This window comes from Erithacus rubecula (genome assembly GCF_903797595.1).
Source record: "Erithacus rubecula genome assembly, chromosome: 4".
NCBI lineage: Eukaryota > Metazoa > Chordata > Aves > Passeriformes > Muscicapidae > Erithacus > Erithacus rubecula.
In genome coordinates, this window is record NC_136686.1 from 10,800,484 (window position 1) to 10,944,662 (window position 144,179).

A 144,179-nucleotide genomic window follows, 5' to 3' on the forward strand; every position below is an offset into this window, starting at 1 on the left:
CCGAAGTGCAGAGTTGCCAAGTTGAAATGAATGTTAACTCAGCTGACCAGCACAATACGGTTTCTTTTCCCATTTTTTTTTTTTCATTTAAAAGTACGTGCCTATTTTATCACCACTTTGTGGTGTTTTATGGTTCCTTTAAATGGCTCTGAATATCAGATCGCAAATTCTGAAAATGTAAATCCGGTTTGTCTAATCTGGAGTTTAAAATATTCTTGTGATATCAGAAAGTGATGGCTTATAAAATATTTTCATTTAATTAGGAAGCGCTAAGAGGATTTCTGCAAGAAAAAAAATAAAGGCAAGAAAGCTCAGTTTGAATTATTTATATGCTATGAACTATCATGATTGCTGCTGAAGCTTTTCAAGTACAAAAATGCAGGATTTGCTCGCTTTTCATTTTTTAGAAGCTAATTCTGTAATTATTCAGGCATGCAAATTACTGTGAACAGGGATTAATTATGCAGGTAATCAAGGTTTTATTCTACGTTTACTTTTAAAAAGTAAAGATTGGCTGATGCTATGTACAGTGCTGCTGACACGGGGCTTGTGCACTGAAATACTCCTTAAAGGTATGATAACAGTTTGGGATTTCATGGAAATAAAAGGGGTAGGGATGAATTTGTGCCTCGCATAAACTTAAGAACACAATGCATGGCATAAATCTTGCTGTTCTGCGAGAGAGAATGATCTCCTTCTTCAGGATCAAGTGCTCATCATCCCCTTTCTTTTCACAGAGTCATAGAATATTCCAAGTTGAAAGGTACCCACAAGGATCATTGAGTCCCACCCCTAGCCCTGCACACACCCCACCTGTGCATCCCTGAGAGCGTTCCCCAAACGCTCCTGGAGCTCTGGCAGCCTTGGGGCTGTGACCATTCCCTGGGGAATTCAGTGCCCAGCACCCTCTGGGGGAAGAACCCTTTCCCTGATAGCCAGTCTGACCTTCCTATGACCCAGCTCCACCCATTCCCTCAGGGCCTGCCCCTAGTCCCAGCGAGCAGAGATTGGAGCTGTCCGTCCATTGCCCCTTGGGAGGAAGCTGCAGACCGCCGTGGGGTCTGACCTCAGTCTTCTAGAAAACAAGAACTCTTCCCCTCAGTAGTGCGTACAAAAAGATATTCTGCAGAGTGTGCCGTGAAGTTGGGAGGATGTTTCAGATTGGAAAGAGTTGCAAGTAAAAGGAAAAGGGAAGATCCTTAATTCCACAATTTTGTCAAGCTGACTGGCCTCTGTCAGGAGCGGGATCTGGTGCCCTCAGGGGTTTGTCTCCTCCAGGAAGGTGCTGCATCCGTTATACAGCATCATGGCAGTTTAGTTCACCTGTGCTCAGACTCTGTCTTGGCATTGGCTGTCTCAGTTTGGCTTCCAAAGCACACAAATCCAACAGTGACAGACTGTAAGATGGAGAAGCTCAACTTCTGTGCATAAACACTGCTCTGCATCATTTAATAAGTGATGCTGTCAAAAGTCCCACAGAAGTACATAATCAGTGAGCACTGGTTACATTTCTAAATGTTTTTGCGGCTGTAATCACACTTAGATGCTTCAACTAGCAGTCCCTTATTTAAAGCTGGTGGTTATACTTGTATATTCTCCAGATATACAAGTAGCATTGCATCTTCAATATGACTGATTTCAGTGGGATTATAATCTGTTGTGAAAAACCTTCTCCCGGCCCTTCAGACTCATATATTCCATTGTGAAGCTGGGCATAAATCGCTGAAGATAGTGAGGACTACAGCAGGGAGTGGTGGGAGAGGGCCAGTGCCTGTTTCAAGGGTCTCTTACAAGCTGTCTATCACTTCAGTGCTTCTGGCTTTAAGGCATGTCAAGTTAGAAAGCCAAGATTTATGGATTGGCCTGCTTTGGATGCTGCTTCATTATGAGTCCCTTTTGATCAGTTATAGAAATAAAGCCTTACCCTACACAAGTCTTTTTTGGGGTTGGAGAAAGAGGGATGTTGCATACCCCTGTCAAAAGAGCTGGATCTGTAGAAGTAAGAAGTAATATTATTTATTGTCCAAGGAGAAGACAATTAGGGTTTTTTTAAAATGTCAGAGGAATATTTTAAAATGTTAGGACAAGAGTTAGAGGTCTATGGAATGGGTCAACCTGAGTCTTTTGGAGGCCTGATGACTCGTTTCATCTTCCTCCCTCCCTCCCCAGAGTTCCCATTCCATTGCAATTGTTTGAGGCCATCAGGGAGGAGTCCACACCATTAAAAAGGCTATTTTATTTCAGACTGACAAAAGTGCACCTAGTGTCCACCTCATGCACACACAGCAACTAATAAAATCTTTTAGCTTCTCCCTGCCAAAGTAGTTTCCTCAATCATTTTTCAATAGCCACTCCTTAAAGCAGGAGGAAAAAAACCCTCAAATACTAATCCTCACCAACTACTCTGCTGGCAGATAGCCAAAAGGAGAAATGGACCTCTTGCTTTCATTTAAATTTTACTTTTTTGGCTCACCAATGAGAGTGGTAGTTAAGCAGCAGCAGTGTAGTGCTTTGATGATGTCAGAAGGAAAAGATGGGGTGGGGGATGCTGATACAGCAGGGGAAAAGCCTGCATGCTTAAAAACCAGTTACATTCAATTAGATTAATATCACAATACAATTAATTACATGGAAAATGCTACAGAAGATGTTTATAGCAAATAAAAATTTATTCCTTACAAACAGTGAATAGTCTTCTCAAAGAATGGAAATAGTAATGCTCATAGTTAGTAGTATTGGCATTAGCATTGGCATAGTGGGATTTAGCCAGCTTGAAGGAAGACATCCTGTTATGAACAAAACATAGATGTTCAAACTCCTTATTTGTTCTGAAGTTCTGCAATCTAAAAAAAAAAAACCTAATTGGAAAAGGAACATGATTAAAATAAATTATGACTACAGAATGTGCATGGTTGCATGTTCTGGTGATGTACTTATGGAAGAAAAAGGTGGGAAGAGAGAAAGAGACAAATCAAATGCCCAAAACCTCCTGATTCACCCCCTTACTTTGTCCACATGGTGAAATGTGGACATGGATAAAAAACCCATGCACACAAAGGACACAACCATCAGTGCTTACTAATGGGGTTATGGTGCTCAATTTACTTCCCAGTAACAGTAAGGTGTCATACAATGTCCCACTTTCAGGGCAGTTTATCAGTGGTTTACAGAATGTTCACCCTCAGGACATACCAGCCATGGAGTTGGATGCTTCATTGTACTGACATGGATGTAGCCATCATGGTGCAAACCCTCTGTAGGTGCTGTAGTGTTGGTGGTACTGCTGGAGAAACTTCCTGCCTAGGGACAGGAGTGGGTGGGGGGATCAGACATCTCCTCCTTGCCCTTAGTTCAGGTTCTCAAAGCATCTTCCTCTGCCCCAGGGGTGGAAGCCGCTTCCAGCTTTGGGTAGATGGAAGAAGAAAGGGCAAGGAGCTGATTCTCAAATGTACAAAGTGAACAACTACAGATGGAAAGGTAGGAGACAAATTAGTTTTCCCTTCCCTTTCTCGATATCTCTCTGGATTTAATTATCCTGGGATTTTATAGCTATCAACTGATGGATGCGCAGCCTACCAGTGCCTGCTGGCTAATCCACTTTGGGGCTATATTAGATTGGTTGAAAATGACTGGATTAGAGTAATACTCTGCTGTAACATAAAACAATAATGGGAGAATGAGGAAGTTTATGGAAAATGTATTATTGGTGTCAATAGAAGAATCTGAGTGTCAGTTTCTAAGAGGTGGATCTGAATTTCAGTAACATTAGTGCAACAACAGAGAGAGTGGAGCTTGTTCATATTACATAAAAGAAAAAGACAGAAACATTAGAAAAATAAATAGGATATATGGTCTTGTGGTTTTGTAGGAAACCAAAGACAGAATATTAATTACATCTTGTCAACCCAGATGCAGAACATAAAGAGTGGTAAAACAATAACAATTGGAAGAAGAGAAATGGAAAGTCATAGACTTGTCAAAAGAAATACAAGTGAGCTCCTTTAAATGAGTCCTTGAGGTTTACATAAGTGAAGATATGTCTTAAGCCATGAGAATTCTTACTGCATGTAAAGTTTTTATTTAATGATTCATGTTCAAGCAACCCACCACCAAAACCCAGAATGGTGCATAAACCTGAGTGTGTTTTGACACTGTATTTCCGGTTCCTAGCTCTTACTTGTGGATAAAGGTTTACTCTTAAAGCACTGATTTGGAATTGATTAAAACAAGAGATGCTTTTATCATTCTGAATTATTTCCTTCAAGATATGTCTACATGCCAGGATCACTATTATCTTGTTTGAATTAAGTATGATGCATTTTCTCTAAGTAATTGGGAAAGAAAAGTATTTTTTCATGCAAGCTGTTTGCAAACTGAGGAATGGAATGGAATGGAATGGAATGGAATGGAATGGAATGGAATGGAATGGAATAGAATAGAATAGAATAGAATAGAATAGAATAGAATAGAATAGAATAGAATAGAATAGAATAGAATAGAATAGAATAGAATAGAATAGAATAGAATAGAATAGAATAGAATATTTTCAGTTGGAAAAGAGCCACAACAATCATCTGGTCTAACTACCTGGTCCCTTCAGATCTGGCCAAAAGTTAAAACATGTTATCATTGTCCAAATGCATCTTAAGGTCTGACTTCATTATGAATGCCTTCATTACAAACTGTGCTAAAGTGACCAATACCCTGTCCTTTATGTAGAAAAGTGTTAACAATTTTCTTGGTAATAACATCAATGTTGTTTTTTGCAAGCCATGAAGGCAAAGGTCTAGGTCACAGATTTGGTGTTTCCCATTTGGCAGAACTAGCTCAAATTCATGTCAAATTCAGCATCCTCCAGCTTCCTGAAGTTCATGACAAACAGCAGAAACAATGAACTAAAGTAATCTGTAATACACTTAAAATGACTGAGCTGGAGCTGAAATGCATTTGTCTGTGGAAGATGCTGTCCATGGGCCATTGCATTTAGAATCAACCCAAGTAACAACTTTTTAAAAGAAGAAAAAATGTAGTGAAAAGATATGATTAAAAACAGCCAAGAGACTGTGTTTAGTCAAGGCAATAAATAGGTTCTCACTTATGGTTCATGAAGGCTCAGTAGACAATTCATAACAATCAACTGGAGTTTGAAAGGTCCAAATAGCAAAGGGCAAAAGACTGTGTTAGCTCTGGCGTGCACAAGAACAAGCCCAGAATGATTCTGTGAATAAAGCTTTTGATCACTTTAGAGGGAGTAATTTATTCAGTATGGAATAATTTATTCAATATAAAATTCTCCCACATCCAGAGATCCCACGGACACAATGTGAAGTAGTAGGAATATTCCTAAGAGTGATACTGGGTGTTTGAGCTATGCTCTGGATTTGGAAGGATGTTGGGGACTATACTCAGTAATTAGAAACTCTGTGTTAAATTATGTGAAGATCACAAAGCTAGGCTCCAATTTGCTAACCCTTATACGGACTTCTAGCAAAAAGTCATTGTCTGCACCCAAAGAATGAAATAATTTAATTAACACCCTGGCTTCATCCTACAGGAACTTCCTCAAAGATTCTTCAATTCTTCACTTTTCTGATGCACAGGATGGGGTGTGCAGGTACAAGCACAGTGGCTCCTATTCTTACTTCCCCTCTTCTTTTAAGAAAGCAGAAAGATATATTGATTCTAGAAACCACAGAGAACTAAAGGTTTCCTATGGCAAAGCCATGGCTGAAGACTCTTAATAAGTGGCCTCTGGTCTGTGCTTTTGTTTTGCTCTCGGGTGTGGTAGGTATGACAGGAGCCAGCACCTGCCAGCTCAGTGTCATACAGGTTTGGTTTGGTGTGCTTACTTAAATGACTGTCCCATTCTGGCAGCTTTCAGGGAGATAAGTGTGGGGGGAGGCCAGCACTATGGTGGCCACATGATTTCAGATAAACATGAAATAGTTTAGTAGAATAGTTTGGATTGGAAGGGACCTTTAAAGGTAAGCAAGCCCAAGCCCCAGAGCAGGAGTGCAGGTCTCATGCCGGAAAGGCTTAATGGGAAATCTCCTGTCCTTGGTCAGGAAGCCTGTGCTTGGTTTGGAAAGAATTTTTTAATGATTTTTATAATGCATATAGGGCATGTTAGGGCTGCATCCAAACAATCTGTGGAGAACCTTTAGCTCCAAAGGAGGTGACGAAAGAGTAGAGGCTGTCAACACCATATAAGATTTAAACCCTGATCTCTACAGATATCTTGTACTGAGTATAAGCAGACACTGGAGTCAAGCAAAGAGTTAAATCTGTGAAGTATGCACTTTTAAACATCTCATAAATTGCTTGTAACTGCACAAAATACCGCAGGGTGCATGTGAGCACCCCCACATGAAGCTGAATTGCAGCCAGATAAAATATCCTGCAGCTTCTGCTGATAATCCTGATGAAAGAGAGGCTTATTGTAATAGAAAGAAAATGTAGGAAAGATTTGTAGATAAGTGACCATTCTAAGTCAGTGACCTGGAGGAGGACATGATGCAAATAATATTATTTGATGAATCATTGAAAGCTGTTAAGGGAGGAGTGGCAAACCTTCTTAGATAATTTCCCAAGTCTGGCTATTCTGCTTTGTTATAGAACTGCATAGTATGACAGCACAGCTATCCTGATACTCAGAGGCAATGTTTAAAATATCTATATAAAAGAGACAAATGTTCTGGAAAACAGATGGAGGATGAATGGAGAGTAAACTTCGTTGGACACATCCTTATAAAAACTACTCACTAGGGGTCATCTTCACCTCTTTAATGGGGCGTTCATTTTAGATTTAAGACCCTAGAAATATTTTAAACTTCTAAGAAGTAGCCTAATGAATGCATATTTATTTCAGTACTGACTTTACTGTAGCTGTAAATAAATTGCAGACTCTCCTAGGTAAGAGCAGTAGATGTTTTTTAATGATGGCTGGTGGAAAAGACAGCAAGCTAAAAAAAACCAATGTTCTCATGTTTAAGTTGGCAACATTAATATAATCAATCCTGTGCTTTCAAAATAATGTCTGGACTCTCCCTCCTCCTACTTCCATTATTAGATTTACTTTAAAAATAAGGATTATTTTAAATATTGCAATTCTAGATATGCTTGTTTTTCTTAGAATGCCATAGTTTCTGTGAGCAGGGGAAAAAAATCATATTTAGGAGTTTTTCTTGGCGTTTCATGTGTATGGAACAAAATAATCCAGAGGTTCTCGTTTGCCATTTAAAAAGATCAAGCATTGGAAGGCATGTGATTAGCTTTTGAAATCTAGAAATAATGTACTGTCAAATGTATATAAGTACAGATCATCAGAGTAATTTTTAAAAACAACCATGCACAAAATTGAGAGATGATATTTTTATTCCAAACAGGAGGGCTCATATTCGCACAGATTTATCTCAAAATAGTAAGCAGTATACAATAAAACAGATTAATAATTTCAATATGAATAAAGCCTGTAAAGTCATGTATTTTTATGAAGAGATGGTTATCAAGTCTGTTAATGAGTTATTCTTAGGAGAAAAATGAATGTTTAAAGGCCCAATTACAAGATAACGAATATGACCTAAACATAGGTCTGCTATTACAGTTTCTTACTGGTTGTTGAAATAAGTTGAATATTTTCTTGATATTTTCTTGAGAGGGAAAAAAATATATATACTCTTGAATCTGCACTATTTGCCTTTTAGGATGTTTCCCTAACAGGAGACTGTGCCAGGTTAGCAAGACACAGATAAACACCTTTACTCTAGACCTGAAATTTCTGGGAAGTGGAGTTTAGAAATCAGAAAGAGGAAAAAAAACCCAACAGAACAGGGTTTTTTTCTCTTTTCTATATGGTTATTTGCAATTAGTGAAATGACAAAGTTTCTGGTTTTGCAGTTAATGAAGCTGCAAGATTTTGTATTTGCAGTTAGTGAAAATGCAAGATTTTTGTGTGTTTACACACAAAATACTGTGATGCTGTTCTGGTCTGGGGGTAATCCCAGAGGCTTGTATTTCTTCTGATGGCAGAAATGCGTTTAAGCATTCAACTGACAGATTATGAGCAATACCTTTGAAAGCAGTGAGATAAATTGCTAAAGGAGATTAACATGATTAAGATATATCACCAGTGGTGTATTGACAAATTAAAAAAGGGATAAACTCATCCATGTTGTGGTCAAGCCAGTGGGAGGAGAGTAATCTCCACGCTGCTCAAATTAGAAACAAGTAAATTTTCTCTCAATGTGTGGCAATGAAGCCAGAACATGGATGGATGGAGATGAGGCAGGGTAGGTGGAAACCTCATGATACCTTAGAACTCCAAATGTTGATGTCTGGCTTGATTAGAAGAGAGAACCATTGTCACATTTTATTTGTCAATTAATGCTCTTCCCCCCTGTATTTTTCTTGCTTATTCTTACTAAGGTGCCCTGTCTTCTTACAATGAAAATCTCTGGAGGGTTACCCGAGGAAGTAATCCAAAGGACCCTGAAACTCTGGACTCACAATCTCTCTGCATACAATAGGGATAAAACCAATATCTAGTAAGGGGACAGCTGCAATGGTGAAAAACCTACAGCAGGAACTGGTAGACTTTTCTCTTTGGCAACTAAAGGGTAGGAAAGTTTCTGTCATCATTCTGCTAAGAAGCAGCCTTCCCTTGGTAGAAGCATTGATAGAAGAGTGCCATGCCCCCTGTCTAAAAGCTCGTCCCCAAAATTGGCACTGTGGCCACTTTGGCCTTGCACTGGGATGCTGCCAGTGACAAACACTCTGTGGGTCTCACTGTGTCTGAACCAAGGGGTTGCTTACCTCAATGAGATTTCAAGATTTCTCCCTGTGATACAAACTGTAATTAGTAGTGTTTGAAATCCACAGCGATGTAATTTCACTGGGACAGAACATCAGGCCAAACACAGAAGAGATAGAGCTTTAGTTTTCTCAGGCTGAGTATCAATGCTTATTGGTTTGCAACTCAGAAGCTAAAAAGTATTTTGCATGAGAAGGAGTAAGGTTACAATAGAGAAGATCAGTTAGGAAAAAAAAACCTGCTTAACTACGTGCAGCTTTCCTTGTAATATTTACAAGAATTGCAGCACTCAATAGGCAGGCAAAACACAATTAGTATATCACATAAAACTGTTCAGTCCCTTAGCTTTGGAAAGATTATTTTAAAGGTTAACTGTAATCTAAACTCACATAGATAACCATAGATAACCAAAACCATAGATAACTAAAAATGTGGTTTCCCATCTAGACCTATCTGAGAATAAAATAAGAAAATAGGAATGAGCATGTAAATCACAGCAAAAATTTCTTCTGACTCCTGACTTTTCCTTTTGTTGCATCATATGTAGTTGTAGGGCCTAGAGACTTGCTGATTAGAGATTAAATTACTAGTCTAAAATTATTTAAGTTGATTCCAATAGAAATCTTTCTAAACTCAGTATTTAGTTTGATTCATTTGATATAAGGGTTCTTTAGTAGGGCTAATTTAGGCAAATCATGGATTTGGGTTCAGTGATGATATCTCACTGTATTATCTGAAGCATGGATAAAAGTTGTTCACGAAACTTTAGAATCTGCAGCCTCGAATCTTAAGTCTCTGAATTGTTGCACTGATTAGAAATGTGCAGGGGCTCCTTTCATCAGCTTCATGGGGATGGGGAAGAGTGCTTGATGAAAGGATGAAAGAAATACAGCCTAGAGACAGCTGCTCTGGGTGTACCTCTAAACTCCTGGATGCAAATTCCATCTCCTCCATCAAACTAGATGCTTTCTGAAACACTTTCAGAAGAAGTCAGGAGGCAGCTCACCATGCTTTATGAAGGTGAAAGGAATTTTCACAGCACAGTGGTTGAAAAACAGTCACACAATCATGGGTTCTCATGTCTAAAAGGAACCTGAATGTTTGTAGCCTGTGGTAGAATCCTGTAGTACTAAATTTCTGTAGATGCTTATTTAACCTGATCTTAAATCTTGGCAATATTTGCCATGAAACCAATTTTGCCTAAATGCTGCTCAAGTCCATTTATCACAAGAACAATTCCTTGCCTTGCTGTCTTTGCAACGTGTTTTTGTACATTTGAAGACTATCACACTCTCCCTGCTCAGTTTGTGTTTCTGTAAAATAAAGCAACACAACCTTTCCTCATGGATCATGTATTTGTTTCATTGTTGTAGTGGATCATCTTCCTGTTGTTTATCTCTGGGTCATCTCTAGCTGATCTATGTACTTATTGAAGTTTACTGCCCAGAAAACAATTTCATACATGAGTCTGAACTTCCTGCTGCTGCAGAGTAACAGAACATGTTACGTTCATTCCCTTGCATGTCTGCTTATTCATAGTATTTCTTCTTTTTTGCAACCATGTTATTGCTGACTCACATTCCTTTTTAACTGCCCAACTTTCTTCTGCAGAGAATTTTTCAAATTAATACAGTCAATGAAGTAAGAAGTTAGTTCGCAAAGAACAGAAAAAATAGTCTAAAATTATATTAAGTCGAGTGCAACAAAGCCAGTAAACCTTCAGTTATCAAAGGAGGAGTTTGTGAGAAAGTCTGAAAATTCCATTTCATGCTGCTATAAAGACATGTGTACTGTACCTCTGCTTGAACAGTGACTCTCATCTTGGATGAGACAAGTAAACAGAAATTTTCAAACCAGCATTTAGCTGTAAATATGAAGCACCTGTAGCAACTGAGCACAGACAGCTGTGTTACTTATTAATCTAATTAGGTGTTTGCTAAACTGGTGGAGGCTTAACAGGCTTGGGAATTACAGGAAGACTGATAGCTTGAGAAAGTGGAACATATTCCAGGTAATGAGATGTAAAAGAGAGGAAAGAAAAAGAGGGAGAGAAACAGGGAAGGAACTGAGGTGAAAGACAGTGGTGATCAAAGATGTGGCCAAATGCTATTTTCCATTTTATGGAGTGAGAGAAGAACTAAGAAAGCAGTGGGCAGGTCAGTTACTGTGTAAGACCAGATTCAAATCTTGACTATGGAGCAGATTTTATTGCCATTAAGTTGTGCTGTGCAGGACACCATGCCAGATGCACATGCCAAAAGCATAATCTCTTACCAGATGAGTTTGGTACCCTTCTGCTCAATCAAAGCTCAAAGACCGGATGATTGAGAACACATCTCAGTATCAGAAGCTCAGTGAAGGACATCCCAAGCCTGAAAAAAACTCTGGCATCAGAGAGTGAGTTTGATAGTCTCTCAGAAAGAATGGACATCTTAGACCTAGGAAGTAGGTGGGTAAATAAAATAGTGTGATTTAAGGAAAGACTTCATGTACAAAGGCATGGTAACACATGTACAAAATATTAAAGAGTTACTAGTATATGCATATATTTAACATTTGTTAAGAATGTAAGTTGTGTGTAAGATCCAGATCAGATGCAAGATACCTATATTTGTGTGCATATTTAAAAAAATATATATTCTTTTTGTTATTCTCCTCTTTTTCTTTTTTAACCCCATATGCTCTGTGTGTGTTTCCCCTAAGGAATATTTTTGTTCAGTTGTTTTTATAGTGATATGTGGGACCTTTGTCTACAACTGCATGGAGCAACAGTGCCAGAGAGTGGCTGGCTGGGATAAATGCAGCTGGATTTGCCTTTTAGTTAAGCCTTTGAGACTTACAACAAGCACGCACAGTATCACAGAATATGCTGAGCTGGAAGGGATTGTAGAAGTCCAACTCCTGGTCCAGTGGTTGATCTTGAGTAGTACAAAAAGAAAAGAAAGGCACATAGATAGGCCCATAACAGAGTAATTATCTCTGTTGTCTGCATTCCCTAGAAATTTTACTGGATTTACTCTGATTTTGAACACTATTCTTGGAAAAATGCTAGGGAAGATGATATGAGCTGTGAACAATGGTTCCTTTCCCCTTTGATCCTGCTTGCTCATACTTCCATTTACAGAGCTGTTCAGGCTGCAAGTTGTTCCCATGCTGTGGGGATTGCTCCTCCTGCTTGGGCAGGGTTCCCTCTTCATGAAACCCTATAAGCCACAGATCAGGCAAACAACACTGTGTCCCTTGTGTCACATCCTGGAGTAAATGGGACCCATGCCTGGGCCAGTGACTCTCCTTCCCATTATCTTCATTTTTTAAAGACTTGCATACCTAAGCTGCCCTTGAGTGCCTGCACCCGATAGTTACCTTCTGTTGACTAAGCTTTCAGATTCACATCCTGAGCAGTGACTTCTGAAGGTCACTTGGACTCTCCTCCCTAGATGAAGGAAAAGGCTTTCCAGTTGAAGTGGGGGTAAATGCATTTGTGATGGATTGGGAAACTGAAGATCAATAGGGACTTGAAATATTTTACCACAGGAGCCACTTTATCAAAAGGCTGTGAGGAGGTGTGGGAGGGTTGTGGGGACCAGCAGCAGTGTGTGTAGGTGACCTTTCCTTTAGCAGGTTTTGGACGCATGAATGTTGAGCTTTGTCTACAGCTCAGTGGATGAGAAAGTGAATTACTGAATTTTTAATTGACTGTATCCCCTGCTCTGCCAATAGTTTTGCATGAGTAATAAATAAGAATTGTATACTAGAAGAGCATTCAGCAAATGGTTTCAACTCACATCTGTTGTGTTTAGGAATATTACTTTGTGTCCAAAAAGTCTTTTAGCGTCATTTAGGTGGTATTTGTTTAAAGTAATTCAATGGGCTTTATATATTTGGCACATAAAGTAATTGCGTGAATCTCTGAATACTAATGTGAGAATTAAGCATTTTAATATTCTACAGAGTTTTTTCTTAAATCACAGAATTATTAAGCTTCATTAAATCTTCTTATCCTCAGCCTAAGTTGTCAGGATAGTCAAACTGATATTTGAAGGTAAGGAGATACATCATTTTCCCCCAGTCCAGGATCTTCAAATCACTTAGTGAAGATAACAGTGGAGTAAGGATCAAAGATACAGAAATTTTTGCCTTCTAAACGATGCTACAATCTAGTCTAGTTTCTGTTGTTGAAACTTCTTGGGTTTGCAATGAAGAGTACTCATTAGTTCACAGAAGCAAGTGGGATGTGCTAGCTTGGTAATCACTGAGGAGACCATGTGAGTTGTATTCCCATTTCCATGGGGTTTGTGAGAAAAAAGGCACGAGGGGTCTGTAGAGGAGACCTGTAACAACAAATACTTCTGATGCGGAGCCCCTCGCTCCTCCTAATCTCTCTGGCCAGTCAATGCCCTGCTCCTGCACAGGGCCTCACACGCGGGGGAGGCAGCCTGCCCCTCCACGCCGGTTCCGGATCCACGCCCGGGTTTGTGCGGAGGCAAAGGGAGGTAGCTCTATGGGCAGCCTCCTATAGCCAGCGGCCGCGGGGCTGTCGGCCTGCGCGTCCCGGCAACGCCGGTGCTCCCGAGCATCCCGACAGGACGGTGCCGATCCGCACCTTCCGCTCCCCGAGCCCCGCAGCACCCCCGCCCGGCCCTCGCACCGCCGCGGGGTGGCGCTGTGAGCCCGCGGGACCGGCCGGGTCTGCGTCGCCTCCGCGGGGCTCGGGACAGATCTGCGGGGCACATCCCCGGGGCAGCGCTCGGGACAGATCTGCGGGGCACATCCCCGGGGCAGCTCTCGGGACAGATCTGCGGGGCACATCCCCGGGGCAGCGCTCGGGACAGATCTGCGGGGCACATCCCCGGGGCAGCGCTCGGGACAGATCTGCGGGGCACATCCCCGGGGCAGCTCTCGGGACAGATCTGCGGGGCACATCCCCGGGGCAGCTCTCGGGACAGATCTGCGGGGCACATCCCCGAGGCACCTGCCCTCGGCATCGCCCGGCCCTGCCGCACGCCTCGTCCCTCCCCGGCCGCAGGGAAGATCTTTGCGTACACCTCTCCTCCCGCTGCCGCATCCCCGCGACTCTCGTGATGGACATATGACACTTCGTTTCCAAAAAGTTTCAAAAACCAGGAAAAAGATTCGCAGGTGGCAGGTGGTGGTCGGGCTGCATATCGTGAATGCCCTTCTGGTGTTGGTCGAAGAGTTTGGGAGGCAGTTGTGGGCGGCTATTAGGGGACATGGTTCTGCAAAAGGGAAACAGAATCAAAGAGTCACAGAATATTCTGAGCTGGAAGGGCCCCACAAGGATCCTCAAAGTCCGACTCACGGACCTGCACAGGACAGCCTCAAGAATCGCACCATATGCCTGGGAATCCTGTGGTTCTGTGAAATACGGCCTCATCTTACAAAAAATTGCCTAAAAATAGTGGGAATGAAGAACAAAAAACCCCTTATGCTGGGTCAGGAAAAAAAAAGAATAAATTACATTTAAACACAAGAAAATGAGTGTGAAGGGAAGACTCGGCATTTTTTAAGGACAAATTGTCTGTAGTTGAGTATTGATGACAGTGTAGCCGAGTGGACTGGAGGAGAACTGGCTGCCTCGGAGAGCCGGAGTGGTGATTATTAAAGAATAAAACTGAGGAATGCGGGAGGAAAGGAGCCAAACCGATCCGCAGCAGAGAAATCGGAGCTGGCGGTGGAGTGGGAAGTGTCAGCCACCTTCGTCGCTACTGGGGGAGCGCTCTGAGTCCCCCTTCCCCAGCATGACCCTTCTCTGTCCCGCTTCGCTTCCTCTTCCCCTCACAGGGTGTCCTTCCCCTCACTGTCTTGAGGTCTCTGCATTTTTCCTGGAGAGGACCCTGTTCTGTGGACTGGGTGGGTGATGACAAGGTGCGGAAAGCCTTTACTGTGGGAGTCTAAACATGACCTGCGATTTCACACTGCACCTCTTCAACCACGGCAGCCTGGCTGGCCTTTAAAAAATCCTTTGTTTTCTCCGTCAGGATAGATACTTTACGATGAAGTTCTGTGTTCAGCCTCTTTCGCTTGCTTGTCACTGCCTGCTTCCCTTCAGCCTTTCCTGGTGTGTGTTTAGCCGATTCTCTCTGAGAGATGCCTAAAGCCATCTGTGCTGACTGTTGCTACACGTATATGAATGCATGTGTAGGAGAGGGCAGAGGTGCACGAGTTTTTCCGTATCTGTGTAACTCCCTACAGCCCACAGACTTGTATCGAAGTGCTATTTAAGCGTGCATATGCATGCAGATCTGTGCCTCCGGACAGGCACACATTGTGTAGTAGACTGGAATAGATAATTCCACAGAATGCAAGAATAAATGGAGCAACTCAGAAATCAGTGAGGAAGAAAAATAGAAAAAAACAGAGAGAAGGAAAGGAAAGGAAAGGAAAGAAAGGAAAGGAAAGGAAAGGAAAGGAAAGGAAAGGAAAGGAAAGGAAAGGAAAGGAAAAGGAAAGGAAGAAAGGAAAGGAAAGGAAAGGAAAGGAAAGGAAAGGAAAGGAAAGGAAAGGAAAGGAAAGGAAAGGAAAGGAAAGGGGAAAAAAAACAACAAACAGAAAAGAGAAAAAAAACCCCAAAAAACCAACAAACTTTGCTTCATCATTAGTGTCTGAAAACAAAGTGAGATTTTGTCCCACCGATTAATCTCTCTAAGACCAGCAAACTGAATATCCTAAACTAATGTTAAAAGCCAAGGGTATCTGTTTCTCAAGAAGGAATCATGTTTTCTTACTGCCGACAATGATACCAAATTTGGTGTCAGGCATTTGTGTCCAGCACGGTCAAACAACCGAAGAAGTAGTTTGGACACACGTTGCCTTTTAGGATACGGAGCTGCCAGCAAGTGAGGATTAACGCCTGCCTCTGTTTGTTTAGAAGGGAAGAAAGAAAGTTAAAAAAAAAAAAAAAAAAAAAAAAAAGAAAAGAAAAGAAAAGAAAAAAGAAAAGAAAAAAAAAGTGTAACAGTTTCTTTTGTGAAGTCTGTATATTGCAAATCCAACCGCGTTACCATACTAGAGGAAATGAAAAAATGCTTCGGTTTGAGAGGACGAGTCCTTTATTTCCCTTATTGGATACTTTTCATGTGTTTTCCCCAACACTGCGGCTTAAGGACATGCCTTTTGAAACACGAACACACGCACAGCTCGCACACGCACACACAGATAAGATATGTATTAGATCCTGACACATGCAGGGTGGAGGGAAGAGCGGGAGGGAGGGAGAGAGAGAGAGAGAGAGAGAGAGAGAGAGAGAGAGAGAGAGAAAGAGAAAGATAGATCCTCCTACCTGGAGCCATAGATTGCAAGATACGTAGTGTTACCTGGGGAAGTCAGAACAAGTAAAAACAGATTGAACTTCAGGGCTCTATGAGGCAGTTGATCAAGATCAGTGCTTGCTCATACTCTCCCTCAGACTGTCTGTCTTAGGGTTTTGTTTTACTGTTTTGAGCAGCCCTTTCCGTTTTTTCTTGCTCTTTAATATCGGAGCCGGTTTCGGTCACCATGGCTCTGGGAAGAGCTGCCTATCTGCGCGGAGTTGACTTTTTACAGCTCGGCCGGCTTTGCTTCTGGGTAGCTTCAGCAATGCTCTTGACTGGGATTTAATCGACACGATCACTTCGGCTTTTTGTGCAATTTTTATGGCTCAGTCCATTTTCTAGATCATGCACAGAAACTTTCGGAAGTGGATTTTCTACGTGTTTCTATGCTTTGGAGTCATCTATGTCAAATTAGGGTAAGTCCTTCTGCACGACAAATCTCCTTGGCTTTTGGGTCACGTTAGTGTGGAGTTGGGAACAAAATACTGCAAAAAAAAAAAAAAAAAAAAAAAAAAAAAAAAAGAAAAAAAGTTATTGTTTCCCTTTCAGTCCCCGGGTGTCCAAACGCCGGCAGCCCCCTGAAGCACGGTCGTGGGTCTCCCCCTGTCCCGGACCATGCCCGGCGGTGGGGCAGTCAGCCCGCCCCGAGCCTGCAGGGAGCCGGTCGTGGGTGATGACGGATCCTTTTATTTTGTACTGCTTAAGAGAACTTAAATATTATCTCTGGCTTACAGTACCCTCAGAGGAAAGAAAAAAAAAAGAAAAGGCAGCCTGACAGAGTTAACTCAGGCGCTGCTGCTGGGACAATGGGGCAGAGCTGAGGTATTAGGCGAAAGGGGCAGGAGGAGGGGAATCCCTGCTCTGAACCTGCGCTCAGAGATTTGGTTTATGCAGGCCTAGACACAATTTGCGTTTCTATCCATCACACGGACGTGTTGAAATTAACTTGACAACTGGTCCGGCTACCTCTGCGCTGGTGCTCCCGGGAAGCCAAGCGGGCTCCGGCGAAGGGACCGGCCCGGGGCCTTGGGGGCTCCCCGGGGAACCCGCTGTTTGCTCCTCGGTGTTTGATCACCGCAATCGAGAGCACGCGGTTATTTTGGTTGCCAAGTTTCGCCCTCTTTCTCTCTGCCTCTCCCCCCAGTGCCTGTATGCCCTTATTAATATTGCTCGTCGCAGTAGGCTGACTTGAGTTGAATTTCCACATTCCTGAGCCCCGGCCGAGTCCTTACCTGTCGAGCTACAAACTCTTTAAAGATCCTGTCTTTGCATAGCTGCGGGATTTTTTTTTTTTTTTTTTTTTTTAAATGATCAAGAATACATAAGGTGAGTTGCAATCCAAAAATACTCGCTTCCTACCTTGAAATCAATACATGGAAGAGGACGGGGAAGTCAAAGGGCAGCTCCCAAAGGCAGGAAGACGGGCACTGTTCCCCAGAGCGACGGGCAGGCTGGAGCCCGGCCGGGGCAGCTGAGAGGGAGGGTGACGAGGAGCGAGGAGCGGCCCGGCCCGGCCCTGCCCGCCGGACCCGCCGCCGCGGGCACTACTCCGCGCACGATACCCCGAACAGCCCCGTCCCCAGCAGCCCGGGCAGCGGCGGGAGGAGGGGGCGAGGGAGGGAGGGAGTCTGCAAGTGGGAGCGCGCCAGAGCCAAGGATTAAGGTTAAACAGCGGGGAGAAGGAATTACACTGGGCTCCTCGGGAATGAGAAGGGGAGCGGCGGTATCTGTATGCCCCATCGGGAGCTCCTGCAGCTGCGGGCGTCAAAGGCAGAGCTGTCCCATTCACGGGTTGCCGGCTAGACCCGCGGGCTGCTTCCCGGAGGGTTCCCAGCGGGTTGCTCGGCGGGCACCAGCCGGATCGCATCCCTTTTTGTTTGCTTATTTAGGTATTTCTGGCACGGTTCTCGGCCCGCCCCTGCAGCCGCAGGTGTCGCCGCGGTGGCCGGCGGAGCTCGGCGCTGCCCCGCAGGCGACCCGCGGGGAATACGCGGATGCGGAAGGGGCACGGAAGATGCCCTCCGCGCTGCCCCTTGCCCTGTCCCGGTGGGGAGCCCGCGTTCGCCCCTGACCGGCTGAGCCAAATGCCCGGGGGTAGCTCCGTCCCTGCCTGGAGACAGGTCCTTTCAGTGCTCTTACCTTTGCGGGGCCGAGAACCTGCGCCGCCTTTTGTCGTAGACGCGGTCGGCAGCGATGGGCTCTGTCCCCCTCTAGGCTCGGATTGACGGGAGTTTAGACATGAAGTGAATTTGTTGAGGCTGTGTATCCATAAATGAAGCGATGACAGGGTACCCAATCTACTTCAATATTGTGAGGACTTTGTACAGCATATCCCTCACAGAGAGGTAGGCGAGCTCAAAGAAAACGCCTTGCAAAATAAGAACAATGGTACAGACAGCTATTGCTTTCACTGCGGCGGGAGGGGACAGAAGATTTGGGTACATGTTACAGTCTGGAAGGCAGATCTCTCTTCGAAATTGATTTTGGCTGTTTTAGAAGGGAATTCAGAACAAAAATCACAAGAATGCTGTTGGACTGAGACTAGGAGTGAAACAGAGCAGACATCAGGAACAGTAAAAGCCTTTGCAGGAATCCTATCAGATCCATCACCATGGCTGTAAGGCGATGAGGATACTTCACTTTCTCTGAACAATAGGAGAGAAATTTGCTCCGAGATCCAGGGCTAGTTGTAGGCTAGGCATGTGGGATGCAATTATTTCTTCTTTCATCAGCCACTGGAACTACCATTTTGTTGAAACCATATCCTTTGGGTGTAATAATGCCTTTTCTGGTGAGCTCTTTACTTTGAAAAGGGGGAGGTGAAGGTGGATAAATGTCTTCCAGGACATTCGGTTGATTTTCAGCGGGCAGGCTCTCTAGCCGTCGTGTCAGCCACGGTAAGGAGGGGAGGCTTGGCAGGTTGGATTTTGTTGTTGAATTTTTCTTTTTTTTTTTTTTCCTTTTTGCTGAGCACGTCTTCGTGTCTTAATACAACGTGTTAAAAGCTCCACTTTCGATGGCAAACGTGACACCGAGGGGAGTGAAAACAACGCAATACATATAGCTGTTGGACGGGCTGTTGCATGGGGTGGCATGGCAGGGTTCCATGAAGAAACCACTATCTCCTCCAGTTAGGAGAAGAGACCAGGGTCCCACTCAGGTAGTCCTTCCTCTCGGGGATCTTCCGTTGTTCCCGTTTCTATTTCCGGTCCCCAAGTTTGCTGGAGAAACAGGGGTGAGGTGAAGCATCCCTTAACATTTCTGTCGATGACATTTCAGGCACCGAATCATAAAACACCTGCAGCCCTGCTGACTTCATGTAACCCCCCGCGATAACAGGTGACATCAAATATTGACCTCAGGCAGGATTGAAACAGAAATATTTCCTGCCAAGATCACAGAGCATTCGGATACCGTTTAATTAATAAATACGTCAGAAATTAAAGTTCACAGCAGTACCACAGACGCAAATCACAGCGGAAGCTCTGGGGATGGGTGATGTGTCTTTCAGAAAGATGAAGCCGCGGACAATATCCGGATTAGAGATCTGGGGGAAAACCTTACCCTTTTCCTCTTTATTCTGGAGAAAAGAAGGGTGACAGCCGGGCAGCTCCAAAGGGAGAGGGGAAGACCCACTTTTCCCCCGGGGAGAAGGTCACTATGATGTTAGGAAAGGTAGGGCGGCGGGAGCTGGCGCTGCCCGAGGGAGCAACGAGAGGTGTCAGCACCCCTGGGGGGGAGGAAGCAGGGACGCTTCTTTCGTGCCCGTTCGAGCTGAGGGCTCAAAGGGCTACCGACGTCGGGGGTTCCGGCCCATTCTGGGAAGGCCGGGGCACTCCGCACTCTCTAGGGACTCCCAGGGATGGCTGCGGCGGGGAACGCGAAAGCCGGTCTCACTCGCCTCCCCTGCGGCAAAGTTCGCCTTGGCTTTGCGGCGTTTGCAGGAAAGGCCAACGAAATCCTACCCCCCTCGCCGTCCCCGGGGCTGTCCGGCCGGCGGGAGCCTGCCCGGGTCGGCCCCGTTCCCCCGGTCCTCGGCAGGAGCTCAGCCTCGAGGGCGGGCAGCACGTGGAGCGCCGGGACCCGCGGCGAGGCCCCGAGAGGAGACCCGCGCGATTCCCGCCTGGAGCGCCGGGAGGTGCCGCCGCGGTCCGGGGCTGCCTGGCGCCGTCCTGCCGGCTAGACCATGCGCTCCTCCGCCCCTCCACGGGCATCTGCCGCTGTACTGCCGCCACCGCCTTCCCTGCTCTCCCATCGGCCGGTAACCGCTCATTCTGAGACTCATTGTTGCCTTCTTTCCCCCGGCACCTGACTTGCAGCTCGGTGAGATGCAAGAAATGCACGGTTCCGCCCGGACAGGACCCGGTGTGTTGCCCGCTTGGAGCGCCTTCCCGGCTTCCGACGTGCCCTTCTGCCCGACATGCGGACTCTCCCCAGGCTTGGGGTAAAAAAGGAACCGCGGCTGGGTATAGATAGATAATAGGAGGAGGAAAAGAACCCCAAACAACAACAAAAAACAAGCAAGCAAACAAACAAAAAACCCAAATTAAAAAAAAAAAACAAAAAACAAACTAAAACAAACAAACAAAAAATCCAAGGAAAAAAAACCACAAGAAAACAAAGAGTTTATTAGTGCATGCCCGACTATAGTATCGGTAACTATTTCAGTGTAATTCTCCCTCATTTTGTCCAAAATATAGCTGTTTGTGGAAAAAGGAGGGACAGATGCTGAAGTGTGCATATTAGACGTTACCGACAATACCTCTCTTCCTGTGCTTATTGAAAGGAATGTTTTCGTCTTCAATGAGTGTGGTTCTTGCTGCCCCGACTGACATACGTATAGAAACCATTTCGATGGAATTTACTAGGTTATTGTCATCATTGTCGTCACAATCGTCATCCTCCTCCTCATCATCATTCATCATCAGTAATTTTTCGACGTAATAACCGGCCCATGATTTTAAAATAAATATTAGCTCCCCGAGAAAACCTGCACGGTTTGGTTTCTTTATACAACTTTTCTTCCCCTACAAATAACAAATCTGTGGATAAAGTCAGTTTCGACCTGAAAATTGCAGAAATTGGCAAACCGTCTTCGTTGCAGGTGGAGTGGGTCAAACTTTGCCAGCACAAATCCGAAGTTTTCCAGTGCAAGCATATAGTTTGCATTTTTACAGTTCGCTCTGCCCCTCCTATCGCCCCGCAGGCACATATTTAAAAGGAGACACTCATTTAAAATACCTATCCGAAGTGGAACAAATGCTAGAAATAAAACATTCAAAGTGGCTACTCGTTCTCCTGGTTTCACGTTCAGCAGTTGCCCCAGTCACATGTCTAGCAGGGGAAAGGGCACTGCAGTCGATACACATCTCTAACTCTTTTGCTGTATGTAGACTTGTATGCACACTTACAGAAGTATAAATACGTCCATTTTAGAATCTTAAATAATTATGAATAAGACAATTCTGGGATGCAAATAATCGTTGAAAGGTTTAAGCTTCTGTCTCTTGTGAATCGAGATCAGCGTTTCTCGAAGGGACAATGACTGCCTCAACGTCTGTGCTGAACTTGCTGATGAAACTGGTTAAAGCAACCAAACCCCGAGAAGATTTTTATCGCATATTGAGTGGCATACAACGTTTTTGCACCCGTTCTGCAATTCCCGTTCCATCTGAGGGAATATTTCGTTGTGTCGCTGAGATAGCTGCACCCATGTTCTGGGACTGGTTAACCGGAGGAGGTGTTACCAGGGTGTTTGGTAGAGCTCTTAGCCAAGACATCTTCCTCAGTCATTAGGCAATTAACCTGAGACGAACATTTACAGACCGAGGACACTTCGGAGCCTGGTTCTTGCTCATTTCAGCTGCATTCCGGTTTAAGTGCCTTCGGTGGCCGTTTCTTTTTTGGGGTTCGTTTTCAACCGCCAGCCCCGGTATCCACAGCGCACCTGCTTCATCATCACTCTCAGCACTTCCGAAATAAAGGACAGACGCCCAGCAAAGCAGATGAAGAGCGACTGTCTCCTGCTTGCCTGGGGCTGCCCGGGTTGAAGGGCGCCCGCAAGCCGGAGCAGAAAGGGTCGAGCATCTCTTTGCGGCGGGGCGCGGCGGTGCCAAGTGACAGGAGTAGCTCCGCTCAGGGGGAAGGCGGGGGAGAGACAACTAACCTGCCGGGAAACATCTCTTGGGACTTGCATCTTCTCGGAAAAGAGAGATGGAGAGGGAAGAGCGGAGACGAAAGCTCTTCCTACGGAGGTGGTGAGAGGTGTAGTGAGCCCGGAGCCACCGGCAGCGGCTCCCCGCTCGCTCCCTTTAGCAGCTGTTCCACACTAGTCCTTTCCCTTCCCTGCTCTTACGCAAAACCAAATCACTCCAGGAAGCTACGAGTGTGCATGTCTTTATTTCTCACTCAGTAAGGTTATGACTACATACATGTTCCTTTTTTTCTTGACGTTGCTCCTGAAATCGAAGCCTAATTTTTAACATAGGGTACAACAGCCAAACTCTCTCCGAGGCTGGAGGGAGGACGGAACCCCTCGGTGGAACCGGGACAGCCGGCCACAAAATAGCAATTTGCAGAGAATGGAGTTGGGAGCTACCAGCTCGTCCAGTCTCTCCCAGGGCGAGCTAAGGAGACACAGACGCAGGGAACTCTCAACCCACGGAGCGCTGGGGGGAGTTAAAAATGCCCCACGGAGCGCGAAAGAAGCGCTTGTACGAGAGGAGAAGCGTATAGCGAGGGCTTAGCCAGGGAACACGGATTCGTTGCAGCTCAGGCTAGATCAGTGTCTTTCCATTGTCATCCTGCCTCAAAAAAAAAAAAAAAAAAAAAAAAAAAAGAGGAGAGGGAGAGAAAAAAGTAGGCGGATTGCAGTGACTGACTGCCCAATGGCAGCCCCGGGTCTCAGGAGAGTTACAGAGAGAGAGGGAGAGAGAGAGAGAGGCACTTTCTGCCATCCAAATCCCTTAAATCATCCTCATTCCAACACGAGAACCCACTGTAACAACTTCCAACCACTGAGACATGACAGGCAGGAGCCCAGAGGCAGCAGCAGCAGCAGCGAGAGCAGCAGCAGCAGCAGCACACACTCTGCACAGGGAGCAGCATTAGCACCAGGGGGATACTACACACAACAATACAAACAAACAAACAAACAAATAGACAAAGCCCCCCCAAGCCCAAGGGACTGGATTCCAACTCAGATTCAAGCCACAGCTGACACCAAAAAGGGTGGGGAATTACGACCGGGGGGGCCAGAAAGGAATAACCAAGGAAGCGAACTCAAGAGTGTAAACGGGATTCAGCCATGATCCTTTTTTCATCTCGCAGTGTGTTACTCTCAGTGTATTACCCTCAGATTTTCCTCATCCTTACCAGTGGGAGTTACCTGTAAGTGATCCAGATTTTTTTTTTTTTTTCAAATACTGTTTGCAATGCCCCCGCTAGCAGATACCTAGGGGCAATGCGCACAGCGAGCAGAGGGAGCCGGGAGAAGCCAGCACGGGCGGCAGCTCCGTGCGGTGCGTGGTGGTGAGGATGGTGGTGGTGGTGGCGGCGGAGGAGGAGATGCTGTGCTGGTGGCGGTGCTGGCGCTGCTGGTCGGACCCCGCCGGGGGAAGGGACGCACCGCCAGGTAACTCCCGGGGCTGCCCCGCCGGCGAGGCCGGGGCCCGGCGTGCCCGCAGCGGGGGCGGCGCACCTGGGAGGGCGGCGGGACAACGGGACGCGAAGCGGCCGGCGTCTCCCCTGGGGACTCCGACCCCGACTCCTCCTCCTGCCAAACCGGAGATGGGCATCGCTTCGCGCCCGTCGGGGGAAGGCTGTATGTGTGCGGAGATCCCGGGGAGCCGGCGTCGAGCGCCCAGCCCAGGCCGCCCGCGGAGAGCCCCCCGCCGCCGAGGCGCTCGCCGGCCGGCTGCTTTCGCTCCGGAGGGATCTCCCGTCCCGAAGCTAGAGCTGGCTCCAGGACCTTTTCCTTGTGAGGAAGGGGGTGGAGGTAGGGGTGGGGGAAATGAGAGTCGGTGGGTGGGACTGCGAGGAATTTTGGTCTCTTTTTTTAATATCTATATCTGTATCTATCGTTGCGGTGGATAAGAAGCGGCTGGGTTAGTCCGTGAGGGCTGCGGAGAGAGTTTCGGCCGTCGTTCTCCTGCAGGTCCCCCGGCAGGTCTCTGTGCCGGCTGCCGCGTAAGGGTGGGGGGGGGTGGTGGGCCGGGGTCCCCGTGCCGGCCGGAGCGGAGCCTGACCCGTCCGGGACTTCAGCCGGGGTCCGGAGCGGCTGCCGGGGGACTGTCAAGGGCTCCTGTTCTCCTGCAGTCCGGAGGAGACTTGGCCGCGCCGCGGGTCAGCCGTGCGGAGAGGAGGGCGCTGGGGCGGCAGGTACCCGGCGGAGGGAGCCGCTTTAAAATTGGGGAGACTTCTCACTCCCATGAGCATCCCCCGGCCCCGGGCAAGAGTTTCCGTGCCGGAACGCGGGGATCGGGCTCAGGGGTGTTCTGGGGCGGTTCGGAGCCTGCCCAGGCTGCGGGGGATGCGGCAGAGGGGTTCACCCCTGTCTGTGATGGGGGACCCCGCTTTGGCATCCGTGGTCCCGCATTTATCTCAGCTGCCAGGGCCGCACGGTTTTACCTACTCTCTCAACCCCCAGGCCGACTTCAGGTTTTTTGTACCCCGATAGATGCGAATTTTAGGTCCTATCTCTGAACTGTATGTGTATTTTTATATATTTGTGTTTTTTTCTCTGTCTAGGCACACAGGAGCACATGCACATAAGCAAGCACGTGTGCGTGTGTTCCTCTGTGTGTGTGTGTGTCCGTCTGTTTTCTGTGGGCTATGGAAAAAGCATATATTACTGCTATGGGAGAAAAGTAGGAATAAACACACCCATTAGAAGAAACTAAAAGCCTGTTTCTACATTCTTAATGAAATGCACATGTCTTGGCCACCAATTTTTAAAGGCGCTTAGTTTTATGGAAGCGTGTTAGATTAATTCAGCTAGAGCTGTCTGTTTCTTGTTCACAGGCGGGATATGTCTGCTGCGTAGGTGACTGATGGCTTGTAAAAAAGCGAGCCGTGCTATCTTTGGTTGGTTGGGGTTTTTTGTAGGTTTTTTTTCCTTTTTTTTCTTTTTTTTTTTAATGCAGGAGGAAGGAGTCGTAATAAATAAATAAATACAGCCTTTTAATATAAGCGTAGACATATTTTTCTCAAAACTGTAGGAAATTACTATCCTACAAAGTTTTCCTTCTATAAATAGTTCAAATCTTAAAACAAAAGTTTGCAACCACACACCAGATGCTGGGATGCTGGTGGTTTCCCTTGCTGTGTGACATAATTATAAGGTCCAAAAGCAAAAGCTATAGAAGTATAATAATAATACTAAGGCGATTGCTGAGGGGAAATACAAGGGAAGCAATGCCTGCTTTATTTAAAGCCAGCTGCTTGGGGATCTTTTGAGCGCTGCCCCGCGACAATGAGAAGTTGTGGTGGATAAATAATGCTCTCTCGCCTTTCCCTGGGCCGTCCCCAGTTCATCCCCTCAGCGGCAGGTCACTCGGAGCTGGACCCGCGGAGCCGGAGCCGAGGTGGCTATTGCAGCCCAGCAGAGCAGAAGTGAAAGAGATCAGGAGGTGAAACCCAACAAAGCGGAGCCCCAAAGCAACTCGCAGCTCCCTCCATCCATCACTCCGGAGAGACGGAGCCGGCTGCTCTCCCGGGGAGAAAGCAGGGCGCCCGGGGCCGCCGCGGACAGGCCGCTTCTCCTCCGTGTCATCCCCAGTGCCAGCCCCCGGCCACACTTGCTCCATCTCCGCTGTGTCCCCCACATCCCTCCCAGAGGGCGGGAGAACCGGGCGGGCTGCGGTGCTTCGCCTCACTGTCCGTAGGAAGTGAAAAGAAAGAGGAGTTTCATTTCAGTGCTTAATGGAGAGTAGCCTACTGAACTTGTGGTATTTATCTGGTGGGTAAATATACTTCTCTGGCTTACTAATGGTAGCTTTTGAAGATTAAAGCATAGTAGAGCCTGTTGGAGCATTATCTGCTTCTGCTACTCTCGCTCTCCGGAGGAGAGGATGCTTCCCAAGCTGCTATTTAGTGAGCTGTCAGGGACTGCCAATGGTTATGTTAATTTTCCCCGAGATCTCTAACATCTTTTGGCTATGGGAATGACTCCTTGGCTTCTGCTTTCTGCGTTGCTGCTCCTTCAGGGACAGAGAGGGCAAGTTTCAGCTAGTGAGCACATGGAGTGTGGGGTGTCCGTGCTCAGTCTCTCTTGGTGCGTGGAATGCAGGCCGGGGAAGATGGGATGCTGCTCTGTTATTCCGTGAGAAATTCTGTCAGGCAAAAATCCCATCATGACGAAATGGTATTTTGACGAAATGGGTTTTTCAGGATGGAAAAGGCAATGGTGAAATGAAATTAAATGGGCACTACATCTCAGTGGTTTTTGTGCAATAGCTTGTAAGAAAGTTAAATTATAGTCATCTACATCCAAAATTAATTTAAAAATGTACTCCTTTAGAAAATCGATTTTTATATTGTAAGTGTGCTATCTGAAAAAGTCATCTTCTTCAGTGTGCTTGCCTGGTAACCTTTGGCCTGCTGAGGCACTGTGAACATTTTTACAACCAGAAGAAATTAGTGTCTGACTCTCTGAAAAGAAAACTGACTATGGCTCCAATAGCTGATGTATTTTAATGCTGGATGTATTTTGGTAATCCAATTAAATATAAGTATAAAGCTACCATTAAATAATATCAGCATAATTAGTATAAATGTCTAAATGCCAGGATTATGCAGAACACTGGCACTGTTTCTTGCCGTGCATGTGGGAGTGTGCATGTGTCTGTATACATACGCATATTTAACTGCTTCAAAAGAAGATGGTGCTTGTCAGTTTTCCATTAATGCACCCCTTTCACTGTTCATCTTATTTAGGGCTGGATGCATTCACCAGCAACATGAGAGTCGGTTCTGAAGAAGTTTATTTGGGGGATTATCTGCTGGCACATAGACACAATTACTTCAGTTATTTGCTTTAAAATGATTTGGAATAACTCTTAAAATGATGTATGTGTATGTAGTAATAGCAGCACAAATCTTCAAAGCAGATACATTTTCTAACACCATAACGCAGCAGATAATTTATATTGGTGAGCAGATTCTTGCTTAGGAAATGTAGAGAAGAAAAATCCTCTGCATGATTTGCATTTGTTCTGCTGGTGCTTCCACATCCTTACAATTCTGTATCCTTAACAACAGGGCTTCTCAATACTTGTGGGAAGCAGATTAGAAGGAATGCAGATTGTTCATATGCCTAGAGGAAAGTGGCCATGCCCAATTTCTAAAGATTAGAACTGCTGTAGAGAGTCCCTGGAGTTTGCCTCTTAATCCGTCAGTTCTGGAGGGAGTTGCAGAGGCAGAGAACAACCCAGCTGCTCTATGAGGCAGAGCCTTCAAGAGGATGGTGGGCACAACTTCACCAGCAATGCTGACCAGTCTGACTGATGCTCCTACTTTAGCTGGTGCAGTCAGAATTACACAGACTGGCCCACTCTTCCCATCCTGGTTGGATCAGGGTAGGATCAACCTCTGTGGTTAAACTGGCTATTATGGGAATGGGATTGTCTCTGGCTCAGTCACTGAGCTGGAGTGTAAATCCATCATTTCCCTGCTTTTGCATCTTGTTCATTTTATAACTGAGACTTTAGGGCAAGCTTGTTCTCTCAGCCTCTAGTTATTCAGCATACAATGCCCAAGGAGAGCTCTGTTGAGATAGTTAGATTCTTCTTTTACGTGGTAATGTAATTATGATTCCCTATAAGAGGATTTGTAATAAGACTTCCTTCCACTTTACAATCCCTCAAAGATATGTTTGCTTATAGACAGAACAGGTACTTCAAAGAGTATAAAGTATTTTCAAGCTCATCTAAACCTAATGCTTTTGCCCAGTAGAAAAAAGAAAGATAAAGAATATTTTTATGCTGGACTGCCATAAGCTTGGCTTACTTGTCTGACATGGGATATTTCCACGTATTGAAGCAGCTACACAAAGATGAGACAATGATTGTGATATGATTTCTTGGTAGCTCTAGAAGGCAAAGTCCAGCATTTCACTGTGAGACCCAGAATAAAATTACCTGTCTAAAACCAGAGAGCTGTGGTAAATCTATGACTGGCCACTCCTCTCCCTGCCAAAGTCTAGATCAAGCACTCGAGTCCTGAATATCCTTGAATCCAAGTGCATTTGGATGAAGGTAAATGTCTCAATCCTTTGCAATAATCAGGTTCCAGGAATTAGATGTTTAGCACACCTTGAAATTAAAAAAACAAAAAAAAATTACTTTAGAATCTATAAAGAAAGATGGCAACATCCAGAATGTGCAGGATGGCACGACAGCATGGAATTGCTACATATCTTGTATTACTAACACAGAATAAAAGCTGGACATAAAGCAATATGAAATACTCAGATGGTTAGGTAAGGATGAATACAGATGTGTTTGCATATTAAACACCCAACAAGGCTAATCCCTCAGAAAAGAGACTTTGAAGAAAGGTGTTAAAGAGCAGAACAAAATGACCTGCAATTATACAGTTAGACTGACAAACACCTTTTCTGCAATGGGAAAAACACCATGTGTACCTGGAATGTGGCATGCTGAGGGTAGAATGGTGTCATAGGCTTGTCAGTGCAAGGGACTGTGTAATTGGGGCTGAAAGGCAGTCAGAGAGCCTCCTGACCCCAAAATACAGTTTAACCCTCTAGTCGTCCCAAGTTACCCCAAGCAATAAAAACCTAGGACCAGCTGTAGATCAAAGGAGTTCTACAGATGTGCTGACACTATGAGTTACAGAACTGGTTAATGTTGCAAGCTCAATTTCTTCAGCCCACAACTTTTCATGTTGTTTTACCCTCTGTGGACTCCCACCAGTGGCTTTCATGACTGCTGGCAAACCATGTCTACCTGTTCATTTCCTGACAGATGAATTTTTGCAATACAGGTTCACCTTTCTGTTTGGTTCTTCTCATGATTTTTGCTCTTTCCTTCTTGATGCTCCACTGCCCTTCTGCAGAGCATCTCTCCAATCTACCCCAGGTATGTAACTTGCATAGTGTTACAGTAAAACTGCATGGAAGGATTCTATGAGAACCAGACAGGCCTCTGTGAGAGCCATGACTGAAATGCAAAATCTCCATGACTTTTTTGTTCTGGAATTATGCCATGCACATGTGAATACCCTGTCAATGAGCTGAAGAAACTTGTTACTGAAAGCTTCAGGTACACAAGCCTAGAATTATGTAGGAGGAAAAGAAAGTCCAGGAATGTAGGCACAGGAGTACTCTGGAAGAAAAGCCAAGGAAGGCATGTTTCTAGAGGATGTCTTTCAGTCTTTTAAGGGTTGTTTTAACCCTCTCCTCTTTTACTGTCCCTTCAATTCTCCCCCAAATGTAGAAGGATACATTTTCTCTCCATTGTGGAGAGTTGCATAGGACTTGCTGTTAATTTCTTTCCAAGACAATTCCTATATATTTACTTTTGCTATAACATATGCCTAAGGGGTGCTGCAAATTCTGCACTAGAAAAAAAAGGAAAGAAATTCTAGATACAGAGACCTACATATTTGCCCAGTAGGTTTTTCTATCCGTATGCATTTCTATGACTTCTCTCTTCTGTTACTGCCAAAATGCTTTTAGGACAAACCTTTAGATAACATGTTGAGTTTTTTTTTTATATGCTTTCCTCTTGGGCTTTCTTTCTAAAAGTCAGTTCTCTGGATGGAGCTGAAAGTTCACTGCCTTGTTCAGTTCTAATAGAGTGTGGGCAGTTTTTCTGAAGTTAAAATAGTTAAGGCCAAATAGTTGCTCTCATAATAAAAACATCTTCCACTAGGATCTGATAGTAAGATGATTATCACCTATTAATTATTTTTCAGCAAATCATACTTTCTCTAGAAAATCTCAAGACAGAGTAAATCAGAGAGTTACTGTATCTTTCTTCTCTGGAAATAATTTTAATAGCACATACAGTTTCTACCCGTATCGCTGTTATGGTTTTGAACATTTATTTTTGTTTCAGCCTATGTTTGTGGATCAGATTTCCCTTAAAAAAATTATAAACTTCACGTTTGTGTAAAAATTCTACTTAATCATCATGGTGACAATCTGTTACAGCTCTTTGTCCAAGGTGAGATTTTACCTTGAGCTCCTAATAAGGAGTAAAAAGACATCCAGTGGCACAGCAAGTGTGCAAGTGAGGGTCAGGCATTTGATAGGTGACAGAAGAATTTTTCCCATGTAGTGGCACCAAGACCCCTGGTTCCTGTGCATCCCAAATGTTTTATCTGAACTAGAGTCACACTGTTACTAGGCAGTGGCACCTTTTTCAAAGCTGATGGAACTCTGTGGACTTTACTGGCAGATTTGTAATGCAAAAAGTAATGTTGATGAGTTGCATCTCCACCAGCACATACTTGGAATGCACAACAAAGGCATTCAATATAATTTCCTTCTGAATGGCCATCACTGTGTAGCATTTTGGGAAGCTCTTACATTTTGTCTTTTAAGAGTGAAGGGCCTAAGGCTTCTCTCCTCTGTGGCCCTATCCACAGCTCAGATAGCTAATAAAGCAGAAGTAGTTCTATTGCAGTCAATGGTGTTATTTCAATCAAGAAGAGTACCAAACAGAAATTCAGCACCAGCCTATTTCTTACACTATCCACTTGAATGCAGCTTTGACACAGGCTGCTATTTTATGCAATTTATAGGGAATCTGGCCATAGTTCACAAGAACATATAGTGAAGACAATATTAATAAGAGGCAATGCCAGACAAACCCCAAAATCAGTTCCATAGGCTACTGAAAGAATCATAGCTCTTGGAATCAGCAAGACCAGACATAAATCCAAAACCTTATTTAATTTTTTGAGGGGAGAAACACATCAAAAGCCTTGCAGCATTTGCTGTTGTATGTGAGGTATTGCAGAGCAGTCCAAAGCTGGAAGTAAGCATAAGCCAGAAAGATATATGCATGCAAGCAGAGCCTGGGAAATGTTTTGAGTTGTATCTAATTTAAAAGCTGAATATCATATGCACCTTCCTAATCTGGTTGAAATGAGACATAATTATCAAATGTGACTACTATTTAATAATAATTTCTTTCATTCATGGATTGTAAGCGAATTAATCCTACCAGTATTCAAGTGAATTGGGCAAAGATAATTCCCCTCACTGCTGGGGTGGAATTAAACAGTTGCTGTGTAGCACCCAGCAGAGCTGTATAGACATGCAGGACTAGCACCAGTCCTGACATTCCTGGCAGCAAGGCAGGAAAGCATCTGGAAAAGCCCAAGCACATCTTTAATTGATCTGGACCATGACCAGGGCCAGTCCCTCTGAAGATCGTACTTTTCCATGGTGGGTTTCACTCTGTGGTGAAGATAGGAACAGTCCAAGACTGGGCTGATGTCTGAGATGCTGAATAGCAGTATCGTGACTTCTGCTGCCTCAGTTTCCCACAGTTTTAATAGGGCAATAACAGCACTGGCAAGGCTTGAAGGTAGGGGAGGGGCAGGAGAGCAAGAGCTGCCACAGCACTTTGGAAAGAGAAAGCACAGCGTAAGTGCCATGTCATCACTTTCAGTGACTCTCTTTCTGACCACAAGCAATTGTGTCTCATCTGAAACATGGCATCACCATCACCCTCTCTACCACCATGCCCAGCATGAACCTGGGGAGAGGTCAGGGGAAAGGGCTCCTGGCCTTGGGGTACGAGGTGTCCGCTGGTGTGCTGGGCAGCAGGCAGGACATAGTTAAGGGAGAGCTGAGGGGAATGGCCACATCTCTCATGACTTCTTTGGCTGCTTGCCAGGGAGCCATGTGACTCCTTGGTCAAAGGAGTCCTCTCAACCATGAGACACTTTTCCCCCCTCTGGATGTACCTTTTATTTTCTGAAGTTAAAAGAAAACAAAACGTTCCCACAAAACTTTCCACATTAAAGTTATATTGTAGTCTGATGACTCAGGGTGAGAAATTCAGGGAGAGTGAAAAGGAAGGGAAACATTCCTGAATCAGGTCTGTTGTGCTGAGCCTTAAAAAAGAGGATGGTTTTGCTGGATGGAGAACAGCTCTGCTGCAGCACAGTGAGCAAGAAGCAAAGGATGTGACTTAAATCCCTTCCCTGCTGCTCTGGACTACTGCTAAATCTCTCAGGGTAGCTTCAAACCCAGTGGACTTTGACACTATCGAGAGGGCTGCGGGTGGAAGCACAAATAAATATGGCCTCATCTGATTCACAGTAAATTCCTTTTTCTCCACTCCCATGGCCTAAAGGGTACATCAACCAGCTTTACAGTTTTTGGTTAGCTTTTTTCCATTGTCACTGCCCACAATAATTAGATTGGCACATCCCTAGTAGACTCCCTGGAGTCTTTTGTTCCTCTGCCTACTCTATCTCTAGGGAGCTCTGCCCAGGGTAGGTGATTCTGAGGGGAGGGATGGGGTCAGATTATTGTTGTTAATGTCACTCTGGTTATGTTTTAAAAGATGTATCAAAGAGGAAGTTCTTTGCACTGTGACCTATAGGTCATCAGACTCTGGATTAGGCTAATCTCTAAAAAATTGTTCCCCAGACAGATCCTTTCAACCAAGAGTAACTTACCTCTAGGCACAGAGCTTTGTCATGTGTTTTATGATCTCCATTGTTCCAGAGAAGCTCCACAGCCAAGGCAGAGCCTTGTTCTGTCTTCTCTTGCTGGGCTACAATCCACTAATTGTTGTGTTGAGTTTAGGCTTCACACCTTGAATTAAGGATGAAAGAGAACAGGGGAGATGAGAAGGACTTGCATGCGGAGGTGCTGTGTGTGGCACAGCCTCACCCAGATGCATGCTGTTGATGTTGAAGTCAGTATGCTGTATTCATGGTTCAAAGCACTTCGGAAGTTATAAATTCTGCATCTCACTGTGGCTTTGTCCTCTCTTTGGAGAAAAAGGGAAAAGCATTTTGAAAACTGCTAGCCAAGAAATTTTGCAGGCTTGTCTGTCTTTTTGGGAGGCTTGTAGGATGCACTGAGTGGTTGGAAAAGATGTGGATGGAGAATGGCAAATTCAGGGATGTTCATTAACCAGTAACACAGAATGCAAACTGTGCCACAGGTGTGGAGGTGCAGGACAGGATTCAGAAACATCAGCTTGCTCCTTCCTTTGTAACCCCAAACGCAGACATGCTTCTGAGCAGAGCCAAAGTATCCTCTTGGTGTAAATATTCACTTTTAAGGAATGCACTTAAAACAAGCATGTGTGCCTGGCCCTGTATGCACCTCTCCTCTCCCCACCCCAGTTATGCAGTGTGCCAAAGTCAGTTCCTCAGCAACAAGAATTGGCAGGTGGCACCTGATGAGATAATTGCGCCCCTGGGACATTAGGAGTCATGAGGTACAGCCAGGTGCTCCTGATGCATCCATGGGTGTGATTTTCTGTTGTAACCACACCCTCAAGTCTTGTCTTACTGAAATTAGGAAATTTGTTCAGTTTGGGTCAAGTACTTCTATTAGGGTGCTCTTCACACCTAACATGTATTGGCATGGGAGAAACGTGTGGACATCCAGGGCCAGGAGATGAACTAGGCCGAGGGGTGTTTCTCCAACTAACAGGAAAGAGATCCTACTTCTCACCACCTTGGTCTCCACTTATTTCCAAATCTGGACCTTCCCTTCATGAGGACCCACTAATCTGAGCATTGATTCAGGTGCAAATAATGAAATGGCTGCCTCGGACAAGATGGTCCCTTTTGTGTGTAACAGATGAAGAACCTTTTAAGAATTTGCTGCTTTTGCTTCCTGGGATTTCCATTTTGCAAGGTCTTTTAAATCTTAAACATGTCAGGGCCACACAGCGGGAGAGATCAAATGGCAGTTCCTTTTTGTAGTTTGAAGGTGCTTTGCAGTCCCGGACTGGCTTGCCTTGGTGTCTTATGGTGAGGAAGGTAAAGATTGAATCAGTCACACCTTCATATTAAAGACTTGGTGTAGCAAAGTCCAACAGAAAATGAAGTGCCCTGGCTATCAGGGAGGTGAATAGGAAAGTGAGGCCTCCAGTGAATTGCAGTTTGCTTTCTGTGTCTTTCCTTGGGCAGAGCAGTCATTGCTTGCCATGTTTGCTGCAGTACTGGAGGAGGCAAGAGATGAGACAGTTGAGAAGTGGTTTGAAGTGCTGCCAAGTCTTGCTGCAACTATGGGGAAGTCTTTCATGACAGTGCACAGGAAAGTTCTTCCAGCATTGCCTGCTTGACCTGCAAGCAGGAGAGGATGGCTCTGTGCCTTCATGCAGGGAAACACATGCAAGGCTTGTGCTATTTACCATGCTCACAGCCAGCTAGGTACTGCCTAAAGTTGAAGTTTAAACTTTTTTCCACCCGAACATCACCTGAATAATTTCTGGATTTAGCTCACAGTATTTTGTTAGGAGAGTTCTGTGTTTTGCAAAGAGAGGCTGGTACATTTACCTCTCCAAAACTGAAGACCTCTTTCAGCACTAACCAAAGTCCTGGTTTTCTTTGTTATGCCTAGATAAGATATTTTGAGGTGTATCAGATGTTTTTTAACATGATAGTTTGCCATTGTATACCTAATTAGAAATCAGCTTTAGTTTTCTGACAATAGCTGGCACAGATATGTATGCTCTAAAACATCTTGTGAGATAATTAAAATGTTGACTGAAGACACAGCAAAGCAAAAAGAATGTTTCTCAAAGCAGACCCACTTTACAGGTTGGCTGTGTGCATTTGGTCAAATGCAGCCCAGGTATAACTACCTTGACTTGGATGAATTCCTCAGAAATTGGTGCCTTATTGTTTGAGAAAAAAAATCCCGAAGTTCTTTCAGTTTCTGGCTCCTTTTTAAATTAAACAGATGTATATGAATAAACTGCTTGTGAAGGGTGCCTAAATCACAGCCCTGGATGATGAATTCCTCTTCTTACCCACAAAACCAGCACAGCACAAGCAGAGGGTGTGTGAGCTTCCCCACTCCACCCCATCCTCATGTCTCATCCATGACCTAGAGCGGCAACCTCTAGCTAGGCATAAGCGGGTGGCTCAGTCTCTGTACTTATTTAATCCTTGGCCAACCTGCCAAGACTGCCAAAGAGGGTGCCAATTGTGGTGGTGGTTTCTGTGATGTGGATAGTCATCCACTGGGAACGGGATTAAGACCATCAACTCATTTCAAATACTCTAGGCCACAAAGCTTCTGCCAACCAGTAACCATTTTTTTGGTCGCTACTGACTTGGGTCATGTTTGGATCAGTGATGAAAGGCTCCATATCCCAATACCAAGTCCCTGAGCCATACAGTTTCCCAAAATAAATTTTTTAAAGAAGGAAAACATTATTTTTTGTCCTACAGTCTACTTTGATCTGCTGATTTTTAATGTGCATATTTGCACTTTAAGAGACATAATTTTCATTACTTGATTGTAGAGGGCTCAGATGTTGGGGAGAAGTTTGGAAGATGTCAGGTGGCAGACTTATGTGGTGTGATCCAAATTAAGCTCTCTGAGATAGTGGTTACACACTCCAGCACCCCAGCTTACATTATAATTTGACCTAAAATTGATTTTACACCTTGAAATTTATCTCACAATCCCTCAGGAGAAAAACTGCCATTGAAATTGAAGGTCACATTCTCCATTGCTCTTGTTCTTTCAGAGATGCCTAGTTCTGCATCAGATCTGGTAGTATTTCCAGCAGCTGTTCATATTGTCAGTGGCCCCTGTTGAGCACACTACAAATCTCTGTGCATGCCTACTGGCATCCCGAGTTCTTGGGAGGTGATTTATTTCTCAGAGATAGAGACTAAATCCTTTTGCTCAAATCACATGGCCCAGCAGAGCTTGGAAATAGAGTGGAGTTCCAGCTTAACCCCCAAACCATAAGTTCTCTTCAGCACACCTGAGAGGAGTTAGGGCCATCTGAAGTAGTTTTGTTGGCAATAAATGGTATTGCTTCCTGGGACTGTAGCTCTTTCCCAGAAGAGACACAGCCCCAGAGAGTGCCGAAGGTGAGCAGCACATTTCAGCATGCCAGATGAAAGATTCTGGCCTTTCTCAGGTAATATATAACCATGCAGTGTTGCCACTATCTCTCCCTTGAGCTGATGCAATTCCTGAAGGGTAACTGGTTTTGTTTTTCTGGGGTTAATTTAAATTTAATCTAGCAGGAGGGCATTACTTTCATTGTTTTAGTTCCTTGGAACAGTGAATCACCTGTCTCTTTCTTCCCTATTACACATGGAAGTGATGCGAGCTGGGATAACAAAGGAGTGACTGTTAAGATGATAGAGAATTCTGAGCAAATCCATTGCAGCTATGGATATTCAGAAGCAGTAAATAGAAGAAAAATTATGGCATTTGTTGCTGGTACTGTGAGGTTGTGGTAGAACCTGCTTTCTCACACACAGGTGAAGTGTCAGAGGCATCTTACCAGTGGTTTATTAGTCTTGGACTGTAAAACATGCATTTTGGGTTTCCTTTTATTTTATTAAAAAGAAAGGGAAAATATTTTATTTTATGTATCCATCTGCTCTGAAAAGTTATCTCTGTTAATAGAAATAGAGGAAGATAAGGAGTAGGGTAGAAATAGTGCTTAAAAGATTCTATGTAACCATATAGATATGCATAGAAATAATAATTTGTTTCTTTTAAATAAGTGTGTCTCTTCTCTTTTAAAAATTTCTCTGCTTATTTGGAGCCCTTTATATATCATTTTTCTTTCCAGGGTAGAAGTTTCCCTTTTAGTAACAGCTGAGGCTTAAGTTAATGAAGAGCTGGAAATATGCAGGCTTTGAAGAATTTGTACTTACATTACACATTTAAACAGACCATGCAACACATGTAGAAAACACAGGATATACACAGTGCCCAGCACCCTTGTATGTTCTCTAAATACAAAGGGATTCCAAGGCATGCTTAACTCTTTCCTCTAAACTTGACTGGCATCTCTCTTTTTTTTTTTTTTTTTTTTTTTTTTTTCAAACCCATGAAAAGTGAAATGAAAATGTACCTTGTCAGAGAAATCTCAGCTTGGGACACATAAGTTTATGTAACTAAGTCAGATTTTTCCTTTCAGCCTGTTGGCTGTGTGTGAAAACCAAGGTTACCATCCTAGGAGTTTTGAGATGAGAGATGATGAGGGGTGGTGGTGGTGGCAGGGACAGCCAGGGAAGGGCCTGCATGTTCCCCAGGGAGAAGGGAGTGGAGAGAAGAATGGGGTGGAAAAACCCATCTGGAAGGAGACTAACAAGTGAAAGGAAGGAAAGAAGAAGTCCATGAAGCCTGGAAAAGATGGATCTGGAGGATGAAAAAGGCTTTAGGATAGCTGCCAGAGAGGGAGCCAGTTCCTGGATGTTCAGCATTTAGCCAAATCATTGCTCAACCTGTCCTGTTGGTCCAAACCATGATCCCAACAGCTGGTACAAAATTTAATCACATGACAACAGCTTTTTTGCCCCTCAGCATGAGGATCACAGCTTGGAGAGGAGCATATCCTTGAACTAGAATGAAATTGGGGCATTAGGAAGTATGATCAGGAGGTGTGAGCTGAGTGGCTCAGCCCAGAGACACGTGCTGTGCTGCTGTGGCTTGTTTGATCCCAAACAGTGACTGACCATTACTGTCAGGGAGAGAGACAGCACAGGACAGAGTGCAGGTCACTGCTGGCTGGTTTCAGCTAGCAGAGTGTGATCCCCTTTTTAAGGGGAGAAGTACAGGAGAGGGAATGTAAAAGAGATAAGAGACAAAGCACAGTTTACGTCAATAAGAGAATTTGGTATTGGAAGAAGATTTTCTGCATGCTGCTCCACGTAAATTGTGCTCAGCTCTATGGATGAAGGATTTTGGGGTCTCTGATGAGTCTTGAATTGTCCTAAGGACAGTTTTGCAATTTAGCATCCAAGAAACCTAAGGCCTTACATGGGTGCAATTTTAAGCTTAGAGATTCAGAAATGCTCTAATACTGATGGTTGAAAGAGATGTGGAATAAGAGCTGTCTTTACAGGTTTGAATTTATGGGCATGGGGTAAAAATACTGTTTGGCCTGAGAGTCCATGGCTTCAGTGTGTATTGGGAATACATAGTATTGCAATCTTTGGTGTGAGACTGGTGTGCAAGGCTGAACTCACACAGTCACTGCTGAGGGGATGATGAGCTTTGCCTTCCTCTAGAGCATGAATAATTTCAAAAGCCAGCTTTCAGGGAGTATAGCATTGTCTGTGTGCAGCCAAACCATAAGGGATTTTTTTCCCCCAAAATTAAATTCAGCTCTTTCCTTGCCATCTTTAGAACTATTTTCAGTATTTCAGCTGACTGGGAGCCAGTTTTTAAAATATATATAGGAGCCTTTGCTTGGCACAGAATAGAGACATTGGATTTTATAGCATCCATGCACTACAAGGGTTTAGCTTATTACTTTGTGAAGTGTTTTTGGGATATATCTTTCTTTATATAAAACTAAGTTCAGCACAATTCATATTTCACATCTCTCTACTCTGTTGTTTTCTTCATGGATACAAATATATAAAAAATATTTATAATATATAGAAAGACTCCAGAGAAGGTCTGACTGAGTGGTTTTGGGATCTTTTTAGCTTTTCTTAGAGTCCTCTTTGCAAAGTTACACACCATTTTAGCTGAGATTGGTTCCTCATCCATACATATATGGATTTGGTGTGTCCAAGCCCGATCCTTAGAGTTTCTCTCAGCAGTTTTCACCAAGGCCATATATGTGTAGACCTGAGACCAGGCAAATGTTGGCATAAGATGGCTGCTGTATCTCATCCTTTTTGATAACTCAAACTCCTTGAGATGAGGATTGGTATCTATGTAAGCTATGTTATCAAGGCTTATCTCAGTGTAGCTATGCCATTTCAGTCTTGCCATACAGTTGGAGAGCTGCATTTTCTTTTTCTCTCCCTCCTCTCTTCCCTCTATTATTGTTTCTAAAATAAAATTATTAAGGAAGGAAATAACCTTCTTTGGAAGGAAGAGAAACACATGAAACTCAAAGGAGGCTCAGAAAACACCTATGATTCCCATTGGTGTATTCTTCTATTTGGAATAAACCTCAAGTCACTCACTTTCCCAAAGATGTGAACCCCAAAATACACTTCCCAGGGACCAGGAAATATCTGGCAAATACCTGGAGAGAGACTTGCTCCCATGTTCAGCAGCACATGCAGGCACACACGTGCAGTTGCCCAGGCAGAAGAGTGAATTCTGGCTCTACTGCTTCCAAGTTGAGAACACATATCTGGGCAAGCATAGGTTATTATAACTCTGGTCAGCAAACCACAAAGGCATTCAAAGAATCACCACCACAACATTTTACAGAATATTATTACAACTGTCACTAGGAGTTCTCTCAGAAATCTGGAAATTGCAAAGGACAAAAATTTAACCACTGAGGAGCAGGGAATTCTCAAATATTGCTGGCACATTTGACGAGAGAGAAAAGTGTCTGCTCTTTGCTGCTAATGATTCTGGACTGTAAAGAGGGAAAGCAATGTCAGGCTGATCTATGGGTGCCTCTGAATGATACTCATGTGCCTCTCTTCCTTCAAGATGCTAATGCATTCTCACTAGTGTTTTCATGTCTGCTTGCTCTCCTCCTCTATATTGCACCACTTCTGGGGCTGAACTAGCTCCAAGGTCTAACTTCAATACTGTTCAAAATCTCATATCTCATTAAAGCTGACACTTTGGAAACAATTTTGAGTTGTAAGAGAGAGAAAGCATTTGAGTTGTTCTCATAAAACCTGCAGCAAGATTGCATTTAAATTATATCTGGTTGGGCATGACCTCTTGTCTATTAAAAACCTTATTTTGTGCATTTGCATATTCTGATAGGATGCATGGCATTTTTTGTTGTTTCAAATTTTAATTTTACAATATGAATCCTTTCCTCTTGCTTCCTTGATGCAAGAGGCTGTCAGAAGAGAAGCAGTGATTGGGGCACAAGGATCTGAAAGTTGGCACCTTTGAAACTTCGAAGTTTCCATAGGAAAGGATTTTGGTAGTTTGAGTGCCTGGGATATCTTTTAGACAGGAGGTGGAGCAGGGCTGTATGCCAAGATTCAGAGCTTGAATTTCTTCCTTAAGCCCTGCATCAGCAATGGCTCTGAGGAATCTTCTCCATGCTGCATCCTTATTAGATGCTACTTCAACTCAAAGTGATCCCTGAGCACATTGCCTAAAAGCTTTTGGTTGCATTACTAGGAGTGAAATGATTAAGCACATGAATTACCATCCCTGCCAGATTTCAGAAACAGCAGATTTGTTGCATGAAATAGCCACCTCATATTTCTCTTGGAGTTAAGGTTTCAGGCTCCTTGCAGGCTGAGGGGAGCAGTCAGCTGCAGTAGCTGGTGTGTTGAAGGACTAATGAACTCATTTTGGAAGAATCAGTGATCAGAATGGGGCTGCAGCTCCAGCAGTAAGTGAGGACATGTTCATGTAGTTGGCCCTGGTTCTGACTGTGGGAGAGCCTGGCAGTGTGTGTGCAAAGTGCTGCTGGGAGTGTGTAGCTGCTGACAGCAAAGCCTTGCTGCCTCTCTCATCAAGTGTTCCAGGGCTGGCTGTATTGGAGCCCCACACCTGGCACAAGGGAACTCTTTGGGGCTGGGATGGGATTGGCACACCCACAGTAATTCTGTACCTGCCTTCTGTGTTCTTCTGTGATATTCTGTACAGAAAAAGGTTTATCTTTGAAATACCTGAGAGAGTTATGAAACATTACTTTTACTGCTGGTCATGCTCACCTCCCTCCAAAGCCAGGTGTCTCTAATATGTCTCTAATGCAGTACTGGCCATGTGGAAGTGTGAAAGTGCCCAGTTGTGCAAAATTCTTTTGGCTGGCACTGCTCTGATGACTTGTCATTTGATGAAGATCTGAAAATTGAAGTTCATCTTCAGTTTGACAGGACAAGAGGGTATCAGCTTAAGCTGTGCCAGGGGAGGTTAAGGTTGGAAGTCAGGAAGAATTTCTTAATGGAAAGAGTTGTAGACATTGGCTGCCTAGGGAGGTGGTGGAGTCCCCATTCCTGGAAGTATCCAAGGAACACCTTGATTGACAGGGTAGGAATTGGTCACAGGCTGGATATGATGATCTGGGAGGTCTTTTACAACTTTAATGGTTCTCTGATCGTATCCTCTCACTTCATCCCATCCAGCTCTGGGACCATTTTGTTGTCTAGTGTAGTTATTTGCAATCAGAAGAAAACGCAATTGTATTTTTCAAGTATAGAAAGCCTCATAAGCTATAGATCACAGAGTGAATGAGAATGTATGGGACCAGGGGTGCTTTTTGGGCAACCTGAGGACATAAGCCATGTAAAATTGTGAATTGCTGCAGAGTCATATGATCCCATTAGGCCTAGAAATAGACAGAAGACAATTCCTAGCTCCTCAGGAGTGCAGCATGCTCTTTTTCAGCCAAAATGACTTATGAGGTATTACACATGAAACCTGTTTGTCATCCAAGGCTGACTGTTGTGTCTGACGTAGGAAATACTGATTCTGGAGGGAAATATGTTTATGTATGTGCTGGTGGTTTGATAACTGCTGCTTAGGTTTGGGACTTCAGAAGAGGCTCCAGGGAGCCTGGATTAATGGGTACAAAGGTGCCGGGCAAGTACTGTAGGAGGATTTCCAAAGCTTAGCAGGTGATATCAGCACAATGTAAGTGATATCAGTATCTTGCTGAACAAAGCAATCTGCTTTACTGGGTTCCTGTCTAGGGTCAGTTCTGGCATTTTGTGGCCTAATTTCATCGAAATGCTCAAGTCTGGGAGTATTCAGACTCTGGTTTGAACTCTGTGGGAGCATATGAGTGTTTAAAACTTGCCACCTACAGTTTACAGTATGTCAAAATCCCATGCCTGGCGTACTTCACAGGGCCAGCACCAAGAGGCTGAGTGCCATCAGCAGCCACCAGTGACGTGCATGCTTCAGTCACAGCCTGGTCCCCTGGGTGGGTGGTTGCTTCATCAGACTCTTTTCAGTCACATTTTTTTTCTTCTGACTAGGGATGTTTTGTTTATCCCTTTCCTCTTTGCTTACACAGTTTGTGTTGCCCTTTTTAAGAGCTGCCTTTAGCACAGGAGCTCAGACCTCTAAGGAATCTGCCAGCAATCAGCAAAACTGGAAGCGGCAAATCTGCATACGGAATGTGCTGAATGTGTAACGTCATGTACTGTCCAAAGGAGATATGAGCTCTTCAGGAAATCAGACTGGAAATATGTCTTTCAATTCTTTGGAAAATCTAGTTGCTGGACAGATTTCTTTTTGGTTATTTGTTGCTGAAGCCATTCCTAGCATGGCTAAAAGCTCAGTGAAGATAGTCACCTTCTCTGAAGGCCTGAAGAACATTCATTCCCTTGCATGTCTGTGCTATTGCCAATACACCCAGCCACATATGCACATATTCCCTGGCTATGATCCTAGCTTAGTTGTTCCTATCCCAGTGCCTCTTTTCACAGAGGTTGCCCCCAGGGCTGTCTCACCACCCCATCCATGCACAAAGATGTGGTGTGACTATTCCTGATCTTCTCCATCTCTGCCCTAGGGGTGGTCACCCCAGCATTGTCCTTTCCCATTCGTTGCCGTTCTAACATTTGCTATTTATTTATTTTAAGCTGGGCTCTATAGCTGCCCAAACTTCTAGCAGACTCACTCACCAGCACGCATGGGGTCATCACCCTCTGCCCATCCCTGGTCTAGCAGGGAAGGAAAGGGGGAAACATGCACTAGCAAGGTCCTGCATGAGACAAGAACACTAATACTAACACAAGACAGGAAGCACGGATATTACTGGCTTCCTGATATACTCATTGCCAGTGAGAACAGTAATTTCTTTGAAGTCCCCAGAGACTTATAGACTTGAATGGGTTTTGGCTCAGGTTGCAATTTTTTGGATACAATAATTTGCTTTAACGATGTGAGTCAAATTACTCCAGTTCCTTTCCAGTTTGAGACGCAGATGATAGAAAAGGAGAGTCTGGAGTTGCAGTAGGAGGGAGGAAGAAGAAATAGCCTCCTTTGAAAGCAGATAAATGTTACCACTTCTTTTAATTGCATAAAAATGAAAAGCTAAGCCATAAATTGGAGTACTAATCTGAGATTGCTTGTCACCCTGTTATTCAAATGCAAAATGCTGGATGGAGCAGATAGCTTAGTGTTGGAAAAGGCACTTATCTTCACTTGTGAAACCCCTGTGTGTATAAGAAGTCATCCCCAGCCTGGCAAAGGCAGATTAGTGCACACCCATCAGGATTAAAAGGCATGGACACAAGAGACTTTAACATGACCCCTGAAGACAACTCAATATGGCCATAGCTCAGGCCCCTTTATCATGAAACATTCAAAGCCCACCTGTCTGTCATGTACTGATGAGCTTGTAAAGGAATAATTTTGCTATGAGAACTGAATTTCTAGTCCAATTAACCCAGTGGAAAGACTCCTGCTATTTTCAATGATCTTTAGATCAAGCCCAGGAGTGGCTGATAACACACATCACACACTCCTGTGTGGCTCAGAAGGATTGCAGATATTACTGCTAATGTTTGGTACCTCCTGTTCAAGCCAAAGCATACCAGAGTGGCTCCTCAGAGATGACTTGCTATGGAGTGACAGAAAATTGGCCTTGATGTTAAAATCCAGAGTTGTTTTCAAAGTCAAGTGGAATACATTATTTGTGTGTTGGATTTTTAACTTGAAAAATTCAATATGCGGAAACCTCAATTGCTCTATGATAAGAGAGAGATAAAGAGAAGAACAAAAGGAGCTGTGGAAGGCATGTTGCAATCTATTTGAATGTTTGTCTGCAGCGAGATGCAGAGGTGGATTCATAAAGCCAAATTTTGGCAATGAGGAAAGATTCTCAAGTTAGGAGTCCAGTCTCCCTGGGTGCCTCCTGCAGTTAATGGAGAGACAGATAGGCCTGTGGGGTAATTCAATCCACCTCTGTTCTGAATCATCCTGAGAGGTGTCTGACTCTTTCCTTGAGGGAGCCTGGTGCACCTGGTTGCTTCCCTCAGCGGCATCTGGTGGCACTGTGAATGGACAGAAAACAGGACCCAGTGAAAAAGTCTACCAAAACTCAGGATGTTCTATGATTCCATGAAAAATCTGTTTTTAATTCTCATTAAAATTAATTAGACCTAGCCTGGTTGCCTGAATGCTGAGCTGAAAGAGAAGTAGAAGGGAGCAAATGAGATGGTAAAGAGGCAGAGGACCAAATTCTGCTTTGTGCCAGTGATCTATCACATTCAAGGAACCCAAGCAGTGTGGTGGAAATACAGCAATGGCAGTCTTTGTGCTGCATGGATTTTTGAGTTGCTAAATTGGAGCTGTAACAAGCCCCTCATAAATCGAAATAATTCTGAGGTGCTGCACCAGCAGCATCCTTCTTTAGGCTGCTGGACTGAGGAGTATGACAACATTGATAGATGGCTACAGTTCTTTGAGAGTGAGATAGTATATCATTCTGAAGGAATGTATCATTGGAAGAAACAGACAAGGATCATAAAGTTGGACCTCTGGCCCCCGACAATCCCACCCTGAGCATCCCTGAGAGCATTGTCCAAACGCTTCTGGAGCTCTGGCAGCCTTGCGGCTGTGACCATTCCCTGGGGAACCTGTTCAGTTCCTGACACCCTCTGGGGGAAGAACCTTTCCAGTCTGACCCTTCCCTGACCCAACTTCCACTTACACCAACCCACTCCCGTTCGTGAGGCAAAACGTTGTTTCGGTTTATCAATATACAAGTAAGAAGGAAGCAGAGCAAAGGTGTTTTCTCAAACAGGTTAGGAGTTTGGCAGCATTTTGGACAAAGGGAACATAATCTCTAGAGCTGCCAGCGTGTGCTTGGGACTTCCAGACAGTGAGGGTGAGTCACAGGGAGGGACAGAGAGAGAGAGAGAGAAAGAGAAAGGAGCTCAGATCTGGGAAGGTAGAGAGTGTGGGTGGAAGGCAATTACCATGAAAGAGCGAAGGGCTGCTGTGTGAGTCAATTGAACCCTACAGATACTAATAGTTATCATAAATACCAAAGAGGTTTCAGCAAGCACAGTTTTCAGAAAGTAATAAGGGAAAACTGCTTCCTGTGGTTAGAAGGACCAGAGAAGACGACGTGAGTGGAGGAAGAGGAGATATCAGGACTGTGAACGCAAGGAAAGGAGTATTGGGGAGGATGACATAATGGAATACGGATTAGCAGTAATTATGTGGCATGGGCAACAAGATTGGATGATTAGCTTTTCCAGAAAGATGTTGTGCTGTTTTTCCCAGTAATCTGTTATTAAATGGGTGCTAGAATGCATGAACAATACAAGAAAACCCCTTTTTATTCTAGTGGCTTTTCTTTCCATAACTCAGTAAGTTTTGCCCATAAAACATTTCAGGACACTTTTTTTTCCTAGTGCTGCTTCATTTCAGTGTTATGTGTTTTGCTTACTTTGGTTTTCAGGGTCTATCTCACTAAATGTAAGGCAGTCTGCAGAAACATTTTTAGCTCTTGAAGCTTCTTTTGGGGAGTTCGGTCAATGCAGAGATCTCTGTTTACTGCTCTTAATTAAAACATTATCCCTTACAAAGGCCTGCACTGTGGGGTGCAATAGACTATCAGCAATTCATTTATCTTCTTTCTTTAGAAAATACATTGAGAGGTGAATAAGCATTATAACAATCTTTTTACTCAGCTTTTCGATTTTAATAATAAAACAGACATTGTGAAATAAAAAAAGATAGAAGTGCATCTTTGAAGCCAGCAAGACAATGTGTAGGACAATGCAGAGTTTTCCCTACCTTTTTACAATTAAATAAAGCCTAAATTTTGGGCATTCTCAAAATTAAGAAGTGGGTGTTTTCCCATTTTCTGAAGGACAGGATGCAGTGAATTTCAAATGGAATTGTCAATAATGCACCTAAACCATTTACAGGAAGTAAATGAAGTGTACCAGTACTTAGAATGGATATAAGCATGGGAAACTGGGCCACAGGTGTGAGTGCTATGCATACAAACCAGAGAAGGTAGAGAGAATTTTTATCTGAAATTATAGGAGGAATTGTTATGCATTTGATATGGTGTCAAGACTTTTCCTATTCTGTGACATAAAATTTCTGCCTCAGTAATTTCAGTAAGATGAGACAGTTCAGAAGATGCTTAGAAAAGAGGCTACAGAAAGCTAGGCTACCTTGACTTTTGTATTTCTGTCATAATATGCTTTTGAACAGGGAATTGCAGTTGGTATCCAAGTTGTGTCCAGGTTTGGTATTTGAAAGTTCCCATTTGTATTAAAATGTCAGTCTAGCAGTTTTTTTCTTTTTTTTTCCTACCAACTGCCAATGGATCCTGAATGTGATTTCCACGTAAGTGTGCATTAGTGTCTGATTTCTAGTTCAGTCACATGTTTCTACAGTATTTCTGCCTCAGGGCATTTACTTCAAGTGGCTTTGGGCTGTAGGCTTTCCTCAAGGGGCTGTGTCTGGGCAGGGGCTGTGTAGGGGGAGCAGAAGGCTCCTCTGAGTCAAATATTTGAGTGTTGCTGCATGAAAGCTTTTTTGGTTTTAAGTGAGTAGTAGATATTCCCTCTATTTGATTGCTTAATTCAGGTTCCCAGAATGTGACTTGCTGAAATGGGGAATGATCCCAGCTGCAGAAGTTGTCAGAAGAATCAGACAAAAAAAATGTTTTGAAGGCTGAAGACCTAGGAGTTGTTGAATTCAACTCCTTGGACCAGTGAATATTTCAGAGCTAAATATTGCTGAATTCCTAAGGTGGGAGGAATCATGCCTCCTGTCCTCAAAGGGGTATGATGGGATAATTTTTCTGCCATACTCTCACACATTGCATTGATCATCACTATACAAAAGACAAGGTCAAGCTCAGAATCTCTCAATAAAATGGAGTTTGAAATGCTGGTAAAGCTTGGATGTGCACAGTGAACAAGGAGGAAGCAATTCCTCATCAAGAGAGTGCATCCACCCTGTGCACCAAGTGGATGTTGTGTTGCTGTAGAACTGCAGGTTCATTCCTGTGCATGCACAGGAGACAGGTGAATTCAAGTTTCACTGTCAGTCCTTGTCCTGGTATTTTCTGACTTGCTATTGCTTGACCTCATGACTTGAAAATGTTAGTGTAGAGTTGCTTTCTATCACTTAATATTATGTACGCTTAGAGAGATTTGAATGGAAAGAACTGGCAGAATGAACATAAAACTCTGATATAAACTTATTTTCTTCTTTTCCATTTTAAGGAAAAGTTCTTTTCAAACTTGGTTTTCTGAGGCTTTATCTCTGATATATCATAATATATTTTCTCACTCACTTTTAAATTGCCAAGTTAATTGAAGCCTGTTAAATCCTAGAGTTTAACAGCCTGGCATTCCAGGGGCATTGCTCAAATTCATCCATAATATTGCTCTAATGACATTGATATTTGGCTTATTGCACCCCTTTCATTTTGGAAGGCTAATCCTGCTAGTCCTACTCGCAGTGAAGAGATACATTGACTTGGCTTATTACACTGGACCCCTTTGTGTCAACAACTCAGTAAACAAAGAGACATATCTAGATGCATTTCAGGGAAAAAAAAAAAAAAAAAAAAAGAAGATAACTACTTTGTGTATTGCCAAAGAAATACAAGCATTCACAGGGCAAAGAAAAACACTGCTACATGGGTGATGGAAAACCGCTAAGTGATAATTTCAGTAAGTTTGCTAAAGGTTGCACCCTGCTTGCAAGCTCTTGATTAAATCAATCCTAGCTCCTAAACTCTTGATCTAATTAAAACAAGGTGTATTTTTAGATAGAGACGTTAGAACACTCTGTAATTTCTATGGCTGATTGCACTCTGCAAGAGCAGGGGAGGAAAGTGAATGGCTGGGTGTGTATGAGCACACAATGTGTACATGTGTGCCAGTATCTGAAACAAGGTGGAGCTGAGTCTTAGTTGAAAGAAGAAAATCAGCCTCAGCAATTTCTGGATTTGCTTTGTTTTTTTTTTTTGTTTTTTTTTTTTAAGAAAGAAACTCTTGTAAAAGGTCCAGCCTGCAAAGCAGCTTGGCTGTGTTTCCCAGGGTAAGTGAAGAAATGTGGTAGATAGCAGAAGCAGGATATTGAGGCACATATCTGGATAGAAGAGTGGTTGACCGAAGTCCATTGAACAGAGATCTCCCAATTTCACAATGAGTAGCCCAAATTCTGTCTAGACCAGTATTAGTCGGGGGACATCACCACACCACAGCTGCTGGGTGGCTGAGGAGAAAATGGATGTTGTGGCTTCACAGCAGCTCTCCCATGGGACCCATCAGGCCACTTTTGTAACCAGTAGTAATTAACACCCCAATTTCCAGTCTTAGCTCCATGGCCATAATTCAGGCCAGGAAAGGTGAGAGCTTTCCCTCTGAGAGGCCCCTGGGCTTTGGCTAAACTTGTAGAGTGAGCATTGTAGTATCCTTTGAACACACAAAGAGAGCAGGCAGCTGAGCAGAACCTAAGATAGGGAAAGAGATGAGTTAAACTTGTTCTCTTGCTATTTAACTAATCCAGGAAGAAGCAGTGAGATTGGTTAGTGAAGGAAGAGAAAGCATCTGTATCTTAAGATGCCATTGTCAGAGTCATAGGGCAGAACTATATTTTGTATAGCAGATGTTTCAGTTTTCTTTTTAGCTGTCATTTATCTTCTGTGACGAATATGTGTGTCTTAATCAATGACTGGAGGTAGAAAACAGAAAAATTCCTACTTTTATCTTTCAACCGGAATTACTACAGCAACCTACTAATGGGAAGTAATGGGCTGCTCATCCTGGAAAGGGCTCATGAAAAATCAAAATCCATTCCAGCACGTGCTTTAAAGCTGGGTTTCTCAGATGAGGAATTTGTGACCTCTTCAGAGGTCAAAAGAGGATTTGGGTGGTCCACAAAGTGTTACATGGCATTGTGCAGCCCCTTGGTTCCTGAGAGAGAGGCAGTGCAAATATGGGTGTCCTGCAGTTGCACCAGCCAAGGCACAGCACCACGGTTTCAGTGTGTTGTAGGAGCTCAGCTCCTTCAGATGTGGAACGTGCAGCAGGCAAGGTCAGGGGAGCAGAGAAGAGGTGTGTTATTGCCAAGTGCAGAGTCAGCATTTAAAAAATCACAAAACTTGTGCTGGATTCATTAATGTTAAGAATTTGAGATTTAATATATTCTGGATGTCCTTCTCATGTTTAGTGGGATATAGTTGATTCACAAACTAGCATTACTATCCTCAGCATGTAACTAACATGCTAGTTAGTGTGTGTCTGTTTAACATGGCTGAATTTGAAAATTATCCTTAAGATAGTACTCCTGAGCAACCTGAAGGGGATATTTAAGATTTGCTGTGCCTACACTCGTGTACCTTCTCTGGAGCTGGAAAGCACTGACACATGTTTGGCAGGAGTGAGGGGGATGGTTTGCTTTAGAATTACTACTTTGGCAACAACACCAGCTCAGCTAGGAAAAATCTATGGGCAACTGGAGAGGCAAAACCAGATTCCAACCCAACATCTTTCTTCTGTGCAAATGAGTAACAGCAGCTACAGCAAAAATGATCATTTAAAGAAATTTGAAAAGGATAGTTTGGATGGCAGAGGGAAGCACGAAAACTGATGGTATTCTAATTTTTAATGTCTCTCCTTTTTGCTGTCAGCCTGTTTGTTCCTGGTGGTATCTATGTGAGAGTCAGTTGATATATATCTTGCAATTACTTTTCAAATAAATTAATGCCTAACACTCAGTCTGTGGCATGGAAGAGATTGCAAGTATGGGCAAGTCACTGCCCTGGCTCACACTCTGTCTAGGAAGTTAAGACTGCAAAGAAGCAGGGAAGCAGCACAAGACAAGGAGGTAGCTCACTCAAACCAACATAGCAAATCAGAGCCAAGAGTAGGGCCAGATTTGGTTACTTTGATCTAGTATTGGAGCCACTGGAGAAGTGGCTCTCCATTTCTCATCTGTGGATCTTCTGGAAGAATTGGTGAATAGGGAGAGCAAGTTTAGGCTGCTCTTCAGGACCAGGAGACTCAATATCCTGCACCTACTGGGTGCATCCTTCCCACAACCTGCCTTAGCCTGTAAACATATGAAGTGAGCTGATGTTCTAGGTGTGAACAGAGCAGTGCAAGATGTGAGTCAGGTTGCCTGATTTTCTATGAGTCTGTGACTCCAGAGGATCATCTCAAATTTTCATTTCAAATCCAGTCCTATGGGATGAACTGGCCTATCATTCCCATGGTTTGATAATATAGTCCTAAGGTCTTTCATTTAGAAAGACAGCAGGAATGTAGATGTTGTGAAATACTGCCCTCAGTGTGTGTCATGGAGACTTCCCTTGCCATTTAGAAGCCGTAAGCTTCTGAAATGTGGAAGATACTGGAGCAGACAACTAAAACCAGCAAAACAGAATCTCCTGCCCAGCAACTGCTTGGGTTTGATCCTGTAAAGGTTTACATCTGCTGGAAACTCTAACAAACAATTTTCTACAAGCTCTTGTGTGGGTTTTCAATCTCTTCCTTTTATATTGTGCCATAATGCTTGAAATTGCCTCCAAAAAGGAATGAGTGGTTCTTTAAGTTTCGGTAATGACCAAGGAGCTGAGCAAGAGCTTGGTTGTCAAAGATGTTGCAAGTGGAAGATGTCACTAAGTTAAGATGGTAGGGAGCCAATCAAGATAATTTTCATCAGCTTTTTCATTAAAATTCATTAAAACCTTTGCAAACCAGAGGATGTTTTGGATTAACTGCCACATTCAAATTCAAAACAAACAGTTTTTGCACAGTACTGTGCTCAGTATTCACATCTTAGAGTCCCGCTTCTCATCTATTGCTATTGCTGGGAATTTTAGTAAAATTTTTTAAGACTCTAGGCTTTTCTTTATTTCACACAGGATAGCTTTGAAGATTATTTCATTAGTCTTTACAGTGTCTCACCATGCTCAAAGGAACTTTGGATACTTTGGATCCCACCATCAGCTGATGACAATTAAGAAGAAATTATGGAAACGAACACATTGTAGCCAGGATAAAATTAGAGTTTTTGCAGCACCACTTAATTCCTTGATAAAGTTGCAGTACAAAAATTGCTGGAGTCCAGCTTTGATTCCTGGCTTCAGTAACTCACAAGATCTTCTCAGGGACCTATTTCTTCATGTTTTCTTTTTAGTCAGTGTCAGGTTACAATTTGGCAGCTTTCTACACAGCTTTCCTTATAACTATATCCAGGCCAGGACAGCTGTAAGCTTGCAAGTCAACAGTTTGCAATCAAACCCAAGGATCTCAGCCACTAGGAACACAGTCTGTCAATAAGACAAAAATAAAAGCTACCCACCACTTTACCAAGCTTCAGTGTCAGGGATATTTAATTCCACCCTCTCTAGCTTGAAGTAGCACCAGTTTGAAAGTATTAGCTTACTTCAGTTTGAGTTCACCAAATTAAGTGAAGCGTGGAGTATGCGAGTGGAATTTTGGTATTTTGTGCAGAATTTTAAACCCATGAAGATGCAAAGAATTGGTGTCCAATGAGATAAGTTATTATAGCCAAATATAATACAGCTTTTTATTTTCACATTTTTGATTCACATCAAACTAGTAGTTTGGAATGATGTGAGTTTGGCCAGCCTTGGAATAATTTCCAGAACCCAGAAAACCACAGCTGTTATCTGTCATTGCCTCATTGATGGTCTTTATATAGAATTCAAGGACTTACTGGTTGTAGAACAGGAACTCTCTCTTCCTCAGAGAAGATTTTTCCAGTTCAGCAGTGAATATAGCAGTCATTGCATGTGGATAGGGAAATAAGGGAAGGAGAATATCAATTTCTAGAAACTTACCAAAAAAAATGTGCCAGACTTTTTTTTTCTCACTTGCATAAAAAAGAATACACTGGCTATATCTTGTAAAAGCTGAGCAAGAAACTTTTTATAACTGGAAAAAAAGCCATCAGGCAAACACTGAATTATCACTTTTTTTTTTTTTTTTTTTTATGTTGGCTATGCAGAGTTTTATTTTTCTCTGCAAGCCCTGTATTTGTCACACTGAGTCATCTGAGGTCAAGCAACTCAATCCTCTCTGCCATAGTGCCCATCTTTTCTGGGATCAATCTTGGCATGCTGGCACAGTGCAGCTGTTGGCATTCCCAGACCCAGCTTGGCTTGGGAGCCCCTGGCAGTGCAGCCAGTGGTGCCTGGCATGCACCAGCAGCTGCTTCAGGCCACACCACGTCACTTCCCCCTTCTTGTGCAGAGCTTCTGCTGGTGCTGTCACAGCTGGGACCACATCATGGACACAGTGACACTGATGGTGGAGACCAGAAGCTTCATGCTATGGCACTTCTTTCTCCCAACATTTCCAGTTTTCTCTGGTCTGTCCTGTTTTATTCCTGGAATTTATTACCATTTCAGCCTTGCTGCAGACTTCAGTCAGTAAAAGTGACTTTAGTTGGCTGCAGTGTGTTAGGACTTTATACCACAAGGTATTTGATCTCTCTTTTGGGTTTACATTTTCCTTCTGAGTGAGTGATTTTTTGGCATGGGAAACATTTCTATTCATGATTAACTTTTCTCTGTGTTAGAGTTTTGTGCAGTGATGCTGTTTGGACATTCATGATGATATACTGCTGAATATTTGGCAGAACTGAGAATAATCCCTTCACCTAGGAACTGGCTGTCAATGTTTGTCTTTCACTGAAAGACAAACAAATTGAAATAGCGCAATGGTGGTTTTGAGCTAAATAACCAGACTGGATAGGGAACTTATCATGAATCAAGTTATGATTCAAAAGTAGTCCACGGTACAAAAATCATTATAAGGTCAAGTTTCCCATTTGAAATCTCTATATCTGTGAATCACATTTTCCTCTATTAGTAAAACAAGGAGGATCATCTCTTCTGTGCAGTGTGGATTCATTAATTACCATTTCTAGAAAGCCCTAAATGAGCCTATTTCATAAGTCTGGCTCTTTTGCCACCCAAAATTCTTATTTGGTAGGTTATCTGGCATTGCTTAACTTTTCCAGCCAGAGAGAACCCTAAGAAACACACAACATTTTATGTCTTTTCTTTTTGAGTTAAACCCACACTCACCTATATTTTGTATGCATTTCATACAATATATGCAATATTTATGTCCCCAAATGAGTCTCAAAATAGTTGCAGGCCTCTGACACGTGTGCTTAGATTTTATATTCATGGATTGTCCTCTTGAGCCATAGAGTTAAATATTATGTCTGAACTTCTAGGTTAAGTCATTTGAATCTGTACTGGGAAGCATCAACCCCTAAGCCATTTTACTTAAGTAATCAGCAGATGTCTTGCCCACCCCCCAAAAAAAGCTAGGATGCGTTTTGTACAGAAAAAAATGCAGAAAAACTTTAAATGGAAAGAACAGAAAAATACAACATCTAGTTAATACTTACAGGGTTTCTACACAGGCAAGTTTAATTATCTGATTTTCCATCAGTTATTTGATTCCAAAAATGGCAGAGGATTTTTAACACCACAAGAGATCAAACCCTCTGTTTCATCTGTGGGAGGCAACAACAAACTGTAGGACATGCGTCATCATCTATCACCATCTATTTTCATTGTGAATTAGGCATTTCATATCTCCAGAGAAACTGGATTTTGGGTTAGCATGAAATCTCATTGTTTTGTTCTACAACAAAGACACTGATTTTTGTTAGCTTTTGGGAGTTGGTTTGTGATGTTTGGATTGTATTATCAGGATCATGCACCATATGGGTTAGTTATCAGATCCTTCATAAAGTTATAGTTTTCCCAGCACCAAATGAAAAACCCCAGAGGGGTGATTTTCTTACTCTCTTTCAGTAAGACAGAAGGAATGCTGTGGATTTTTTTTTTTTCTTTTCTGGTGACAGAAAATTTTGAAGTATAACAAACAAGATGCTTTAGAAAGTTCTAAAGCATACTTTAAGACATGGCATTAAGGTATTATTTATAATTCTTTTTTTCCTGACAGCATGCAAAACATTCTCTTCATTAAAGTAGCTGAACAAATACATATATTGTATTGTATGTCCATTAGTGCAGCTAGCTTTTCCTTTAAAACAAAGATTTTTAGCATTCTGTAAGTATTTTTTAGAACACGCCGGAAGACAGAATAAAAGCACTCAACTTGGAAAACACTGGAAAGCCCAGGAAGAGCCTTGGGAAGATAGATTTTGAACAACATGGGCTGTGATTTTTTTCCCTGTCTGTGGGGTGGGCTTCCCCACAAAGAAAGGCAGTTTGTGTCTTATGGTCAAATTTTCAAAATAAGAGAATTCTGATGACCCTCCAAATGGGTGGCCAACTCATCACAAAGAATTGTCTGTCAACTGAGTAGATTTGTGAGAGGGGTGAGTGGTCCTACTTACGGACTGAACCCATGACCTCCTAATCCCATCTCATGTGTAGTGCCTGCCGGACTGTTCAATGGTCATTAGACCTGGGTGAACAATTTGGACAAAAAAAAAAGGAAAAAAAAATGGAGCCATTCTGGGGATTAAAGATTCAAAGAACCCAAAACTCAGCTCTCAAGGTTATTCTGGGCTTTCAGCTTCCACTTAGTTTTATTTTATAGTACTGTCTTTCCCATGTTGCATGTTTGTTCTGCCATGGAAGTAAACTTTCATCCTGGATCATGTAGGCTATGCTAGGAAAACTTGAGGATATGTCACAAATGCTTTATGTGTGAGGCAGAGAAACTGGAGTTTAATGATTCATGTTAATGACATAATGCAATGGTAATCCTATAAAATCAGGCACTTTGATTTTTACTAGGGATGAAATGCTCAGAAGTTGGGTGAAAAAATACAAACACTGGCTAAATTCAACAAGTGTTACTGGATAAAACTTTTATATCATTCATGCTTTATAGAAAATGCACGAATTGCAGAAAGTTCAGAAGCATTGAATGATTTGAACTGTAAATCTTAACTCCTAGGGTCTCTTGAATGTACAGACTGACCTAGAAATTAAACAAAGTGTGATAGTATTTAAGCCTGCAATGAAAAGATATTTTTTTCACCAACACATGTAGTTCCTTACAAGAGAAACTTCTCTGGCTTTGTTTGGAGACACAAGAGAATGGCTTAGTAAGGCTGGAAGTGATGCCACCTCATCCTGTTAGTTCACAGACCTCCAGCTGGAGCAATTCTCATTCTCCTGAGCAGTTGCTCTGAATCTCAGAACTGCAATGAAATCAAAACACGTCAAGCCTACTTTGGCTACTGTTTATTGGGAAAATTGATTCTTATGCTGTAATTCCACTCAATCCTGCACCAAAACTTGGTGTAGATTTATATTCAGGCTGTGTATCACTGGGAGGCAATATATGTAATATTTTAAAGACTTTTAAAATAGGTGTTTTTAAAACACAAGCTTTGTGTATTTTAGGTATTTAGTGAAGATATATTTACTAGACCTGTCTCAGACAGTAAAACTTCCAATGTAAATATTAAGTACAATGTAAGTAAATTGTTTTTCTACACTTTTAACCATACTTCCCCTCCATCTGCCCCATGTTCTCGAAGTCAGATGCTGCAAGTCAAAGGAGTGTTCTTAACTGGACACTTATTGCTCAGCTGCTACTGTTTTACTAAGGAGGGGGTGAGACACAAGGAGTCAAAATATTTTTGGGCTTGTTTTCACAGCTGCAATGCATTCCATGTAGGAACTGAAGAACTTAGAAGCAATGGTAATCCACTGTAGAGTGAAGACTAAAGAGCCACTTTAGTTCTCAAGTCTATTTTATTAAGTGGAGCTGAAGGCACAGAATGGCAAAACCAGTTATTTTGTTTTCGTATCCCTGAGAGGAGAAGAGAGGAAAGTAATTCCAGTCATGATGTGTAGTTTATCTTCTTGTGCAGAAGAACTTGGACCAGTGGGAGAGAATATTGAAAAGGGGGATAGAAATGATCAGAGATCTCATGCATGAGAGGAAATTTGAATGAGGGCTGTTTTGCTCTGCAGAAGATTTATAAACAACATAAAGGATAGTGCAGGGCCTCTGGGGATAAAATATTCTGTTCCTGTTGGGTATCAGGGAGAAAGCTCTGAGCTTTGGTTGCAGAAATTTCATGGAATAGAAACACTGGAATATTCTGAGTAAGAAAGGATCCACAGGGATCATCTAGTCCAACTCCTGGCCCTGCACAGGAGAACCTCAAGAACTGTACCCTGTGCCTGAGTTGAGTCCTGTCAGCCTTGAAGCCATGACCATTCCCCAGGGAGCATGTTCCGTGCCCAACACTGTTTTAGGGAAAATTTAGGTTGGATGATTTATAAATTGTATGAAGTGCCTATCAGGAGTGGGAAAGGTGTAGCTGATCCTGCCCAGGTAAGGTGGATGGACTACTGTCTCCTCAAAGTCACTTTCTGTGCATTTTGTTCCCTTCTGTGGATGTTTCCCAGCACCACTCAGACAGATGTGCTCACTTCATTGCTTTCTCACCAAGCTCTCTCAGGGGAATGCAGTTCATTCAGTCTCCAGCATTCATGGCCTCCCAACAGGAGCCTTTCCATGTGAGCACACAGGGGCCAGTTCTGCACACACAGCTGCCAGTGTGACATGCCTTGGCATGTGCTTTCATGTCCCTTGGTGCAGGAGTTCTGCTGTAGTGCCTAAAGACAGGTGTGCTCTTGGCCTAACAACACCATGTACAAAGGCATATCGCATCATTGGGGTAACCACTGGGGGAACTGAATGGGCAGGCTGCAGACTCCATATCTTAGAAAATGTCCATAGCTGTCCTTGCCTATGACCACAGCCCTTTTAAAACAAACTCATCTTCTGAGTATGCCATAGTGCTTAAAAATTACCTAAGTCATTGAGTTTTATGAAACTTCGGTAATTTTTCAGCTTTCCTATAGTCTGTGATGCTGCTGTTAGCTTAAGGTTTTCTTCTATGGAACTTCTTATGGAAATGTAATTCAGAAAGAAAACCAGCACTTCTCTTTCAATTCCTGTTTTACCTAAGGGTAAAAAGTTAAAAAGATCAGTGGCAAAAGAATAGTAGCATCAGGGAGAAAAATAGGAGTAATTAGTTAGCGGTGAAAGGAGATTTCTGTGAGAGTGTGGGACTGACTGAAGGTGAAGACTAGAGTGTCTCAGATGTAGCTGTTAAGCCTGGTTTAACCTGTCTGAGTGCTCACTGGCTGACACTGTGTGCCACCAGCTGCCTATAGCCCTTATAGATTGCATGTGATTGGGTACAGCTGTTTTATTATCACCTCTGCAGGCTCAGTTATAAATCCCAAACAATCCTTATCACTTACCTCTTTAAATCTCTTCATTCTTTGGATTGCATGGCCATAAAGGAATTTTTTCAAATTATTAGTTTCAGAGAGCCAGAGGAAAAAGACATTCGGGCTGCCCATAGTCAGCAGCATCTTTAGTATGAAGGCAAAGAAGCAGCTAAATTGGGGTCAATGTTCCACCTAACAAAATAGCAGGTAAATGCCTCTATGTGTATGATTGACAGTGTGTGCAGGATCTTTTGAGAGAGGATTTTAGAAGGAGAAGGATTCCATCCAGCTGCTTTCACAAGCTTATAGTGATTTGCAAAACACCAAGGACACACCCAGCACAGGCCACTGGGATAATAGCACAGATGCACGATTTTTATGGCTGCATATCAAATTTAGAAATTCCCTCTTGAAAAACAGCTCAAAATGACTTTTGCTAATCCTTCTGAACACCTGGAATAGACTTAACAAGCCAGGGAACTAGAAAAGTTACTGTGTGGTTTACCAGGCCTCTTACATCACTCAGAATTAAAATTTTGAAATAAGTAGCTGAAAGAAACCTTAGACATTCATAGACACCCTCTTTGGTGTCACATTATTTTGTGCCAGTGTTGACAATTCAGATTATAAAACAGAGAGTTTTTGTTCACAGAAAGCCCACATGCTACATACAATAATGTTTTAAATTCTTGGAAAACTGCATAGGGGATATATTTTTATATATCCACAGTTTATATATTCCACAGTTTCTGAGGGGTTCCCCACTTTTTGCCACACTTGAGACTTTATCAGGCTGCAGCTATTTTATAGTGATATCCAACTTTTAGGTACAGATTTGAAGGTCTGATCAATCTGGTGATCAAACCCTATTTACATGTCTAACCAACATGTATAATCTCAAGTAGACAAACTGTCTCATAACTTCAGCAGGATAATTCATGTAAGGAGCTAACCATATATTATCTACCTGATGGATCAGAATTTCCCTTTGTGTGATCGCCAATAGCTAGTGGGAGTTTTGCTGGGTGCAGGGAATGCAGGCCTGCTCCATGGAAGTGCCAAGCAGTTTTGCTTACAGCTGGTGTGATGGTAAAAGAAAGGCTGCAAATAATTTTCTCATCAGGGAACAGACTCAGAAAATGAGAGACAAAATTAGTTAACACACTAAGAGACTATTAAAACAAAATCCAAGTGCCATTTGCTATTTACTTTAAACTATGTTGCATTTTTAAATTTTTCTTTTCAATAACTATTAATTAAAAGTATACAAAACCTACCAAATGTAGCATTTCTGCACTCTGCATTTCTCAGGCAACTTCCTTAGTGTAACACCTCTACCTTCTTAATTTATTTTGGGATCTGGTGTTTAGCATGAAGTCTTTGTACTGGGAGATATTCTGGTACATTGACTTGGGCTGACTTGCAGCTAAATAACAATTTTTCCATGGAATTAAATAGAACTACATGACCAGGAAAACACAAAGGGTGTCACCCAAACAACTAGCACCTTGAAATCTGTGATGTATCCCTTGTATTTAGTAAGGTGGTCCTAAAAGCATTTTCCTTCCTAAATCAAGGCTTTGCAAGAGCTTAGCTGAGCTAGGCAGGCTGAAATGGATTTTTCAGGGCACTTCTGTTTGAAGTTGCAGCCAGCCCAGGGAAGTAATTTAAAATTGCCTGTCCAGCCCTAGCACAGTCTCCTGGCTGCCAAACCTGCCAAACCTCAGAGCAGAACATGTACCTAGGCAATCTGAGCAACCTGATCCAGTGGAAAATGAGGCCCTGGCACAGGTTGTCCAGAGGAGCTGTGGCTGCCCCATTCCTGGAAATGTTCTAGGCCAGGTTGGACAGGGCTTGAAGCAACATGGGATAGTGGAAGGTGTCCCTGCCCATGACAGGAGGTGGGACAGCATGGGCTTTAAGGTGCTTTCCAACCCAAACCATACCATGATTCTGAGGAGCAGAGCAGCACCTGTTTGTTTCCAAGGTCATGTGGAAAGCACATCTTCCCTTCTGTTCTTGGTGCTGGAGATGGACAGTAGTTGTTCACTCACCCCGTGTCTCAGACAGAGGTATGTCTGCACCAGCACCCAGCCTTGTGCAGACACACATAGCTGTCCTGTGAAGGATAAACTCTGAAATGAAATACTAAAAATATTTTTAAAACCCCACAGTTTTCCCCATTCTTACTCATTCATGCCAAACCTGGAGAGGTCCACAGTTTCTGCTTCTGAGATTTTGTGTGTCTTTCCCAGTTTTTCCCACATCTTGAGAGCAATGGAAGTGTCTTCAGTATGAATGAGTGTCCCCCAACTATTGTAGTTTGACATAAAGGTGAAACTGGGTGAGGAGGAGAAACACGACAGCTCAAGGCTTCAAAACCAAACTGTGACTATGTCAAGGTGCCAGTGGTCTCCGTGGTCCCACTTGGATGGTGCCAAGGATGTGCCCAGTCCTCACACCTCCACTCACTTCCTTGCCTGCTGCACACCAGAGCAGAAGGAGCTGCCCTTCTGATGGTCTGTCATCCCAAAGCTTCAACAGTGTAGAGAAACATCGAAATAACTCATTCTGTTCCTTGTCCCCCTGACAATGGTCTTGGCTGAAGTGAGGTATTTAGAGAAGACGAGAACCAACACTGCATCTGGTTTGAGCAATGATCCCATCCCAGATATAGGAGCCAGTAAGTAAACCTGGCAGCACCAAGCCTATAAGTTTTTTGCTTTAATTTTGTTTGTGCATGTTACTTAATTCCATATCCTGATTTTTTATGGCTTTAGGAAAGATTTAACGCCATGAAAACAGTGGTGAGAGAAGGAATAAAAGAAATAAATTATGGTTCATCATAGTGGGGTATTTGGTGGATAAAAATTCAATGTCACTGACAAAGAGAATTTAATTTTTTTCTCCTCAACTGCTAATTCAAGTCCAGTAAGTCTTGTTTTGTGGACATATATCTGTGCAATAATAGCAGCCTTCAGTTGTCGTTTTGTCTGAAGTCAACATTATGGGAAGTGTCAATGTGGCCTCTCCACCTTAATAATAAAAGAACATCTGAGACAACTTTTTATAGCTTTTCAGGTGTACCTCAGAGCTGATACACACTTTGATCTTCATGAATAACAGACATTGCAATGGAGTATCAACATTTTAACACAAAAGACTAAATTCTCCAACATAATGTCTCACTGGTAGGTTTTCAGATTTTTTTCTCATTGGTTGCTCAGATTCTAACAAAGATGCGTTCCTACCTGAACCATGACAGCAGTAAAGCCAGCTGACTTTATTTTGGGAAGGAAGAGCCTTTCCTGTAGACCCATTGTTGCATACTTTCCTCTTTCAATTTTTGCATCACATTCATGAAAACCCTATGCATACAAATCTAAAAAGTAAAGGTTTTTCATCAATGTTTAATGAAAAACACAATGAAGCATATATTTTAAGATATATTCCAGTAACAGTTCACCTTAAAGGCTTCAAATCCACAAGGCATACATGGCATTTTAGAATGATCTAACCAGCAAACAGCTGCTTCTGTGCAGGACATGCATGGTAGGACTGTGACAGGGTTTCATCAGATCTCACAAATTAAGCAGGGTATGGTCTTGATAAATCTTGGACTTTGCCTGAAGACTACGTGCTTTTTTCTTCCTCTTATCTGTTCTCCAAACAGAATAGACTGTTAAACTTTAGTCAGAGCCAAAGTATGCAGTTTACTTAAATTTAATTAAGGCTTGGAATTGATAAAGCTTGGAAAGTGCCCATATCTATATACATGTCGTATGTAATTGGAGAAACCCTATTTGTTCTTATTTACTATATGGAAAAGATGACAAAACCATAGAATTCACATATAGAAGTGTGAAATTTTTATTTTTCTGTGATATAGAACTGTTTCTGCATAGATGCAGAAAATCTGTGAGTTATCTCTTCCAGCCGCTTTGGTATCTCAAAGTTGCATTCCATGCCAGGAGATCAGCAATATCCCACCCCAGTTATTCTGCAAGGTAACTTTGCTTTCCACACTGGTGGGCTGCTGCTCAGCAAACAGCTCTGTGCCTTGCTGTTAGATATCAGTTTAGCTCTTTCTAGTGGCAAAGGGTGGAAAGCAAATTATAGTGCTAGACATCAACACCATCTATGTGTGTTTAAGGGGCATCTTGGCATTGAGGAATGGACTTTGTCATTACTGAGGGTGGAAGCTGCTTGGTACTCTGCAAGGTAAGGCATGTGCATGTTTGCAGAACTGGACTGGACTGCTAATGGTGTTTATAGAGATAAAAAACCCAAAAACAAAACAACAGAAAAAAACCTTCAGTAAAAAAATGTATTTCAGTTTGATTTCTAAATCTGATAAAGTTCTGTTTGTAAAACAAATCAAATAATTTTATATCAGCACCGTTTTTCATTAAGCCTATTCGGATAAGTTCAATTACACTATGTATGTCACCACCTTCATCACTGACAAGACCAAAGCAGGAGTATTCCAGCCTTCCACGAATTTCCCAGGAGAATGCTAGAATTACTGCCTTCCTGCAGCTTTCCAGCACTGGCCTATCAGTTTTCTTTGGTTTAGCAAACCAAACACTTCTTGAAACACAAATTCCTTTGGAATCATTATTTGCCACACTTCAGCTATTTTAACACCTAATTTTATTTTTATAAATTTTAATATCTCAGGATGTGTTTTCTACCATATAACAAGATGCCCCTAGAGTAAAGTGATTTGAGACAAGAAAGAAAATCCTCATTATGTAATAATTTGCATAAATTAAAATTCTGGAGGGCAGTGAATGTCCAATGAAAATGGAAATGTACGTTTGCTAGTATGGCTTTTACTACAGGACACATGAGGCCTTTGTGAGGCATTTCTGTTCTCCATGAGTCTTTCTTTAGTGTAAAAAAGCTGAATACAGGTAAACTACAGATGTAACAGTCTTCAAGATATCCTGCTGTTACATATTGAGTGTTGCCTCACTGAAAGATTATTAAAAATTATTGCAGTGGACCAGTCACACAGCAAATAAGATACGTGTCAAAATCAGATTTATCTTGCTCAATGAATAATAGGAATTTGCAGGAAGGTGGTGCTGGTTGCTGGTGCTGATCTGTGAATGGCATCCCAGGCAATATCTCCCCTTCTTCTTGCTGAAGCCTAATGAGTCACTGCTGGCTTCATAGTACCCATCCCAGCTGGCAGGTAGGGGAGGGTGTGATCCAAGCCTTTGCTGGTGTACCCCCATCACTATGGCATAGAGGGATGGCAGCTACGCCCCCACTCCTCTCCTAAGCAGGCATTTAGCTCAAGACATGCTCTGCCCTTGTGTGTCATCCCACCTCTTTCATTCCTAACCATGCCAGCAAACACACTGCATAGGGTATCAGGCACTTTTTTGGGTGAGCTCCCCTGCTTTTCATTTGGTGGGAATGAACACATTGCTGTGTGCAGCCCCAAGGTCCAGAGCCTCAGCAGAGGGGAGAGCACCACAGGACTGTACCATGCAGCCTTACTGGATTTCCGCTTCAATAACACATGTGCCGAACAACGATTTCCCAAAGCCGGGTGGAAAACAAAACTGAAAGCCTAAACATATGCAGATGGCATTCCGAGCCCAGGACACTCCTGCCAATTTCTGCAACTGATATGCACTCAAAATATTTACTTAGGAATTCTTAATTAAGTGAACCATTTAGTAGTGGAGTACAATTTCAGATGTGTCGCAGTGTCACCACAAAATACCTCGGTGGTTCCTGCTAACAAAGAGCCCACTATGTGGATTTTTTGTCTGAGATAGTGGGGCAAGTTTTCGGTACAGTGTGCCAAAAAGCTGCACAACTCCCCTGCTGCTAATGGGGTTCCTGTGGCTAAGTACCTTCATTCCTGCTGAAAACAACCCCCCTGCCCAACAGCAGTTTCAGGTGAATATCAAGAAGCAGAGCTGGGGTGGGATCACAGTGTCCCTATGGCTGCCTATCCAAGGGCTTGCAGTAAGGGTGGCTTGGTGGGAAGTGCTCACCGTGCAGTTGTGCAGCCAGGAATTCAAGAGAGGGAGGAGAAGTTCTTGAATTACAATAAAATGTAATTTGCTCGGGAGCACAGATTGGCTGAGAATTTTGAAAGCAATTTTTCAGGGTTTTATTTTTGTAATTTTTTTTTTTTTTTTTTTTTTTTTTTAGCCAAAAGGTTAAAATCAACTTGATTAAGTGTTTCATCAGTATGCAATACGTTGTTGGTTTAATCTCTTATTTTACATCTTTTGACATGTATTAGTTAGAATGGTATATTAAGCTCCTTGGAGAAATCTCAGTACACATCGTGCCTGTGCAGAAGCTTAGGGACATCTCCAAAGATTGGCTAGTTACTGTTCTTCATCTATAAGTAGACAGTTTTGTTTCATAATTTTATCAAAATTCAGATTCTTTTATCAGGAATAAAATTTAGATTTTTTTCTTCTTGTGTGTTTGTACAGCTGTCCATTACTGGGATTTATTCTATATATATTTTCCACTTGTGTAAAGACTGTAAACTGCAGTCTACATGATGACCTTCTTATATATAAAATTAAGCAGAAATTGCAAGGACATTTGAAATCAATTAAATAACTTGAGCTCAAGTTAAGTGAATGTTTGCTTTTGCAAATACAAAAAAAACCCCAAAAAAACAGAGACTCAAGCTACCAGGAATGAAGAGTATGTTTCTTTTCAAACAAGCAGTTCTTAAAACTCAATGGACTTAATGTTTAATTTCTGAAGCATTTGAAAGACCTTTACTTTTATATCTTCCTTAGAATATCTAATAATTTTCATTTCATTTTGTGAAGAGGGAAGCTGGAGTTGCTTAGGTTCTACAGAGGAGATACAACTGTAACAGGAAATACATTTAGAGAGAGAAGTTTCTCTTTTTGTGACAGGATTCATTTGTCTTTGCATAAGTAAGCAAGCATTATTTAAAAAAATAAGCTGAATCTTGTCTCCCACTGGCATGAATTTCTGCTTGCTGTGACACAGTCCTAGAATAAAATACCTGACATTTCAGAGTTCTTATGCAGAAACCAAGCCTCCTAAAATCTTGTTCATCAGGTTTAATTTGATGAAAGTTTGAACTGCAAGGCCCTATCCAAGCCCAGATATGAGGGGTTTTTTTGTTTGTTTGAGTGTGCTTTTGTTTGTTTGTTTGCTGTTGTTGGGTTGTTTGGGTTTTTCCTGTGGTTTTTTTTTTTTTTTTTTTTTTTGGTTGTTGCTTTTTTGGTTTTTTTTCCTTGTTGTTTTTTAAATTTGGGCATAACTGCTTATATATATTGCTCAATTTCAGTGCTTGTTTTTTTCTTGGATTAATGGCATAAGCAGGAAGAAATGTGACAGCTCTCCATATGCCAGACACTAATGCCAATTCCTTAGGAGATGTGCCATTATTCCACTAACTCTGTTTATCTGGATAAGCCGTGCGGATGACCTAGCAGAACACTGAGCCACGTGGAGATTGTCCCATGGCGGGAACCTGACAATTGCAGGATGGTTGCAATTACTGTAAACTGCATCAGAAATCTTTCCACATTCAGGAGATTCTGGTGATAAGAATCAAGGCAATTTGTACCACAAAGAAAAATTAGATGAAAGAAGATGCCAAATGTGGCATGGAGAGTCTGCCTTTTGACAGCTATAGAGTGAAACCATCTCCCTCTTTGAAAAAAAAAATGTAGCTTTCAACCTGCCGAGGGGCAGGAGCACAGCCTAACCCTCCTGAATGTGTGATGGATGCACAAACCGAGGGATGCCACAAGAAATAGAGGAGAGGAAGCTTGAAATGCTGTTGGGTGCATTTCTTTAATAAAAATAAAGTTTTCCAAAACCTCAGTTTCATGATTCAGCATTTCTTTTGGCACTGTAACAATTTAAAAGTAGGCTAAACAAGTCTGAGGGAATGTGCTGGTAAGTCCAGGCCAGAGAGGGGAAAGTTTCTGGAAGTAATAACAGAAAAACGAAGACCCCTTCCACCCCCAGTAATTGCAGTTTAATTGTTATAATACACTTCACAAGCACACAATAATTATGACACCCTCCCAGTACCTTCTGAAGCAGATACAATCATGCTTATTTTCTGGATGAATAAACCAACCCACTGTATTAAAATACTTTGACCAAGACCTGCTCCAAAAAACGATGGGAGACCAAAGAATATACTCTTTAACCTAATTATGAGACAGCAGTGACGTGTATGAAGGAAGCAACTTAACTGAAAATTACAAGTTTAGATGCTGTGGCCAATTCTTGCTTTCCTTTGTTTTGAAAGTCATAACATTCTGCTGCTCAGCTTGAGAATAGTTAGTGGAAACTGTGGAAGCCCACCAGTTTTAAAATAATTATGTCAGGAAATTATTGCATGGTTTTTATCAGTTTTTCAATTTTAAAAAACCTATTTATGTAACTTACAAATAACTTTTAGATGTAATTTTTGCTTGTAAGTTGGTGGCATAGTCTCAGTAACTTGATGACCATCAGGCAGCTGCAAGACCAGAACTGTGTGTCTTGTGCATGTGCCAAACATCAAACAGAATTTTGAACGCCTTGTGCAGTCTCTTTCTTAGGAGTCGACCCCAGATTTCCTCAGGGTTAGATTTTCCTGGAAAGAAAGCAGCAGTGGAAATGGGTTACGAGGTGGGAAGGTCTCGCAGGATGCTTTGGCACCTGGTCTGTCCCAGGGAACTGGGCAAAGCCAGGCAGAGGGGATAGGGTAAGAATGGGGCACAGCATTTTAGTGTCTTCAAAGAGCATGTGTTTCTGAACTTGACACATCACCTATTAAGGAAAAATGCTTTCCTTTGTGCTTTACTGCAATATTTTCAGAATGTCTGTCCTACTTTGTGTGGAAAGTGGATGAAGTCAGAGAGAGAAAAGCTCCATGATCTTTCAAAAAAAAAAAAAAAAAAAAAAGCACTTTTCCTTTCCAATACTGAAAAGTGTCTGATTTTGAAAAAAATTAAGTATTGATACTTTTCTGCATTATTTTTATTAGCTTTTGAAACCATAGCATAAAGGTCATAAGCCACTGTAAAGAGAATCTTATCTCTATATCAATCATAATACTTTTTTAACATTATCACATCTCCTGGAGAGTCTTCATTTAAAGACATCACTATTTAATTTTATTTTTTTAAATTTTAAAGTAGAGAAATACTTTTTGCCAGAAGAAAACCCCTTAGCTCAAAACCTGCATGAATCTCAGGTTCCAGTTGATGTTTCAGCTTTGTTCCTCAGCATCCAGAGGAACACAAATTAAAGATGCAGGTCTGAGCACTCCTGCTCCAACACTGAGAGGATCAGATTAAAACTACCTTTTTCTAACTTCTGTTTAATATGCAGAACAACAGGGCACCCATGCTCTGTGTGATACCTTGTTTCTACAGCCATAACACCCCTCTTGCTGCCATAAATAAAAACCCACAAGTGGTGAGTTTCTCATGAATTATTAACTTCGCAAAAATACCCATTAAAGGCAGAGTAGATGATTATGGAATTTCCATTCCACAGGACTAGCAGTATTTAATTTTGTCCAGGGAAGAGTTCTCAATTTCACCCTCCTTGTTCTGACTTTACTGTGTCTTATTGAAATGGCAAAATTAATCACTCTGATTTCATTGAAATGTGGCACTTATGTAATTTTTCAGGTACCTTGTGATGAAGTTAACAAATTCCTGTATCATTCTTTAATTTTGTTTAGTCAGCATTTTCCAAAGGGAGTGTTTCCAGTGGGAAATTTTAAACACTGAGTTGAAAGGCTTAGTCTGGTATTCAAGGTGGGAAGCAGGATCACAGGGCAGTCAGTGTGCTTGTCCAGAGCTGGTTGGAGCATCTCTACACGGGCCTGGCAGGTACCCTCTAGATGTGACCACAGGCATCACCAAAAGTGTACCCATGTTGTCCTATTCTTTCCAAAATATTACCATTTAAAATCTAGGTTGTAAAGATGTTGAAAAATGAGCCTGTAAAGATGTTGAAAATTCAGCTGAAAAATGAAAAATAAGCATATGAAAACATATGGCAGGTGAAAGTTATATGCAAATTTCATGATGAATTCTGAAAATATACTGAAGAATGAGAACTGCTAATGTTTCTAGTCTGGATGGCACATATTATGGATCACTCCTATGTGCTCCATGTGGTTTGCCAGATCTAAAAGCACAGTTATGTTGATGAACTTCATTAATCATTCAATTCCCTGAGCATAGTAACGGGCAAGAGTGTTGCCAGTGTCAAGTCATTTTCTAAATTGTGCTTTACAGTTTCAAATGAGGGGTGGATGAAATGGCTGCAGTAACTGAAACTAAGTCTGAACCTGCATTCAAAGTAGACACAAGTTTCAGAGATTTGTAAATGATCGCTTTTCACTGTTTTTTGATTTCGAATAGGTCTTTCTTTCCACATCTCACAAGTTGATGTCTCTGTGTAGGACTGGAAACAAAAGTGCCAAAATTCAGTTTCTTTGTTTTTTTTCTGGCACAAATCAGATTAGGAATTACTACAAAATTTCCAGTCTGCTATACCAGACCAGATGCATTGTGCCAAGTTGGCATAATTACAGGAGCTCAACCTCCAATCCTTCCACTTCTGCACAGAGCCTTGCCAGCCACACAGCAGCACCTGCTCGCCTCAATTTGGTTATAATGTGTCTTTCTGCTTTTTTCTTCAGAGCTTTGTCATCCGTGGTGGCTTTAGGAGCTAATATAATCTGCAACAAAATCCCAGGCCTGGCCCCTCGTCAGCGAGCAATCTGCCAGAGCCGCCCTGATGCCATCATTGTGATCGGGGAAGGGGCACAGATGGGAATCAATGAGTGCCAGTACCAGTTCCGGTACGGGAGGTGGAACTGCTCTGCGCTGGGAGAGAAAACAGTCTTTGGACAAGAGCTTCGAGTAGGTAAGGGTGTCTCTACTACAGTGCTGTAGGGATCTCTTTGGAGTGGTTTTCTTTTACCTTTCTTGCTAAGGTAACTTGAAGAAGTTTATAACCCTCAGAGTTCAACAGCAATGCTTCCAAAACAACTGTGTGTTTCCACTCACCGAAAAGTAACTGGCAAGAGACATGAAATCTCATCTGTAGATGAAGTCGCTCATGTCTGTGCAACTTTAGACCCAGCAATGGCCTCAGTGCCTGCGCAGCCATCCAAGGTCACAGCCCATGAAAAGAGTATTTCCAACTGTTGTCTTGTTAAAGGTTGTCATGATAAGTGTGATGAATGTTATGTCCAATGAAAAGTGAACTAAAAGCAGCTCAGAAAAATCCCTTTGTAGACTTCCCAGAACCTTAAGTAATGGAAGAGTCACAAATAATTGATGGAAGCGCTGTGCATACGACACTGGCCTTCCAATATGTGGCAATGATACATTTTAGTGTTGCTATCACGCTGCAAAGAAAATACTGCAAGTGATTTGAGGCAGGAAACATAGTCAAAGAAAATAATACATGGCCTTGGCCTGACAAGCTGTTAGCTGGCAGAAGTTAAATCAATACATTTTCATTTACCCTATATCTGATACTATTTCACAGGGGAGATTATGTAAATTTTTTTTCAGCACTGAGGTTACTACTTTCCTCATCACCCAGCTGGGAATCCTTAACTTATTCCTGCCCTTTTCTCTCTCCCCCAGGGGCTGCGCACTCTCCTGTCTGCTGCTCTGGGTTGGGATAACACGTTATACTGTGTAGCTTTCTCAAGGGCACTCAAAGTGATACCATCCAGCTTGTTAGTGGGGTTGTAGCCTATTCTTCTTTGTGTTCCATTTTTATTTGGGTGATTCCTCTTGGATTCAGTGGTTCGGGTGAGTCTTTTGCTTCCAACACAGCTGAGTGGTCAGACACAAGATCTTATTAAAAGTGTAAGAAAAAAAGGCATAACATTTAATTTAATCTGTGCAAAGAGGTGTTCACTCACTTTCATTGTTAGTGGTGGTCAAGGCTTCAGGGTTTTTTTCTGACACCCTTATGAAATGAATGCCAAAAACTGAGCTGTGTTTGGGTCAACAAGGGAACCAAATATTTTTTGAAAGAACATCCAAATCTGAGAGTCTGGCTGAGATCTGGGAGCTTTAAGGACACAGTGGTTCAGCTATAAAGTGTTGTAAGGGAATAAATCCTTTGGCATTGGGCAGTTGACTGACATTTGAAGTGTCTGTCATATTCTTTGAGCTTTACATTAAAGTCTCAAGGCATTATATTCAGGAATTAATCTAGCTTTTAACTTCTACCTTCAAATTTAAGTGAACCAGAAGAAAATCTAGTCACTTGTCTTGACTGTTGGAAGCATGGTCTGGTTGGTATTATGTTTGTTTCAGTTTGATAACCAGAATTACATTGGTGCCAGAAAATATGCATCTGCCAAGAATTCCGTGCTTCTTCATGCTCTGTTTTAATCTGCCAAGGTTTACAGGCATGCTCTGCTCTTAGATAAGTGAGTAGTCTTACCTTCTGTGAGATCCCTTATGGCCTGAGAAGGGCCACTCTGGAGGGTTGTACCAGAGTTAATGTCATCACAAAGCTTTCCAGTGAAAAGGCTTTCACCATTTCTGCTGTCCTCTTCAAGCTGAGAATCTCGTGCTGCCTCACCATCTTCACCACTGTGCTTGTGGTTAACAATCCTCTTCATCAGAGAAACTCCTTTCATCCTCCAAAACTTTGCAAGTGAGTGCAGTTCAAATGCCTGAAGAGGACAAGTTGCAGTTGTACTGTCATTCTCAAATGTTTCTATGCAAAGTAAGAGCTACAAGAACAGAAATTATTTGTCATCAGGATGGACCAGCTATCAGGCTGGTCAGACTACACAAATTTGAGAAAAAAATAGGGTTTTCTTGAGCCACTGTTCAAGCCATATTTGCCAAAATGTTTACCAGATTCTTGACCCCTTCACTAAGCCTAGGTGGTTTCTTGCAAGGCTGAAATGATTGATGTGGAATTTGGTGGGCTCTTTTATGGGTTAACCCAAACACAGACAAACTTGGCTGTTGCAGCTGTGTTCTGCTTTGACATTTGTTGGGTGTGAAATCACACAGACTCTAACAGTTGCAGGAGGTTTACATGACCCCTTCCAGCCGAGCGAGATGAGTTCCATGCAGGTCTATAAAGGCTCCCATAACCCACAAGTCTTTATGTTTTTATTACTGGAGTAACACCCAGAGATGATGGGGTCAGTACCTAGGAAAAGGATGGGATTTAGGAAGTAGTGTTACTACACTAGCAAGGGGAAGAAAGGTAAAAAATGGACAAAGATTTAAAAACCCAACTACTTACAAGTACAGGATACTTCTAAGCATAAATATTCACATGTATAAAAAACCACACCTGTGTCTGACACAGAAACACTAAACCAGCCATTCAGTTATCCCTGAAAACACTCAAGAAAGAACTAAAACTAAAAAAAAAGACAGACGTGTTTTTTACTTCACCCCAAAGGGAAGTTTTGTCCCAGAACCTCTTGGGGACATGGACACTGAAGGTGAGTTATCCAGGCCTCAGGGTGGGGAGGGAAAGTAAGCAGTGATAACATTGATTGCTCTCTTGCTGCATGGGGAGGAGAGGACCTACTGTTTAGCCACTGACCAAGAGTCTACCACTTGTATTTTGATGCAACACTCCCCCTGAAAATTCAAAGCAAACACTCAGACTCACCCAGTGTGAGGTTCCTCCAACAGATGTGCATCTATTGCTACCAATCACCTCTCAGGTGACTTTATGTTCTAAATAGGCATGCCTTCCACCCACCACCAAGCCAAAAGACATGACAGTGGGACATTTGTCCCCCCTTGTGATTTCTGGGGATCCTACTGTGCCAGGAGAAGTCCTCAGTTTATTAGCTAAGCTCTAAGATGGATCAGTGAGAAGTTATTTATTCAAAGAGTTGCTTCAGTGAATGAGGACTGCATCACCAATACAGTATATGAAATCTATATTAAAAACAATTGAAATAGTCCAGAGGATGGAATAACAGTTGTAGAAATGATGGGGCATTTGTGTTGATGTGAAAGATTTATAGCAGCCAGAGATAAAAGTGACAGAGAAATCTAAATTACTAGCATGAACAAAGGCTGTAGCATGGAATGAATTAGTCAAGCATTGTGTGTGCATAGCTTATTTTGATATATTTATAGCTGGGACCTCTTCCATAGGCATGCCATCCTCAAAGAAGGTCAGTCCTGCACTAACTTCACTAGTGCTCTCCTTGTACATACTTGTGTTTGTCACCTTCCTGCACTCATCCCTAGTTTTCATGCCAGCATCCCACACCATCTGCTGTACTCTCCACTCATTCTTTTGCTTTAAAACTCTTTAAAGATTGCCCCTTAAACAAATGGACTCAAAAATTAAAGATTAAAAATTTTAAAATTAATTAAAAATAATTATATATCAAATGTTATTATTGATAATCACTGTTGAAAGATAATTGCCCTTCTTACATTTTGAAAGCAAGGACCCTGATCTGGATAAGTAAAGCCTCTGGTCTTATCAGGTGACTGACCTAGCTCCAGCACTAGGTCTCTATTCCCCCAAGTGATGGGGAGAGCAATTTGTCACTTACACATCTCTAAAAACTGCAAATCATTAATAGCATTGGAAGAAAAGAAATAAAAAAAAAGTAGTGCAGGCTCTGTAGTATGAAGTCCAAATCAATAACAGTAATGAAACCTACTGTTGTTCTTTGACAGTGGATTATTCTGGCTAATTATCTGTGCATTGACCCTTTTCACTGGAATCCTTTAAACTGAAGTGCTTAGGAACAAGCAGCTCTTACCAGTGCTAAATCCAGGGCAAAAGTGAGTTGTTTTGAAAAATATGTCTGTTGAGATATCCAAAGGGATTTGTACCTGTCTCCTTTCTCGGACTCATGATGTGGAAAATGATCATGATTTAGCAATATTTGGCTGTGTCACTGGTGCAGTGATTTGGCAAATCATTAAACTGGACATCTGACAGGGAAATATTAACAAGTAGGCCAAACCCAAGTGAGTTCTGAAGCTGATCTTAAATTTTTTTTTTGTTTTCTTTTTCTTTTTTTCTTTTTAATGTGTTGCCCTTTGTTTTGATCTGTAGTTTGCTGATGTGTTGAAAGGATGCATCTCAAGGGAAGTTACAGCTCTGCTTGAAAGGGGAAGTTTAGGAGAAGAGTGTCTTAGAAAGTTTCCTGTCTCTTCCCATTCACTCAACTTTTAATCCACTCTCCAGGCAGAAAGGGGGAGGGATAGGAGAAAAACCCTACAATTTTAGAGACAAACAAAATCTGTGCATGGATTTTATTAACTCCCAGGTGAAGATATTTTGCAAACATAATCAGAACAAAAACTTCAATGTCACAGCTCTCTACAAGCATGCGCTTGTATATATGCACCCATAAACTGGGGAGAGGGCAAATAATTCCAAACGGAAGACTGGGAAAGGGAGGGGGACAACTTCTGAAGGAGTGATACTCATAATTACAGTGATTCTGGCTGTTTGTACTGGAAACAGGTAACACTGTCAGTCTACTCAATCCCATGTTTCAGCTGCAGGCCTGAAAAAAACATGGGAATTGGGCATGAAAGATGTGATGGCATCATGGGGAAGTGGTTGGCATCTTATCATACATGCTGAGGGGATGTCAGCCAGTAAATTATTCTTGGTTCAGGCCATATATAGGCTTAATTAAATTTGAATTCTACATATGAATCCAGTAATTTTTATTCTGGGCTATGATGATGGTTTAACCGAGATGCCAAATACTCATAAAAACTTCCTACCAAAAATGGGAGGAGTAGAGAGTCTCATTATTCTCCAAAAATGGATATTTGTGTCCAAGCAGATGGATTAATCTAGCACAGTAGTGTCTACTGTGGTATGAGTTGGCCAACATAGAAAGCTTGGCTTTCAGTGTGAGCAGAAAACTTCCAATACATGAAGGCAGGCAGCATTCTTAGGAATGCTTTGCAACCACAGTTGTGCTTTAATGCTATCAGCAAATCAAGAAAGGGAACCATAAATGAATCCAGACAATTTGCTAAAGTAAGTACGTTTCTAGCTCATTTTTTGCCTTTATTTTCTCTTGCCATTTCTTTCTCTGCCACTTTATGTTCTCATTTTCAATTTTTTAAAATCAATTTATGTTGTTTGTTATGTGTTTGTTAAGGTTTAGTAATATTCATATATCAGGTTGACTGTATGTTTATTATTCTAACATCTGTTTATTTATTATGGGTAAAATCTATCTTTACAAACTTGCACTATATCCAATAAAAACAATATGGGGGAAAAAAGGAATTGTACAGCTGGAAACAATTTGGAGGGGGAAAATGAGTTGGAATTAGATTATTTTAAATATGATACAGAGCAGAGTACACACTTCACTGACGGAAAGGCAGTAATTATCTTTGTCATAGCAGTAGGTGCTATGATTGGTTTAGGCATTTGTCAGCTTTGGGGAACCTCAATTGCACAGTGGCTTTTGAACCTAATGTGGAAGAATTTGGGGTTTTTTGTAGTTGTTGTATAGCATGGGCTCAGACATCAATGTCCTTTGGGCATTCAAACAACTGAGCAGAAAGAAATTTGTTTTCAGTAGCTTGAACTGGATTTCTCTGTTGGTGCTAGGATATAGTAAAAAGCATTCCAGAATGAGGGGTGGCTTCTCAGGGCATGGCATCATCTTTCAGCTCCTAGTAAAGCAGTCTGTCTGGGATTCCAGGAGAGAGGTGCACAGGATGCATTCAATCAGCTGCAAACTGTGCTAAGGATGTGTGCAGCTCCAGAAGATGATGTAGGACCAATACAAACTGTGTCTTTATTGCTCATGTAGCCAACTTGGAGTGACTGGTGATGTGCATTTCCCAAGATGCCATGTGGAGTAATTTCATTTTCATGTTTGATTTAGTTAAACTATGAATACCATGACAAATTAAATTATTTGTGGCTTAAGCAAGCATAACTCTTAATAGAAGCACAGTGGTCCATAACAAGGTGTATATTTCTTGGTTATTTGGAGAGGGAGCATTTTCTCACTACTAGCTTGAATGAAAAAAGTAAATAACAAGACATAGATGATGAACCTCCACCACTAGCAGCTAGGTAAGTGGCTAGCAGGTAGAGGCAGGTAGTAAAGAGGTAAAACCCCTGAAATCTGTGGACTTCCTCTGCATGCTCATTTTGCAGAAAACATTTACCACCCTGCAAACAGTCATTGCAAAACCTTCTCTTAAAATGTCTCAAAAAGCACCTTTATTTTCACAACTGGCATGTTTAACCTTGAGAATGTCCAATCTATTTGTTCTCACTTATTAGCCGTATATTACCACAGAGGAATTCTGGTGTGCCAGTGGCTATCCCACCAGTTGCCTTGCAGAGGTAGAAAGGCCATGCTGGAGCAAAGCTGAGCTGTTCACCCCAAAGCCCTGAGTGCTGGTCTGACTACAGGCAGTGAGAGAAGTCCTCAAAGGCCTTAGTGGAACAGTTTCCTCAGTGCACTTCTCAGCTGAAAGCTAAACACTGGGGAAAAGGTGTGATAATGTAGCAATTAGAAGGCAAAGCATAAGAGAGAGTATTGCAGTTTGCATTATCATCCTTGGGGGAAATTGAGGAGCTGATTTAAAATGTTCATACTTTCTTACTGTAGAAGGGTGGATAAACTCTTTACTATCACAAGTAACAAAGTAAGACAGTAACCCAAACCAAAATAAGAAAATAAATCGTCCCAGTTGGCGGGAGCTAAGGTTGTGAAAAAATTATGAAACCTCTAAGGTGCCAAGAATTTGTGTTTTTTTAACTGAGAAGACAAGTTATTGTATGAGTGGTAGGTTCAGATTCTTAGTATCTGTCAATTGAATGTTTTTAGAAAAACAAAAGTATCTTTGTTGTAAGAAAGTACTGTTGTTTTGAAGAAACATCCTATTTTGACAGGATGGAGATTTCCAGCTTGATGAATCAATTTGAACATTTGTGGGTGATAATTTCTCTGTGCTTTAAAAATTTCCTAGATGTCAGAACCTCAAAATTATTCAGAGATGCCTTAGTAATGTTTTCAAAATACATTGCAAATCATAGAGGAAAAGAGAAACATAAATGAATGGTATGATTTATAAATTATGACTTGACTGAAATACATTTTGTTTTGTTTTACTAGAAAAATTGTCAGTTTACTACATTAATTTTATAATCTTTATTTCTTTGTCTTCCTATAAAAGAAATAAAAGCATATATAGTCTGCAGCATATAATAATTTTCAGCCATGAAGAGACAGATTTTTATATATCTCAATTTATCTTCTCCAATTCCTTGTCTTTTTGTAAGGTTTTACTGTTTAGTTCAAGTATAACTCAGTAGTGTCTTCTCTTCCCTCAAGGGTCATGTTTGTGAAGAATAGAATGAATTCTCTTAAATTAAAATGTTCTTGTTGTTCTTTAAATATTTACCTATTTGGCAGCAGACTTTCTTTAAAAGGCAGATATACTTATTCCAAACACAGCACTAATACAAGTGCTTGGTGAACTGTGTGTGGCTTGCAGCTGGATGAGGAATGATGATTATTGATCTGAATTAAATCTGGAATTTCCATTTTAAGAAAAGGGCTTCTGTTGCACTCCATTTCATATAAAAGTGAAGATTTTCTTGGAATAGGTACTTTTCTGTAAACATTTTCAAATTTAAAATACACTGACACACCTGACTGCAAGCAAATTTTTGTTGTCAGAACACTTAATTTTAAATTTGTTCCGTGCACTGATGTAAATTAATGCCAAGAACTATAACTTGGGAGACTCAAGTCTCTGGATCTCCTGAACTCTGCTCTCACATGCTTCCATGGGTATTCTGGGATGCAAGGTCTCAGGACACTGCACAGCTTGGTAGGAAACATATAGTACAACACACTGTCTTCCTGTGACCCTAAACCTGAGATCTCCTGAAAAATCAATGGACTGACATGGGGATGGGCTTTAACACATCATTCAAACTATGGTTCCATGGACCATAATGGACCTTTCTTACTGTATGAGATTGCTCCATTTAAATCTCAGTATGGTAAAGAAGCATGTTTTGGGAGGGGAGGGGTGGGTACTCGTAAGTTTTGGCATTTAATCATCCTACTTGTGTACTTAGGTGCAGTGGAAAGGGAACAGGAACATATGATGGGGCTGTGAGTCTGTGATGATTATTTTCTGCTCAGCATTGGCCAGAACAAAAGTCCTCCTTTACTCTTTTAGCTTTGTCTGTAGCTATTCAGGATAACATTTTCCATATAAATTTTCCAGTTTCCCTTGGGATGAATCAGTCAAGGGTCCTGTGGAAATAATTGTATGCAAATTCTAGGCTATGGTTTAATTGAATACTGTACTGAAATTTGGACACAGGGCTAACTTTGCATAGCAGCTTTAATCTTGGCATTTCCTTACTTCCAAGTGCCTCCAAGGAAGATTATTGTTAATTTAGTGTCATTTTTTTTATATCACTTTCTAATAAAATTGCTGAGTACAAATGTTCCATAGCATGCTGACTCATTTGTTACTTCAGCATCCCAGTCCTATTGGTCAATTACTTAGAACATAATGCGCGCTTAAACCAGGAAGACAAATTACATTAAAAGTCAAATAAAATGAGGCTGGGCTTAATCCAAAATAACAGGGGCCAAGTTCTTGTCCTGTTGCTGTCAGTAGAAATTTTGCCATCAATTTCACCAGAACCACTAAACAGTCTCCTGGCTTTTGGTTATGAGCAGAAGTTGAAAATGAAGCCGAATTTCATAGAGGGGCTCAGCTAAAATCCAATTAGTTAAATGGCAATCAACCATACAACATTTGATTTTTTAAGTATAGAGCAACTTTGCAAACAGGCAGGTGCTGCCAAACCTTGCCACTGCAGGGGAATTTCTTTATGGAGGGTGACAGGGAGTGCAGGACAGCACCTGCTGGTGTGTGATCCCATAATAACTTGGGGTTCTAATGACCTTAAAGATTCCCTGAGCTTTACTACTGCGGTTAAGTGTGTTGTCAAAATCTCTTCCCTAGAATTACAGATGATAGGTTTGGTCATCTAGTCCAACCTCTACATCAAGTAGGACAGGCTAAACATAACATTAGACTTCAGAGTTACATGTGTAGCAGCATCCCTCCCTTTCCTCCTCTGTTCTTAGGGATAGGTTCTGTTTGGTAAACGATCTGTTTCTAAATTGAAAAGCTTGAAATGCAGAGAGAGGCATGTACAAGCATTTCAAAAAACACAGCATTTGTTAACTGCACATTTTGGTTTGCAAACAAATATTTTAGCATTCAGGATTAGATCACTGATCCATGCAGTTTGCCATTGTGCCTCCAGTCACAAGCAATTTGTTATCTTAACAAAGTGACTGGTGCATTGCAAAATATTACATCTGACAAATACCTCATTTTCTAATTGACAAAATTTCCTTCGTGCGTATCATGCCTGACCTTTTAGCATGGGATTAAATTGTGCATGACTGTAGTTTATTTCTTACTGACGTTCGTACGGTGAAGTATATTATTGTCACTGATAGAAGAGGAAAATTTAAAAAAAGAAATAAAGCAATCAAGCAAGCAAGCAAGAGGACTCTATAAACTATTATTTGGAGGCTTGAAAAAGTGAATCTAGCATCGTAGTTCTAAGGTAGTCATTCTCTGAGGATTCAAACTGGCCACTGATTCCATCTTTTTTTTACCCAATATGTGCTTAACTTTAAACCCTCCACTGAAAGTGCTATTAAAGAGGCTTTGAAAGTTTCATTTTAAAGGCAGAACCAAGTGGTTTGCAGAATATAGAAGACATAGTGAAAACCGGCATGCAAGATCAGGCTGACGATGGGTCTTTTTGCCCATCCCAGATCCACTTGGAGTGGACCTAGGAGAGTACTTTTAGCCACAACTGTAATTTGTTGCTATCTATAATTCTCTCTCCACTGCAAAGATTCAAACTCTGATTCTGAGATTATGTGAGAAGGTTGATTCCTAAGACTTAGCCGGTGTCAGTTAAGTGGACTTGAGCTGCAGAGGTGTCTTTCTGGCTTGCTCTCACCCCAGACAGCTCACTGGTGCACTGGGACAAGGCTATGCTGTCTCAAGACAGAAACTCAACAGTCATGCACAGAACTGATGTAGACTTTACAGCCTTATTCAGGTTGCTAAAACAAAAAAAAAGTGGACTTGTGGATCATTACTTATTTTTTTACCTGTTCACTCATTTCTTCACCAAACTGTGTAAACTAATTTTCTGTCTGATTCAGCCTCCATCCATCTTGTTCAGAAGAGATCTCCATTGTAAATGCCATCAGACATGATCAGTGCAACCTCGCAGTTCCTGAGGGGAATAGCACAAGAGGTAGAAGTGGTTTCTCTCTGCTGCTGAATTAAAGGGTTTTAGACAACAAAGGCAGAAAAATGAGAAGCCCCTTCCTCATTTCTTTCCTTTGGCCCTGTTTCACATCACACAGCTCCAGGCATTTGCTTGAGATGTCTGAGATAGAAACCTAGTCAGGCTGTATTCCTTTTATGGTCAAAGAACAGGGAGAAAAAATTCTAGAGGGTGATTTGGATCTTAATTTGACTACACAAGGGTCCCTGTTGCCTATCCCGGGAATTTAGACTCCCTCAACATCTAATTTCTCTTTGTGTTTGATATGTTTGCATCTCTATGTGTCTAGTTTCTCAGGGGAGCATTTGATCCTCTCATAAAGTCATACCTGCTTGCCCTACACAGCAGACATGGAAACTTGATCCCTGTTTAAAGTCCTACTGATTCTTAGTACCTGCAAAAGTTGTCTTAGCTGAGGACTTTTTGACAGATAGTGGCAAAAGCCAAAAATGAATGCTTCAACCACAGGCGTAGCTCCACCGCTACTCTTTGGAAATTTAAGAAGTGGGAGTCCAAAATTACCACCAGATGGTGCACCTATTTAGCAAGTGACAGAGACATGTTCCACAAAAAAATGGAAGCCACAACCTCCAGCAACCCACCAAGTAGCTTCCCCTTCTCTTTATTCTCAGTTGTGATATAAATTGAATGTGTTAGGAAACATGGACCTGCTGGTCAGGCTATCCTGTTACATTTAATATGGAGTATGTTTTCAATCTTTGTGATGGAAACCTTTCAGCTCTCTGGCTAGCGATGTGAGGAAGTGGGAAACAGTGAAGCAGGCCTATAAATGCAAGTGAAGGGAGAGAGAAAGAAAAAGGTATGGGCCAGAAGCAGGAAAAATTGGTAATGGTGAAGGGCAATGACAGGATCCAAAATCAGAAGTGGCCAGCACAGAGCACCGGTGCATTGCTGTTTTAAGTTGAGGCAGTTCTGGATATCAGTGGTGGGTACCTGCCAGTGCATTTCTGAAGGATAATCTTTATGTCTTCAGTTTGGAAACTTGCTAATGCTAGCATCCCAAGCAGAATCAGACAGGGTATTTCATTAAGTGAAAGGTGGTGAAATTTCCTAAACAATCAGGTGGGTTTTGTTCTTAGACTGCTTCTCATTCCTTAGCATTTGGGTCCTCCATACTCAGAAAAGGATTAGCACAAATTGACAAGCATGCATTTTCTGCCAGATTTGTCACAATGACAAAGAAGCATGTGGTTCTTTCAACTAGAATTTCTGGACAGCAATACATTATCATGTGTAGCATATGAGCAGGAATAGATTTCCATTCTACTCTACTTCTTGCTTTAAGAAAAATTCTAAAGTAATAACTAGGTTCCTGGCAATCCTATTTCATGAACATCAAAAAACTTATGCAGAAAAAAATATTCTGTCTCATTCCTTTGCTTAGGTGGGTCCTTTACTGCTTTCTATTGTTATGGTGTGTTTAAACAAAATTTAGTATATTGCTAAGAAATGATTAATTAGAAAGATTGTCCTTTTAGTTACAACTTCATCAGTGAAAATGAACTGAAATTTTCCTGAGTGAAAACATTTAAATATTCTTTAACTTGAAAAGTATTTGTGCAGAATGGATAAAATATTTTTCATTCTCTTTATCTAAGCTGAGAGAAAGGCATCACGCTGAGAAGCTCAATGCCATTTCCTTCCTATCCTTTGTCACATGTCTGTATCTCCTAGTTCAATGTCAGAACAATAATTTTATGGTGAAAGCATGGACCAGGAGATAATGGACTTTTCTTGTGACTTTGGGTAAATCACTTCATACCTTGCTCTCTGGAAACTAAAGATGACTGATTTCAGTGAGGAATTCAAGTGATTGGGGATTAACTTTCATTTAAACATTTGGGATATATCCTCAAATAAAACTGGTTGCTGTTAAAGTCTTCTTACTCAAGAGGAAAGAAAAAGGAAAAGGAAGAAATACTGTGGAGAAGTTCGGTCTTCTAAAAAGTGAGTCCAGGACTGAAAAAAAAAAAAAAAAAAAAAAAAGGTGAAAAATCTCAGTAGAAGAGGCCTAGTAGGATTATTAGCTTAGTTTGCAGAAGAAGGAAGTTTGAAAACCTTAAGTTATTGTCCACTCAAATTTCACAAAGAGAAAATACTGAACTGATGTTCAGTACTTACATGTGACATAAAAGAGGCAGAATAAAGCCTGCAGGGAGCGTAAATTCTGGTTACTTACTGTGTATGGGCTGTGATTCTTTGAGTAAATCTTCCTGTTTGAATTCCCTCTTTTTCTAGCTACTGGTGCACTGCAACATCCTGACACCAGAGATGGTGCATTAACACTTCTTCCCTCTTTCCCTTTCTCTTTTTTCTTTGCTGTCTCTCATTTTCTTTCACTTCAGCAGTTCAGTAATGCTGAAATCTGGTTCCCTTCCCTTTTGTTTGCTTTTCCCTTGTCCACTGATCAACCATGTTGATTATTACACTGTAGTATTAACTATAGTATAAACAGAAGCTCTGAGCAGGAGATTTAGCCAGGTTTTCCCTGCCCTCTTATGCAACCAAAGGTTCTGCAGTACTCCTTTCTTGTTTGTTTTCAAGGATTAGAGGCAATACCCCACATACTGCTGACATAATGAGGCATAAGCTTCACTCAGAGAAGGCAAGACACTTTTTTGAGAGACCCTGGACTACTGTGTTAGAAGGGATGGGCATGAAAAGTTTGAAAGGTGGCAGCCTACCCTCAGAGCTGAATGGCAGAAATATTGCTTGATGGGGTATTTCACATCATGAAAGCAGTCCCATGAATACTGTCTTCACCTTGAAGTTGGATTCAAAGTGTCTGCATGGAATATCTCATACAGCAGCATGTGCATGCTGTCAGCTTGTGTTAACCAGAAGAACATGACATCATGTGATAGACAAAAACACTACTTGGTACCATATAGCCTGATCCAAAACTTTTCACGTGAAACATTTGTTTTGTTTTGGTTTTAAGACATTTGCCTTTCTAACTGGTCTGTTTTAATTAGAGCTCAACCTGAACCACAAACGATATATTTGAACTTTTCCAGAGTTCAGTCGTGTTCAGATCTGGCTTTTGGTTTGGCCCATCACAAAGAGAGGGGTCAGCTCCAAAGTTCAGATCTGGAAATGAGCTGCTGCAAACTGAGGGCTGGAAGGATTATTTATTGAGACCTGTATCTCACTTTAATGGGGAATTTGCAATAGAGACACTTTCTAGTGGCTATTAGAAGCAGTTTTACATAAGCAGCATCTTAAAGACTGGTATTAATACCAATCTATTTACTGAAACACTCATGTACAGCAGAAAAGGCCTTGTTCCTCCTTTCCTGTTCATGAAACCCTGGAGTACCTTAAAAACCTACAATTTTTTCTTCTTCTCTTTGTTTAAAACTCATCATTCCTTTCTAGGAATGCTTAAAAAAAAAGACCATAGGCTAGAAATTTTGTCTTTTAATTCTTACAAAAATTAGTTTTTTCAGCAGATAACTTGCAGAGTTGTTATGGCATCTGCCATTTGTTAATCTCTTGCAGGTTTGGATCACTGCTTTAGGATGAGGTCTCTCAGTCCATGGCAAGACACAGGCTTAACACTACACAGATAATAAACAGCAACCACTTGTCTACTAGATCAGATAACTTGACCCACTGGGGTTAGCTGGACAGGCTCAGATTAAGCACTGATTCAGTATCTGTCGTGAGTGCTGAGAATATTCGGATAACCCTTCCTTGTTTATGTGAATCTTGTCACTTCCCAACTCTCGTCAGGACCAGAAACTCCAGAGCTGAAAAAAAAAAAAATAGGGTTTGCTCTTGTGATGCTTCCAAACTCATTTTGCAAACCAGAGAGGTTTGGATCAGAATCTAAACTTTGTGTATTTATCCAAACTTCTCTGAGCTCTTTACTCTTTTAAATCTCTTTCATATGTTTGATTTGTGCTGTGTCTTACTCCCTGGGTTTACAAATGTGACTACCAGGCAAGAACCCTTTAAACACCAAGAGGGATGGACATCATTACTTGACCCTGTCTCTCCACCCAGCAAGATATACAGGCAAGTTAGATGTATCAGAAAGGTGAATACAGCCACACAAGCAATGAAACAGCATTTGGAAAATATTTAAACAAATTCAAAAGCAAGTCTCAACCCAGTCCTTCCACCAGAACTTTCTCATTCACTCTCCACAATTTCAACTCAGGGAGAGGACTGCAGTAACTTGCAGGGCTACTGCCCTGCCTGTCTGCTGCAGCCCAGGGGATGTGACGTCTGAGCAGGATTAGCAGAGCACAGACACATGCTGGGGGTCTGCCAGCCCAGCCCCTCTGCTGCAGCCACCAGGAAAGGGCTGGGTAGAGTGGGCTAAAGTCAGCAAGGCACATCTGCTGCCATGGGTGATATCCAGAGAGTGAGAACATCCTAAACAGCCACTCAGCACTTGCTGTTGCCTCTCCTTCCAAACTCTGCCTTTCCAAGAATACACCAAATCCATGAAAGCCCCCACACCTATAGGATGAGTCACCTGTGACAGTGCAAGTAACTTGCTTGTGGAATTTGAGGTGGTCCTCTAAGGTATCCTGCCAGGCAGAAGAAACCATGCCAGGAATTTATGTGAGCTACAAATATGTAGGACAACCTTCATACAGAATTATCCTCCAGGAGACAATCCAACAGCAATTCCCAGCAAATGCAGCAAGAGACTCTCTGCTGTGTTCCTGTGCAGAATTTTTTACAGAGGAAGGCAACATTCTGGCATACTATTTGATGTAAATTATTTTTCCTTTTTTTTTTTGTCAAATGTAAGTCTTTTGTCTATGTCTATGCACTTTTACAGAAGAAGGCCACCTTGAAGAGCAGAGGAACACATAGAAGATGTTTCTCCATGATCAGCAGCCTGAAATGCTTTTCAGAGCCCCCATTCTGGTTGTCACCATTTCTCAGTTTGGGCAGTATGTCCTCCATATTCACTTCTCATACCACAAAATCTTGTGTAGAGCAAGGTATTTCTAGATATCATTAACTCATAGTTATTTGACAGAATGTTCATCTTGGGTTGCTGTTGCAGTGAGAATTAAAAGGTCAGTGGTTATTCCATCTCATGGTATTTGTCTGGATTGGAAGTCTGAAAGATAAGACCTTCCTAGGACACATAGATGCATAGTGTATGTGATTCAGTTTAATAAAAGATACTGCTACTCTTCATAAATCTTACTTTAAAAATGTCATGACTAAGTAGAATTAGTACTTTATATAAACTCATCTTAATTCTGTGCTTGATAGAACCAAATTAAATGATACTGAAAAAAACAACTCTAGAAAAATACATTAGAAGAAGTTATATTATGTTCAGGAGAATGTAATTTTTCTAATCAGTGAAACCAACAAAGTCATGTAAAGAAATCTTCTTTCCCCAGTCAGAATATTTTAACGGTGGGCTCTCCTTTTCTGAAACCACCATGTCCCCCCAGCAATTACACTAAGATGATTGCTCCCAGCATAGTTGGAAAGACTCGCTGTGCAGGGAAATCTGGTTTAACTCTGATGGGATAAGTTTAGACTCTCCCTTTCTTTGCATTTTCTACTACCAGTTTTGGGGCTTCCCCATGCAGCTTGATACCTTCTGGGAGCCTTGCTTTTTGGTTTCTAATTCTCTCAGTGCTTGGTGAGGCTGGATTTTTGTGCCAGCCACATGGAAAATGCTATGTGGAAGAACGTCTAAAAGACAGGCTTTTAGAGCCACCACCCTGTTGCAGATTTAGTTCTAGGTGATTAGCTCTTGCTCTATAGATGTAAATTATTTTGTATCCCATGCACATTAGGACCTAGTCTGAAAGCAGAACCTCATACTTGCTAAATGTCCTGGGCTATACTTGCTTTGTATGTTTCCAAAAGGAGGTTTCTAGATTTGTTTGTTTGTATGTATGTATGTATGTATGCATCTGTCTATCTATCTATCTATCTATCTATCTATCTATCTATCTATCTATCTATCTATCTATCTATCATCTCTCTCAAACGTTTGTGGGCTAACATAAAAAGTGAGTACAAGAAAAATTGTGACAAACAGACAAAACAGATGAAAAACTGACAAACAGAAGATCCATCTTGAAGCTACTCATATCTCACTAATAGTCAAGAAATGTTGTCATTTCCAAATGGGGATGTGAAATTACTCTGAAACAGAACAAATGGAACCTCAGCAATTCTTCTGGTTAGTTATTTTTTAGTTATTTATTTTTTCCAAATTAAAAGTGAAGGAAGGATATGAATCCATGCTAACAAGGTATGCCATGTGAGGATGTGTGTGTGTGTGAATGTAAGGAGTGGACTCCAACAGCCATGTCCTTCTCTGGTAGACACTGGGATCCTGAGCATTGCTGTGTCAGACCCCCCTGCACCTCTGGAAGTAGATGTCCAATTCAATACTGTATTGAACAGTGGAAGAGCAGAGCAGAGGATTCCCAGTCCCAGGGCTGCTGCTCCTCTCTGGGAGAGCTCCTGTCCCACCATGCTGCTCCATGGATATTCTCCCTGGCTTGAACTTGTATTTCAGTTGTCACTTGAGAAGATTGCAACTGAAGTACTCTGTTATCTTCCCACAAAAAGAATCCAACAAGAGGACAGATTGTCCTCTTGCAGGTCCTTCTGTCCTTTGGGTACATACCTTAATCTCCTCATGCCCCTGTGAAAGAGCAATTTTATTGCTCTTCTGTTGCCCTCTCCAGCTGAAAGATGTGTCTCTTTAAGGCAAGGACTGCCTCTTGCAGAAACAGATTTGTGTCTAACACCAGTTTCATCCAGGTATCACTCAGATATTTGTAATTCAATAGTCTGGGCAAAGTGACACTGGCCCATTCACAGGCTCTGCACGGAACATCCAGGCAATATTCATGATTTAACTAAACCACTTCAGGAAGCAAGATCAGAAATTTCATCTGCAGAATATACAGAAACTCATCCACTGACACTCTGGAATGCCTTGGTACTTACAACAACCTGCAATTCAGTGGATCCTTTAGAAGATGTTATTTCACATGTTCCTACAGCAAAGGACAGGTATGCAGAGTGATTTACAAAACAATATGGACATGACCACTGCCCTTGGGGATTTGGGGTTAGAAATGATAAAATAACAGAGAAAAAGATGACTTTCTGCAAATGACAGTGCAGATTTATTTTTATAGAGGTGCTTTTCAACACAGTACAATTATGCCAGACTACTGAGATTTTAAGTTAATTAAAGTACTGACCCAGCAAAAAGTCCAGTGAAAAGGTCTGATTCTGCATGGCAGTGGACTTTTAATATTCTTGGGTATAATAGAAGAAATTACAGAGTATTTGTGAAATGGTGTCCCCAGAAAAGTCAAATACAGTCATAAAATCACAGAATAACTTAGATTGGTAGGATCCTACCTAGAGTGCATCCATTCTGAAATTATTCACTCAGGCTCAAGCCTCTAAAATCTATGCACATGAAAATGCCAGTGGTTATGGTAGCCACCTGCTCTGCTCTTGTATCTCAATTGACAGAGCATAAAGTTAATTTGAAAGCAAATGTACTTTAAAAATGCAGTTATTAGTACTGTCCTCTGTTTACTTCTCAAGTTCAGAGGGGAGGGGTTTTTTCCACTTGTTTTTTCCTTCTTTTTTTTATTTTATTATGTGGCAAGCATTTTTTCTGCTTCTTAAATCCAAATGCACAATGTTTCCCTTGCTAAGCACCACACGAGTACCTCAGAAACCCTTAACAGGCCATATTATGTGGCAAGAATACTATCAAGAGAAACCTAAAAAAGAGATAAAATATCTGATCTCCTAGTTAGAGATTCCCTTCCCTTTTTCCTAAATATTGGACTTGTTCTTGGTGAAATGTCCTTTAAAAAAGATACTGTAAGGCATTATCAAATCCTACGTAAGAGCTGCTGTTAACAGGTTGAGGCAGTTGAATTATTAGAATAGAATAGAATAGAATAGAATAGAATAGAATAGAATAGAATAGAATAGAATAGAATAGAATAGAATATAGAATAGAATGTATAAAATATCTGGTTCCTCACAAAACCCATTTAATTTAAGGACATTGGAATACTTTAGAACTTAGTTTCTCTGGAATGCCTTTGGGATTCCATGCTTTCTATCAAGGGTTGCAAAGAACTTTTTTAAACCTCAGTACAGTGCAAGATGTCTCCAGCTGAGCTTTCACACACAATGACATAGCAAAACTCTTGTCATTGTGGAAACGGCACCAAATATTCAGCAGGGAATCATTGAGTGCCACAGTGGGACATCAGCAAGTCCAGAAGAGAACACAAGCAGGAGACAATCTCTCTGCTCCAGCTCCTGCTTCCCACATGCTACTTTGATAGTATTAGCAGCAGCATTGTGAAAACACAGCCTTCTGTGACACACACACAGGCTCCTCTCAAAGGCACAATGCATCTGGGAACTACCCCCTTGTGCTCCTCAAGCTATGCTCTTGTGCACTCTTTAAATGTGTGTTCAGCACCATGTTCTGATTTAACTTTGACAAAAACAAGTAGTGGTAATTTGGGGCCAAAATTCAATTTCACCATTTTCTGTAAGAATGGGATGTAGTTTGCTTCTTAGCGCTGAGCTGGTAAGTAATATTTGTTATGGCAAATATAGTTTTACAGTGGAAAGCCCAAAAATTTCATATTTCTCTGGGCACTGCTAAACATCCTTTTGAAGCTTACAGCAAATTCACTAACCTCACAGAAACTGTCCCAGAAAACTTCACCAAGGGACATGTTCCAAAAGACCATCAAAAACACAACAGAATTATGCTCACTGGAACAGAAATGCTGACTATTGTTTAAGATTGCCAGGACTTAACTGAATAAATTAGGGGGTAAATTAAGTAAAAAATCCCTGTAAATCCTTGGAAGACTTGTTACAGAAATCACTGTGGAAAGTAATGCCAAGCCTTTAGAAAATAACCATGACATTCAAAAAATGTTTGAAAAAATGTGAAAAGGAGAGGCAGAGTGAGTATCTATTTTTAATAGACATGCTTTCAAAAACATATAAAGAGTAACAGCAAGAAGCTGCAATAAGGCTAGTGTGAAATATTTCTGGCTTATGTACAGCCCATTCTAAAAGAAGATTTAACAAACCCACATGAGCAGCAGAAAACAGTCCAGTTGACAGAGCAATTCTAAACTGATGGCCAAGCTCCTGGCACCTCCAGCCATAAAAGCTTAGTGGGAGCCTGGAGATAAAAAATGCCAAATAAGAGAAGAATCTGTAAATAAACCATTATGTCATATCACTACACATTCTCAGCTTTGAGATCTGCAATTTTCTCTGTCCTGGCCATATGTAATTGAAAATAGACATCACAGATAGCCTAGGAAGAAGCTGTTGTAACCAGAAGAAGCTGCTCTAGCTATAGTTCAACTAAACAGACCTATATGGACAAAACATATAAGACTGTTTTAATTAGACTGTAGTAGGACCAATAAACTTAACTTCAGTAAATTAAAATATATGGGAAAAATCCCTGTTTGTAAGCTCATAACTAAGAACAAGGACATGAGTAAAAGTCAACCAGGATCTGTCAAGGACAAATCACATTAAACCAATTGAATTTCCTTCTTTGGTCACCCAGGGCCTCAGAGGCAGAGCAGAAGCAGTTTATACCATATATCTTGGACTTAAAGGCAGCTTTTGACATTGCTTCATATGACATTCTCATAAGAAAAATAAGAACATGCCACCTCTGGGTATAGGCCATCTAGAATTCATACTTGGAGGGTAGTTACCAAAATGGAAAGGTGTGCAGACTAGGTTTCTTGTGGTCTGTGCTGGAGCTGGTATCAGTCAGCATTATACTCTTGACTTGACCTAGAGCTGTGATCATTGCATTTATGAATTATATTATGTTGAGAAAGACTATAATGAAGTGGAGGAAGTTGGGGTCAAAATTGAACATGACTATGGATAAGTGATCCAGAAAAGAAGAAACAAGAGTTAAAGCAAAGAAAGAGAAGGCAAATCAGAAAGGTAAATTTCTTTACGTGGGAATGATCATCTGCACAAATGCAAGATGGGAAACATCTGGTTTGAGAGCAGCTGCACAGAAGACAGCTGCAAATTGAGTGAGAGTCAAAAGTATCCTGCTGCTGTGAAAAAAGGAATGCTGGCAGGAACAAACAGGACTGCAGCATACACGGCATATGAAGGGCTCCTTCTGCTCTGGCCCCAAGGAGGCAAGGCCTCAGCTGGAGGGAGCACCCTGTCACATCTCCAGCAACACTAACCAGCCTGTTGGGAGAGCAGGGGCAAGGAGCAGAGCTCGTGGGAATTCTGGGCAAGAACTGATGGCACAACACATCTGGGAAGTCTTTGCATATTTCAAAGCTGCTGCTAGAAGGAGGGATTAACCTGCTCTTGGCAGCTCTAGAGAAAGAAGCAGTGGGTTTGCACTCAGAAAACCAGTTTAATAGATGGATAATAACTAATAATAACTAATAATAACTAATATTGACCAGGTTAAATTACTGAAATACATACCAGTCAGGATTCTGAGATACTGGACTAGACCCTGGAACCTCCTCTTCTGAAGATCCTTAAGGACAGGAAGAATAAAAGTTGTTGTGAGGAACATCTGTCTTATTAGCCTATGTCAGGGTTGACAGAGTGTAGACCCTCCTGAGCTTCCTGCTCTTCTGCCTTAATACTTCTGCCTGTACAAAGTGGTTTCAGTGGCCTTTAGTTCTGACATGTAACAGAAAGTTAGAGGGACAGAGAAATTAAATTAAATTAAATTAGTTCCTACTTTTATAAACCAAGAAGCTCAAAGTTAATTACATTGAAAATGCAAATAAAGTATCTGCTCCAGACAGTGAGAAAGCTCCCCCTGGCTTGAATTCCCTTGGATCAAACCCAAAAGGAAGAGCTTGCATTCTTTTCCTTGAGAATTGTTAATATGTGTGTTGAATAAAATACAAAATTACAAAAGAAATAAACTTGACTGTAAAACTCTTCAACATTGCTCAGGGTGATGTCTGAGTTTTAGTTTACTCATTTAGTCTAGATGTATTTATTGTCTTTTGCCATAAAAAAATTACTTAATCTGTCATCAGCTTGCTGGACTTGTTGAAAAGGGTAGGTTTGTAAAAAAAAAAAATTATTTCTGCTGTGGTTCATTTCTTTTTCCCATTGACCTATGTTTTATTGTGTCATATAATCAATCTGGTGTCTTGTGTAAGTACATGAAGAATTTGTGTTGTTTAACAACATTGGGTAGTATTTTATCTATCATTGGTGAGGCAAGATCTAGGAAATTACTGGCCAAGCACTGTATGTTCTGTAGTTTAATATTTCAAGTTAAATTACAGTTCTAATCACTGACGTTCAGTAGCAGCCTTATTCATCTAGCTGCTGACATGAGTCATTTCAGGATGACGTGTGCAACAGCAGAATTCTTGTGTAGTTACTCCAACAAATAGATATCTTGCAAATAGCTATGGAACAGTTGAATCTTTAACCCTGTGCTCACAGCTGAATAATTGAATATGTGTTTAGCATATGTGATTCTCAGTTGCTTGTGGCTCCAGGCTCAAAATACTCTGCTGAATCTGTGCACACTCAAGTCTGGTAAACTACAGCAATTGTGGAACTTGTAAGAATTTCCACATCAAACCATATTGAGTTTAGTGCTCAGTTAGAAATCTAAAACTTAGTCAGAAACGACATCTAAATGAGGGGTAAAATATAGGCTACTCCATGATGCCAATGACAGATAAAGGCTCCTCTCTGCCCATCTGCTGGAAGACTTGCACTGAGGATTCAGTGGTCCAATATCTGTCTGAGCAGCAACTGCCTGCATTGCTGACTATTAGAGCACTTTTAAAGTACAGCCCTCTATTAGAATGCAAATGAACTCAAGAAAATGACAGTAACTCAGACTGGCAAACCACATACTCTTCTGATGGCCTGGCACATTGCTAGAAGTGGTCTTGAGCACAATCACCAAAGAAAAAGAAGGCTTAATTTTAATTAATACTGGCAGTCATCTCCTTTTGGAGTTATTAGATCAGAAAGTTATCAGATCAGATGGTTATTAGTTCATTTTACTCATGAAAACATCCCTTCTATGTTTTGGGTATAAAGTCAGAACTGTCATCTTTGACACCAAGGCAGATATTTCTAACAGAGAAATGGGTGAATCCAAGGGTTGCAATAAAAGCCAAAGCAGTATCTTTTTCACCTAAATAAAAATCTCAACAGAATTACTCTAGTCTGTGTGACAGAAAACTTTGGAAGTCAGACGATAAATTTTCTTCTGAGACTAAAATACTAAGTGTAAACAGTGCCAAATAACTAGATAATCTGGGTATTCATTGAAAAAAAAAAATCTATCCCCAAATTTGGGTCAAATCCCAAATCTGCTGCTACTTATATCTTCATTACATGAACATTTCTGGAAAGACTTGTCTCCTTTTTGTTGCAGACCAAGAATATTTTTGAAATCTCAGAAAATTCTGTAAAATTAGATTATTGCTCTCCATTAAGGTATCACAGCAATCATTACTTATATATTTTTAGCTGCCTAACAAATACTTGCTTAGAACTGATTCCAAGTGATGACATGCTAATAGAAAGCTTTGTGTGCAGCAGACATTATTTGAGACAGAGGTTCCTCTCCTTTCCCCATCACCAGTTTCTGATAGACTCCACTGATCCTGGGACCTTAGCAAACTGTTCAGGAGCACGAGTGAAGTTTTAGAACATTCTCTAGTTAAAAAAACACTAATCCCCCAAAACCTTAATTCTTAGCAGGACAACTTGACTTGCTAATTTCTGAGACCTTCTTATTTTAGAGCTGACAAAAACAGAAGAGTAATCTCTTAAGAGAGTCAGTGTGGTTTGCATTTGATATTATCCCATGGCTTGAGAAAATTCCATCACTGCTATAGCTCTCAAATGGATAAAGGAAAGATATTTTCCTTTATTGTTGATGGTAGTAAGGGGTAGAATGGGAATGAGGGAGAGAGAAAGGAAGATAAAGGCATGATTTTCTTTCATTTTATAAAATTGATCAAGGGAAGCCTTGTGAATTTAAAAAGGAGTTCACAGAAACAATGGCCATAAAAAAAAGTCTTACCATGTACTCTGGAGACATGGGGAATATATTGAGCTTAAACACAAAACATAAGCAACTGTCTCTGAGTAAATTTACTGCACTGTAGGTCACTGCTGCTATGTTCCCTCACAGGAATAAGTTTCTTCTTGTGAACAAGCCTTTCTACATGTACTTTATGTAGACCAAAATTTCCCTGGGTCTGATTTTACATTGTTGTTTACCTTCACCCTGAAGAAAAGCAAACTGTATCTATATGCATAGCTTCTATTACATCTCATACTTCCAATATTTCAATTTATGGATTAATAATAGAATTTTTAAAAAGGAGAAGAATGAAATCCTGCAAGTCAACAGAACACACTTAAAAACAAGAGTCCCAGATTTGAATTCAGCTGGCAAGCAAAGATGAGAGGAGTGAATATCAACATGTAAAGATCACACTAGGAACTAGAACAGTGGTTCCATAATGGTTTTGGATTGCTATCAACCCTCAGAATTTCTTATGGACCACCAGGCATTGTTATCATCAAACTTTTAATTGAAAACACAATTTAAAATAGTGTTTAATATGGCTCTGTGGATTAGCTGTGAACCCTTTACTGTGGCCTCCTGGACCACCAGTGTTCTGCGGACCATGGCTTGGGAAGCACTGAACCAGACTGCACACATCGTACACCCCAACAAAACACTGCTGTGTCTGAAAGCAGAGGCACTCTGCAACTGCACCATCTACTCAATTAATGCACGTGTCAGTTCAACCTTCTTGGTAGCTGAAGAACACAGAACCCTTTTGTTTTGCCCCTACCCAAAGTTTCTTTTTTTATTGCTTTGGAGAAACGAGTGAATGGTGCCAAACCTCAGTTTCTGATTGTTTCTTGTGGGATCCTCTTCATACCTGGCAATGATGTAATCTTTCAGGAAGCTATCTATTAAAATAAGAAATATAAATCCCCTCATACACAAATACCTCAGTGGAATTATCATTCCAGAATAGTTATGACATTTATGAATCCAAAAATTAAAAAATTAAAACTAGTTTCTAAACCATTTTATCCTCCTCCTCTGGAAAATTTGTTCCTTTTTTTCACTTCCTTCCCAAATCCACTAATGATGCTAAAGCTCTGTGTGTGGTCATTAAAGCATTACAGCAACTTTCTGCAAATTTTTTAAAGTTATTCTTTGGCTGCAGCACTACAAAGTTGTCTGTTTATTACCAGAGAAACACACAGAGGGAAGCACTGAGAAGTGAACTTCTGGGAAACTGTTATAAATAAGAGCAGCAAAACACCACGATCCAGCCCTATGTGAAGTCAGTGACAACTTTTTGAAAAATAATGTGCTTCCATGACAGTTTATTTGGAGAGCAAATAGTGCTGTCACAGCACTTCTATGCCCTTTGTATGCTCAATAGTCATGGTAATGCAGAGCTTTGAGTCAGAGTGGGACTGGAAAAGGGTCACTTCAGTAAAGCTAATGCATAGGAGAAGTCTGCAAGGGAAAGGGTTAACCTGTACCTTGAAAGGAAATGAAATCTATCCAGTTCTTGTCTCTGTAGGTCTCTTGCAGTACTTTACACTCAGCATCACTAATAGATGTTACTGGAGCATTTATAAAGTTACATTAATAATCAGCCCCATTTCAGTCATAGTGGTTTTTTTGTTGGTGGTGTCAGAACAGTTCTCTTTTTTTTTTTTATTTTTTATTTTTTCTTCCCCATGCAGTGCCAATTCTTAGAGGTAGCTATTAACTCACTTTTTATTAATCTGAAACAGAAAAAGTTCAGCTTGCAATCCTGACTAGACAGTGTGAAAACAATTCTTGTGGCCTCACCTCACCACTCTCCAGATTCATTGCCAAGTTCCCTTCTGGTGAAGGGGTTTACATGGGACTATCACATATTACCTGGGCTAATATGCTCGAGCTGAGCCAAGCATTTGAAATATGTGTGGAATTCTGTAAGATGAGAAATCCACACTGAGGAGCAGTGCCATCCTCACATTGCTGCCTGACCCCCTTGCTGTAGGTAATGTGTGTGCTTTCTTTAGTGAGTACGTGCTGCCTTTCTGCCAACCCATCAGCTTTTGGCTTCTCTCCACAGGAAGCAGGGAAGCTGCGTTCACCTATGCCATTACTGCTGCCGGGGTTGCACACGCTGTCACTGCCGCCTGCAGCCAGGGCAACCTCAGCAATTGTGGCTGTGACCGAGAGAAACAGGGCTACTACAACCAGGAGGAGGGCTGGAAGTGGGGAGGCTGCTCTGCGGATATCAGATACGGCATTGAGTTCTCCCGGAGGTTTGTTGATGCCCGAGAAATCAAAAAGAATGCACGGAGGCTGATGAACTTGCACAACAATGAGGCTGGAAGAAAGGTATTCCAGAAAGGACAGGGGATGGGGAAGTGTGTGCTGGAGGACGGGGGGGGAGGCTGGCTTGGTGGCAGGAGGCATTCCCTGAGAATTTACCCCTCTCTCTGATGTTATCCTGCATCGAGTCCCTGCACGGCATCTATTGTTCACCTTTTTTTGCTCTTTCTTTTTATTTGGAGCTGGCCATGTATTATAGGTACTCCTGTAAAAATTTCTCCTTCTTAAGCCTTCTTTCCAGCCCTCTCTGATAACAGGGAGGACCTTACTGGAACTGTTTGACATAATGATGAATCACTGGTTTTCATCCAATATGGGAAAAATCTAGCAAGGGATGTCAGGATTTGTGATGGGACAGAACAGAGTTGTCTGCATTGCTCAACTTCCACAGCACTTCCAGATATTTATTCCATCAAAATCCAAACCACTTTTTTGACCCCAGCTCTGATGAAATACATGTAGTAGTACACAATGCACTTCTTAGCTGATGAACAACTGTCTCTTTGTAACTATAAAGCTACAAAGATCTGTATAAGAAAACAGTTTCATATCTACAACCATGACTGAATTTCTTGTCATGGAAACAATAAACATCATGGAGCTATGCTGATTTATATTCACCAACAATCCTCATAGCTCTCAAAGCTTGTCCTATAAAAAGTGTAACAAATCTTTCTGCATCATATATACCTACCTTAGGAGAGATTATAGCCTTCTAAGTGTTTTCCCCCAGGAAAAGCTCTCCACTCCAGTATTGCAGAAAAATCCAATACGCCAATATACCAATACACCAATAAAATCCTCCTCCTGTAATCCCCAAAGTAAGACTGAATTTTCCTCGTCTAAAACCATGTCCTGCACTGAGCACTGGGCAGAGAGAGTAGAAATGATGGTGATAGAAATAGTGCAATTATCTTTCTGCCTGGGTCTTGCTTATTAGCAAAGTTCCTGTGCGTTGGCCACACACTGAAACTGAAAGTTCTGTTTGGGCAAGAGTTCACTGGGATAGAAATACTACATAAATTCAGTGTGGAGAGAGAGGCATAATCTCAAGTGTAGAGACAGTATTGGTACTTCAGTGATAGTTCACACTGAGGTCTCCAGATGTGCAGGGCTGGCTGAAGAGCCAAACAGAAAAACAGCCTTGACGGGCAGTCATTTTCCTAAAACTTTCTTCCACGTGTACAAAAGAATTTCATTCAGCTTCCATCACATTGGAAGAGCAGCTCCAGGTGTGATCACTTCATTTAGGCTGGGAATTTCAGCTCAGCACCATGAATTGTGTTTGGAGGCAAAAGAAGATGGAAGCCAACTCTCAAACTTGCCAGGGAGAGTTTAATTATTGCTAGATGCATTATCACCCCTGCTTAAACTGTGCTGTGCCACCCCCATGGAGATCCTGATGCAGTATGAAAGAGAGATACAAGTGCAAAAGCAGATACTGAGATGGAGAACAGTGAAGTCCCAAGGACAGAAAAAACTCATTATGTGAACCAGGCACAGATCATGGGTCCCACAATTCTAAATACAGCCCTAAAACACTAGACCACATTGCTGATTCTTATTAAACACATTATATTTTAGTTTTCATAGGAATTTCATAGGCAGAGGGACATAAGCAAAACAAAGTGGTGCATGTTTTACAGATACTTCTGGTAGAAGCATTCACGCAAATAAATTTTGTTTAGCAATTCTAAATTTTTTTCAAATGTTCTTGCAAAAGACAATTTATAATACTTTCATATTTAAGAAAGGAATAAAAAGGCTTTAAATACTGTCAATATATTTATTCCATTTTTAAAAATATAGATAGTATTTTGGAATTTATTAACTTTTTAGTTGTTGGAATTTTTCACTAGTTATTTATACCCATAATTATTCATTAATTTATTGTATTACTTTCAAAATCTGAGAATGACTGAAAGGATTTGGTGTAGTTTTTTGTTTTTAAGTATAATCCTTCAAATCCAGAGGAATCTGCTAATATAAAATTTGGCTTTGGGAGTCATGTTTAGAAATAATGTTGGTGTTATGATACATATTCCCATTAACTGAATATTCAGACTTGTACCGTAAACGCTATTTAGTGACTTTGGTTCTTCTGGGATAATTTGCTATTTGTATAAATTAGACATTTTGAATTAAAGACTGACTGCAATTTAAGGTTAGAACAAAACTCTGGAACCTAGAATATCTTTCTGTGTTTCTGGGTTGGACCCTTACAGAAGCAGTTGCAGAGTTTTCTGCAATGTCAGTGTGAAATCACAAGTTCCTTCTGAGAATTCAGGCAAACTTGAAATCTCAACTACATTCACCTAAAATCTGGCAGTTTTGGGGGTCCTTGGTAAACCTGACTGGACCTGACAAAAAATGTGAAATCAGGAGATTTGCTCATGTATAGATGTCATTCTTATATACCCCACAGGGTCCTTATTCACACTCAAGCCAGAAATCACAGAATCACAGAATGGGGAAAGTTGGGTGGGTCCAACCCTTCTGCTCTAGCAGGATCCCCTAGACCATGTTACTAAGGATTGTGTCCAGATGGTTTTTGAGTATGTCAAGGGAAGGAGACTCCACACCATCTCTGGACAATCTTCTGCCCAGGGAAGAAGTTGTGCCTCCTGGAACCCCCTGGGCTCAGTCCCTCCCCATGGCTCTGGTGCCATTGCTGGGCCCCCAGAGCAGAGCCTGGCCCTGCTCTGCCCCTCCCTGCACATTTCAGAGCCAAACTTCTGGTTCATGACTGCTATTACAAAGAACTGAAGTATGGATATTTTATCTGTGTTATGAATAGGAATAAAAAGTAAGAAGGAAAACACAAGGAACTCAGTTTATCTTTAATTCCTTCATTGCTTTAGAATCTCTCAAATATATTCAAATAAGGTGTTTTCAACCTTAGAGTGGTAATGGACAGTAAAGAGAGTTCACAGTACTTTTACCACTTAAAAACCCCACATACACATCTGTAATGGTAAGACTTCCAGTTCATTTTACTCATACCAAATTCAGTTTTTAAGAAGAACAGCTTTTGGCCAATAAATGTTCTACCTTCCTTTTAGCATTCTTTTGGAATCTCAGAGCCTTTTAAGAAAGGAACATGAGGAAAAAAGGACACGAAGAGCTCCCAACCCCATATCCAATTGTTTCCAACTTGCTCTGAGGTCAGGGGTAATCCCTTGATGACCTCACTGGACACCTCTCAGATGGCCAGAGGTTCATTGCTAAGATCATTAGTCAAAACATTGGCCACTAGTTTTGCCCCCCAAACAATAATTCAAATGTTTTCTTATACCACCACAAAGACTTTCTCATGTGCACTAAGAAATCTTGCCCATTCTCAATCTCTCCCAGTGCTTGTCCCACACATGCCTGAGTGTCAGAAGGGTTTCTAAGTCCAGCAGTATGGCTCTAATATTTTGCCTTGATGGGATACTCTCAAATGCTGGTCTACTGGTATTTCACTGTTGTTAAAAACAGAGCCCAGAGGAATTTTTCTTTGTGTAACAAGCAGCATGCTGTAAAAATAATTGCACAAACTTTGCAAACAGAGGAGAGGAAAAACAGTTTTGGGGGATCTTTTACTTTAGTCTAGAGCTGTGATGGTCAATAAAACCCTCTAATAAATTATCTCCTTGGGAAAAAAAAAATACATTTAGGCTTCTCAGGAAATTTCTGATCACTTTTGGATGAATGAATCTTATAATTGCCCCACACTGCATCCTGTATGGCTCTGCATTGAATTTCTAAGAATTGTTTCAGCTAATGGCAATTTTGCTAAGTTTCTGATAAATTTGCAATAAATAGCACAAGTGACAAAATCATAATCTTGCCATTGGTGTAATTTGAAGTACAAAAGTGCTCAGGAATTCCTGGTGACACAAGACTCTCCTGGCAGAAGATTTATGCTTGGAGGCAAAGTGGCCCCACATGAGGTCAAAGAGCAGAGGAACAAACTTCCCTGTCAGTTTCTAAACATCCTCTGTGATTTGGGATGGAAAGTACAAGTGTGGTAAATGAAAACAAACCCTGAGAGGAGAACTAATATAAGTCTAGCACAAATGTTACTGAAAGAATGTTTTGTTGCAAATCTGAAAGTTTACACAGAGATCTGTGGGCAGAACTTTGACAGGGTAATGAAAAATTAAATACCAACAAACCAAGTCAGCTTTGATGCTTTTTTATGAGACAGCTTTCTACCATGTATTTTTAGAAATAAGTGTCTTTATTCTGGGATAAATGAACTTTGAGTAACATCTGGGAACACACATCATTAAGCTTAACTTTTTGCTCAAAGCTTCAAAACAATGACCATCTCTCACGGGAAATCTCATTTGTAAAAATTGAGGTTTCTGTTTGTTTTTATGGGGTGAGTTAAAAGAACAAACTGACAAATTGGTAGCAGATTGCAGCTTTTACCAACAAGTAGAAATGTTTCCAACAGTTTATCAATCAATTAGGCTCTTACAATAGACAGTGACTGTGGTTATGTGGAGAAAAAACTGGCCCTTCCAGAAACACACCCATCACACTGACTGCCAGCAACTCAGCCTGACACCATCCCAATATTTACCCCTTTGTAACAGCAATGGGTTTTTCCTGTTGGCTTTTTTTTTTTTTTGAATGCCTGTAAGATGACAACAGCTTATTTTTCATATGAAACAATAACAGTACGAGGAAAAAACAACAGACTTTCTTCAGTAGAGATTTTTCAATTACTTGGGACAACATTTCCAACTAAGCCATGGCTTTTTCAGTTTCTGGTGCTATAGGCCTGTGGTACTGGGAAGGGCATTTTTTTCTCACTTGCTTTGGCTGTAGAATAGCTGATGAGGTGTTTTTTTTATTACCATTCATTACATATATAAAGATATAAAAATTATATTATATGATTGATATGATATGATAGTATTGCACAGTATATTTACATACACAGACAAATATATGTAGTGTGTATGCATGTAATTATGGATATTTATACATATTTATGTGTATTGTCTGTGCATTATGTGAGATAGTGTTATCTCCCTTCACATTACATGAAACACTATAATCAATCAGCTCATTCCTGGAAGAGGCACAGTGCCTAATATGCTGCAGACTGCCCACACTGTCACCTGAAAGAATGTAAAGATAAGAAGCAATGCCCAGAAAAAGACTCTGAATGAAATGTTCTGAAGTCAAAGTGGAGGCTGAATCTCAGTTTCAAACTGAAAGCCAGCTAGTTATATGCTCTTATTATCCCAAAATATTTTTAAAATGTGACTTTGTTTCCTAAGTCATTTCAGGGATGCAAAGAATGTTACTTTCCAGGTTTTACAGCCTCGAGCCCACCATTTACTGGAAGTTTCTTTCTCTAAAAGTGACAAATTATTTCACTACACATCCCTTGTGAGACCACTCATGAACAAAAGGCTTTTGATAGTTGTGCTTCATGCCATACTTTCCATCTTGCCACTTAAAGTGATTCGCAGACAGTTGCATAAATCCAATTTCAAAAATTTTGGTGTTACAGCTTGGGTGGGTTAGATGACTAACTAAGGACTTATCCATATGTCTTGAATATGCAAGCTTTGGCTCAAAATCTCATGAGGATAGATCTCCTGCTTCCAGTTGGGCTGGATTTGTTAACTTATTTTTTCTTCCAGAAACACACACTTAACACAGACTGCCAGCAGCTACATCTGGTACTACCCTACTTTTTTAACAATTTGCTTTAAAATTAAAGCGGGGAATAGACAAATATTTAAGGACTTGCTAAATGGTTTCATTCAAGAGATGTGCATGCCCATCCATACCATGTAATGCGTGCAAGGCATCTAGTGAAATATCACTGCACGACCTCAAACCTGACACATCTGTTCTGCCTGACAGAATAAAACTACCAGTGAAGTATTTTTAACTATTTCAGGTGATATTTTATCTTTAAAGTTTGCAACAAATTCCATAGAAAAGAGAGTGGAACACTGTAAGCACACTTGCTTTGGGGATGACTGGGAGGACGCTTCTGAAGGAAATTCCTTTGCAATATTTCACTGTAAAAATAATATTCAGAGTGTTTTAACCAATTACAGCCATTTATTGCTCAAACAGCTATTTTCTCTCCAAGAAAGTAGAGAAGAAACACTGATATATTAGGTTGTTGTTCATCCTCATAACAGCAGAGACATCTATCTAATGTGCAGCAGGTCCCAAAACCATCCCAGCTAGCCAAGAGGACAACTTGTGTAAGGAGTGCTGCAGGTCTTCCTCAGCTTTTACAGCACATTAAGTGGGGACACTATGGAAGAGGGTGCGTTACCTAGAGAGGCAAGTGAAGGGCAGGAGGAGGTGAATTGATACCTCCTGGCTCCCCTGATAGACTCCAGCCTGCTCAGTGGCAGGGAAAAACCACTCCATGCTGTGTCTGGACACCGACCTGCTGCAAAGCAGAGGCTCCCTGCTCCCATTAAACTGAACAATAAAAAAAACATGGGCATGACAAGAGGAATAAACACAGTAACTTGGTTCCTCATCCCATATTCCACAGAATATAAATACTGTTGTGATGCTTGATGGAACAGCTTCACAGAGGGGCAGAAGGAAAACCATGCAGCTGAAGTGCTCTTATTCCTCTCCTGCTGGGTCCATGCTCCCTCTTCACAGGGCTGGGCACAACCCAAGGAGACCTGCCATGAACTGTTCAGTTTTGGGCTCTGTAATCTACTACTTACAAAGAATAATTTCAGGACATTTCTGTTAGAAGAGTAGCATTAAACCCTATTAATCTCAGTTACACCCCTGCCTACCCAAGATAAAAATCCAAACCCAAACAAACCGAGCTTGGATTCCCAGATGGGTCCAGGAGACCAGCATTTTGTCAGCAGTGGTGGGCTCCAGGCTGCACTGAGACTTGGGTTAGCCAGTGCCCACATGTCATCAGCAAGACATCAGCTCTCCTGGCTGCAGCTGCATGAGCATCAAAGAAATGGTGACATCTCATGACCAGAATCCATCTCCTTTGGTAGTTATTGCCCAAAACAAAAGTTGATCACTTGTGTACTTGATGAGGCAAAAAAATTTCAAGTCTTTTATTTATTTTTAAAACTCAGTCAAAAATTAATATGGATTTTGTTACATTCAACACTTGGCCCAACAATGTGCATTTCCATTAAGGAAAACAAAAACCAGTAGGAGTAAGCCAAAACAAACACACACACAGACACACACACACACACACACACACACACACACACACACACAATGCAACTATTATTTTTACATATGTACAGAAACTGTATGTGATGTTATGCAGTTGGGTCGAGATATGGAACTTTAAAAAATGAAGTTATTCTCTTGCATATCCTTTGATTTTATTTTGGTCTTCACAAGCCTTTTTCTACTTTACTGGCAGTAGATAGCCCTCAAATTGCATTTTAAATGTATGATTTGTATAGGTATAAAAAAATGTGGGATTAAGAAAACTTTAATGTTATATTTCACAATTCATCTAACAAAGTAGCAGTAGTTAGAAAATTTTACTTGGCAAGATCATTCCGGGGTGAGAGTGGACCTGTATGTGGAAATGGGACCTGAGGAATGTTCTTATGATTAATCTGAGGTAGCACAGCCCAATGATGGGAAATTGCTTTGGGAGGTAGATTTTGCTGTAAACCATTCAAGATTAGATATGAGGCACTGACATATGACAAATGAAACTGCTGAGAGAGTGGCTCATATGAGCTAATGATTTTCAATCTTTAATTAAGCACCTAGCTTGGCATAGTGTCTTAGATTTAAGTAAATAAGTACCTTTAAGGTTCAGGGTCAGAGCTTTGATGGGAATTTTGCTGAGGAAAACTGAGCAGGAGGGACTTTTAGGAAGGAAAATGTTGGCTGCTCTTCATTCAGAGCATTGAGCAAAGTCAGATCTGGCCATGGCACCTTCCTGGCAGGTGGGAAGCTGCTCAAGACACCAGGCAGAGATATTTCTCTGGAGGGCAGAGCATGCTGGCCTGTCAGCAAGGAAGGGCACTCTGCAGCATCTGAGTGGAAAGAGGGGAAAAATTGTTGCTTGGAATCTGCTTAGTTTGGGCCTTGTATTCCCTGACCTCCAAGCTTTTGGGCACAATTTTATATCCACAGCTGACTGTGGGCACACAAATTATAGCATTCAGGAATTTAACTACCTGATGATTGGGCCTCTGCTCAGTGTTGTAACCCCAAGCATTCCACATTCATGAGAGAAGCCACCAAAAAAATTTAAAAAACCTGCATGATTGGCTTCAGGAGCATGAATTAATACTTTTTGAAACTTCTGCTTTTTTTGAGGGTGCATGGTTTGCATTTGCAAGTCCTCCCGCCATCAAAAACAGTGGGAATCTTTTAAAAAACACAGCAGTGAAATCAGGTTTCTGCTCACCAAAATAAATCACAAAACTGGATCTTCAGAAAGACAATGGCAAAAAGAAAAAAAAAATATCAAGACTTAGGATTAAGTTTCTGGAGATCGTACTATACAGGCTGCCAGGCAGTGCCTATAAATAATATATATATAATGTATGTAATAATGTACATAAACATCAGCATCTCAACTAAATACACACAGGCAAACAAATGTTATATAGGCAGACAGGCATCCATATATGAATACACATTTCCAAAGATGTCACCCAGGACACCAAAATGGATGATGTTTGTCTTTCAGGAGCAGTGACACTTCCTAATGTGTCAGGGAAGCACATCAGAGGCTCCTTAGGGCAGTACCCACAGTGTTGAGCCCGCAGAAGAATCAGGAGCCTCATGAACTTCACCTCCTCTCACTCTCTTAGCAAGTTATTGGCTTTGCCTTTTCCACCAAAATGTGGGCTCCAGAAACACATGTAGAGCATGACAAAATGTGTACACTTCACCAATATTTACTGCTCAGAGAGGAGTACAACTCAGGGGTTATAAATCCCATTGGCAATGCTTTCCTGGAAATCCCTAGATCCTAGTGCTGTTTGGTGGAGGTGTAGAAGTTGCCTCCACCCACCTCGTCATGGATTTTTGCTTGCAACTGCAACTGCATGCTGAAAAGGCTGTAGGAATGGGTTAGTTTCAAAAAAACCAAACATTTTTCAGCAATATCAAGCACAACTTCTAAGCATATTTATATATATATCTACAAGTACATTTAAATATCAATAGGTTATTTGAATCTAGATTTGTGGAACAGGATTGAAATCTTATTTGGGGGTCTTTGGAAAAAGACCATCTCCATAGTCTGGAAATTGGTACAGAGAAGACTCCTAAAAGATCCCAGAATATGTGGCAGTGCATCCGTCTCCTCACTGCCACTGAAATACTACTGAGGCAGAAGTTGGCAAGTTTTCTATAATTTTGGAAGACAGGAAGGTGATACAGGGTATTCCAGTGTCCCCAAAAGACCCAGCTCACCACAATCTTGCTGATTTTCTTCTTTTAGAGCAGTTGCAGCTACAGGATTTTTTTTTCCCAACTCAGTAAACCTTGCTAGGAAACACCTTTTCTGCATCTGATAGGATAACTTGACCTTGACCCTGGTAAAGCCTGTGGTTCCAGAAGGTCTAAGGTATGAGCAGACTGAGGTCAGACCTCAGCAGGGCTGCAGCTCCTCCTGAGGGGCAGTGGAGGGGAAGCTCCAATCTCTGCTCTCTGTGACCAGGGACCTGTGACCTGGGAATGGCTGGAGCTGGGTCAGGGGAGGGTCAGGTTGGATATCAGGGAAGGTTCTTCCCTCAGAGGGTGTCAAAGTAAACAGGGTCCCCAGGGAAAGGTCACAGCCCCAAGGCTGCCAGAGCTCCAGGAGTGTTTGGACAATGCTCTCAGGGATGCACAGGGTGGGATTTTGGAGTTGTTCTGAGCTGGACTCAAGGGGTCCTTTTCAACTCTGGATATTTTATGATTCTTGCATATGTTGCTCAGCTGTCTTAGCATACTTGCTACTGTATGTTGCTAAGGGAGAATCAAATCCAAATATTCTCTTCAATATTGAAACCCCAGAAATTTGGGAAAAAACAAACCATACAATTTAAGTGAAACTCAAACAACTCAGGAGGGTGCCCTCTATTTGCAGGGATAACCAGATCTGTACAGCTTTTATTTTAAGGCCAGTTTCTGAAGCAGTAAGCATTTTTTACTCCCTCCTACTTCATTATGCCATTGTACTCAGATTTCGGCCCTTTTATCCTTTGCCCATTTCAGTCATGTTCTGGGATCTGCAGCAAAACCACTACAGGAGATGGTCTGCAGCATCAGTAATGCTTTCAGACAAGCTCAGTAGCTCATATTTCTATGTTAGCATCCCATTGCGAAGGGGAAAGATCAGCTCTCTTTGTTCTTAGGCCTTGATTTTCATAAGCTAATGATGACTGTGGGTGTAATTATGGTCAGGCTTAAGTGGTAGCACAAGGGCAGAAAAACAGAGAGGCGCTTCCGTGAGGCTGGCTTCCCTCTGCTGCACACATGGAGCGGGAGGACATCGCTTGCCTTCCCCCAGGCACTGCCTGGCCAGGGGAGGAGGGATGTGCCAGTGGCCTGGCTGCAGCAGAAACAGCAGGATGCCAGTGGAGCATGTGCCTGAGCACCCCCCATTTGTGTCCCTTCTGACTCTGAATTAAACCCCTCTGGCTCAACGTCCTCCACAGCAGCAATACATTTCTCTTCAGTTCACTGTTGAGTAGGACCCTTCGGTGGATTTTGTTCTCTCTGATGTTGTGCTATCATTGCTCTGGTGGAAAAAATGTATTTGTGGCTGATTATTCGTTTAATGGTTGGACTAATACTGCAATGAATGCTGCTTTTAAAGGGGATGGGACATTCTGTGGGTGGAATAGTCCATAAGTTTACCACTGCTGGTGTAGGTATAGGTATATAGACAAAATCTTTAATTATGCAGTGAATAAAGAATCATAAAATGGTTCGGGTTTGAAATGACCTTAGAGATCATCTAGTTCCAGCTCCCTTCATGGAGGCTTATTCAGTCACATAATATATACTCTTCTTTTTAAGCTTTCTTTGGTTATTACTTGAAGTAATTAAGTATTTTGGATCTCATGCCCCTTAACACCCAAACCTGTTTTTTTTTTCTGCTTTCAAACTGAAAATTATTTGAAAAATTTGAAAAAGTTCCCTTTGGCTCTAAAGAAATGTCTTTTAAAACGTAAGTAAATACTCTCCAATATTTGGAAAAAGAATGAAAATATTTTCCCAAAAAATGATAAAACGCTGTATTTCCAACCAGGTGCCACTTGAAACAAAATGTGTTAGGAGCATTGTGCTGGGACATGAGAAGATTTATAAGCATGCATCTGAAAAATTTCAACAGTAATTTCTGCAGTAATGAATATTCCTATGAACTAAACAGACTGAGATTTAGGCAGGCTTGCAATACTGTTTCCCTGCTTTAACAATATGCAAATGTCTGTACACATAGGTTCTCGAAGAGAGAATGAAATTGGAGTGCAAGTGTCACGGAGTTTCAGGTTCCTGCACAACTAAGACCTGCTGGACCACGCTTCCTAAATTCAGAGAGATTGGATATATTTTGAAAGAGAAATACAATGCTGCAGTGCAAGTGGAGGTGGTACGAGCCAGCAGATTGAGACAGCCAACCTTCCTGAAGATCAAGCAGATTAAGAGCTACCAGAAACCCATGGAAACGGATTTAGTGTATATTGAAAAGTCACCCAACTACTGTGAGGAAGATGCTTCCACAGGGAGCGTCGGCACCCAGGGACGACTCTGCAACCGCACCTCTCCCAACACGGACGGGTGCGACATGATGTGCTGTGGAAGAGGGTACAACACACACCAGTACACCAAGGTGTGGCAATGCAATTGCAAATTCCACTGGTGCTGCTTTGTGAAATGCAACACGTGCAGTGAGCGGACAGAGGTGTTCACCTGCAAATAACGACATCATATGCAAACCCACGGAGCGAACTGCCACGAGTGAGGAAAGTGGAGTACAACCAACAACGACAGCATCATTTGCACATCTGATCCTCTTGGGGAAAAGAACCCCAGCCAACACCACAACAACCACTCCCTCCCTACTACTACTTATATTTCTAAGGATGGTGCATTTTGGCTGGCTGGCTGGCTGTTGTAACTGCTTTGGAAACAAGGGCAACAGGATTAAGGTGATGTTGACAACCACATGAAACTTTCTCTCTGTCTCTCCCTCTTTTTTTTTTTTTTTTTTATTTTTTAAACTACAGTCTGGATGTTGTAGAGTTCTCTTAGTGTTTTAAATTATACTTATCAGAGAAGTTGATTGCATTGCAGCTCCCACAACTTTTAAAAGAAAATGACACTTTCTTCTATTTCACAGCAACAAAATTGTCTAGCCCTGTGTGAATGAAGACTTTTTAAGGAAATGAAATCTTCACTGACTAGAACACAGAATTCTTACTGCAAAAACCAAAATTTCTATGAAAGCAGGTAGAGAGAAAACAACTGGTAGGGAGCAAAATCTATGACAGAAATACTCCACTATCAGTTTGGAAAAAGACCCCAACAAACATTCACAAAATTACATCAGCTGCCAGTGACACTGGAACTCTTTGAATGAACATTAAAAATAATTATTTATGTTTTTAATAGTATAAAAAATTTCTAAGCACTAACGGGTAGCTGTGTCTTAATTCTGTACTAAATGTAAACTTATTGGAACTCTGACTTTATTACTTTGTATTTGGTTCTCCCTAAGTTCTTCAATGCTACTGATCTGTTATCACTCCACTGTTAGACAGCTCAATTACTGTAGGCCTTAAGAAATAGCCTGAACTGAGTGAAAACATCACATGTAACTTTGGTTACCAATGTTTGATATCGACGTTTCCTACTCTCCTCCTGAATGACTTTTTTAGACTCAGGCTTGAGGTATGGAGCACCTGCTCACAGTTCCTCATAGGGAGTTTTAGGATATAAAGATGTGCTTCAGCAAACGTCAAAGGTTTTGTTTTGGCATTAAATGCACTGGCATTGTCTTCCAGGCATTGTCTTTTCCCTTTAGTGGTTGAAAGTTAATATTTCCAAGACTTCTAAAAAACTTATGCTCAGTATGCACTCAGAAGTTAATAAAAGTCTGGCAACTGAGCTCTAGGTTGCTGCAACCTTTGGGCTGTCATGGCTTCAGGAGCATAAGAAAGCCAAACTTTGGGTTAGTCTGTGTCATCATTATTTTAAGGTTGACAATAACGTACCCCTGGTAAGCACATGAATGTTAAAAGAAAGAAACTCACTTCTTAATAGCACTCAATCCTAATTCCCACACCTTTTCCCCATGAGAGATTTTTAAAACAGCCTCAGATATTTTACTGCTGTAAAATCTAGTGTTTTAACCCCAAGAGCCCAGATAGGTCCACTTAGAGCACAGCCCATTTAACCATGCAATTCTCTGCTTATCCCCAGGGTCTCTGCCTCATTCTCTGAAAAACTTGGATTAAAAATTTCCTTACATCTGCATATCTGCATTTTTAGCTTTTGTCTCATTTCATTACTTACATTGGGGGGCTGCAGATCCATGAGCCCTCCCCACCTGACACGGAAGCACTTGTCCATCCACATGGTGCTCTTGGGGCAAGGGGCTGGTGGACCTAGAGCTCCACCAGCTCCTGTGCTGGATATGTGAATGAGCCAGAATCACCTCTGTAATTTGTGGACCTGTGTTATCAAAGGTAGCTAATTATTTGGGGACCTTCATTTGAACACTTGTGAGGACCTGCCTTTCTGACCTCAAGCACTTACCCTCTGAAAATCAGATCCCTTTGATGACTCACTCACAGAGCAATGCAAAATTGTATATTTTTTTCCAATGTTGCTGTTGATTTCTAAATATCAGCCTTGGCATGAATGAGTGCAACTTCACAGGGGCCCCCAAAATAGTCGATTCACTCCATGTAATTTAAAGTTCCTTGGATTCATGGGTATTGTTGTTGAATAATAGTGATAATACTGTACTTTCACTACATTCTTGACAGGAAGCAAATAAAGCTCCCAAACACAGTAATGCACAGTCTCATGGTACTAGATATTGTAAATATCTTAGAATAGTATTTGTTAAGTACAATTGAGGAATCCAATTAAGTTATATTATTGTATATCGTTTAAATGTCTATAGAGTATTTTAAATTATTGTGAACTACACTGCGTTTAAAAAAAAAAAGAAAAAAAGGAAAAAAGGTTATATATTATTACACCAAACACTCTGAAAAGTGGACTAAAGTGACACTTTCTCTCTTCCACACCCCTATTTGAAATAGCTCTGTCTGCTACTGTAAGACCACTATAACAGTCCCATGACTGGCTGAGCAGTCTAGAATGTAATGTTTCAGAGCATCCTACAAAAGCTTTGCTCATGTGGAGGTGCAGCATTCAAAAGGGTACTGTATGGCACAAAGCAACGGCTGGCAGTGGGAATGCTTGGACTTTGAAATATGTCCCATGTAAAAGCAGTTTTGGTCAGAAAATACCATTATCACTCATATACTGAAACACTTCCCAGAATCATGACTTTTAACAAATGTGTCTGTGAATAGAAGTGGGTTACACACAACTTTTATTTTAAAAAATGTAGTTTGATGTCAAAGGCCTGTGACAATAGAGGCTGGAACACGACCAGCAACATGTGGTTTTACCATACCTTAGCCATGACAAAACTCAAAATACTTTATGTTGTTAAAGAACTTAAGAGCAAAGATCAATTTGTTTACTATGTTAATGTTTTGTGGCAAGCAGAAAACAAAAGATAAAATGTGTTTCCATTAAAACTTAATTTTTTCCCCTTCCAGTTCCTTTTCTTTTTATTTGTTCTTTGTTCAGGAAAAAAAAAAAACCAAACCAAAATGCAACAAGGTCTTATGAAAATACCATTTGGGTACAGGTTTCTCCACATGAGAAATGATAGGTGAATTCCAAGTCCTAAGCAGTTTTTGTGTTTCAGGAAAAGTAGTAATGACTGTGTGTGGTGTCAGTCTCAAGCCATCTACCTACACCAGTGCTACAGAGAAACCAGCACCAACATTGCTACTACCAGAGATGTCACCTGGCTACAGTGAAAAGATTAATTTTTTGGCGGAAGAAAATAAATGTTTCAAGATAGAAATTTGGCATCCAACTCAAAAATGGTGCTTGACCATGAACCTCACATAACAGATTAGCAAACAGAGAGGAGTAGGAGCCCTAGAGGAGAGGATTGAAGGCCCTGTCTTAGGCCCCTGTACATGCTCCATCTTATTCAAGCCAGCTATGGACACATGAAAACCCTGCCTGATTCTGAACCTGAAGGATTTAACAGCATTTACCTTGGCTAGAAAAGCTACAACATCTTTGATACTGAGAATAGTGTCTTCCTATACAAAATCTAAAGAAACTATGCAAGTTTTGCTGTATTTACCCCTCAGGGAAGATATCCAGATATAGATAGAGCTATTTGTGAACTTCAGAACTCAGTTCTATGCAAACTGAGTCAAAAATAACTTCATTAAAATGAACTAAGTTGGCCTGAGTTTACAGCAGCATAAGTACGCACAATATTTTATTCACAGATGCCAAAGAAAATACTGCACCTTCTTTCTAATTACATCATGGGAAACTTGTTATTAGAGTGCAGGAAGTTTTTGTAGCACATGGTAATATTACATTTGTTTCTACAATGACATCTGGAAATGAGATGAAACTCATCAAAACTTTGCAAATATTTTAACAAATCTAAAACATGTTGCAAGCAGGTCACCTGAAGTTTTAAATATATTTTCATGTGTTTCATTCTTAGTTGAAGATTAAAACCACAAAGTGATACTGAAGGTAACAAAAGACCTTCTTTTAAAGCAGTTTTCCCATGCAAATAACTCAGTGTGTCTTTCACTATTGAAGGCAAAATTGGCATTCAGCAGAAAATGCTTTCTATGAAGCTAATTTGCATTCATAGCAATTTTCATAACTGGACAGAATGACTGCACGTTTCCTTTCCAGCTCTTCAGAGCTTTTGTTGCAATGACAGTTCCCACAGCGAAGGCGATACAGTAAATGGTACAGTAAAGACACAACATTCTTCCCTCTGAGTGATGGCCACAACAAGATGTGGGATATATACAACAAAAACTATGCCTAAGGAAAAAAAAAACCATCAAAGTTCAAAAGGCAGGGGAAGCTGTAAGCAATTTCAGTTTGTGTTACTGATATTGTAAGAAACCTTCTGTGTGCAAAACAAACTGCATTGCAGGCTGAGCTTCACCCACAAACTCTATTCCCTTCAAATCCAAGTTGCTGTCTGCATGTCTACACATTCAGACTTGAAGAAGCCTACCCAAAGATTGGCAAGCATTTCCTTTGTCATGTTTTATCTACTATTAGAAAATGGTAGGGGATCATTTTCTGGCAGGGAACATGTATTTGCAAATTTAAAATTTGCATGTCATTTTTTAAATTAAGATTTAGGGCTCTCCCCCCTGCACATTCCTGAATAACAGATATGTTTGCCTTAAAAGATTTGTTCAGTGAAGAATGGGAGTTCACATAATACATGGTAATTATTTGCAATTTGCTCCATAGAGCACAAAGGCAGAGGGAATAGTACTACTGTAAACTAAAAATCTTCAGTTGTGCTCTTTTAATTAAAAGCAATATACTAATTATTAGCTGTTTGGAGATCCCAGTGTGGTCATTCTTTTCAGAAGACAGTATGAAAGACCAAAAAATTGCAATATTAAAATTTACTTTGTTTCCAGGTCCTCTTGATGCAAACAGATCCTCAGATCAATAAAAAGCCAGCTTAATGAGATTTAAACTAGCATAGGTATTAAAAATGATTAAGATATTTCTTTTATAGGTGATCCCAAACAATTGGCAACCACACCAGACATGAGAAATGTTTGCATTGAAAGCCAGCTGTATGATTAGCCTCTGCCTTCATTTGCCCAGCAATTTAGGGAAAACCGTGCATTTTAGATCCCATACAACTAAAAGGAATTCCCAAGGAGATTACAAGATTTTGATCTTATTGTTTAATTCCTGTGGCTGAGAATGAAAAGGAGCATTGCCTCAATCTTTGGGTAAAGGGAAACCCAAAGGCATTTTGAAGGCTATTCACACCACTCAACTTAAGAGACTAAAAGACAGGCTAAGGGAAGTGACAGTCTCTCTGGAGTCCCTCTACAATAGGGAGTGCTCTGGGGGGGGCTTAGGTCAGCTCTGACAGACCTTCTCCCTCTCAGCTGGAGAAAAACTCTAGGAAGACAACACTGGAAAATTTATCTGCTGAAATTAAACACCAAAAATTGTATCATAAGAATTAATTTCCATTTCCTCTCTACCATTTGCCTTAGTTTCTCTTGGGCAGCAATTCTCTTTTTGTTAGGTTTTTTTTTAAGTGCAAGATTTATTATTTTATATGTTGTGGAATAGATACTGCATCAGTGAAATTTGCTTTGCTTTTGCTTTTTACTGCCACCTTCTCCTCTCTTCCAACCAAACTCCAACTCCTGATTTAATGCATGGACTATTTCCCTGCAGAAACTATTTCAAAGATATTTGTTAAAGCCAGACTACTATCCAGTGATTTGATTGAAGTAGCTTCCTACAAAACATCTTATTTTTGATTTTGAATTCCCCTAAACATGTAAGCTGACCAGAGAACTCTTATTCAAGGCGTTAACATTTAATAGTGTCATGATACTGGCTGTGGACAATCCTAATAGTTGTTCATGGCAATCCTCCACCAGTTCTTTCACCAGAGTGTATCCAGACTGCACTGAAAGGCTGTCACAGCAACTGCATCCCAATTACTTCCAAGGATTTCACCCTGCCATTGTACCCAGCTGAGTTTAGCTTCCAGGTTAGGCTTGTTCAAAGGGCAGTGAAATTTAACAATCATGTATTTTTAGCAGTGCTAGAACATAACACAGAATTTTCCATAGTGCTAAACATCATCTCAGTACTTTGCTGAGGTAAGAATTACATTCTCTTAAGACGTAGAAATATGCACATAGCAGGTTGGATGTCAGGAAAAGGTTCTTCCCCCAGAGGGTGCTGGGCACTGAACAGGCTCCCCAGGGAATGGTCACAGCCCCAAGGCTGCCAGAGCTCCAGGAGAGTTTGGACAATGCTCTCAGGGATACTCAGGTTGGGATTGCTCAGGTGTCTGCAGGGCCAGGATCTGGACTCAGTGATCTTTGAGGGGTCCCTCTAGCTCAGAATGATTCTGTGATTCTATGATATTTGGAGGAATTAGCATACCCAGAGAAAGGGAGAAAATGTCAAAAAAAGACTTCAAATTCCACCTCATATCCCAAATAAAAAGCCTAAAATACATGCACATTACCTCTGTATTTCCACATACAGATACATGTAAATACATAAAATTACATATGTGTGTATGTATCTGAAAAATATTGCAGATATTCAGAACAATTTCTATAAGCTCCTTCCTCAATTTTCCTTTTCAAGGAGTGTGAATTTTGTGGTCTCCTACTGAAATACAGGGATACAAATTTTCTACATTGTCATCCATATGTATCCGTCATCAGCACCCAATAACTTCTGATAAGACCTCCTCACTTTATTTTTTTTTTCATTAGTAGATCTCAATGGAAAGCAAAAGGGGAATTGGATCTAGATGATGTTTACAAGTCTTTGCTAACCAAGACTGTTCTGTGATTCTATGATTTTGCAGTTACTATAAGGGGTTATGTGTGAAACCTCTCTCTCTCCACCTAGTCAGGACCAGAAGGCAGCCTAATTAAGTTCTAAATCCCTTGCCAAAGGCCCCAGGAAAGGCCGAGAGTGAGGGCTGAATTCAGATGTCCTGGTTTTCAGCACTGTTTCCAGCCCTACCTGCCATGGTTGCTGCAGCGCACAGGAGTGACAGTTGTGATGAATATATATTTATTGGCAAGCACCTCCCAACCCTTCCTCCTTATCTCTCTCTTTAAAAGATAAGCTACTTAATATTTGCCCTGGTTGATACCAACAAATGTGTCATGATGTGCACTCGATCTGCACCCGTGTTAACCTTTTGAGCAGATGCAGACACTTTCAGTCAGAAAAACCATCACTGGTATGCTCTGTTAGTACATTTACAGTAATGAGTCAGATAAATGCTTTCTGTTTTTAAAAGGCCAGAAGCAATGCAGCAGGACAGGTTTGTCCACCCACTACATTTTGTTCCAGCAATTCTGGCACTGAGCTGCATCTGCGATCAAATAGTCTTAGGAAGCCAACATGCCAAGCTTGAAGAGTAGCGTAATGTAAATATATAATGGCGTGGGAAAAAGTATTTTGTTTGCTAATATTAGGTGATATAGAATATCTGTTGTTCAGGACAAGGAACCAGAGAGTTATTGGTTTGTGTTCAACAGTGCCCAGCTGTCGTTTTTTTAGTGCCCAAATTGCTTTACTCTCGGTGCATGTGCACACATGCAAAGGGACTCAGCAAAGATTTACTGAGTCAATGCATTAATAAACTTCACTTTTCATGAAAGAAAGAAAAGAAGAAGGGGTTAGGGGAAATCTAAGCCACAAGTACCTGGAGATGGGTAAGAAAATACATGCTTTGGAAATTTCAGCTGACTACCTAATCCAAACCACTCCTGGAGGATGGAGAAGGAATGAGGAAGTCAGTTTGCGGTTACCAGCTTCTCTGGCTGTGATAACCAGTACATAATTATTACAGGGCTACAGTTCAGCTAGCTTTTGACAAATGAACTACCAAGAGTTTTCTCTGCATGCTTTCTATTCAAGTGTGTTTAGTCATAAATACTAGGTTCTAATGGCATTTTCTTAGTCAAACAGAGCCACTCCTAAGCATTAATGTTCCTGGTATAAGCCTCTGTTCTTTTATTCAAGTTGAAGGTCTTTTTACAGAAGTTGAATATCCTGGACTTTTTTCAACCACACTAATTTTGGCTAATTATACCCCCTGCACCTCCAAACCCTTTTGCAACAGTTCATATAGTCTCTGTTGAAAGTTTCTATTAAATAGAAATTATCCCTGAGATACCAAATAGAGATATAAAGTTAATTTAGAAAAGGAAAAAAATGTAGCAAATGGTCACAGCCATCAGGTCAGAACACCAAATTTCTTTGTTCCCAAGCACTTTATTCAAATTTAGCTTCTCCAGTCTTCAGGATCATAAACCAGAAACTCCTGGGTTTGTAATGCTCCCATTAATTTATCAAGATGTATCCCCATTTTAGAGGTATCTGTAAATATCAACTTTCAGTCCCAAAGACCTGGAAAAGGAAGCAATGAGCCATTAACAATCCCTGGTGATGCCACTTTATGCTTTGGCTGTATTTGCAAACTTAACATTAAAATGAAAAGGTACATGTGGAAAATGTTAATTTTTAATCAGTGCATATATTTAATATGATATTACTTTTTAAAGTGAGAGCTAGAACTCTTTTTGATTCTTTGCAATTTTATAAGCAGATAATAAGAGGTCATAAACCCCTTTGAAGGTGTTTTCCTGAAGTTGAAGTGCAGTTGAATGCCCTCTACTAGTATTTGATCCATTTTTGTAGTTTTTGATTCTGCATTAGGAAGTTATGTATACATACAACACATTTAGTGAAAGTACCAGGACTGTCATTTTTTGTTTTAGATAATTCCTGAAACTTTCTCCCCATCCCTAACTACCCACCAGCAAAGAGAATAAACAGAAATAATTTTTTTCAAAACCCAGCTAAATGAGTGCTATCCCAAGGACCTGCATTTGCTTTCCTCTGAGAGCAGCACCCTCAGTTTTCTGTTTAAAGCCTTTTGCATTCAAGAGCTGCCTCTTTTCCCTATATGGGTTCACTTGAGCTTCTTTTTCCACTTCAGCTTTTTAGTTGGCTACACTCCCTCACAACCTGGTACCTGTTCAAATGTCTCAACTCAAGCTGAGACAGATCCACAAGGCACTTGCAGAGGGTGTTGGCCACTGTCCTGAAAGCCTTTCTGCTGGCACTTCAAAGCAGTGAAGTGTTTGCCTGCTCCCACTGTCTCCAGCTGAAAGAGGAGGGAGCTGAGCTCCCCCTTCCACTCTGGATGCCTGCAAGGTAAGACACATCAGCTTAAGGAGCAATAAATCAAATCAGGCCCTGCTCAGGCTCCTGACCTGAAACCTGCCCAAGGTGATAGTTTTCACTAAATTCAGCTCTGATTCTACACCAAGCAAAGCCAGACTAGAGGATGCTATGAACAAGGACATTTTCTAAATCTGGTGTGCCTCTCAAACTTTGCAAAAAAAAGTATTTTGTGACAAAAGACAGGTTGATCAAGACGAAAATAGAGTTGTGATGCATCTCTCAAATTCAATATAAAAACAGAGGACTAGGGAGTGAGGACATTTGTTAAGGCAGGCTTCCTCAGTGTTCTAATTTTTGCATTATTTTAATTCTATATTTTAATATATTTAATCTAAAAACTTGGGGAAAAAGGAGGAGCAAGATACAGAAAAATTTCCAAATATCAAACTGAAACTAGTTGGTTGGCCCAACCAGACCCTATCTTGAATCAAGAACTGAAAATTTTTTTGCTTCCTTAGAAAGAGAACAATTTTTAGGATTCTTTTGTGTGTGTGTGTGTTTTTGATAGAGAAATCATCTTACTCCTAGTTAAGAAGCATGTTAGATTTTTGAACATTTCTGTTCCAATGCAGCTGATAAGCTTTATTTCCTCCTATTTTTTTAAAAACCCTGACAGCATGGAGTTTCATATTTCAGTTCCAAAAGAAGACAGTCCTGTATTTTTCATCTCTCTAAGGTTTCTCAGATATATTCTGTTGTTATTCTTCAAAATTCAGACATGCAAATCAGAAAATACTGGAGCATACCACCATCTTCATCGCAGAGAAATATATGAAGCCAAAAGGTGTTAAGAATACTTTGTAAAAATATTAAGATATAGAGAAAAAAAAACCAAAATACAGAAAACAAAATTTAAATAGCCAAAGTCTATGATTAAAACAAAGCCAGGCTATCATATTCTGTCACAGTTTTAAAATAAAAACAACAGATTGAATAGGAGCTTACTGGCCTGACCTGAGATGTCATTTGTGAAATACTGCCCAGTGACTGGATAGTTTCCCCTTTCCTTCATTCATTCAGCAAATCCTGGTAAAACTCAGTCCTGAGGTCAGTTGTAGCAGAGATCAAATCAAACACAGAGATCAAGGAGCACAAGGTAGGTGCAGCAAGGCACAGACTTAGCAGGGATTTATAACCTCACCACAGCTATTTGTGGAACACAGGAATACTCATACCAACAGCCACACCACAGACAATCTATGGCTGGAACTATTTTCAGTAATTTTCCATATTTCCAAATGGAAGATGTTTGGCTTCCCTGTACTTCTTGGTTAATGACTACTTCTGCATCCCCTGGGGGAGAAGAGGGCAGAAGGCAAGACTTTGAGAGCTACAGGAAAACTGCTGGGAAGTTTGGTGTGGTTGCTTCTGCTTCTCGTGGCACCAGCTCAGGAGAAAACTCAGGAGGCCAGTGATGGAGAAGTTAGTTACCACAGGGAGGGACAGGATGCAGTCAGTGCCCAAGCAGAGCTCCCAAGTGACACTGCAGCCCTGTCACAATTCTAACAGACCTTTACTGAATTATTTAGCCTTATTATTTGGCTCATGTTTGTTTTCTTGGCACTTTCCTCAAAACCAAGTGCCTTTCATTTCTAGACCAGCAACTAAACAGTGCAAAATAAACATGCTGCCTGTGGCTACACAGCTTCAGCACAGGTTGAGGAGTCAATCTGAGTGAGGATGAGGCAAACAAACAACTCTGCCCAGACGACAAAGCAAATACCCCATTTGTGCCATTTTGGCCGTGTCTTGTGTCAGGAAATCAAAGACACAGGGAACCCCATCTGCTCAGGGGAATGGGCTGGGATTGCTGCCCTTGGAGCTGCCCTGCCACCAGCAAAGAGCCAAGATGTGGGGTCAGGAACCAGAGGTGTACTCAGCCTCCAGCACATCTCTATGCTTTGCCTGCAGCTCGCACTGAGGAGACTGAGTTTGCACACTCAGGGCACGAATAAAGGCAAAATTTCCCAAACTATTTTAATGTAAATACAGGGACATCCACAGCTAACCAGCATGGCAGTTCAACTGGGACGACTGCCAAGGAGCAGATTTAATGCAGTGTATTTCATTTACTCCTTAACAAAGGGTAAATGGCACTCTCTTGCTGTTCCAGGGTGTACTCACCGCTGTCTACGTGTCTGCCCACAGGTGTCGTGCCCCATGAGCACTCAGGCTCTGCTGACACAAATCTGCTCGCTCAGCTTTGCTTCCCTCTTCCAGCCTGGCAGCTGAGGCTGGCAGGTCCCAAGCCAAACAAGCACAAACACTGCTTGCAGAGGTGCAGGCAGCATTGGGAGCTCACTGAGGTCAGTGCAGAGCTCCAGGGAACTCTGCTTCCCCAACCATGCAGCAGGAGGGAGGAGGAATTCCCTTCTGCCTCCCAGCGAGCTGATAATGACAGAGCTGTGCCTTCATCTTCGTGTTCCCAGCTGCCAGCAGACATTCACACGCTGCTTCTTAAAATTTGCCTGCTCTGCAGCCACTCCTGCAACCCCGTTGAACACTTGTAGTAGTCCCGTTTCCCCCCCGACCACTAGCAAATAAACAGCAATTGCACAGAATTTATTACATTATTTGAACAAATACCAGCAGATCTTCGTTGGTTTTGTGAAAAAAGTCATGAAAATTCATGGCTAAATCTAAAACAGAGAAAATATTTTCCTGTTAAGTAACAAAAGGTGGAAAAAAAGAAAACTATTTTGAAACATCAAACTAAGATAATTTTTCACTTTACAAACTTAAAAATAGGCATGCACAGAAGCATTTTGCTGAATCATAACCTAAATGTTTTTTACCTTCTGGAAAAAAACTCAGTACAGTAATGATTATGAAAAGCAAAACAATATGCTAATTCTCTAAGTTTTCCTTTCAAGGATCTTTTTCCATTATTGAGTGTATACATTAAGAAAGGAAATAGATTTAGCTCATGCAGTTTTTCCTTTGGACATAGACGTGGGAAAAAATAATAATAATCACATGAGCACATGCAGTGCTCACAAAACTTTCAGCTTTCGGTTTGCTCTTCTAGTGCTGTGAAACAACTATAAGTGCATCCCATATATTAGCATACAAATAGTGTATATAATTCAGTGTAAACTGAATTGTTTATAAACATCAAACATTATTTATGGCACTCACACACGTTACCATGGAAACAAAGTAATTGCTATACCATTAGGACCCAATTTCTCTGTGCAGCAGGAGAGAATGGCAATTTATCTGCATCTGGGTGGTTTCACATGGATCTCCCCTCCAAAGCACCTTTTGGATGTGGAACTAGTTTTGATTAAAGAAGAAAAGATTGGATCAATATGAGTGAAATGACTAGAAACAGAAGTGCACATGTGAAAACACTGCAATTATTGCAAAGGAGTGATGTGAACTATTCAGTGATGGGAATTCAATGGCAAGCCCAGTCAAAGGTCATTGTGGGCCAGTGTTTCCCATCTCACCACTGCCAATGGTCAGTGGCTGCTGCCATCTGTTTGCTGCTCCACGAAGCAGCAGTATTGATTGCAGATCCAAAAGGTAGAAAATTAGCAAGAAGAGACATCCTTCTAGTAAGGTCAAGGGTTGAATGAACCAGAGAAATGTTTTTACTCTTTAGTAAGAGAATCGAGTATGTACAGTGTCAATATTTAAAGGTAAACAGAACTTTATCAGACAACTATAGGGGCAGAGTTTGTAAAGGACAGATATCTCTGCATATAGAGGGACACATCAATTGGGATTTTTGATATTATGAGTAAGAATACAAGGCATTAAGAGCATTGCTTTCCTTCTTGCACTTCAGATGGAGGCTGTAGTACAAACAAACCCCTTCTTGGACCTAATAGTGTTATTGGTAAGACTATCACACCTTGGCAATAACAGCTTCCAACTTGGTCTTTTCTGCCCAACAAGAGCCCCTTAAGAGAGTTAAGAGAAAACAAGTGGCAATTCATCACAGCATCATACCAGACTGCATCAAACCACGGCTTGAAGTGTTAATGTCTGTTTTACATAAGAAAATATAATACAGCTCTCAGCTGAAATTATCATTCCCTTCAACTAAGATTTATAAAGATGAGCAGACAGGATCCTTATTATTTTAAGGAAAAGTTCACACTGAGGCTAATTTTGCAATATCACTGCAGGCACAACTCCTAGAGATGGTAAGTCAGAATCACAAGGTTACTCCAAAAAGACTGCATATTGGAAGTCCCATTACTCCATGAATTGAGCTTGTTCCCCAGCTAGATTTCCTATGAAGTATCCTGCATTTTGTCTCATCAAAAAGTGCTCCTAAATTCAGAGTGGAAGATTCCTTTGTGCAATCTGTGCTAGTAGCAGTTAAAACCAGAATGGTTTCTGTATTTCTGAAAGAGATTTTTCTCTAAGGGGGAAAAAAAGTCTTCTCCCTCCTTGCAGATCTAAATGCTGCAAAGTACTTCAGGAGTCTTTAGGATAAAAAATCGGCTGGGGTAGACACAGGGTATAATTATCATCATCGGTCTTCTCTGTGAATCCATACATTTTATATTCCATTTAAAACAGAAAAAACCCCTCACTGGGATGCTTTCCAGTGAACCAATTTAGCTAATGAGAGTGAATATCAATGACTGCTGCTAATCAGAATAGTATTAGCATAAATTTTACTTAATGAGGACATATTTGCCTGGTGCAAGGAGCAAAATGCTACTGAGATTGATTGTAAAATGCAATGGATGGGTAAGTCTCATCTGGAAAAAACCCCAGCAGTTCAAGTAAACAGAACTGTAGATGTGGTTCCTGCTAAACTAGATTTTTTTTTTTTTTTTGCAACCCAGGATTTTAACCCCACTTGAGGCTTTTCAAACGTCTCCATTATAATAGAATGCTATCAAGTCTTTAAATGTGATGAATTAAACACCCTGGGGAACAGTTTGACAAGAGATTCCATTGAACTCTTTTAACTTCATGTGGGTAGGTAGATCACTGAGGGAACTTGCTTTTTTCAATTTAAAGCATGCAATACATGTATTCTGCTGCACAACAAAAGTGTATTTTCCCTTTGTGCATTGTGTGAGGCTCTTTTCTGAAAAATCCTTACTACTCCTCTCAGCTTCAAAAGCAGCAATGGTACATTGCCCTCTGTCTGCCTGTGAGCGATCCTGGGGGAAAATTCCCTTCAGCCACTATTGTCTTGAAGGAGTTAAGTCCCAGCAGCATCCCAGAGCTGTTCAGCACACTGCATTTCTTCCTCTTTACACAGAATCCCTATCAGACAGTCTGAGGAGGCTCCATGAACAATATGAAAGATTTTTGTCTATAGTAACACAAAGGGGTTAGAGTTCAATACTCTAACAAAATATTTATTCTTATGAAATGCTATTTGTAGTTTCATTCTTGTATATACCTGCTTTGAAACTCCTAACCTCAGATTCTTCTATGTAAAGGAATATAGGGCACAAGTGTTCTTACCTTAGATATACTATAGGATCTAACAATATTTAACTGGTGAAGTCATTTTTTGTTTCAAAACCTGTGTCTCAAATATGCTTGGGAACATGGAAACTCACAATGCCCTTATTCATGACATCAAAATCAGTTCCATGGTAACACATTGTGATGACAAAATACACAGATTGCAAGGTCACAAGTCACACTTAAGAACAGGCAGGGGAGAAATTGTTAGTTTAATGAATAACATTAGCCAGTTCCAATAGGAATAAAAGTAAAGAAAAAAATAAAGTGCCTAAAGTAAACACCCTTAAATGCACTTCAGAACCATTTCATCTTAAGAAGTTCTTGAAAGGCAGAAGGCTTCCACATCTTTCACTTCTGTAGTAAGAGAAGCCAATGTTAAGAAGAAAAGAGGTGCTGTACATTAGTGATGGCTCTATCAGTGCTTTTACAGGCACAGAGAGAATCAGCAACTGCAGGGAAGAAATGCTGGAAGAAAAGGAGTCATGTTAATTCCAGGCTAAATTCCTGAAAGCAACTAATGATTCCTATGGACTGGGTTTTTGCAGCTAGTGAGAAGCCACTTCTGAAACTTTCACGTCCTTGTTCTACAAACAGTATTTGGAATAATTCAGTCACAGAACTCAGAAATGACAACTGCAGTATGACTCCTTCTGCTGAATTAGAAGTGATTCCTTTGTTGCTCATTTTCTGGACACTGCATCACAAGAAAGCAATCCAAGTTTGTGTGGTTTTAATGTCCAAAGGCCACCTCTGACACTGAAGCCCTTTTGATGCAAGGACCCCACTCTTGAGAAATTCCTGTAACCAGCTCGTCTCCTAAAGGCTGCAAAAGAGAGAAAGGAAAAACACAAAAAACACAAAAGAGGAAATGACCAGCCCAGTATTGGAACAAATACCAGGCACCTCTAAGTCCTTGACACCACCATCAGATTTACTTGTGATTTTCAAAGGCAATGACAGGACAAATTTGGAGTTCTTCAAGAAATGAAGCAGAAAAATCTGTGGTTAAGGGAATGTTCTTGCATCTGATGTGTCTTAGACATTAGGTGGTTGGTCCATGAAGTCACTGTACAAAAAAGTAACAAGAACACATTTGAACAGGTTTTCCCTCCTGACTCTCACATCTAAACCTTCTTTGAAATCACAGTTCAAATATGTCACATACAATCTATTTGACGTGACTGTGTCATAAAATTGGCACTGTATGTTCTGTGCTTACCACAGTCTGAAAGGTCAACAGAGAGGATAGATTTCCTTTAGCATCTTGTTTAAATAGCATCTTATTTTTATTAGAAAAGATGATTTTGTTTTCTTTACCATATCATGGCAGACAGCCCGATCCTAATACATCCTTACATAAACAGAAACTGAAGAGTCAAAAAACAAATTGCAACTTAAACTCTATAAGGAGAACCATGTCAGATTATCCTTCTTTCTGTAGATCAGAGCAAAGGATTTGAAAGGTAGGAGGATTTCTAGATCAGAGACCAGCTTTGATTTTATTTAAATTATGTAAAATCACTGGATTATTAAAAAACAATGAAGCATGCTTTGGTAAGGCATTAACATTTTTAACATATTCTTGTACTCTGTCAGTGAAGGGAATGGTAAAATTCCCTCTATATTAGATAAAACAGCTTGACAGTTGCATACATACTTAACCACAGGTGGGAGGTTCTTCTTAATTTGGTGTCTATCATGTGATGCTTCATAAGCAAAGAATAGCAGGCCATGCTGCTTTATTCAATTGGGTTATGCTTTTACTCTTTCTTCCTGCATGTGAAAAGCATAACAGAGAACTAGCAGAGCAGAAGTAAGATGTGTTTTGTTAGTTGTCTGAAGCCCTGGGGCCCGGAACCGGATAAGTCCTGATATTATACCCTGGATTGAGCAGAATAAATCCATTTTGTTTCCTCCAAACATTTAGCCATTAAAAAAATATGAGATAGAAAAACAGACTTTGCTGTCTGCATGCCTTCTTGTAAAGCATGTATTGTGGAAATGTCAGAATCATTAGGTCATTGGCATATATTTTGCAAGCTAATGCTTCTACTTTAATTCTCACTGGGGACTGCATGTCTGCTTTTCAAATAAAACCCAGACTGAAGAAGGTGAAGAGAGCTTAAAATGATGCTGGTAATGCTCTATGATGGCTGATAATACGTCAGGGTATGAATAATTAGGAAATATCAGCCAAGGCTGATACAACTACAGCTATTAAAGTACCAAACCCCACAGAAGCAATTGGTAAGTGTTCAAATTGCCTCATAAATATTTGTGGCTCCTTTTAAATGCACAGAGAGGCACATGACTGAATAAAGTTTTAAAACAAATGCAGCACAAGAAATAAATTTAGTATGTGAAATCATGCACAGGATAGAAGCACAGCGGGTTGTACCTCAGAGGAGACAAGTGGATGAATTTGCTCCTGAATCACCCAAGCCAGATGCAGAACAAGTGGTCCCAGAAACACAAGCCCCATTCCAAAAAGAGCTGTTCACAAAAGACATATTGCAGATAAAATTCAGAATGGGTTGAAGACAGAGGTTAATAATAGTAGACACAATAACACAAGTAGAAATACTCCTAACTCACAACTGGATAAAAGTCTTCAGCTGCAGCTGCTGCTCTTCTGCCTGAGTGCTCACTGCCCAGACCAGCTTTTCAGCCTTTTGCAGACACACACACACACACATACTTTATTCTCTGACTGAGCACCCGAGCACCTCTGCTGGGGCAGAAAGGGTAGACTCCTCCACTTGAAGCCCTTCTATGCAGAAGCAGACCCAGCTCCCCTGAATGCTCCTGCACCCCTGCCAAAGGCTCGTGGCAGGGAGCAGGACAGGTTTGGCACCTACAGGTTTTCCATCTTGAGCTTGGGGCTCTACTGAACTCAAAATAGCTGCTCAAAACCCAACCAAAACCACTGGGTGCTACCTTGAGTTTATAGCATGGCCAGTTTACACTGTTTAAACCACAAGTTTTAGAGATTTTGATACCAGTTTATAAATCAGCACAGATTTATCTGAAAGAAGAATTCAGAATCAGTAGACAAGTTAGCAGACTTAAATAAAACTTCAGACAAACACAGTCTTTATTCTGAATTTCCAAACAAATCCTCAAACTAAACAGATCTCATGCAGTTTCTGTTTTCATTGTGGATGTCTTGCATAGCTCAAACTCATTGCAGATTTCTGTGTCCATTTGTATGTTTCTGATCCATATTTCCTGATTGCATGATCCATAACAATCCTCCAGGATATGTCCCTACTGACTTTCACAGGAACTTCATGTACTCTTACATATTGGCTTAGAGTAACATTGCTCCAAAACACAGGAAAATCAGCTGTGAACACTGGAAAGTGCTATTTCACCTGGTGTTTCTCAAGGTATTAGCTTAACATATGATATTTTAATAACCCAAAACTTTACTGTAAACTTCCTTAGAGTGGAAAGGCAAGACCCAAAGAGATTGTGAGCATATGCATAAGCATAACTCCATAGCCATCAGAACAGGTATATATTGTAAAACCTGAACTCTGCTCTGAGTTTTACTGATCTCCTCCTTCAAGCTGATCTCCTTTGTATTTATTTGAATTAAAATCAGTCTGACTCTAACAACCTATGTAAAACCCATTCTGTGTCATTCCTATGAAACTGTATGGCATTTGCATTATCCTATACGAGTAAAAAATGAGTTTACAGGCTCTTGGCTTTTAGTTGAGGCCTCCCCTGTTCTCCATTGCAGAAGTGCTTGAGATGAACAGTAAACAACTTGTAGAAATGCTAAATTGAGCATTTTATTCAATTTTTCTTGTGATTAATTTCTCATTCTTCAATGAAACATATTGGGAAAAGATTAATTCCCAAAAGCTTGAATACTGGAATAAAATATTTTTCAGAATGTATGCCCCAAAACCATTAAAATTGTAATCTATGCACTGTGAATAATCCTGTTAAAGCAGTAATGTCTGACAAAGAGCAGAATGTCCTCTCAAGCATTAGTACCTTCAGTGAATGATTGCAAACTTTTCAGAGGGAAGACAGCTCACAGAAAAATCTGGAGAATTAACAGTTTCTTTGAAAAATTGTGGAAGGAAAGCTAGTTTGAATTTTTTTTTTTAAAACTGAACATGTATTTTCAGAAATGGTTTTGGATATAAATTTGCTCAGATTATTAGCTCAGCAGCACATTTATTTGATTTTAGCTGCTACACATAAAGAGTTTGCCAAGTATTGGCCTCAGGTATTTTCCTTTCCAGGTCAAGCACAAGAGCAACTGGAACATGATTAAGAAGAAGCTCATGTTATTGCTCCTGCGAGCATGATGGCAGTGTTTTTTGTGGCTTAGGGCAAAAGAGGACACACTCTGGAAGAGTACTGGCCATCCAAAAGGCATGGAGCATTTAATTTCACCCTGGCCTTAGATTTTGCTGACTTTGTGGCCAGCCCTCTCTGCCTTGGTTTCTCACTAATTCCCTCTTCTCACAGTTAGCTTATTCTAGAAGAGACTACCTATGGCTTATAAGTAGCAATGCAAGACTCTCACTGGACTGGTGACTGAGCAACATCTGGTCCCATAAATTTGGAGGCAGCCTCTAGAACCTGAGGAGATGATAAAGGGATGAGTGCAGGGCTCATGTCAATCACAGCACTGCTCCACTACATCGGCTGCACAGCTGAAAGAGGGTCAGGCAACATTTTCCTCTTCCAGTAAGTGGGGAGAAACAAAAGTGTCTATTACTGCATAGTACTAGGTCAGAAACACCAGATTCATTGAGCAGAAGAGCAAACTAGCTGCCATTCTAAATTACAGAAATCACAATGCTGCAGTTTTGGGAAAAATCAAGCTATGGGGATAGAAATTTCCTAGAAGAGACAAAAAGATGGAAAAACCTCTGACATATTTAGCACAATTTTTTTTACTGTGACTGATTAAAGCTGTAATCAGATTTTGATTGAGCTCTGTGTATCACAGAACCAAAACTCTAGCCATAGCTTTAGCCAAATACCAAGACAAAAAGCAAGAGATTGTGCATGCCAATACTATGAGAAATAAAAGAGAAGAAAATGTGGAACTCTTTTCTTAGATAGCTACATGTTTTTATAGGTTAGACTTGGGTTCATAAGTTATTCTCACACCCTGAGAGCATGTACAGGATACTAGTCAGCTGAAGTTACCAAAATAATTTTGAAAACAAAACCTATTTATAGGGAAAGCATTGATAAAATCTTTCTTTGATGACACTAGGGTAAAATCAGACCATACCACGTGGATGTGAACTTCATGTGAAAGTATAACAAAATCTAGAAGAAATAACATTTATAATTGTTTGCTTTTAAAACAATTTCAGGAAGAGGAGTGTTTACCCAAGGGGTGAAAATGCCAGATATTAAGTTGTTAAGAAAGTGAATACAGTAGGAAGACAGAAGCCATTAAAAGCTCAAAAAATATATCCTCAGATGTTTTTAATGGCATAGAAAAGCTATCACCAGAACACAAAATAAAGTTAACAGAATTCAAATTCACTGTTATACGTGTGCCAACACATACTTAGAAGCATACTTATATGTAAACTTAAAGAAGAAATTTTGCCTTAGTGCTCTGAATCCAGAAGAGAGTACTGATGCACTTTTAGAATGGGTCTTTTGTCTATCAGCTCCAGAAGAGGAAGCAGAGACTTTTTACCCACATCTTGAGCTCAAAAGACAGAGGGAGAGAGACTTTTTACAAGAGAGTGAAATGATAGGAAAAGGGACATAGCTTCACACTGAGAGTAGATTGAGATTGGATATTAGGAAGAAATTTTTCCCCTTGAAGGTGAAATTTTTCTCTGTGAAGGTGGTGAGGCCCTGGCACAGGTTGTCCAGAGAAGCTGAGGCTGCTGCATCCCTGGAGGTGTCCAAGGCCAGACTGGATGGGGCTTGGAGCAATCCAGGAGGTGCCCTGTCCATGACAGAGGGTGAGATGAGAGGAGCTTTAATGTCCTTTCCAATACAAACCATTCTGTGATTTTTTTGCTCTACCTACCTACTAAGGGGCCAAGCCAATGCCTTTACAGATCTCCATGTATCTACCAGGAACAATGTTTCTTAATAAATGCATTTTCCCCCTCTTGCTCTCATCTCACCCTAATTAGTTCAAGGGGTGGTGGAAAAATTCTTCAGAAAGAAAATTATAGTATTTTAATTACAGAAATTTTAACTTAGACCCTCTAAACACAGTGCTTCACTGTAAATATTAGGCTATGCTCTGCACCCATATAATTTCCTGAAAAGATATCTAGACATGGGAATACACTGAAGTTTAGTGATGGTATTTTGCTGTGAGTATGAACAATAGAACAGCATCATGGATAGGGAATGGTGCTGTGAGCTTGGAACATAACAGACAGTAATGTAAAGCTAGGAGTGAATAATTAACTTCTATAGGAAAACCAGGAATTATCTGGGGGCCCTTCTAGGCCTTGGGGGATTAGAGATGGCTATCAATATTTCTTTAGTTACAGAGAAGGAAAGTACACATCAATGATAAATATGGGTGGAAAAAATTTCTATCCAATTTGACTGCCACAACTGTTGATCTAAAGCACCTTAATCTGCAAAAAATGTTACAAAACACATTGATCATAATAATTAGCTTAGCAACAACTGATGGAGAAGACACCCTTCCTTTGATTTTCTGGTGGTAATTGTTATACAGAATCATCATCTAAACCTGCTATGTGATGTCTTGCAACAACATTTTGGCAACTGTGGAAATCATCAGGATCTGTAGGTAATGCCACGGGAAAACTAACAGAGGGGAATGCCAGCAAATATTGACAGGAAAATTAAAAGCTTCCAGGGTTAATGCATGCACAACCCTCCAGCTCCTCATCTGCCAAAGCAGGCTGTAAACTGCTTATGCCAGTGGTGGAGAAAAGAGTTTCACAAACAGAAAAAGATGTTTCAATTGCAGATGGATGATTTACAGCCAGAATATTAACCTGGAAAAGATATTGTGTCAGACATTGACTCACAGCAGAGAAAACTCTGAGTTTTCAGTAAACGAGAGATAGTACAAACCCCAAAGTCTGATGTTGTTCATGTAAATTGGTTTGAGAAAGTTTTCTGAATCTCGGACAGGATGTGATGGGTCACTGCAAGAGACTGTAATGCAAAAATGAGACTTTGCAAAAGGTAATGCCAGTGATTAAGGCTGGCTGTCTTCTGAGTGTAAACCTACTCCTTTTAACAACTTTGATGGAGAAATTAATGTGGCAGACAGGACTGTGCTCAGAGATTCTAGACCATTGATGTGTAATACTACAACGTAGGATAGTGAGTACATACAAGGTCTGTGGATGCCAGGAGTGGAGGAGACTGGTTTAAATTCATATAATACTTGATTCCAAGTAAGTGCAGATTCAGGGGAGAATGAAGCCCTAACAACACAATAGCAAATGCCAAAAATAGGAATATTCAGAAACTAGAGGGGTGAAGGAGAAACTGCAATTTGTAAATAAAGAAAGACCTATAGACCACATCTGATGCATATAGGTGTATGTACATAGATGGATGACTATTCATGTTCTGGTTGGCAGGACAAGAAGATGGAGATTCACAGTGTGCCAGGGGAAGTTTAGGTTGAACATCAGGAAGATTTTCTACACCAAAAGGGATGCTAATCACCAGAAGGGGCTGCCCCTGGAGGTGGTGGAGTCCCCCAGAAATGCCTGGATGTGGCACCCAGTGCTCTGGTCTGGGTGACAAGGTGGGGCTTGGGCACAGGTTGGACCCAATGGTCCTGCTCTTTCCCAGTCTTTAAAATTATGTGATTATATGGTTATTCATAGTTACCAGAAATATGATCATTAGGGTACTCAGCCATTAAATGTGTGACCACACATGCAAAATCTCTGTTTGCATAGAAGTTACTTGCCTTTACTTCGAAGAAGCAAAAATGATGTTAGTGCATTTTTGCAAATTAGTATGCATACATTAAAACAAGCTGATGCAGAAGACATACTGTGACAATATATCATGACTGAAAGTCTTTTTATGCACACAATAGCACACTAAGATATTTGAGAGCAAACACAGTTATGTGCTTACAAATCACTTGTGTCCTGTAAAACAAGTTCATTCTTTCCTCTGAGATTACTAAGAAAGTTCACACAAATAATGCTCACCTTAAAGATGCACAAAAGAAAGAGGGAAAGGAGACATTCTGAGGCTCCAAGATCTGAATCAGAGCAGATTAGAGATGGAGAGGGCATTAGCCAACATCAGTCTGAGAACTGAAAAAAAACATTGTGGAGAGCTGCAACCAAAGGAGCACCAGCTCAGAGCCCAGTGGACGGCTATGAAGAATTTACTGCATCAGTTTTGTCCATCTCTTCATAGAGAAATGAAAGTTCTCAGTGAGGTCCAAGACCTTATTTTAGTTTACACCTACCAATATAAGCAGTCTGACTTTGCTCTGGGAGCTATCTCCTTTTCTCCCAAACTCTTCCTTTGAGCTGTTCTTAGTCTACTTTGAAAACACCAAGTGATTTTTTTGGCCACCAGCTAAAGACACAAGATGAGCCTCACAGGATCTGGAGTTCAGGTAGACAACCATAATGAAGGCAGATTGGAAAAGGGAAGCAACAGAAGCTGAATATCAAGAGACAGGCAGAGGGAAGAGAAAGCTTCTAATTCCTTTCACTAAAGGTTTCCATTTCCATCTTCACTAGCATCTTTTTCAAGGCAGTTTAAAGAAATGGGTCATCTTCCGGACAAAGTGAGTTCAGCAAAAGAGATGGTAAGAGGCAGGCAGTATTTGTAGTGCATATAATAATTTGCTTCACAGGAAATTGCCCCAAGAATATGCAGTGCAGCCAACCTGCAAAGTCTGCTCCTGCTCAGCTGTATTAATCTCCCAGAGTTGATCAATATTAGCAGTTCAAGATTTCTAAAGGAACTTTCTAGATTTGCAAGATTTATTATAGCCATTGTGTCTTGATCCCTCTCTAGATTTCCCCCCTATTTTGTGTATTTAGACCTCAATGGAGGAAAATAATTTAGAAATGTACTTAACGTTAAAGAGGTGATTAATGCCTAAAGACATCAATAGCAGGTAAGCACATAATTACTTACATCTAAAATAAAGATGAGATTTGTGCACTTTAAGTGCATTCCTAGAAGGATTTCTTAAGGGAGATATTTTTCATCTTGTTCTGCTTGCCTGCAAAGTGCCTAGCACAAAAATTTCTGTTAAAAAACCCAAAACAAAATAAAAAATAGAAAGGTTTCCTTGCAATGATGTTTAAAAGAGAAACATTATTTTGATTTGCTTGTAACATAGTTTATTTTAACACACATTGATTTCTTCAAACATTTGAGGAATCTTTACGAGGGGATTTTCAAGCCAGTGTAATTTGTCATTTGGTATTTCAAGAATAGCATCTATGCCAGTACTTTTTATTCAGCCACATTAAGTAAGTTTTCTTCCCTTTTTTTTCAAGGCCTGTTTGATGTTGTCACTTGATCTTGAATTAGCTGTTGACTCATATCAAATGCAAATAAAGTCCTTTTACACTATGAATCATCACTGCTCTTGGTTAAAGGGTAAGAAGAGATGAGAAGGGAAAGAGCATTTCTGGACAATACTGCTGATTGAGGGCTGGTATGACTCATGCTTTGGAGGTCTGCTGCATTTTCAAGTCAACAACTGAGGAGATTAAGAAGCAACTTCAAACACGGCTTTTAAAAGGAGAAGAAAGCAGAAACTGGGATAAGGTACAGAGTAATGCACACAGCCACATCCTGAAAACCTCACTGATGCAAAATTCCCAATGATATTACCTTTATGGTTTCCAAGCACTAAGCTAAGAATTCATGGCTTAAGACTGGCCCTCAGTTAGCTGGGAGCTCCAAAGATCCCAAAGTCTAGTTAGTAAAGTTTTAAAGAAATTATTTCTTGGTCAAATTTCACAACAAACAGAAATCCAGAAAGCTGTAAATTTCCTCAAAAAACACAGTTTCCTCCTCATATACATAGCATTGTTATGAAAACTGTTGGCATATCTGTGGTTAGAAGGAAGAAGATATGGATGGTGACATTTCCATTTGCTGAAAATTAGGTGGGGAAGACAGCTATCAAAGAAGTATCAAATAAATAATTTTTGCATCTCATCTAATTTTACTCTACACAGGAACTTAAAATGCAGTTAGAAAAATATCTGTCCATGAAGCCAAACATCTCTTTGCTGAAGAGCAAGAGATAGCAGTAACATATTACAAAATCAGTAAAGTCAGAAGTGTACCCACTTTACTATTTGCCACTGAGTGATAACATTTTTTTGCAAACAAAGGAGAAGAATACATTTTTTTCAGTTCTAAATATTGAAAGAGGTTTTTGAATATTTCCGTTTAGACTGACTGGAGGAGGGAGGTGTTTGGTTTTTTAATTAAAGGTTGTTCCATGCATTACTTTCCTACCTACCACATACATTATGGCACATGGTCCCCTTTGGTACTCGTGTACACCAGGTTTGATTGCAGAACCGATACTGCCCTCTTTGGAGGACAACACATCAACAGTCCTTCTGCATGAGTCTTAATCCCATAATAATTTTCTAATTCCTTTCATATTCTTGTCACTGGTGTTTAAGGAAAAAACTTGGCAAAAGGGCTCTAAAACAAAGTCACAGTATTGCTCAAAAGTTTAAAAAGAGCAAGGAAGAAGAGATTTACTGATTCTTAGAGCAGCAATGGAACAAACGTTTTTACTTTTAAGAATCCAGATGAATTAGCTCAGATTAATTTTGGATTAAAGAGCGAACACAATTAGGATTACTTGGCAACTACACTGGGGTACTCAGCCAGTGATCCTGTACAGAGATATCCTACTGCTATCACTTTTACCCTAAGGAGGGCATTGTACTGAATGCCAGTGATCCCACCTGTGTCTGCTATCTGCAGGCAGCCATCCATCAGCCCTCCTCCTCCTCCAAATTCCCTGGCCACAGTGTTGTCCCCCTCCTGCTTGCCAGGCTTGCCAGCTGCTGGGGATCCAGGAGCAGGAGCTGCCCTGCCTGCTGGCTTCACTGTCCTCTAGACAGTTCCAACCAACTGCAGCAAATCACACGCTCTGATATGACAGATTAAACACCAAGAATGAGGAAATCAAACAACACACGTAATCTGCCAGGCAAGTTCCCTGGACAAATATTTCCAATTAACTCTGCAATGAGGGCCAGGTTCAGTGAAGCTGGCTCTGAAACCAGAAACCTCACGGCTGGCCAGATGGGTTTCATGTGGCTGTGCTGTGCTGACACTGAAGCAGTTTCTGTAAAATACACCAGGGATAGCTTCCAATTTGGAAATATTTGCATGAATAACAATGTATTTCATGTGCATTCAGCCAGCTGTATCCTTGGTTAAAAGAGTAAAGCCTCTGCAAAACGTTTGAGAGAGTATGTGCACAGAAAGGACTATACATTTGTTGTGTCTGTTCTTGTCTGTATAAAATGAAAATAGGAAATCAAGTTTCCTAGATTTTCCATTTTAATGTAGCTTTCTAGTTACCATCTGATGTCAAGCTGCTAATTACACACAGGTGGTGTAACAGTCAAGTGGTGAAAGTTTGAGGCTTGTGGCACAGAATACTTACAGTTTGCAGAGATTGTAACATTTTCCACAGAGCAATGTGATACAGGATTTAGAGCCATAAAGTTATGACCCCAAACACCCACTTGCAAAGGCACAGCCCAGTGAGTAACAACCCCCACTATCCAATAGTATCTCTTGTGCATGTCACATCAGCCTCTGATGGAACTGATGCATGCTTGTCATTCATTTAGGTGAACTCTTACATTGGGTTTTCTGCTTTAAATTAGGTAAACTTATGTCTTGGGTTTTCTTGCTTTAAATTCCTCTCTTTAAAACATTGATTCAAATATCATAACTTTCTCATGAAAGTGCTGGAGGAATAAAATCCCCGTCAATTTCTATTTTTTTGTTTTCTATTGTTTTGTTTGTTTTCTTGGGTTTTTAAAAATAAATAATGTTTTGTCATGCAGCAATGCTCCAGAGCTGGCAGCATGAGCAAGGAGGAGAGGTGGGAGGACAAACAGATGGCAAAGACACTGAACAGCACTCCAAAAGGCTGATGTAGTTTAGGAGCAGAAGTCTCACTTACTATCAACAGGGCTAAGGGGGAAGGAACAAAGGCAGATCCCTAATTATTCTCATACAAGGAACAGAAAGTCACAAATTTAAGGAACAATCTGAATTCATGTATGTGTTTTCTTTAATGCAGTATTTTACTTTTCTTATAGCATTTTTTTTATTCCAGCATGATGTCAGCAGTAGCAAACTATATGCTGGAAGAGATGGCTGTCCAGGTAAGTAGTGAAATGGTAAAACACAGCCTTGCAGTAAAGAATATTTAAAATTTACACCACCAGCTGCTCCTTCCCATAAGAGAAGTTCAAATGGTGAACTTCTCTATTATTATTAATTCTATATATATATTACTCCTCATGTTATCCACTCCACTAAGCTCCACAGAAACACTCAGGTGACTAATGCTCTTCTGTAAATGATCCTGTTAAATGGATTCACAATTGGCAATTTAAATTAAACTACGCTTTAAGTACAGCACAGTCTATTAGTCCTGCTCCATCTTGCTCATGCAGCTGCCAACTATGTGATGACAATGTTCAATGGAAAACATGCTTTTCTTTTGAATAATGGCAGGTATCTTCCCTTGAAAAATCCAATACTGCAGTTTGGTTCTGCTTCAAGCTTGCCAGCTCTCAGGAACAGAGTCTGGGGGACATCTCCTGAACTTTGCTGTGGGAAAGGCAGGTTGCTTTCACTGGGGGCTGTTTGGAGCCTGGGGAAAGTGAGTGTGAAGCAGCATACAAAGAAAAGGGAAAATAATTCAAAATAAGGGAGCATTAAAAAATCCTTTCTTTGGCTAACACTGGCAGTAAATATCTCACTTGAAATACTGCAAGGAAATTTAGCTTGACTGCATGGGAGAGCTATGGCAGTCCAGGAAACTAAACACAGTAATTAACAGTGAGATTATAGCTCTGACAACGTAAACCATAGCACAGCACAAGGAACTTTCTAATATTTTGCATTTCTCTATAAGAACAAGGGTAGAGTTTAAAATAATGCAGGGGGCTGGGGTGGAAATCAATCATTCAACAGCAGCTACTAGCAAGGATCCTCTGAATTATTTTTGCAATGGTGTTGGACTCTTTTGTGTGCACTCAGGTCTACATAAGTAGATCATGTCTTGCAAAAATGGTGCCTGATATGCCAGCTAAAACAATCCAGCCTTATTGCTTATGCAAAGAGTGGTCTGAAGAGGATACAATAGAAGTACAAGGGAGGGGATACAGGACTTGCCTGATCATTCAACCGTAAGGGTGTGCTGAAAGATTCCTTTCTGAGCCTCCTCCGGCACAGCCCCACAGAGAAAGCTGCTGCCCAGGCCCACAGAAGTCTGATTACTGTGCACACTGTGCACTAGCTTGTCAGTGAAGTCATTCAGTAGTCTGATTAAAATAACATCTTCTAATTCCCTTTTTGTTGTAATTTACAGTCTCTCTCCTTTGGCTGAACCTGCCAGCCATCCTGGAGGTGAACAAAGAGAATGTGCTAAAGTTGCCAATTCTGGGGCCTGGTGTGAGAGAAAGCTTTTGTTTCCAGAGGTTGTATTTACTCTGGAGACAGTTAATCAAAGCTCCACAGAGCATTGTAATTCTTCTGTTCCTTTGGTACGGGTATGAACTCTCAGTGTCTGATCCCTACGACTGTCTTTCAAATCCCCTCAGTAAGCTCACTCCAATGTAACTTACACTAGGGCTGGTTAAGAAAGATCCAAGCTTTTTCAAAATGGCTTTAGATAACTAAATTACATCACTTGTGTTGTTATATCTCCTATTAGCACCATGGACACCAGCTAACACAGCTGAAATGTGTCAGGTATATTTCAGCAGGAGGACATTTAACACTCACAGCCCAAAAGGGAACCTGGACCTGAATGGAGGCAGTTCCATTGAGGAAATGAACAATTGGGACAATATGGCAAATTCATCAAATGGCAAATGAAAAATTGAAGGACAATCCATACAGAGACATACAAAACAGGTGATAAAAGTGTCTCACCTATTCTTATCTTCTTATATTCTTCTAATCTGTTATTAACCCTCCCTTAATATTCCACATTGCCTTCGACCATAAAAACTGCATATTCAGAATCAATGTGTGATAAGTCATTTGTCTTTCATTTAAAAATCACACAGAAAACTCTCTCTAGAGTCGTCTGGTGACACCTTTGTAGACCTTTTTTCAGGTACAGCTGAACAAAATAACAATTCTAATTCAGGCTCTTGATTTGATTTACCACTATATCTGGACTCTATGACAAAAGACTAAGGCAGAGCAAAACTAAACTGGAGCAACTGGTGCTACTGAGAATCTGACAAGTTTAATTTGCTTTGTTATGTCAGTAAGCTTTATTATAAAGCACAACTTTCTCTTTTCAGAATAGAATTATACTGGGAAGAAACTTTCTTGATAAAAGAAATTCTGTGCTACTCAACATGCAAATATTATAAACTTCATTTCAAATACAGATACTTAAATAAACAGATTTATAAAGCCAGCAATGGTTTTCTAGCATGGACATGAATGCCAGTTATCCTAGATAAACATTAGTTATGAAGATCACTCACTTATTTTTAAACTGCTATTTATTTTTTAAATGGTTCCATTACACAAATGGAAACAAAGCACACCAGAAACAGAGTGCTCTGAGACATGTCCCCTGAGCACTGCCTGCATGCATAAATCCAGCCCAGAATATGCCCTATGGGCAGTGAACTCCAAATAATTTCAGCCTCTCTCCTTGGAGAGAATGCTCTTGTATCTAAGATCAGTTCTGGGTGGTCTCCAGTTGCATTGGAGAGACTGTTTTAATACAGATAATTCAACATTGTGAAGTATTTTGTACTCTAGGGAACAATGATAGCGAGAAAACTGTGGAAACTGTGGTATTTAACACATTTCCTTCACCATCTCTATGAGATGAACCACACCAACACCTGCCTATGTCACCTTCAGTTTGTTTGGACTGAAATTCAGCCAGGTAATTTCAGTGTTAGCCAGATGCTGAAGCTTGGAAAGGTGCCCCAACCCAGTGAGTTTGGTGGAAAAAGCATTAAACTGGGACACAGAGCTATGGATTTGTCCTGGATTCACTCACTTCTGGCCCTGGTTCACTTCACCTTTGCTCCAAATTTAGCTTTGGTGATCTCACAGGACAGTTTTGTAGGAATTTCTGCAACTGCAGGGGCAGGCAGGGACTCCTGTGTGCTACAGCACTGAGCCCCAACAGCAGCAGAAAAGTACCTGTGCCATGAACTGCTGCTCAGAGGGTGCCCCCATGCCAAAGGAACAGCTCAGAAACCAGCTCCCATCTCTCCTGCAGGGAAAGCATCAGGGCAGTGCAGCTACACTCCCCATTCCCCAGGCTGAGGTTGCTGAGAATCACATGGCATTTGCTCCTTGACTCTTGAGCAGTGGAAACCATATACACAATATCTTTCCTGCTTTCCCAGTATCGCATTTCTATTAAAATCATTGCAACAGATACTACAGAAGCACAGTCTGTGCTCATAAACAGCAGGCAAGGTGATCTGTGATACAAGCTTTGTGTGAAAATTTAGTCCACCACACGAATGCAATCAAGTCTCTGAAAGACAGGAGAGGAGAGCAATACAACCCCAGCCCACAAACCAGGGCATTCAGATGAATTAACAAAAGATTAGGGCCAGTTACATAAAAATACTTGAACACAAAGCCCTTTTGTAGCATCAGAAGATGATTGTTATCTAATAAGTCCAGCTCAATATCACCTGGAGCATTCTCAATTTGCTTCTGTGCTTCCTCACTTTTACTTTCTAGAAAGAGGTCCACATCAAACCTGAAAAAAGCTGTTTTCCAATGAGCCACCCAAATTCTTATCCCATGCACTTTCTTCACAGTGTGCCAGCACACACAATGCCAATAAAGTCACAGAAGCAACTCCACAAACAGTTACCTGGGGGCTCCTTTCCTTTGCAGTGTGCTGCTCTTTGAAGTGGCAGCATTTTGACTCTGTCAGAAGCTAAGGATGTGGAACTGAAAATCTATGGTGAATTCCGTCCCCTACGGAATGGCAAAACTCCTGGCAATTTTATCAAGGTCAGGAACAGATTTCATGCCCTGCATCTGTAGCAACTCAGAGGCATAAATTGCATTTGTAGGACCTTAAATGTCAGAAAGCAATGGGTGGTAATCATAGATAAGTTGTTTTTCCCAGGATTCTTAGAAAACAGAAGACAAGTAAATAAAAATCCGGACTATTTTAACATTTGATTTCCCCAATCCCTGTTCACGATCAGCTACAAGTCCTCAGACTTTCCCACTGCCAGTGGTCAATGATATCATTCACAGTGATTTTTCTACAACCTTTATTAGCTGGTCTTTCTTAGAGTTTCCTGTGGGTTTTGGTTTGACTTATTTTTCTTGGCCATAAGTTGACCTGAAAATATGAGGCTATTTCAGGCAAAAGTATCAAAAAATAAAGTATGCTTTTTCAAATCCGATTGCCACATGTGTCTCCTGCCATTCTATCCAGTTAGCATTTAAAAGCATGTTATTTATTTATTTGTCAATTCATTTGAAATAGCAGGATTACTGGCGGCTACCAGAATATAGTTACAGAGGATGCAATTTAGCAATAGAAATTACATTCTTTCAAAAAGAATTTCAAGTCCATGGGGCCAGATGGGATCCACCCAAGGGTATTGAGGGAGCTGATGGCAGTGCTCATGCAGCCACTTTCTATCATTTCCCAGCTGTGTGCTGGCTCCCTGGTGACATCCCAGGTGAAGGCAAGTGTGACACTGCTGTAAGAAGGGCTGGAAAGAGGATCCAGGGAACTCCAGGCCTGTCAGCCTGACCTTGGTGCTAGGAAAAAGGTCATGAAGCAAATCCTCTTGAGGGCCATCATGAGCACATGTTGGACAGCCAGGACAACAGCCCAGCCAGCCAGGGTTTGTGACAGGCAGGTCCTGCTTGACCCACCTGGTCTCCTGGACAGAGTGACCCCCTCAGTGGATGTGTTTGCCTGGACTTTAGGAAAGCCTTTGACACTTTTCCACAGCATTTAACTTGTGGCTTGGACAGGGACACACACTGTTCACTGGGTAAAAGACTGGCTGGACATCTGGGCCCAGAGAATGGTGGGGAATGGAGCTGGGGCCAGGCACCAATGGGGTTCCCAAGGCTCAGAACTGGGGTCAGCTTTATAACATCTTCAACAATGCCCCTCAGTCAATTTGCAGATGACACCAAATTGGGTGGGAGTGTTGGGTGCTCTGCAGAGACAGGCTGGAAGGAGGTTGTAGCAAGGTGAGGGATTGGTAGCAAGGGACAGGACAAGAGGAAATGGCCTCAAGTAGTGCCAGGGAATGTTTGTGTTGGATTGCAGGAAACATTTCTTCACTGAAAGGACTATCAGGATTATCATTGGAACTGGGAAGTGGTGGAATCTCTGTCCCTGTAAATGTGTAGATGGGACATTTACAGGCCTTGTCTACTGGTGAAGTTGCCAATGATGTGTTATGGTTGGACTTGATGATTTTAGTGGTCTTTTCCAAGCTAAGTGCTTCTATGATTTTGTAAGTTCTTACAAAAAGACTCAGAAGCTGTGCCATGACCAGCTCCATTGTTTCTCCCATCGCCCAAAACCAACTCCTCTTGCCACAGAATGACACTTCATGCCACAGTGAGGAATGGGTTTGTGTTGGAAAAGCAGCCCTGCCCCTGACAACCACCAGCTCCAGTCTGGGTGTTCTTTGGGATGTTCTTTCCCATAGCTTTCCCCACGAGCAGGCTCTGATGAGATGGCAGGATTAGGTGATACACATACTAAAACCTGCACTTCCAGCCTCCCCTTCCCTTCTCAGAAGCCTCCCAAACTTGCCATAATACAAATTGACATAGTGTTTTAACAGATTGCCTATGTCTATGTAGACAACCAAACATATAATTGAAGGAATATTCTAATATTCAATTAGTCATATTTTTCAACTGGTATGAGCCTAATACTGTAATCATGACATTACAGGACACTTGCATAGTTTGATGTGGTTGTTTTATAATAATATACAAGGCAATGAAATAATTTTGTCCAACTGAAAATCTACATGGTAGCACTGAATCTAAGTTTTTTCAGTTGCCAAAATAAATCTCACTATTCAACAAGAAGAAATTAAAAAGCTCTGAAATTAATTGTATTTCTAATTTATTGAAAGCTGCACATGAAAGAGAACAACCTCTCACACAGAACCCTGTATATTTATTTGTCCAGTCTTCCTTGCATGTAAAGGTACAGTCATGAAACAGCTGTAAATTATTCAGGATTTCTCCTTACTAAAGAAATGCATATACTGAAGTTCAGACCAGTCTAACTGCTGTAAAACTACTTTGAAATAAATGAAATAAAGTGATTGAATAAAATGGGAACCAAAGTTACCAGAGGGATGAGGTAAGTGCAGGCTGTGATATACTCCGAATTTTGTCAGGCTTTTGACAGACTTGCAGGGAAAGTCACTTATGCTGTGATACAGCAAAGCAGATGAGCACAAAACCAACCCTCTGAAATTATAGAGCCCATTCATTTACCTAGGGTTAAGTTGGAAGTCTTAGAGAGTATCCACTACCTGGATGAGTCCTGTAGAATTTAAACTCAATATAGCTTCAGAAAACGTCCAGTTTGTGGTTGCAACAGTCTATCTAAGCTTATTCTATGATCAGAAAACTTGTGGAAGTGCTATTTGGAAAGGCCAGTGAGACAAATTTCTCCCCTCAGAGCCAAATAATCAATTCAATGGGTACCTGGCAGCCTCTCAGTCCCACAGCCAGCCAGCAGAGATGCACAGGCAAATACCCCTGAACTGCTCTGCACCTGAGTTGGTAACTTCTGTCTTGTCACTGCTCACCTTCCAGAAAGAGCTTTGTCTGAAGACATCAGGAGACTGGGGATACACCACTTCCTTCAGACCTCTGTTGCAACACACAATTACTCTTCATTTAATCATTTCCTTCAACTGCTCTAGTGACTCATCACAAAATCAGAGATAGTCACCCACATAAATGCAAGCTCACAGGGCTTCAGACAAAACATGCAAAGCTTTTTATCTCTGCTTTTCATCTGCATCTGACTTCTCTGCAGCCTTGCTATGGCTTTGATCTCACATTGGCTAGCTTCCATGCCATCTTTCATTTCTTTTGGGAAAGACTGCACTGAGTAATTGTCAGCGTGGTTTTATGCCAAGCTCCTTCTGTTCAGAGATGAAATTCCCGAAGTGGTGCCTAATTCTCCTTTCCTAAACTCTTATTTGAGCACTTTGCTAAATGGTTTTGGTTTTAAAGGATTTGGAGTATAAGGCATCTTCTGACAGGAGCTATCAGGTGCAGGCCCAGATTTATGGAAAACATAGATCTTGTTTTCATGCTCCTAAATATCAAATTAGAATTACAGGTTTTCATTTGTGGGCTTAAAGATCTTGACAGGAATGCCTATCCACTGGATTATAATTCCATATAATTTGGCAGCAATTTCTCAAGCTGCCAAGTTTAAATCTCCACCAGTCACATAATTTGCTCTCTGGAAAGCAAGTAGCTGGGTAAAAACAAGATGGCACAGGATCAAAATGTGAAGAGGTGTCCACATGGCACAAAGCTGGGTCTAATAAATACAGTTACAAGACCTCTAAATGATACCAGAAGTAGGTGAATGCCACATCACAGTTCCATAATTTCATCCAGTTTCTAACTATTTCTGGACTGTAGCATATTGCTTTAGACCGGGATTTCAAACCTTAATTCCTCTAACATATGTATGTTCCACCACCATAAGATCATTTTAAAACATTTCATATATTTACATTAACTCTGTGAAACACTAACTTTTAGGGTTAGCCTGAATTGTTAACCTGTCTGTAGAACAAAACTCATTGCTTTTCTGGATTGACAGTTCTCCAACTTCTAAATCCAAAGGCATTCTGCAGATTTAATGGTATCAACACTTGTAGTGGCTAAATTATCTGAACATTATTGAGGTACAATTTACTCGATGGATATTTAGGGAAAAGCACTTCAGCCCAAGGGAAAATAAAACACGTAGTACCCATAGAGCAGCAGCGGGCAAAAGCTTTGATGTGGAAATTCTCCTACTGGACTATATTAATTCAGGAGTTAATTTCCTGGGCTAACTTGACTACTTCACCTCAATAAAGGCTTTTGTGATTGCAGAATGAATTTGTAATGAAGCCAAGACTGGAGACCACCGATATCACTTCTTAGCCAATGTCCTCCTTTCTGATCTATCCTTCCTCAAAACTACACCTGCACAGCACCACTTCCTGTCATCCAAAACTGCAGCTTCAGCACTACCAGCAAGCAGAACCTTTACAAGGATGGCAGTTGAGATGCTCCCAACACTCTCAGTTTCTAACTGGTCCCCAAACAGAGGCTTCCCCTCCCAACAGTCCTACTGGGCAGCATCCACCGGGAAAAGGAGCATTCCCTTGAAGTCCAGCAACCACTGTGTGACTGCACTGCACAGGGACTGGATGATTCAATGACATCACCTGACACTGGCTGCACCTTGAGCATCGTGAAGCTTCCAGGAGAGCAGAGATGAGAACAGGACAGCAATATTCCCACAAAACAAACTGGGCCACTCTCCATCAGGCTCTGTAACACTGGTGTGTGTGCAGGATGCTCTTGCAGCCAAAGCCTAAATTAATGTCAACAGCCTCAAATCCTGTGCTTTTTTTGTGCTACTGTTGTCACTCAGTGTTGATGGACTAGACATAAGAACCTGACAACTTTCCCCGTGAAAAGTGGAAACATTGTAAACATCCCCAAAAATTTACCCTTGTCATCCTCTGCGATGGAGGCTATAAGTAAGTAAGGAAGCTGCATTAGGCTGATTAGATTTCCTTCACATCCCTACCTTTTTCCTTGTTGATCTAAGGTAGCTAGAGCCAATGCACAAAAAAATCTGGTAGAAATGTTAATCTTGATCTTTGCCTGCCAACAAAAACTTGTAAACTGACTGGTACAAGTTTAGGGCATTTCCCGTATGCCTACTAAAATTAGTGGCAAAAGATCTTCTACAAACATATTCACTGTAGTTTTTTGATGGGATGTATAATTTAAAACCATATTGCATTTAATCTAAAAAAGCAGTAATTAACACATCATAGAAAAGAAGAAAACTTTTCACTTTTAAAAGAGCCACTGCTCTCTTCTGTCCAAGATGCAGGTAAGAGGCTTGCTATCATCCCTGTGAGATAACACCTTCTCCCATAGGAACTGGAGTAATATGACTTCATGCACTAAGAATTGTCCTTCAAATCTGCATCTTCTGTTCCTGAGTCTGAAAACAACTGTGGTGTTACACATTGCAGCCAGAGGGACATGATCTCCATGCTTTTGTTTCCCTGCAGCCACGTCCTGTGTGAATCTAGGACAAGATCATGTTACTTCAATTACTGGAAAACTGCACAGAAGTCAGGAAAAGAATCACCAGTGTTAAGTGAAAACAATCTTGAATCAATGTTGGGCTACAAGATGTTCCAGATGGATTGTAATGGCCAAAAGTGCAGCTGTACTGACTGGCAGCTGTACTTAAAACCTATGCTGAGTCTGAGTGCAGCTGTACTGACTGTCAGCTGTACTTAAAACCTATGCTGAGTCTGATTTGTAGATTTTTCCTCTTCCCCCCTTCCTTTGGTCTTCTTCACCCCCACCTTATTTTCATCATGTCCCTTTAATCATGTTCTCAAAGATCCCCATGTGAGTTTGGTTCCTTTGGAACGAAGCCCTGCACATAAAATTATCTAAAGCAATCTTTCTTTTATTCTAATACTGACATTCATAATCCTCTAAGGACTTAGAAGAAATAGAAGGAATAATATCAATTATGGGAAAAAGGCTTTCATAAACTGAAAAGGCGTTTTGATCTATTAAAAAAAATAAAAATCAGTCATTTGTGTTACATTTCCCAGGCTAATCCCTGGTAAAATTCAAATGAGATGGTTTAGCACACAGAAAATCACAGAAATAATTTTTATGGGACAAACCCACAAGGTTCTGTTTATTTAAGATAATTACAGCTGTGGAATAAAGATCTTTCACTGTACCAAATGATCTTCATTCAGATATTACCAGAAATTGCTTATTCTCTTCATTTCTTTTAGAAGAGAGAGGTGATTACAAGGAAAAAGAAGTCCAGCAAACCTTAGCTGCAGATAATTGCAGCTCTTTGGAAGATACAAGATCACCTATACTCCAAGTGTATAGGAAGGAACAAAAAGAGATGCCTTGAACAAGAGGAGAACATCATCCTCCTCCTCAGACAAGTGTATTAATAGCCCTGGGTGATCTGCCTTCTGAGAACAGGCCTGTTTTGTGCTGATATCTAATGCTCCAACTCCCCAGCTATCCAGCTACACCATCCAACCCAGGAAGATGCTCTTTGTGTGGTAGGCATGGTTCTCCAACATATATCTTAGAGCAAACATAATCCTTGAAAACACAAATATTTTAGGAGTAAACCTAAAATCGTTGTTCTTCTCCCCAGTTCCACCTATGCTTTCACTCCAGCACATACCAACAAAAACCACTATATTTGCAATTTCACTTATGGGTTAATATTTGGGAGTGCTTAGTTTAATTCTCTGCATTTTTCCAATTTTGACATTCTCCCATGTTCACTGAAAGAATTTGTTAAACAAATAAACAAAATAATTAAGTATTTTTACACTTCCCTAAAGAACAAACTAGGAGAAGTCATGAGGTCTGGTAGCCATATGTTTTTTAAAGGTGGGACAGCTTGAGGAATCGTGTGTTTAGATTATACTATTATATAAAGGTATTCTCATTCAAAGTGAAGAGCAGAGCCTTAATCTATCCTCTGGGCATCTGCAGCTAGAGTCAGAACAGGGACTAGGGTTCACATTTCTCTACTCCTTGTGCTTTCTGTTCCTCTGTATCAGAACACAACAATCTTAGAGTTGTGCATTTTGGTGTCAGACAATTTACATTCCAAAGGCCCATGGACCTTGCAAGCCTGCCTCTCTTTACCTGATAGACCCCTCAAGGCCCACTTGGAAAACTCATGTGCAGTTTTATGAATGCTGAAAAGGAGTGTGAAACCCCCAAAAAGTTGCCCCTAGCTATTTTTTTCCTTTTCCTGCTGGACCCAAGTTGTCCAGCTTTTGTTCTCGGTTCTTCTGTAATTCTCAAAAGAATATCCTCTTCTTGTGCCT

General features: G+C 41.1%; 2 protein-coding genes across 9 annotated transcripts; both read left to right on the plus strand.

Annotated features, from left to right (window-relative positions):
* Window positions 1–3,383: 3,383 nt before the first annotated feature.
* Window positions 3,384–109,015, plus strand: WNT7B (Wnt family member 7B). 7 transcript variants are annotated; one of them, XM_079305064.1, is made up of 4 exons: window positions 3,384–3,477; window positions 68,140–68,366; window positions 94,013–94,284; window positions 105,713–109,015. In XM_079305064.1, the coding sequence occupies exons 1-4, from the start codon at window positions 3,470–3,472 to the stop codon at window positions 106,190–106,192; spliced, it is 987 nt and encodes a 328-aa protein (XP_079161190.1). In that variant the 5' UTR covers window positions 3,384–3,469; the 3' UTR covers window positions 106,193–109,015. The 7 variants fall into 7 exon arrangements, with proteins under 7 accessions (XP_079161190.1, XP_079161189.1, XP_079161194.1 ...); XM_079305063.1 differs by lacking the exon at window positions 3,384–3,477 and adding an exon at window positions 16,007–16,556; XM_079305068.1 differs by lacking the exon at window positions 3,384–3,477 and adding an exon at window positions 17,300–17,466.
* Window positions 17,773–20,601, plus strand: LOC306801741 (uncharacterized protein). 2 transcript variants are annotated; one of them, XM_079305070.1, is made up of 2 exons: window positions 17,773–19,059; window positions 19,420–20,601. In XM_079305070.1, the coding sequence occupies exon 2, from the start codon at window positions 19,801–19,803 to the stop codon at window positions 20,416–20,418; it is 618 nt and encodes a 205-aa protein (XP_079161196.1). In that variant the 5' UTR covers window positions 17,773–19,059; window positions 19,420–19,800; the 3' UTR covers window positions 20,419–20,601. The 2 variants fall into 2 exon arrangements, with proteins under 2 accessions (XP_079161196.1, XP_079161197.1); XM_079305071.1 differs by having other exon boundaries at window positions 17,773–18,485; window positions 18,637–20,601.
* Window positions 109,016–144,179: the final 35,164 nt, after the last annotated feature.

Coding starts and splice junctions, on each gene's coding strand:
- LOC306801741 (XM_079305070.1), top strand. CDS start 19,801: ATGATGTTAGGAAAGGTAGGGCGGCGGGAGCTGGCGCTGCCCGAGGGA.
- WNT7B (XM_079305062.1), top strand. CDS start 23,447: ATGATCCTTTTTTCATCTCGCAGTGTGTTACTCTCAGTGTATTACCCT. Junction 23,530..68,139: donor CTTACCAGTGGGAGTTACCT/GTAAGTGATCCA, acceptor TTTTTTCTTCAG/AGCTTTGTCATCCGTGGTGG. Junction 68,367..94,012: donor TGGACAAGAGCTTCGAGTAG/GTAAGGGTGTCT, acceptor TTCTCTCCACAG/GAAGCAGGGAAGCTGCGTTC.